Source organism: Palaemon carinicauda, chromosome 2 (genome assembly GCF_036898095.1).
Source record: "Palaemon carinicauda isolate YSFRI2023 chromosome 2, ASM3689809v2, whole genome shotgun sequence".
Taxonomy (NCBI): domain Eukaryota; kingdom Metazoa; phylum Arthropoda; class Malacostraca; order Decapoda; family Palaemonidae; genus Palaemon; species Palaemon carinicauda.
Window position 1 is genome coordinate 45307703 of NC_090726.1, and position 144179 is coordinate 45451881.

Sequence of the window (144179 nt, forward strand, 5' to 3'; positions counted from 1 at the left end):
GAGACCACTTCTAGCGTCTTGTCCTTTTTCCAGTGAAAAGCTAGATGGTATTGAAGAGGACGGAGGTGTAGTCTTCCTAATGACACAAAAAGTTCCAGGGATGATAGCGTCCCTACCAGACTCATCCACTGCCTGACTGAGCAGTGTTCCTTCTTCAGCATGTTCTGGATGCATAACTGGGCTTGGCTTATTCTGGGGGCCGACGGAAAAGCCCGAAAAGCTAGACTGTGAATCTCCATCCCTAAATACACAATAGTTTGGGATGGGACCAGTTGCGACTTTTCCATATTGACAAGGAGACCCAATTCCTTGGTCAGATCTAGAGTCCACTTTAGATCCTTCAGACAGCGACGACTGGAAGAGGCTCTGAGAAGCCAGTCGTCCAAATAGAGGGAGGCTCGGATGTCCGATAAATGAAGGAATTTGGCTACATTCCTCATCAGCCTCGTAAACACAAGAGGAGCTGTGCTTAGGCCAAAGCACAGGGCCTGAAACTGGTAGACCACCTTTTCGAAAACGAATCTCAGAAAAGGTTGGGAGTCCGGGTGGATGGGGACGTGGAAGTAGGCGTCCCTTAGGTCTAATGAGACCATCCAGTCTTCCCTTCTGACCGCTGCTAAGACTGACTTTGTGGTCTCCATGGAGAACGTCTGCTTTGTGTCAAAGACATTCAGAGCACTGACGTCTAGCACCGGCCTCCACCCTCCTGTCTTCTTTGAAACCAAGAAGAGGCGGTTGTAGAATCCCGGAGATTGAAGGTCCGAGACTTTGACCACCGCTCCCTTCTCTAGTAAAAGAGACACTTCCCGTTTCAAGGCTCGTCTCTTGTCTTCCTCTCTGTACCTGGGAGAGAGATCGATGGGAGACATTGCTAGAGGGGGTTTTCGTACAAAAGGGATCTTGTACCCCTCTCTGAGCAACTTCACAGATTGTGCATCTGCGCCTCTCTTCTCCCAGTTCAGCCAGAAGTTCTTGAGTCTGGCTCCTACTGCTGTCTGAAGATGATGGCAGTCAGACTCTGCCCTTATAGGACTTGGATCCTTTCTTCTTTCCTCGTTTCCCTTCGGCACGAGCACCTCCTCTGCTGGAGGCTCTGCCACGAAAGGGCGGAATAAAACGAGACGCTGGAGTGTCCATCCTTGGTCTAGCTGACAAGGTAGGCAAAGGGGGAGCTTTGCGAGCAGAGGACGCAACAAGATCGTGAGTGTCCTTCTGCACTAACGAAGCGGCTATTTCCTTAATCAGGACTTCTGGAAAAAGGCACTTGGAAAGAGGAGCAAAGAGAAGCTCAGATCTCTGGCACGGTGTAACTCCAGCAGAAAGGAATGAGCAGAGATTTTCTCGCTTTTTTAGGACTCCGGACACAAATGATGCAGCAAGCTCATTAGACCCATCACGTACGGCCTTGTCCATGCAGGACATAATGAGCAAGGAAGTCTCTTTATCTGTCGAAGAGATCTTCCTGCTTAGGGCTCCTAGACACCAGTCTAAGAAGTTAAAAACTTCGAAGGCCCTAAAGATACCTTTCAAAAGGTGGTCCAGGTCCGAAGATGACCAACATATCTTTGAGCGTCTCATGGCAAGGCGGCGGGGAGAGTCTACAAGACTTGAGAAGTCGCCCTGGGCAGAGGCAGGAACTCCCAAGCCGAGAACTTCTCCCGTGGCATACCAGACGCTCGATCTAGAAGAGAGTCTAGCAGGGGGAAAAGCAAAGGCTGTCTTCCCTAAACTCTTCTTGGACTGCAACCATTCTCCTATCACCCGCAAAGCTCTCTTGGACGAGCGTGCGAGGACGAGTCTAGTAAAGGCAGGAGTGGTAGACGGCATGCCTAAAACAAACTCTGAAGGCGGAGAACGAGGAGCCACAGAAACAAACTGGTCAGGAAACAGCTCTTTGAAAATGGCCAAAACTTTTCTAAAGTCCAAAGAGGGTTGAGTAGACTTAGGCTCGTCCAATTCTGATTGTGGTTCATCTATATGTGCAGCAACATCATCATCAGAAAGTTCCTCATCCGACAACTGATGAGGAAACGGCAACGGAGTGGGTAACGGCTGGTTCGCTGAGTCCGGTCGCACTGGTGCATGCGTGACTGAGCCGGAGCCGGACGCAACGTCATGGAACTGCTGCCCAGTCTGTGAGCTGGCAACAACCATGGTAGCGCGGGGACGCACAGCGTCTACTCCAGACTGTCTAGACTGATGTGGGTGCGCAGTGGAAACCACACTGGGTTGCGGAGGTTGACGCACCGCGTCAAAACAAAGCAACTCTGACGGTTGTGGAACATCCAGAACGTCAACGGCAACCTCTGTGCGTCGCTTAACGTCAACATGCGGCTGGCAGATCAAACTGGAACGCATGGGTGGAGGAACTCTCTCAACTGGTGTGCGTGAGAAGGTTACCTCAGCGTCCACCGGACGCACAACCGATCGCGTGGAGGGTTGTAGGCTAGGTACTGCACTAGCTGGTACGGCAGCAACCTTCTCCGCACGAAAGTTCTGCATCAGAGACGTAAGTTTAGACTGCATGTCTTGCAGTAGAGACCACTTAGGGTCTACGGGAGCAGGTGCGGCGACAGACGGTGTTACAGTCTGAAGCGGTACCGCTTTGCCTCTCTTAGGCGGTGAGCAGTCATCGGATGACGGCAACGAGTCCGAACTGACCCAGTGGCTACAACCGGGCCGTTGGACTTGTGCTGAAGGGACCGATTTACGTTTTAACGGTCGCGAGACCTTGGTCCAAAGTTTCTTGCGAGAAACACCTTCAGAAGACGAGGTATAAATGGGCTCTCTCGTCTTAGTTAGGTAGGAGCGATCTTGGGTAGATACGCCCGATACCACGGAGGGAACGTCTGTTCGCTGATTAAAGCCTCTCGAACCCATGCGTCGTACGACATTGCTTCTCCCCTGGACTTGGGAGCTTGCAAGAGGTCCCGGACTAGGAGGACGACAGGCACGAACAGACGAACCCTCAAGCGCAACACTGTCCACAACACTATCACTTGGCACTTTAGCACTTCCCACTGCACTTTGGCACTTAAGCTCCTTCACATCCGCCATGAGCTGATTACGGTCACTAGCAAGGGACTCAACTCTCTCACCCAGAGCCTGGATGGCACGCATCATATCAGCCATCGATGGTTCCTGAGTGCCAGGAGGGGGGTTAGGAGCAACCACTACAGGGGAAGGAATAGGTTGTGGGGCATGAGGAGAGGATACATCAATAGAACGAGAAGAACTTCTCCTAACTCTATCTCTCTCTAGCCTACGTGTGTACTTTTGAAATTCGATAAAATCGAATTCCGAAAGACCAACGCACTCCTCACACCGATCTTCCAATTGACAGGTTTTATCCCGACAATTGGAACAAACAGTGTGAGGGTCGATAGAGGCCTTCGGAAGACGCCTAGAACAGTCCCTAGCATTGCATTTCCTAAATTTGGGGACTTGTGAAGGGTCAGCCATTTTGAATTGGTCAAGGGAAATTCCAAAAAACGATCAAAAAGTCATCAACAAAGAATCCGTTATCAAAAAGAGTTCAAGGATTTGTGTGAAGAGAAACCCTGCACAGCGAAAGCTCAAAACTAGAATATTGTACTTCACCAATTAGATGTGAAAAACTCCAGTTTAGCAACAGCGAGTAAAGTACGTCTTGCCGACACGGCGACAGATAGAAAATTGAGTCTTTGTTTACATTGAGAACTGGGTATCTGGTCGACAGATGGCGCTGTTGGGCACACCCGCAACCTGTGTAGCGATCGCTGGCGAGTTTTTACCGTAGAGTTGTCTGTCGAGCAACAGAGTTGCAGCTATATAATCCCCGGCTAAGTTCAATATTGAAAATGATATTTTCATAATAAAATAAATTTTTTAACATATTTACCTGGTAGTTATATATATATAGCTTAGTCCCTGACGTCACGGCAGAATTTCAAACTCGCGGCAATCACCGATTGGGTAACCAGGTGTACCACCAGTGCACCTTCTACCCAAGTACCTGGAACCATTCCAACTATTTCTCAGATCTTCCATGCCCTTAGGTCTCTAGAGGGGAGGAGGGTGGGAATTAAATTATATATAACTACCAGGTAAGTATGTTCAAAAATTCATTTTATTATGAAAATATCATTTTAAAACATGTGACTTACCTAGTAGTTATATATATATATATATATATATATAGCTGATTGACATCTTTGGTGGAGGGTCAGAGACAGCCAACATTGTTGGAATTTACCTAAGAGTTGATAACCAAGCTTAAGGGTTCGTACCTGTTAAGGAAGCTGACTTCAATGAATTTCTGCCTCATTATGTCCGCTTTCCTTAAGAGATCCAGCGATCCACCCAGGGGGCTGAAGACCTCTAGGAGCTGTCAAACCAGTGTATAACCTCTATGTGACAGGACCTCCTCCAATACCCTTGTTCCGGGCACTCCCAAGGAACAAACTGACCACCTGACTAAAATCAATGATTGTGGAAGACTGCGTCCAATCTCCACAAACAACCATAAAAATACAACAGTTCCAAGGGAAGAAAAAGGGTATTAGGTTATGGGAAAGTAGTGGTAGATCCTTCCCCCACTACTGCACTCGCTGCTACGAATGGTCCCAGGGTGTAGCAGTCCTCATAAGGAGTCTGGAATTGTTTCAAATAGTGTGAGACAAACACAGATTTACTCCTCCAGAATGTCATGTCCATGATGCTCTGCAAAGACCTATTCTGTTTGAAGGCTACAGACGTTGCCACAGCTCTAACCTCATGTGCCTTGACCTTCAAAAACTTGAGGTCCGTCTCACTACAATGTGAATGAGCCTCCCTTATTAACAGCCTGATGAAGAAGGATAGCGCATTCTTAGACATCTGTAGCGAAGGTTTCTTGACTGAGCACCAAAGTGCTTCTGACTTACCCCGTAAATTCTTCGTTCTTTCCAGGTAGAACTTCAGGGCTCTTACTGGACACAGGACCTTCTCTAATTCCTCTCCAACTAAATCTGAAAGGTTCGGAATCTCAAAAGCCTTGGGCCAGGGTTGTGAAGGGCATTCGTTCTTGGCAAGAAAACCTAGCTGTAAGGAGCAGATAGCCTTGTTATCTTTATAGCCTACATTTTTGTTGAAGGCATGAATCTCCCTGACCCTTTTTGCTGTCGCCAAACTGACCAAAAAGAGAGTCTTCATGGTGAGGTCCTTAAACGAGGCTGAATGTAAAGGTTCAAATCTGCTACTCATTAGGAACTTCAGGACTATGTCTAGATTCCAAGCTGGCGATTCCTGATGTTGTTCCTTAGTCGTTTCAAAGGATTTGAGAAGGTCCTGGAGATCTTTATTATTGGACAGGTCTAAATTCCTATGCAAGAAGACGGCCGCTAACATGCTCCTGTATCCCTTGATGGTTGAGGTCGAAAACCTACGCTTCCTTCTAAGGTACAGAAGGAAGTCAGCAATCTGAGTCATAGAGGTACTGGAAGAGGAAACACAGTTGACTCTGCACCATTCTCTAAAAACCTCCCACTTGGATTGGTAAACCTTGATGGTGGAAGACCTCCTTGCTCTCGCAATCGCACTAGCTGCTTCCTTCGAAAAACCTCTAGATCTTGTGAGTTTTTCGATAGTCTGAAGGCAGTTAGATATAGAGCTTGGAGGTTTTGATGGTACCTTTCCAAGTAAGGTTGTTTGAGTAGATCTACTCTCAAAGGGAGGCTTCTCGGTGTGTCCACCATCCATTCCAGTACTTCTGTGAACCACTCTTGTGGGCCAAAAGGGGGCCACTAGAGTCATTCTGGTTTCCTCGTTCGACACAAATTTTTGCATCACTTTGTGCACAATCTTGAACGGTGGAAAAGCGTACACGTCCAGGTGGGACCAGTCCATGAGGAAAGCGTCGATGTGAACTGCTTCGGGATCTGGCACTGGGGAACAGTAAGTCTCCAGTCTCTTTATCTTCGTAGTTGCGAACAGGTCTATACAAGGACGACCCCAAGTCCGCCACAGGCTCTTGCAGACTTCCTGATGAAGCGTCCATTCTGTAGACAAGACTTAACCTCTTCTGCTGAGACTGTCTGCCATCACGTTTCTTTCCCCTTGAATAAATCTTGTTACTAGGGTTACATTCTTTTCTCTTGCCCAGTAAAGGAACTCTCTCGCAGTATCGTAAAGGGATCTCGAGTGGGTTCCACCTTGATTGGCTATGAAGGCCAATGCTGTAGTGTTGTCGGAGTTGACCTGTACCATTCTGTTCAGGACTGACTCTTCGAAGCCTTTGAGGGCTAACAGGACTGGTTTATGTGGAGGATCTCCTGATCTTTTGTCCAGGAACCCGAGATCTCCAACTTTCCCAGTGTTGCTCCCCATCCCGGGTCCGAGACGTCGGAACACAACACAAGGTCTGGGTTCCTCTGTTCCAGAGAAGGACCCTCTTGAAGTTTGACGGGGTCGTTCCACCACTGAAGGCATCACTTTGTGGATTCTGAAATGGGGATACATTTTGTCTCCAGCTCCTTTCCCCTGTCCCAATGTAGATTGAGGTGGAACTGAAGAGGGCGAAGATTCAGTCTTCCCAGGGAGACAAACTGCTCCAACGAGGAAAGGGTTCCCAGAAGACTCATCCAATCCCTCACAGAACACTTTCGCTTCTCTAAAAAGCATTGAAGCTTCACCAGGGCTTGTTCCATCCTTGAGGCAGACAGAAAAGCCCAAAAAACTCGACTACGAATCTCTATCCCCAATTACAGAATCTCTTGGGATGGTGTTAGTTGTGACTTGTCCCTTTTTAACAGAAGACCCAGTTCTTCGGATAACTTCAACGTCATCTGCAGATCCTCCAGGCAGCGATTGTAGGAATGAGCTCTGGGTAGCCAATCGTCCAGATACAGGGAGGCTCTGCTCTTGAATGCAGCATTCCCGCTACATTTGACATTAACTTCGTAAAGATTTGAGGCGTGGTGCTTAGTCCAAAACAAAGAGCCCGAAACTGGAAAACTTCCTCCTTGTACATGAACCTCAGGGATTTCTTGAAGTTCGGATGGATGGGGATGTGAAAATACGCATCCTGAAGGTCTAAAGAGACCATCCAGTCGTCCTTTCTGACTGCTGCTAGGACTGATTTCGTTGTCTCCATAGTGAACTTTGTCTTCTGTACGAAGAGGTTGGGTGCACTTACATCCAGGACTGGTCTCCATCCCCCCCGAGTTCTTGGGAACCAAGAACAAGCGGTTGTAAAATCCTGGTGACCGTAAATCTCGCACCCTCTCTATTGCCTCCTTCTCTAATAAGAGAGACATTTGCTGTTGCATCGCCTGTATCTTTGATTCCTCTCTGTATCTGGCCGAGAGATCTATCGGAGTTACTACTAAAGGAGGTTTTCCTAGGAAAGGGATTTTGTATCCCTCATTGAGTAACTGTACGGACCAAAGGTCTGCTCCTCTCCTCTCCCATACTTGCCAGAAGTTGGTTAGCCTGGATCCTACTGCTGTCTGAAGGCGAATGCAGTCAGACCCTGCTTCGCCCTGGTCTCGAGCCTCTCCTCTTCATTCTCTTTCCCTCGGGTCTGGTACTACCCCTGCTCAATGTTTTCCCTCGAAAGGGCTGAGAAAACTGATGGGATGGTGCTTCCTCCTTAGGCTTGCGACTTGAGAAGAATGTAGGCAGAACCTTCCTTGCTGTCTTAGACACCAAATCCTGTGTGGCCTTTTGGGCTAAAGCGGAAGAGACTTCTCTGACCAGCTCTTGAGGGAAAAGGGACGAAGAAAGAGGTGCATACAGTAACTCCGACTTCTATATGGGTGTACTGTAACCCCATTTGCCAGAAAAGCGCACATTTGGGCTCTTTTCTTAAGAACACCCGTCGAGAAAAGAGCCACTAACTCGTTGGACCCGTCTCTCAAGGCTTTGTCCATGCAAGATATAATGTGGACGAGGCCTTCTGTGTCCATATCCTTCAAAGCATACACCTTTTTCCCCAAGGCTCCCAGAGTTCAGTCGAGGAAATTAAACACCTCGAAAGCTCTGCAAATGCCTTTGAGAAGGTGATCCAACTCCGACGTTGACCAAAACACTTTGGTTCTCCTCATGGCTGTCCAACGAGGGGTGTCCACCAGACTCGAGAAGTCCCCTTGGGCAGAGGCAGGAACTCCCAAGCCGAGAGCTTCTCCAGTCTCGTACCAAACGCTCGATCTGGATGCTAATCTGGCCGGGGGAAAAGAAGACCCAGTTTTTCCCTGGTCCTTCTTAGATTGCATCCAGTCCCCCATCATCCTTAAGGCTCTCTTAGATGAGCGAGACAACACCATCTTCATAAAGTGATTCCTTCGAAGCCTTCCCTAGCGTAAACTCTGACGGCGGGGAACAAGGAGCAGCAGGAACAAAATTATCAGGAAACACTTCAGAAAAAACTCATGAGTTTCTTTAAATCCGCCGATGAATATTGGTTCTTCTGAAGGAGGAGGAGGAGCATGCCTGACATCTTCCGACTTCCTTCTATCTCCTACCGACGTAGAAGGGCGCTTGACAGGAGAACATTCCTCGGAGCAGGAAGGAAAACGCTCCGGACTGCTCCAATGGCTGCAACCTGGCGCCTGAGGCGTCATAACACGACGCTGCTCAACACAGCAATCTTCCTCTTCAGAGGTCTCGATGCAAGACGCCAGCCCCATCTGGACGCTGCGTCATCCGATGAAGACAAAAGCACTTTAACCTCGCCTTTCCCATGGCGAGGGCAAGCGTCCTGGGAAGCGTCAACAGGTACACTCGAGAGGACAACTGCTCGGGCGCTAATGCCTCTCGCCTCCTTTCGCCTGTCGACATTCCTTCTCCCAGGGGTTGGGAGCTTGGAAGAGGTCTATGGCTAGGAGACCGACAGGTCCAAGCAGACGCACCCTCCACTGCACTGATTAATTTCACTGAACCTTTAGCACTGACACTTGCACTCTTTAAATCCTTCACATTGGACCATAATTTAGTCCTGTCTGCTGCGAGCGACTCCACTCTCTCGCCCAAGGCTTGAATGGCCACCATCATGTCCTTTAGAGTTGGTTCATTAGGTTTAACAGTAGTGGGATCTGGAACTACCACTACAGGGGAAAGATCAATAGGCTCGTTGACACAGGGAGGGGAACAATCCCTAGAAGAATGAGATCAACTCTTACTTCTCCTGATCCTATCCCTTTCAAGCTTATGAGTGTAGCGGTCATAGTCCAACCACTCACTCTCAGACAAAATAACACATTCATCACAATGATCAACCAACTCACAAACTTTACCTCTAAATTTCACACAAATGGAGTGGGGATCAACAGAAGCTTTAACAAGCCGGGTCTTACAACCTCTCACACACCTTCTAATACTTGAAGAAGAGTCAGACACTATGAAAATTTGAAAGAGAGATCATAAACAAGCAAGGGTCAAAACAAGAAAATCTAATTGGGTCCAAGAAAATTCCAAAAACAAATCCAAAACGAGCGAAAGACAAAGCCAAATTGTACTTCACCAAAATAACTGCAATTAACACAGGCTACAGCGAGCGAAATTCCAACGATGTCACAGGTGAGGCGGCAGGGAACATCTGAAGAATAGTTGGAATGGTTCCAGGTACCTGGGTAGAAGGTGCACTGGTGGTACACCTGGCTACCCAATCGGCGATTGCCGCGAGTTTTGAAATTCTGCCGTGACGTCAGGGACTAAGCTATATATATAACTACCAGGTAAGTCAGATGTTTAAAACTATACTTTATTGCTGATTATCCAGTCCAGAGATAGCGGTGACTGTTTTACGGGCTCTATTATCGAACGTGAGGTCTAAGCCCCAGAGGAGTATAGATAACCCCTAATGATGGATCTGCAAAGTAAAACTTCTATAATCCTTCTCAAGCCCTCTGAGAAATTAGTCTTAACCTAAGTTAAACCAAGAAGTCTTACCCAAGACCACAGCTCTCCTTAGAATAAAGAAGCAGAGCTGGGATAATCCTTTGAGGAGCAAGCAAAGAATCTCAACCACGTAGTAAGATTTGGCTATTTTGAGTTGATAGCCGTTCTTAAAATGAAAGATGTACAGTACTAGAAATGGAAAATTCATGTTACCCCTTTGCTGCAGTCTTATTGAGCTTCTTTCTCATAAGACTTTACATGATCAGTCTTCATGGATGGTTTCTTCTCCTCTTAAAGAGTAGCTGGTGATACATCCGAAAGCTTGGCAACTCAGGCCAATACTTGTAGTTGGGGAAACACTGAAAAACATTGAAGGCAGAGAGTAAAAGTGTGGCATTGAGCAACGTGTATGCATACTGCATAAAGTCTTGCCAATGATAGTGTGTACTCAATGTTTCAATGGTTTTTAAGTGTTCAGATCAGTCCGAATCTTGTTTCCTCTTGTAAAGAATATCATCCAAGTGTGCTGATCTGGCAAGCATGTAGAATTCTTGAACTTAGAGGAACAGGTGCAAGGGGATCTAGTAGGTAGGGATCCAGCGCAAGGTATGTTCCCACAATGTATTTGTGAGGATTCAAGGAATGTATCTGTGGGGTCCTGCACAAGGTGATATAGTAAAGTATTCCAGTATGTCTAGGGTGGGCTGACTAATGTAGAACTCTCAAGTTTCTGGCCTTACTAGAAGACAAATGTGTGCTCTCAGAATAGGATGAGCATAGAGATGAGGGTGCACTGCTGTAGCAGGCATGCGCAAACAGGTGGGGCAGTATTCCTGTAGCAGCGCTCCGATGGGCTTGCATGATGAGAGCACAAACTGGTCTACATCGAGATAGGAAGACTTTCCTATAACAGTGTCACGTCCACACCTGGGTAAATAGATCTTTGTTTAGGTCATCCTCCGAGACTGCTCATGATCAAGCAATTATCCAGGTAATGCAAAAGACGAGTGCCACTGGTGTGCGTGCCCATGTTCGCCTGCCTGACTGTGCCTTGAGTCTCCATCCTGAACGAGGTTTGCAGAACATGCGTTCAGGGATGAGAGGTCTATGACCAGCCTTCAGCTTCAAGATGTTTTCTCTACAACCAAGAGTCGACTGAAGAAGTCTTTGAGATTGTCACTTTCCCTGCATTCCGCAATAGTCCTTGGACTGTGCAGAAGGCGGGCAGAAGGTGCACTTTCGCACTCTTCATTCTCTGCCCCATGTATATCTGGGAGCAAATGGGAGAGCATAACATGAGCCTAAGCTTGCAAGTTGACTAGTGAGGGACTGTACAGTAGATAAGAGAGCACCAGCATGTGACTGCTCTAAGTTAGATGTATGAATGCCAAAAATGATATTTTCATTATAAAATAAATTTTTGAATATACTTACCCGGTGAATATATAAATAGCTGACGTCTCCGACGGCCCGACAGATTCCAAAAACTCGCGAGCGATCGCCATGAAGGTTGTCGGGTGTGCCCACCAGCGCCGACTATCGGCCAGATACCGCATATACTTCTCAACCAAACCAGTTCTTCTCGGTCCGTAGGGTCTCTATCGGGGAGGAGGGGAGGGCCTTTAATATTATATATTCACCGGGTAAGTATATTAAAAAATTTATTTTATAATGAAAATATCATTTTTAAATATTAAACTTAGCCGGTGAATATATAAATAGCTGATTCACACCCATGGTGGTGGGTAGAGACCAGTATTAAAACAATAAAGGCGTATATGCTCAAGAGTTTTTGACAAATATTCAAAAAACAAACTTAAGTATAGGTACCTGGTAAGGAAGCTGACTCTGATGATTACTCTGCCTCATTAGTCCGCTATCCTCACGAAGCCCAGCGATCCTCTTAGGATGCTGCAAGACTCCCAGGAGCTGCTATATCCAGGGTGAACACCCCTATAACAGGACCTCGTCAATACCCTTAATCTGGGCGCTCTCAAGAAACAATATTTTGACCACCCGCCAAATCAAAAAGATTGCGAAAGACTTCTTAGTCTTCCGTACAACCCAAAACAAGATTAAAAATTTCAAGAGTAAATTAAAAGGATATTGGGATTAAGGGAATGTAGTGGTAGAACCCTCACCCACTACTGCACTCGCTGCTACGAATGGTCCCAGTGTGTAGCAGTCCTCATAAAGAGTCTGGACGTCTTTCAAGTAATATGAAGCGAACACCGACTTGCTTCTCCAAAAGGTCGCGTCCATAATACTTTTAAGGGACCTATTTTGCTTAAATGCCACCGAAGTTGCTATCGCTCTAACTTCGTGAGCCTTGACCTTAAGCAAATTACGATCCTTCTCACTTAAATGAGAATGTGCCTCCCGAATTAAAAGTCTAATAAAGTTAGATAACGCATTCTTAGACATGGGCAAAGAGGGCTTTTTAATGGAGCACCATAAAGCCTCTGAACAACCTCGTAGCGGTTTAGTTCTAGATAAATGTTATTTTTATAATAAAATAAATTTTTGAATATACTTACCCGGTGATTATAATAGCTGCAACTCTGTTGCTCGACAGAAAACTCTACGGAAGAAATTCGCCAGCGATCGCTATACAGGTTGCGGGTGTGCCCAACAGCGCCATCTGTCGTCCAAGTACCCAGTACTCAATGTACACAAAGAACTCAATTTTCTCCTCGGTCCACTGCGTCTCTATTGGGGAGGAAGGGAGGGTCCTTTAATTTATAATCACCGGGTAAGTATATTCAAAAATTTATTTTATTATAAAAATAACATTTTTCAATATTTAACTTAGCCGGTGATTATAATAGCTGATTCACACCCAGGGGGGTGGGTAGAGACCAGCATTATATGTTTACATTATTATGAGCTAAGAATTTTTATTTCATTTTAGAAGTTATCAAAATAACAAAAACAAAATAAATAGGTACCTGGTAAGGAAGTCGACTTGAACAATTACTCTGCCTTTTTAAGTACGTCTTCCTTACGGAGCCTCGCGATCCTCTCAGGATGCTGAGCGACCCCTAGGATCTGAAGTATCAAGGGTTGCAACCCATACAACAGGACCTCATCAAAACCCCTAATCTAGGCGCTTCTCAAGAAATGACTTTGACCAGCCGCCAAATCAACCAGGATGCGAAAGGCTTCTTAGCCTTCCGGACAACCCAAAAAAACAACAATAAAAACATTTCAAGAGAAAGATTAAAAAGGTTATGGAATTAGGGAATTGTAGTGGTTGAGCCCTCACCCATTACTGCACTCGCTGCTACGAATGGTCCCAGAGTGTAGCAGTCCTCGTAAAGAGACTGGACATCCTTAAGATAAAAAGACGCGAACACTGACTTGCTTCTCCAATAGGTTGCGTCCATTATACTTCGCAGAGATCTATTTTGTTTAAAGGCCACGGAAGTTGCGACAGCTCTAACTTCATGTGTCCTTACCCTCAGCAAAGCTTGGTCTTCCTCATTCAGATGGGAATGAGCTTCTCGTATTAACAGTCTGATAAAATAGGATAAAGCATTCTTTGACATAGGCAAAGATGGTTTCTTAACTGAACACCATAAAGCTTCAGACGGGCCTCTTAAAGGTTTAGTTCGTTTTAAATAGAACTTAAGAGCTCTGACAGGGCATAAGACTCTTTCTAGTTCATTTCCAACCATATTCGATAAGCTTGGAATATCGAACGATTTTGGCCAAGGTCGAGAAGGTAGCTCGTTTTTGGCTAGAAAACCAAGTTGTAAAGAACATGTAGCCGTTTCAGATGAGAAACCGATGTTCTTGCTGAAGGCATGAATCTCACTGACTCTTTTAGCTGTAGCTAGACAAACCAGGAAAGGAGTCTTTAAGGTGAGATCTTTCAGGGAGGCTGATTGTAGCGGCTCAAACCTGTCTGACATGAGGAATCTTAGTACCACGTCTAAATTCCAACCAGGTGTAACCAAACGACGCTCCTTCGTGGTCTCAAAAGACTTAAGGAGGTCCTGTAGATCTTTATTGTTGGAAAGATCTAAGCCTCTGTGACGGAAGACTGATGCCAACATGCTTCTGTAACCCTTGATAGTGGGAGCTGAAAGAGATCGTTCTTTCCTCAGATATAAGAGGAAGTCAGCTATTTGAGTTACAGAGGTACTGGTCGAGGATACTGATACTGACTTGCACCAGTTGCGGAAGACTTCCCACTTCGATTGGTAGACTCTAAGGGTGGATGTTCTCCTTGCTCTAGCAATCGCTCTGGCTGCCTCCTTCGAAAAGCCTCTAGCTCTCAAGAGTCTTTCGATAGTCTGAAGGCAGTCAGACGAAGAGCGTGGAGGCCTTGGTGTACCTTCTTTACGTGTGGCTGACGTAGAAGGTCCACCCTTAGGGGAAGTGTTCTGGGAACGTCTACTAGCCATCGAAGTACCTCGGTGAACCATTCTCTCGCGGGCCAGAGGGGAGCAACTAGCGTCAACCTTGTCCCTTCGTGAGAGGCGAACTTCTGCAGTACCTTGTTGACAATCTTGAACGGAGGGAATGCATATAGATCTAGATGAGACCAATCTAGGAGAAAGGCATCTATATGAACTGCTGCTGGGTCCGGGATTGGTGAGCAATAAATTGGGAGCCTCTTGGTCATCGAGGTTGCGAAGAGATCTATGGTCGGCTGGCCCCAGGTGGCCCAAAGACTCTTGCATACATCCTTGTGGAGGGTCCATTCTGTTGGAATTACTTGCCCTTTCCGACTGAGACAATCTGCCATGACATTCAAGTTGCCTTGGATGAACCTCGTAAGTAGCGATATGTTTAGATCTTTTGACCAGGTGAGGAGGTCCCTTGCGATCTCGTACAGCGTCAGTGAGTGGGTCCCTCCTTGCTTGGAGATGTACGCCAAAGCCGTGGTGTTGTCCGAGTTCACCTCCACCACTTTGCCTTGAAGGAGAGACCTGAAGCTTTTCAAGGCCAGATGTACTGCCAGTAGCTCCTTGCAGTTGATATGCATTGTCCTTTGACTCGAGTTCCATATTCCCGAGCATTCCCGACCGTCTAATGTCGCGCCCCAGCCTACGTCTGATGCATCCGAGAAGAGAACGTGGTTGGGAGTCTGAACAGCCAGGGGCAGACCCTCTCTGAGGTTGATACTGTCCTTCCACCATGTCAGGCAAGACTTCATCTTCTCGGAAATGGGAATCGAGACCGCTTCTAGCATCTTGTCCTTTTTCCAGTGAAATGCTAGGTGATATTGAAGAGGACGGAGGTGTAGTCTTCCTAATGCTACGAACTGTTCCAGGGATGATAGCGTCCCTATCAGGCTCATCCACTTCCTGACTGAACATCGTTCCTTCTTTAGCATGTTCTGGATGCATAACAGGGCTTGGCTTGTTCTGGGGGCCGACGGAAAAGCCCGAAAAGCTAGACTGTGAATCTCCATCCCTAAATACACAATAGTTTGGGATGGGACCAGTTGCGACTTTTCCATATTGACAAGGAGACCCAATTCCTTGGTCAGATCTAGAGTCCACTTTAGATCCTTCAGACAGCGACGACTGGAAGAGGCTCTTAGAAGCCAGTCGTCCAAATAGAGGGAGGCTCGGATGTCCGCTAAATGAAGGAATTTGGCTACATTCCTCATCAGCCTCGTAAACACAAGAGGAGCTGTGCTTAGGCCAAAGCACAGGGCTTGAAACTGGTAGACAACCTTTTCGTAAACAAATCTCAGAAAAGGTTGGGAGTCTGGGTGGATGGGGACGTGGAAGTAGGCGTCCCTTAGGTCTAAAGAGACCATCCAGTCTTCCCTTCTGACCGCTGCTAAAACGGACTTTGTGGTCTCCATGGAGAACGTCTGCTTTGTGACAAAGACATTCAGCGCACTGACGTCTAGCACCGGCCTCCACCCTCCTGTCTTCTTTGCCACTAAGAAGAGACGGTTGTAGAAGCCCGGGGTTTGATGGTCCAGGACTTTGACTACCGCTCCCTTTTCTAGTAAGAGAGACACTTCCTGTTTCAATGCTCGTCTCTTGTCTTCCTCTCTGTACCTGGGAGAGAGATCGATGGGAGACGTTGCTAGAGGGGGTTTTCGTACAAACGGGATCTTGTACCCCTCTCTGAGCAACTTCACAGATTGTGCATCTGCGCCTCTCTTCTCCCAGGTCTGCCAGAAGTTCTTGAATCTGGCTCCCACTGCTGTCAGAAGAAGCTGGCAGTCAGACTCTGCCTTTAAAGGACTTGGTTCCTTTCTTCTTTCCACGTCTCCCTTCGGCACGAGCACCTCCTCTGCTGGAGGCTCTGCCACGAAAGGGCGGAATAAATCGGGACGCTGGAGTGTCCATCCTTGGTCTAGCTGACAAGGTAGGCAAAGGGGTGGCTTTGCAAGCAGAGGACGCAACCAGATCATGAGTATCCTTCTGTATCAAAGAAGCAGCAATCTCCTTAATCAGGTCCTCTGGAAAGAGGCACTTGGAAAGAGGAGCAAACAGAAGTTCGGATCTTTGGCAAGGTGTAACTCCAGCTGACAGGAAAGAGCAAAGGTTCTCACGCTTCTTGAGGACTCCGGACACGAAAGATGCAGCAAGCTCATTAGAACCGTCACGTACGGCCTTGTCCATGCAGGACATGATTAGCAATGAAGTCTCCTTCTCTGTCGGAGAGATCTTCCTGCTTAGAGCTCCCAGACACCAGTCTAAAAAGTTGAAGACCTCGAAGGCTCTAAATATCCCTTTCAAAAGGTGGTCCAGGTCCAAAGATGACCAACATATCTTTGAGCGTCTCATGGCTAGCCGGCGGGGAGAGTCTACAAGACTTGAGAAGTCGCCCTGGGCAGAGGCAGGAACTCCCAAGCCGAGAACTTCTCCCGTGGCATACCAGACGCTCGATCTAGAAGAGAGTCTAGCAGGGGGAAACGTAAAGGCTGTCTTCCCTAGACTCTTTTTGGACTGCATCCATTCTCCTATCACTCGTAAAGCTCTCTTGGACGAGCGTGCGAGGACGAGTCTAGTAAAGGCAGGCGAGGATGACGGCATACCTAAAACAAACTCTGACGGAGGAGAGCGCGGAGCCACAGACACAAACTGGTCCGGAAACATCTCTTTGAACAGTGCTAAAACCTTCCTAAAGTCCAAAGAGGGTTGCGTAGACTTAGGCTCGTCAAGATCCGAATGTGGTTCATCTACGTGTGCAGCACCATCATCATCAGAAAGACCATCATCCGAGTATTGAGGAGGAAGCGGCAATGGAGTAGGTAACGGCTGGTTAGCTGAGTCCGGTCGCACGGGTGCACGCGTGACTGAACCGGACGCAACGTCATGGAACTGTTGCCCAGTCTGTGAGATGGCAACAACCATAGCAGCGCGGGGACGCACAGCGTCTACTCCAGACTGTCTAGCCTGATGTGGGTGAGCAGTGGCAACCACACTGGGTTGCGGAGGTTGACGCACCGCGTCAAAACAAAACAACTCTGACGGTTGTTGTACCTCACGAACGTCAACGGAAGGCTCCGTGCGTCGCTGAACGTCAACATGCGGCTGGCAGGGCACACTGGAACGCATGGGTGGCGGAACTCTCTCAACTGGAGTGCGCAAGAAGGTCGCCTCAGCGTCCACAGGACGCACAACCGAGTGTGTGGTTGGTTGTAGGCAAGAGGCTGTACTAGCTGGTGCAGCAGCAACCTTCTCCGCACGCAAGTCCTGCATCAGAGACGTTAATTGGGACTGCATGCTCTGCAGCAAAGACCACTTAGGGTCTGCAGGTGCAGGTGCGGCGCCAGACGGTGTAACTGTCTGAGGCGGTACCGCTTTGCCTCTCTTAGGAGGTGAGCAGTCATAGGATGACTGCAGCGAGTCCGAACTGACCCAGTGGCTACAACTGGGCCGTTGGACTTGCGCGGAAGGGACCGACTTGCGCTTCAACGGTCGTGAGACCTTGGTCCATGGTTTCTTGCGAGAAACCTCTTCCGCAGACGAGGTATAAATGGGCTCTCTCGTCTTTGTGTGGTGGGGGCGATCTTGGGTAGATACGCCCGAAACCACAGAGGGAACGTCTGTTCGCTGATTAAAGCCTCTCGAACCCATGCGTCGTACGACATTGCTTCTCCCCTGGACTTGGGAGCTTGCAAGAGGTCCCGGACTAGGAGGACGACAGGCACGAACAGACGAACCCTCAAGCGCAACACTATCCACAACACTATCACTCACTTTGTCACTTCCCACTGCACTTTTACACTTCAGCTCCTTGACATCTGCCATGAGCTGATTACGGTCACTAGCCAGTGACTCAACTCTCTCACCCAGAGCTTGGATGGCACGCATCATATCAGCCATCGAAGGTTCCTGAGTGCCAGAAGGGGGGTTAGGAGCAACCACTACAGGGGAAGGAATAGGTTGTGGGGCATGAGGAGAGGAAATGTCAATAGATCGAGAGGAACTTCTCCTAACTCTATCTCTCTCTAGCCTACGTGTATATTTTTGGAATTCGATAAAATCGAATTCCGAAAGAATTCCGAAAGCCCAACGCACTCCTCACATCGATCTTCCAATTGACAGGTTTTATCCTGACAATTGGAACAAACAGTGTGAGGGTCGATAGAGGCCTTCGGAAGACGCCTTGAACAGTCCCTGGCATTACACTTCCTAAATTTTGGGACTTGAGAAGGGTCAGCCATTTTGAATTGGTCAAAGGGGAAATCAAAAACTATCCAAAGTCATCAACAAATAATCCGTAATCAACAAAAGAATGCAAGGATTTTTGAAGAGAAAGCCTGCACAGCAAAAGCTCAAAACTAGAATAGTGTACTTCACCAAATAGTTGTGAAAACAAATCCAGTTAGCAACAGCGAATTAGTAGGTCTTGCCGGTAGCACGACAGAGAGAAAATTGAGTTCTTTGTTTACATTGAGTACTGGGTACTTGGACGACAGATGGCGCTGTTGGGCACACCCGCAACCTGTATAGCGATCGCTGGCGAATTTCTTCCGTAGAGTTTTCTGTCGAGCAACAGAGTTGCAGCTATTATAATCACCGGCTAAGTTAAATATTGAAAAATAAAATTTAAGAGCTCTAACGGGGCACAGTACTCTTTCAACTTCATTACCTACAATCTCAGAAAGACTAGGGATTTCAAAAGATTTAGGCCAAGGACGAGACGGAAGTTCATTCTTGGCCAAAAAACCAAGTTGAAGAGAACATACTGCTTTATTAGCTGAGAAGCCGATGTTCTTGCTAAAAGCATGGATCTCACTGACCCTTTTAGCCGAAGCCAAGCTCACCAAAAAAAGTGTCTTGAGGGTAAGATCCTTCAGGGAGGCTGAATTTAACGGTTCAAACCTGTCTGACATAAGGAACTGTAGGACCACGTCTAAGTTCCAAGCAGGAGTTGAAATATGACGCTCCTTAGAAGTCTCGAAAGACTTAAGGAGGTCTTGGAGATCTTTGTTATTTGAAAGATCCAAACCTCTATGCCTGAAAACAGAAGCTAACATGCTTCTGTAGCCTTTAATGGTGGATGCAGAAAGGGAGCGACCGTATCTCAGATAAAGCAGAAAATCCGCAATCTGCGCTACAGAGGCACTGGAAGAGGAAATAGAGGAGGACTTGCACCAGTCTCTAAATACCTCCCACTTCGACTGGTAGATCTTGATGGTAGAGGATCTTCTAGCCCTCGCGATCGCTCTAGCTGCCTCCTTCGAAAATCCTCGAGCTCTAGAGAGTCTTTCGATAGTCTGAAGGCAGTTAGACGAAGCGCGGGGAGGCTTTGATGAAGTCTCTTTACGTGAGGCTGTCGTAAGAGATCCATCCGCAAAGGCAGACTCCTTGGAAAGTCTACCAGCCATAGAAGTACCTCTGTGAACCACTCTCTCGCGGGCCAGAGGGGAGAAACCAACGTCAACCTGGTCCCTTCGTGAGAGGCTAACTTCTGCAGCACCTTGTTTAGGATCTTGAAAGGTGGAAAGGCATAAACGTCCAGGTGAGACCAGTCCAGAAGAAAGGCATCTATGTGGGCCGCCTCTGGATCTGGGACCGGAGAGCAATAATTCGGGAGCCTTTTTGTCAATGAGGTCGCTAAGAGATCGATGGTGGGTTGACCCCAAGTCATCCAAAGTCTCTCGCACACATCCTTGTGGAGCGTCCACTCCGTAGGAATCACCTGACCCCTTCGACTGAGACAGTCCGCCAAGACATTCAACTTCCCTTGGACGAACCTCGTCAAAAGCGAGATGTTTCAATCTTTTGACCAAATGAGAAGGTCCCTTGCGATGACAAAAAGAGCGTGGGAGTGAGTGCCTCCTTGCTTCGAGATGTAAGCCAAGGCCGTGGTATTGTCTGCATTCACCTCCACCACCTTGTTTCGAAGCAGACCCTCGAAACTCCTTAGTGCTAGATGGACTGCTAACAGCTCCTTGCAGTTTATGTGAAGGCTCCTCTGGTCTGCGGACCAAAGACCCGAGCATTCCAGATTGTCCAGAGTCGCCCCCCAACCCAAATCCAATGCGTCTGGAAAACAACACATGGTTTGGGTTCTTGACTGCCAGAGAAAGACCTTCCCGAAGTCTTATATTGCTGTCCCACCAAGCTAGGCAAGTCTTGACTGGATCGGAGATTGGAATCGAGACCGTCTCTAAAGTCTTCTCCTTGTTCCAATGGGAGTCTAGGTGGAACTGGAGAGGGCGCAGGTTGAGTCTCCCTAGAGATAAACTGTTCCAGAGACGAAAGCGTCCCCAGGAGGCTCATCCAGTTTCTCACAGAGCAACGGTTTTTCTCTTGCACGAGACGAACTTTGAGCAAAGCCTGCTCGATCCTGTTGGCAGACGGAAAAGCCCGAAAAACTCGACTCTGTATCTCCATCCCCAAATAGAGAATCGTCTGGGAGGGAGTCAGCTGTGACTTCTCCATGTTCACCAAGAGGCCCAACTCTTTCGCAAGATCCAAAGTCCACTGTAGGTCCTGCAGACAGCGATGACGGGACGACGCTCTGAGTAACCAGTCGTCCAGGTACAGGGAGGCTCTGATCCCCGATAAATGTAGGAACTTCGCTACATTTCGCATGAGCCTCGTAAAAACAAGAGGAGCAGGGCTGAGGCCGAAGCACAGTGCTCGGAATTGATACACCACATTCCTGTACACAAACCTCAGATAATGTTGAGAGTCTGGATGTATCGGAATGTGGAAGTACGCATCCTGCAAGTCGAGAGAGACCATCCAGTCGCCCTCTCTGACTGCTGCCAAAACGGATTTGGTGGTCTCCCTCGTGAACTTTGTTTTTACAACAAACACGTTGAGAGCACTGACATCCAGCACTGGCCTCCAACCTCCTGTGTTCTTCGGAACCAGGAAGAGACGGTTGTAAAAACCTGGGGATTGAAGGTCCGAGACTTTCACCACCGCCTCCTTTTCTGACAACAGAGACACCTGAAGATGTAACGCCTGTCTCTTTGTCTCCTCTCGATACCTGGGAGAGAGGTCTATCGGATCTTTTACTAGAGGAGGTCTCCGTACAAAAGGAATTTTGTAACCCTCCTTCAGCAATAAAACAGACTCCCGGTCTGCACCCCTCTTCTCCCAGGCCTGCCAGAAGTTGGTTAATCTGGCACCTACTGCTGTCTGAGGACGTGGGCAGTCAGACTCTGCCACGGGAGGATTTAGATCCTCTCTTCTTGCCTCGCTTGCTATCGGCACGAGAGCCTCCCCTACTAGGAGCTCTGCCACAAAAAGGCGGGATAAACCTTGTCGCTGGCGTGTCAAATTTAGGTCTGCTGACATGAGAAGACGAAGGTACAGCCTTACGAGCAGACATGGCCATTAAATCATGAGTGTCCTTCTGTACAAGAGACGCCGCAATATCTCTAATAAGCTGTTGCGGGAACAAGGCAGAAGACAATGGCGCAAAGAGAAGTTCTGACCTCTGACAAGGAGTGACACCTGCAGACAGAAAAGAACACAGAGTCTCTCTTCTTAAGAACCCCTGCTGTGAATGTAGCAGCAAGTTCATTAGAGCCATCCCTTATTGCCTTGTCCATGCACGACATAATCTGAATAGAGACATCTCGGTCCGCTGACAAGACCTTCCTACTCAAGGCTCCCAGGGACCAATCCAAAAAATTGAAAACCTCAAAGGCACGGAAAAATTCTTTGAGGAGATGATCCAGATCTGTAGAGGACCAGCAAACTTTCGAGCGTCTCATGGCCAGACGACGAGGAGAGTCTACAAGGCTTGAGAAGTCTCCCTGGGCAGAGGCAGGCACCCCCAAGCCGAGAACTTCTCCCGTGTCATACCAGACGCTCGCACGAGAAGCCAATTTAAAAGGGGGAAAAGCAAAAGCGGACTTTCCCAAATTCCTCCTGGACATTAACCAGTCTCCCAACAAACGTAAAGCTCTCTTAGAAGAGCGAGAGAGCACTAACTTTGTGAACGACGGAGTCGAAGAAGTCAGGCCCAGCGTGAACTCAGATGGAGGTGAACGAGGAGCAGCAGAAACAAAATGATCGGGAAACAGATCCTTAAAGATAAGCATTATCTTCTTAAAGTCAAGGGAGGGCTGTGCAACCCTAGGCTCCTCTCCATCCGAAAGAGTCCCCAAAGGAACATCAGCAGGAAGGGGATCAACAACTTCCTCATCCGAAGGAACATCATCCGACAACGGCAAAGTCTCGCGACACGGAGAAGCATGCCGAGGAGGCAACGATTGACAGGCTATATCAATATGCGACGGGGTCGCAGCAAAAGCTGAGGTAACGACGTCACGTCGAGACTGCAAAGACTGAGTCTTGAGGCTGACAAACAACAACAGACTGTGTCGACTGACGTTCGACATCACGTCGGGACTGCACAGACTGCAGGACTTGAGGTTGAAAAACAACACCCGACCGTGGCGACTGACGTTCGACGTCACGTCGGGACAACGGAGTCGGCCGACGAACGTCACGTCAAGACTGCGGTGATTGTTGCTGAACGTCACCTTGAGTCTGAGGAAAATGACGTTCCACATCACTTAACTGACGTGACTGACGAGGAACACGATCAGAGTCATGTTTAACAGCACTGATAACATTAGCGCTAACGTCAAAATGACGAGACAAATCTCGCTTAGGCGGTTGAAGACCAGAGTCACGCTTGTCGGACTGGCGAACCGCAAGCAAAGGATCTTTACGAACCTGGTCATGCTCATAAACCTCCATTAAAGATGAAAGTTTCAACTGCATGTCTTGTAAGACACTCCACTTCGGGTCAACGGGAGTCGAAACGGGCCGTGACGTCGGCAACGTCTGTGCATACAAATCATCGCACCGAACGAGACCCTCGGACTCAGCGTCACGTTTGCGCTTAACAGGCGAACAACCATCCGATGACTGAATACGGTCAGAGCTGTCCCAATGGCTACAGCCAGGACGCTGGACCTGTCCTGAAGGGACAGACTTGCGCTTTAAGGGTCTAGAAACCTTACGCCAAGGTTTCTTATGCGGCAAATCATCGGAAGACGAGGAGAACTTAGTTTTTCCCGTCTTATGGTAAGGACGTGCTTGATGAGCAACGTCTGATACCTTTGAGGGAACGTCTGTACGTTGGTTTACATCTCTCACTCCCTTAAGTCCTACGACATTCCTTCTCCCTGGTGCAGGGGAGCCTGAAAGGGGTCTCGGACTAGGTAAGCGACAAGCACGAACAGACGAACCCTCGGTCGCAACACTAAACACATTAGGCGCACTTTCCACTTTACCACTTTGACTTTCCACTTTACCACTTTGACTCTTTAAAAGCTTAACGTCGGACATAAGCTGGTTCCTGTACGATGCCAAGGTTTCGACCTTCTCACCCAACGCTTGAATAGCCAAAAACATATCACGCATTGAAGGTTCATGAGTGCCAATAGGGGGTTCAAAAACTACCACTACAGGGGAAGGATTAGGTTCAGGGGCATGGGAAGAGGAAAAATCTAAAGATCTAGAAGAGCTTCTCCTCACCCTATCTCTTTCGAGTTTCCGAGTATATTTCTCATACTCCAACCACTCGAATTCCGATAAAACCACACACCCCTCACACCGATATCCTAATTGACAGGATTTACCCCGGCAATTAGCACAAACAGTATGAGGGTCGATAGAAGCTTTCGGAAGACGTTTGTTACAGTCTTTCGCACATTTGCGATAGACAGGAGAAGGGTCAGCCATTATGAAAATCCAAAGAAAATCCAAAGGGAAGCCAAGTTCATCAACAAAAATCAAAAAAGGGTCTCAAGAGTTTTATTGAAGCAAAAAACCAACACAGCGAAAGCAATAAAACCAAAACCAAGTACTTCACCAATTCGGTAGAAAACTTGAGGTCTAGCGCGAGCGGAACCAATGTTGTCGGTGACACCGACAGAGAAGAACTGGTTTGGTTGAGAAGTATATGCGGTATCTGGCCGATAGTCGGCGCTGGTGGGCACACCCGACAACCTTGATGGCGATCGCTCGCGAGTTTTTGGAATCTTTATATATTCACCGGCTAAGTTTAATATTTAAAAAGATAGGACAGTACCAGCAGATGAATTCTTTAGATAGGCACACTACCTGTAAAGACTAAAATATCTAAAATCGAAAGTGCAAGTGGAGATACTCCTGTAAGAGAGCATTCTAGCTGGCAGGTGAGAGGGTGCGCGATTGATCACGAGCAGGCATTGCGCATTTGTGTAAATGGTGCTACCTTAAGAGCACGCTAACACTTGATAGCATGTCTAGTATCGCTCTAATGAGAGCACAAAATGGTGAGATGCAATTACCCTGTATTATAAAAGCATGTGATTGCCAACCGATCTCCGATCATGAGCAAAAGTGATAACATTTCATAGGTGCTGTCATTCCAAATGATGATCGCAATTGCGAATAACTGAGGAAAAAGGAAAATACTGTATCATGAAATCTCACTGTCTGTTTCTTCATCTTCGGTGAAGGAATGGATACCACTGTCTCTTCCACTGGGAGAGAAACGGTAGGAGTGACTTACAGTATATGAAACTCCAATTGATTGGTCTTCCATGACTAATCGTTCAATAGGGGATAAAAAAGGGCAGCGGCCCTTTTCTCTTCTGACCGACAGTGTGTACAAAGTCAGCTAACTGACTACAGTACATGTCTGAGATGGAGTGAAATTTAGGTACGAATTATCGTACGTACATAAGTTCCAAAGACGTCAAATAATAAAGGATAATGCAGTAAAGTTACGCCCTGCCCACTTTATCATCACTTTCTGCTGCCCATCTGGGAGGGCAAGTGCCTCAAATGAGCACACCTGATATCACTGCTAATTTGCGATAATCAAACATGTCCATGTAATCTCGCACACACGTTCAGGAAGTAATACTGTACTGTACAGTGAACCCTCGCTACTTCGCGGTTCGACCATCGCGGATTCACCACTTCGCGGATTTTTTTCATAACCCATGTCTATACATATATTGCGGATTTTCCGGAAATATCGAAAATACCGCGATGTGACCGATGGTGCGAGATTGGAGAAAGTAAGGAAAATTGAATCATGATTGATTTTCAATATAAATGAAACTTTGAGGAGCAACAAAGATATCATTTGTTAGAGAGATAGAGAGAGGTAAGGAATGGGAGGTAGTGAAAAGTAGCCCACAGAGAGAGAGAGAGAGAGAGAGAGAGAGAGAGAGAGAGAGAGAGAGAGAGAGAGAGAGAGAGAGAGAGAGAGAGAGAGGGGGGGGTTTAAATGTAATAAACAAAAAAATTTGATAGGTTATAACACATTGGTGCTTATGTAATATCAACTGTATACTGTAGACGGTTTGAATAAGTTAAGAAATGGTATAAATGATACTTTGTTAGTGTACTCGTACACACTCAAGAGAGGCAGCTTAGATGACAGCTGATCTAATCACAGCCAAAAGTAAAAAAAAAAAAAAGTCAACAATACTCGATTTTTAAAACACACCCGAAATTTAAAAACAAAAGTACACGCTTTCTTAATGTGCAATTAACTATTTAGCAATTTTCTAGAATAAAATGATATTTCCCAAAAAATAGTGGTTTGCTGATGAAATCGGATGCCCTATTTTTGGCTATGATTGAAATGGATGTAGACTCGGCCTAATTATTTCATTTCGTATTTAATTGACACTAAGAAAACTAATTTTAGTTTCTTCATCTAAATGTAAGTATTGTATAACACGAAGAGAGAGAGAGAGAGAGAGAGAGAGAGAGAGAGAGAGAGAGAGAGAGAGAGAGAGAGAGAGAGAGAGAGAGAGAGAGAATGAATCAGCTGTTGTAATCAAATGGCGTGTTTTTGTTTCGTGAGAATTTCATCGCCACGACTTTAACAACAACATACTGTACTGAACTTTACAGTATTATACAGACTACTGTAATATGATAAAGTAAAATATTTGTAATCTATTTTATATGAAATGGGGCTATTTTTGTTTTGTTTAAAATTTACATTTACGTATGTAAAACAACTCTCTCTCTCTCTCTCTCTCTCTCTCTCTCTCTCGTAGATTGTTTTCCTGCTTTGCTACGTATGTATGATTTTATATAGATACGGTAAATAATATTTGTAATAACATATTTTATAAAAGCTTTTACTGTAATATCATTATTTATCACTTTCATCATGCGGGTTAAATTCCTTAGTTTGTTTACTGAGCGTACTTTATGACGCCGTCGTTTCAGGCGGCGTCATAAAGAAAAAAATTTCATTTGGAAGTCCTAAGAAAAATTAAGTAAAACATTAGTAATAACCAAATCAACATACTGTACTGAATAATCAATATAATTGATGCAAAAACTAACCTATAAACAGATGTGTAAATGCGTTTGTTTCTTCATTAGGATCAGAGATAAACGTAAACAAAACATTGGTTGCCATTTTTTATCGTGCTTTTTGGCGTGTTTAGGAAACGCATGATATAAAGTCGCCTTTAATATTTGTGCCTGTTTTAGTTTAGGGTACTGTATTACATGCATTAAGTGTTCTGTACATTAAAGGGTAGTTTGTTAACAGTACTACGTACAAGGGAAGGTTTTAAAAGTCTGAATATACATGTTAAATAAATAGGTAAATATGGTGTTACTACTTCGCGGATTTTCACCTATCGCGGCCGCGTCTGGAACCTATCTACCGCGATAAACGAGGGTTCACTGTACTGTATATCACTTCCATTGGGGAGACCGACATGACCAGTGCAAGATGGGGTAGACACAAATACATCTTGCGCTCTTCTCCTCTTGATGATCGAGAACGAGAGGGGGAGAGGGGCTGTTCCCAGTACCCCTTCTAAAATTAAGTGTGGATCTCGAGTCATGATATCCCAGGGAAGCTCAAGAATCCCTTTTGGTCTGAGGGAGGATCTGTTCTTTAATAGTGACCAAAGAGCCTTACTTTCTCTGAGGCGTGAGCCCTCTGAGAAAAAGGAAAGGGCTTTAGATAAAATCCTTCTATCCTCAATAGGCATCAAGGGATCCAAACAGAATCTATTCTGTTCATAAGATTTTTCATAACTCTGACCATCCTTTACATTCAGATCTCCCTGGACAATTCTATCCTGTTCGTAATACTAGGCAGGCAGTTAATTCTAATAGCCAGGCCTTCTCCATCACGAGGCTCAATACTACGCAGTACTCTAGAAGTTTTATTCCAGCTGTTACCAAGTTGTGGAATGATCTTCCTAATCGGGTGGTTGAATCAGTAGAACTTCAAAAGTTCAAAGTTGGAGCAAATGATTTTTTGCTGACCAGGCGGACATGAGTCTTTTTATAGTTTATTTATGACATATTTGTTTTTGATGTTGTTAATAGTTTATATATGATATGTCTGTTTTGACGTTGTTACTTATTTTAGAATGATTTATTGTTAATTTGTTCTCTTCATTTATTTATTTCCTTATTTCCTTTCCTCACTGGGCTATTTTTCCTTGTTGGAGCCCCTGGGCTTATAGCATCTTGCTTTTCCAACTAGGGTTGTAGCTTGGATAGTAATAATAATAATAATAATAATAAAGGAGATTGAAGATGTTCCCTAATTTGAAATTGTGAAAATCTCCTATCCTCCAAGGAGTCAGGGAACTCTTCAATTCCGAGGGGGAAGAGGGATGAGGTCTACATAAATTCAATCAGGGACAATCGATAGTTGTCGCCGGAAGAAATTATTCTGAGTAACCTTGAACTCCAATGGGTTCAAGGACAAGGGTCACCCAGAGGTGTAACTGGGCGCCAAAGGCCATGTTTCCAATAGTCAGGAAGGTCTACCGGATACACCTGCAAGTCATGAGTGCAGGCTGGAGAGTCTGCCATGATCAGCCAGTCTTCTAGATAATGGAGGAGACGAATGTCGTTAGCATGGGCAAAGGCTGCGACTAAAGTGAACACTCTTGTGAACACTTGAGGGGATGTTCCCTTCAGCGCCGCAAGCCTAGGGTCAGAGGAAGCCTTAGAAACTTGGAGGGACACAGGTACCTCCACAGGACCTGAAAGTCTTAAACACTTAGGTAAACATTGCAGGAATTCTTAGAGCTGGCATAGTAGCAGAGGCTATTTTGAAGATCTGCAACGAAGACCAACTCCTTGGAGACCACTATAGGCATGCGAGTGGGCTGTGAAGCCTGAACAGAAGTGCACAACTGGATGGCGTATGCTATCCTCTTTAGCAAGACCAACTCATCCAATAGCAGACAAAGCAAAATCCAACTGGGGAAGTGGGTGTACAGTAGTAGTTGCGCGAGCTCACAGCTGTTTTGTGCGCTCTACCTGAACAGGTAAGGTCTGCTTAAGGGGTTGAGAGTGCGAGCAAGGCACAGGTGGGCGATCCTGGAGAACGAGCAATGACGAGTTGCGCATTGAACCCAACCCTTTGAGAGCAATGGTGATCGCACCTGGCAAGTGTACACAGTCCCCTGTATACACGTTGGAGACTTGGCAAATGTCACAAGACAGCAGTGGAGAGCATGGCTTGCCTGAGTGCTACCCCGCAGGTCCTCCAATGGGAGAGGATCTACTGTGGAGGACAAACACGCAAAGCCGGTGAGGATCCGTTTCCATCACCGGCATAAATGTACAGTAAGAGTGGCCTGCTATGCCAAGGCAAACTCACATGTCAGCAAACTCAAAGGTTCACACCTGCGAAAAGAAAATGGCAAATTCATAGGTAATTTGTATTTTTCCTAACTATACAAACCTTAGCTATTTAATATGGGTAATTACTTTCGTCGTAGCTGAAATGACGAGCACTTAGAATTTTAACGAGGGTTTACTACCCCACCGCTAGTTAGCAGGGGGTAGGGAGGGGTAGCTTGCTACCCCGCCCCTCACACACACCTGTGCTTTGTTCACTTTGCTTAGAGGTAGGACTTCACAGGGGACAGGGCTGGCAGGCAAGTTTGATTAAATAGCTAAGGTTTGTATAGTTGGGAAAAATACAAATTACCTACGAATTTGTCATTTGTTCCGTAACTGAAATACAAACCACGCTATTTAATATGGGTGACTCAACCCTTAGGTAGGGTGCTAAGTCCCAGCCATTACTGGCTTTTGGCTTTTTGCCCAGAGATTCACTATCTGAGTGTGTCGGCACTCAACGATAAGGAGTCCCTGACCTCGATAGCACCTTGATCTGCAAGGGCTGCGGCCTACATAAGCTGTGTGTGAAGGATTGAAGTATGACTCGTCCTAGGAGGTTGACCTGAAGTCCTTTAGATGGAAACTTAAGGCTAGGACTCTCCCAATACCACCTCGTCAGGGTATGGGGACGTGACAGTATTAGCTTAATACTAGGAACACAAGGGAACATGGTTTACCTGCAGTGGTTTGAGATCAGCTGTGCAGAGAACCCAGGATGCTACTTTCCCCAAGAGAGGGGAGGATGAAGAAAAGAATAAGGGCCAGACATACCTTTTCATTCATGCAGACTAAAAACCGGTAACAATACCCTCAACCTTCTGCTACTTGTCCATTAAGGAGCCTGAGGTTTAAACCAGCTGTTGTGCAGCCACCACAGGGCCGATAGAGAATGTATAGAGCCTCCTGTGGGTCACGCCTTGCAGGTAGTGGGCTGTGAAGGTCGTCTGATGCTTCCACACCACTGCTTGTAGAACCTGCGTCACTGAGTAGTTCTTTTTGAAGGGCAGGGACGTAGCTATGCCCCTGACATCATGTGCTCTAGGGCGACGTGACGGAGGAGGGTCGGGATTCAGGGACAGATGGATTACCCTACGAATCCAAGCTGAGATAGTATTCTTGGTAACCCTCCTCTTTGTCCTCCCAGTGCTTACAAACAATGCTTGCACGTGAGGGCGAACTGCAGCTGTTCTCTTAAGATAGAGCCTTGGACTCCTTACTGGGCACAGTAGGAGATGGTCTGGGTCATCTGTTACAGAACGAAGACTCGAAATCCGGAAAGAGTCAAACCAAGGGTCCGGCACTCCCGGATTCTGAGTCTTAGCAACAAACTCAGGGACGAATCTAAACGTTACCTCCCCCCATCCCCTTGAATGGGTGATGTCATACGAGAGACCATGAAGTTCACCAACTCGTTTGGCCGAAGCCAAAGCAAGTAGGAACACCCTCTTCCAAGTCAGGTGGCAATCTGAAGCCTGGCGTAATGGTTCGAAGGGAGGTCTCTTAAGAGACCTGAGGACTCAAACCACGTTCCATGGAGGAGGTCTCACTTCCGACTGAGGGCAGGTAAGTTCATAACTTTGTATGAGTAGAGAAAGTTCCAGCAAAGAAGAAATGTCCACTCCTTTGAGCCTGAAGGCAAGACTTAAGGCTGAGCAACAGCCTTTCACTGCAGAGACTGAAAGGCGCATTTCTTCTTGCAAATACACAAAGAACTCCGCTATAGCTGGAAAAGTGGCATCGAGTGGAGAGATACCCCTTCCACGACACCAACCACAGAAAACTCTCCACTTTGCCTGGTAGACCCCTGTGGATGACTTTCGCAGATGTCCAGACATCCTTTTCGCAACTTGCTGCGAAAATCCTCTCTCTGCGATGAGATGCTGGATAGTCTCCGGGCGTGAAGCCGAAGCGAAGCTACGGCCTTGTGAAAGATGTTGCCGTGTGGTTGTTTGAGTAGCTCGTGTCGTGGAGGAAGTTCTCTCGCGAGTTCCGTTAGGAGTTGCAGAAGGTCTGGAAACCATTCCGCGTGATGCCATAGCAGAGCCATAAGGGTTATCGAGAGATTGACCGATATTCTGGTCTTGTTGAGTACCCTCCTCATCAGACATCACAGGGGAAAGGCGTAAACGTCGATGTTGTCCCACCGTTGTTGGAAGGCATCTTGCCAGAATGCCTTGGGGTCCAGGACTGGGGAGCAGTACAGCAGGAGCTTGAAGTTCAACGCTGTAGCGGAAAAATCCACAGTCACGGAAACCCCACAAAGTCAGGACTTTGTTGGCTACTATACGATCCAAAGACCACTCGGTACTCACTATCTGAGATGCCCTGCTCAGACTGTCGGCGAGCACATTCCTCTTGCCTGGAATGAAGCGAGCCGATAGTGGAATCGAGTGGACTTCGGTCCATCTCAGCATCTCTACAGAAAGATGGGATAGCTGCTCCGAAAAGGTGCCTCCCTGCTTGTTGATGTAAGCCACTACTGTGGTGTTGTCGCTCATCACCACCACAGTGACCCGCCAGGTATTGTTGGAACTGTTGAAGGGCCAGGAATACGGCCTTCATTTCTAGCAAAATTATATGGAGGCACTTTTCTGATTCTGACCACAGGCCTGAGGTCCTGTGGTTCAGAGCTTGGGCCCCCCAACCTTTCTTTGAGGCGTCCGAGAACAGCATCAAATCCGGGGGGAGGACGAGAAGATCCACTCCCTTTCGTAGGTTCTCGTCTGTCACCCACCACTGAGGGTCCGTACATTCCGCAGGACCCATAGGATCCAGAATGTCCGGGGAATCATGTCCTTGATTCCACCGAGACTTGAGTCGCCACTGCAGAGATCTCATTCTGATGCGACCATTGGGAACTAGACGGGCCAAGGATGAGAGGTGACCGAGGAGACGTAACCACGATTGGGCTGGGAGTTCGTCTCATCTCAGGAAAGGATTCGCGACCCTCCTCAGCCTTGCTATCCTGTCGTCTGATGGGAAGGCTTTGTGGAGATTGGTGTCCAATATCATGCCTAGATATACCAGTCTTTGAGTAGGAAGCAGAGAAGACTTCTCGAGATTTACCATGATCACCAGATCTGGGCAAAGTCCCAGAAGTTTGTCTCGGTGTCGAAGAAGGGTCGACTCCGAGTCTCCTAGGATCAGCCAGTCATCCAGATAAAGGAGGAGATGGATGCCGGTCCTGTGTGCCCACGAAGATATCAGGGTGAACACTCTTTTGAAAACCTGAGGTGCTGTGGAGAGATCGAAACACAGCACCGTAAACTGGTAGACCTTGTTGTCTAGGCTGAATCTCAAGTACTTCCTTGAAGACGGATGGACTGGGATCTGGAAGTACGTGTCCTTCAGGTCCAGTGTACATATGAAGTCTTGAGGTCTCACTGCAAGTCTGACCGTGTCTGCCATCTCCATGCTGAACTGGGTCTGCTTAACAAACCTGTTCAGAGCTGAGAGGTCGATGACTGGTCTCCAGCCTCCAGACGCCTTCCTTACAAGAAAGAGTCAACTGAAGAAGCCTGGGGACCCGTCGACGACCTCTTGGAGAGCGACCTTCTTCAACATGGTCTCAACTTCTGCCCGAAGGGCTTGCCCCTTGCTGATCCCATGGCAAGGGAGCTCAACGACACTGGATTCGCTGTCATGGGAGGTAGAGATGTTATGAACGGGACGCGATATCCCTGACTGATTACGGAAATCGTCCAGGAATCGGCCCAGAGTTGCTGCCACCTGATCGCACAACTTTGTAGGCATCCCCCCACTGGTGGACATGCAAGGGGACTGCCAATCCTAGCGTTTGAGGCCTCGGCCACTCCCTCTAGGATTTTTCCCTCCCCAGGAGGACTTTTTGCCTTTCCTGTCTTTGACAGGAAAGGGCTTCGACACCGTTGTCTTTGCTGCCACTGCCGGTTTCGTTGTCTTTGACGGGCGAGGTTGTTGAGGTGCTGGAGGTTTATAGGGCTTCGATGTAAGAGCCCTATGTAGGAGAGTCCTGGTTGGACTTCCTCCATCTCTCAGCCGCCTGTTCCACGTATTTAGGCTCAAACACATTCCTCCCCAAGATGGAAGAATGTCTGGGCCTGCTGACCTCGGTGCTGGGGACCTTCGTGTGAAATCTCTCAGACATCGCATATTGACGCTTCAAGATGGAATTAGCCCACAAGTTCGAGACTTGGTGGGCTAGAAACTCGATGGTACGAGTGCCTGAAAGAAGGAAGGTCTCCAAGGCCTTCCTTGGACAGGTCCTCGGATCGTAACAGGATGCCGAGAGACCCTGGCCAGATGTCCAGCCACAAAGTTGCCTGCATGGCACACTTCGCCACCTTCTCCTGACTGAGGATCTCCAAGGCCAAGAAAGACACTTGCCGGTTGGAGTCTCTCTCTAGAGGGACTCCCCTGGTAAGCTCTTCCACAGAATGGTGTAAGGGAAGAGCTAAACAAGACTCCTCCTTGATCTCAAAGTACCTCCTCTGATGGACACGAGGAGGCGGGAGGAGTTTGTTGCCGGCGCTGGAACGGCTGGAGGAGGCAAGCTCGGAGAGCTGGCCCTCGACCTTATCTCTGGCACTCTTAACCCCTTGGGACCAAGGCAAAGCCAAGCTGGCCTTAGGGAGTTTTTGAGTGCCGAAGACTCGGTCCAGGACCGTGTCCTTGCCCTCTCGAGGGGGAATCTCAGGATCCACGAACCCGTTGAGATTCCTCATCAGGGTCAGAACCTGCCAGAATGCATGCTGACTCCTGTAGCTCTCCTCATGTAGGGCTGGCAGCAAAGTCTCCTGTCCCCAAAGGCTCTTCTTGGGGGGACTCGTAGACGTTCTCCGCGGGTTTGTCTGGCTCTGGTCTCATCCTCGAGGACAACTTTGGGACAGTCTTAGAGTCCTTTGACTCCCTCCTGGGAGGAGGGGTTTCTCCCATTAGTGCGATGGGAGACCGCCTCACCACACGTGAATCCCCTGAGGACGGGAAATCCTCGTTCGAAGGGGAAGGAGAGAAAGTCTGGGGGGGGAGGGAGCCTTCCTCAAAGACTTCTGAGGAGCCAGCTTAGCCCTTGGAGAAGTCACCACGTCATCTACTCCTCTCTTCCTCTTCAGGGGGGTCGAAACTGCCGCTGATTTGAGGCCCAACTCAGAGAAAGCAGGCTTAAAGGCCTGTATGACAGCTCTGACAAGGGATCCAAACCAGAGCTGCTTACTGACAGCAGTGCTCTCAGAGACTCCCTCTGGAGGGAAGAGGATCGTTCGATCCCTAGGAGTAGAAACCACAACAGGGTCTTCCTGAAAAGAAGAGGAAGAAGGAAAGTTCCTGGACCTATCCGGCGTTCTCCCGCCCTCCGGCGAGCGCGCGGTCCTGCAGCCACGCTCGTGGGATCGCGCTGGGAATCCCGGTGAGAATCCCGCTGGTGCTCGCGCGATGGGCTTTTGCCTGGTTCGCGCACGGGCAATCGTTCGCGCGCGGGGGCGATGGAGAAGGTGCGCAGGCGAGCGATGACGCGTGGGCGAGCGATGGCGCGCGGGCGAGCGATGGCGCGCGTGGGCGAGCGATGGCGCGCGTGGGCGAGCGATGGAGCGCGTGGGCGAGCGATGGAGCGCGTGGGCGAGCGATGGAGCGCGTGGGCGAGCGATGGAGCGCGTGGGCGAGCGATGGAGCGCGTGGGCGAGCGATGGAGCGCGTGGGCGAGCGATGGAGCGCGTGGGCGAGCGATGGAGCGCGTGGGCGAGCGATGGAGCGCGTGGGCGAGCGATGGAGCGCGTGGGCGAGCGATGGAGCGCGTGGGCGAGCGATGGAGCGCGTGGGCGAGCGATGGAGCGCGTGGGCGAGCGATGGAGCGCGTGGGCGAGCGATGGAGCGCGTGGGCGAGCGATGGAGCGCGTGGGCGAGCGATGGAGCGCGTGGGCGAGCGATGGAGCGCGTGGGCGAGCGATGGAGCGCGTGGGCGAGCGATGGAGCGCGTGGGCGCGCAGGTGATCGATGGGGAGCAGGGGCGCGTTCTGGAGAATGCCGAGGGAGCGCAGTAGGTTGGACAAGCGTTCGCGCGCGCGGAGGCGATTGTTCGCGCGCGCGTGGACGCACAGGATCCCGATGAGACCGTGAAGGTGATAACGTTGGGCGCGCGCGTGCGCAAGGGATATATCCCTTGCACGCGGGCGCGCAAGAGGGCAAACATCTGCAACTGGAGAACGCGCAAGGCGCGCGTTGGTGATTGCGCGCGATGGGGCGTAGGTGAAGGCTGGCGAGCAGGAGGGGTCTGATGGTGCGTCTTTGTTTGCTGCGGCGAAGACGAACCGAAGAGGCGCCACCTAACACCCTTGTGAGGTGAAGGAAGGCCTCTACGGAGGAGGGGAAGGCGAGCCTTACGCCTTATACGCCCTCTGGGGGCAGCAGGTTGACCGTCGGCAGTCCTCCGAAGAGGAGTCTCTGTCAGTGAACTCCCCCGAGGGGGAGAATCACCTGCAGGAGAGACCGTTGGACTAAGTTCCTCCCTCGAAGGATGTTCGGAGGGGGAAACTAAGCCTTCAGCTACATCAGCAACTACAGGAGCAGAAGTTTGAAATAACTCATCAGAAGCCTCTGCCACAACAACATCGACGATAGACAGAGGACCGACCTCTGCTAAAGTCGGCGACTGTTTGACAGCTGCCCCTAACCTGATTATGTCAAACAGGGCTTCCTTGGAGGGCGAGCCCTGAAGCCCCAGGGGAAGCCCAAAGCTTTAACAGATCATTATTAGAAACATGACAAATGCGGAGATAATTTGTATTTTTCCTAACCATACAAACCTTCCCTATTTACATTGGGTATTACTTTCGGCGTAGCTGAAATGGCGAGCCATTAGATTTTAACGAGGGTTAACTACAACCTCGCTAGTTAGTGAGGGGGTAGGGGAGGGGTAGCTAGCTACCCCTCCCCCCTCACACACCGTTGAACTAGTTCACTTCGCTTAGAGGTAGGACTTCACGGGGGACAGGGCTGGCGGGCAAGTATGTGTAAATAGCTAAGGTTTGTATGGTTAGGAAAAATACAAATTATCTCCGAATTTGTCATTTGTTCCGTAACCGAAATACAAACCACACTATCTACATTGGGTGACTTAACCCTTAGGTAGGGTGGTAAGTACCAGCCTTACTGGCTTTGGCTATGCCCGGGGACTCAAAATCCGAGTGTGTAGCACTCGAGATAAGGAGTCCCTGCACCTTGCAAGTTCCTTGCTCCGCAAGGAACGTTCGGCCTACATAAGCTTGTGTGTGAAGGAATGAAGTGTGACCCGTCCTAGGAAGTCGACCTGAAGTCCTTAAATGGAGCTCTAGGCTAGGACGTTCCCTATACCACCTCGTCAGGGTATGGGGGACGCGACAGTATTATCTAATACTAGGAACACAAGGAAGCATGGTTTACCTGCAGTGGTTTGAGATCAGCTATGCAGAGAACCCAGGATGCTGCTTTCCTCAAGAGAGTGGAGGATGAAGAAAAGAGTAAGGGCCAGGCATACTTTTTCATTCATGCAGACTAAAACCAGGTAACAATGCCCTCAACCTTCTGCTACTTGTCCATTAAGGAGCCTGAGGTTAGACCAGCTGTTGTGTAGCCACCACAGGGCCGATAGAGAATGAGCCTCCTGTGGGTCACGTCCTGCAGGTAGCGGGCTGTGAAGGTCGTTTGACGCTTCCACACCCCAACCTGCGTCACTGAGAAATTTCTCTCGAATGTCAGGGACGTAGCGATGCCTCTAACATCGTGTGCTCTAGGGCGACGTGACGGAGGAGGGTCTGGATTCAGGGGGAGGTGAATGACCCTGCGAATCCAAGCTGAGATGGTGTACTTCGTGACCCTCCTCTTCGTCCTTCGTGTGCTCACAAACAGGGCTTGCACTCGAGGACGAACTGCAGCTGTTCTGTTAAGATAGAGCCTCAGATTCCGTACTGGGCACAGTAGGGGATGGTCTGGGTCATCTGTTACAGAACGGAGACTCGAAATCCTGAAGGAGTCGAACCGTTGGTCCGGAACTCCAGGATTTTGAGTCTTAGCAACAAACTCAGGATCGAATCTGAACGTTACCTTCCCCCATCCCCTAGAATGGGCGACGTCGTGCGAGAGACCATGAAGTTCACTGATTCGCTTGGCTGAGGCCAGCGCGAGCAGGAACATCGTCTTCCAAGTCAGGTGACGATCAGAAGACCTGGCGTAATGGTTCGAACGGAGGTCTCTTAAGAGACCTGAGGACACGAACCACGTTCCATGGAGGAGGTCTCACTTCCGACTGAGGGCAGGTGAGCTCGTAGCTTCGTATGAGTAGTGAAAGTTCCAGCGAGGAAGAAATGTCCATTCCCTTCAGCCTGAAGGCCAGGCTTAAGGCTGAGCGTTAGCCTTTCACCGCCGAGACCGAAAGGCGCATTTCTTCCTGCAACTACACAAGAAACTCCGCTATTGCTGGAATAGTGGCATCGAGGAGAGATGCCCCTTCCACGACACCAACCACAGAAGACTCTCCACTTCGCCAGGTAGACCGCTGCAGATGACTCGCAGGTGTCGAGACATCCTTTCCGCAACTTGTTGCGAAAAGCCTCTCTCTGTGAGGAGATGCTGGATAGTCTCCAGGCATGAAGCTGATGCGAAGCTACGGTTTGTGGAAGATGTTGCAGTGTGGTTGTTTGAGTAGCTCGTGTCGTGGAGGAAGTTCTCTCAGGAATTCCATCAGGAGCTGCAGAAGGCCCGGGAACCACTCTGCATGATGCCATAGCGGAGCTATTAAGGTCATTGCCAGGTTGACCGATAGTCTGGTCTTGTTGAGCACCCTTCTCATCAGACCGAACGGTGGGAAGACGTAAACGTCGATGTTGACCCACCGTTCTTGGAAGGCATCTTACCAGAGTGCCTTGGGAACCAGGACTGGGGAACAGTACAGCGGAACCTTGAAGTTCAAGTCTGTCGTGAACAGGTCCACCGTCGGGGAACCCCACAAAGTCAAGACTTTGTTGGATACTAGCGGATCCAAAGACCACTCGGTACTCACTATCTGCAAAGCTCTGCTCAGACTGCCGGCGAGCACATTCCTCTTGCCCGGAATGAAGCAAGCCGATAGTGGAATCGAGTGGGCTTCGGTCCATCTCAGTATCTCTACTGCAAGATGGGATAGCTGTTGCGAAAAGGTACCTCCCTGCTTATAGATATAAGCCACTACCGTGGAGTTGTCACTCATGACCACCACGGAGTGGGCCGCCAGGATCTTCTGGAATTGTTGAAGTGCCAGTTATACGGCCTTCATTCTAGCAGATTATGTGGAGTCACTTTTCTGATTCTAACCAGAGGCCTGAGATCCTGTGGTTCAGAACGTGGGCCCCCCACCCTTCTTTTTGAAGCGTCCAAAAACAGCATCAAATCCGGGAGGAGGAAGAGAAGATCCACTCCCATTCGAAGCTTTCCCTCCGTCCCCCACCACTGAAAGTCCGTCCGTTCCGCAGGACCCATAGGAACCAGAATGTCCGGGGAATCGAGGCCTTGATTCCACCGGGACTTGAGCCGCCACTGCAGGGATCTCATCCTGAGGCAGCCGTTTGGAACCAGACGGGCCAAGGAGGAAAGGTGTCCTAGGAGACGTAACCACGATTGGGCTGGAACCTCTTCTCGTCTGAGGCACGGATCTGTGACCCTCCTCAGCCTTGCTATCCTGTCGTCTGACGGAAAGGCTTTGTGGAGATTGGTGTCCAATATCATGCCTAGATATACCAGTCGTTGAGATAGAGGCAGAGAAGACTTCTCGAGATTTACCATGATCCCTAGATCTTGGCAAAGTCCCAGAAGCTTGTCTCAGTGTCGAAGAAAGGTCGACTCCGAGTCTGCCAGGATCAGCCAGTCGTCCAGATAGTGGAGGAGACAGATGCCGATCCTGTGTGCCCACGAAGATATCAGGGTGAACACTCTGGTGAATACCTGGGGTGCTGTGGAGAGACCGAAACACAGCACCTTGAACTGGTAGATCTTGTTGTCTAGGCTGAACCTTAAGTACTTCCTGGAAGACGGATGGATTGGGATCTGGAAGTACGTGTCCTTCAGATCCAGTGTACACATGAAGTCTGCGGTCTCACTGCAAGTCTGACCGTGTCTGCTGTCTCCATGCTGAACGGAGTTTGTTTGACAAACTTGTTCAGAGATGAGAGGTCGATGACCGGTCTCCAGCCTCCAGACGCCTTCTTTATGAGAAAGGATCGACTGAAGGAGCCTGGGGAGCCGTCGACGACCTCCTGGAGAGCCTCCTTCTTGAGCATGGTCTCGAATTCTGCCCGCAGGGCTAGCCCCTTTAGCGATCCATGGCAAAGGCGATCAACGCCACTGGATTCGCTGTCAGGGGAGGAAGAGACGTAAAGAACGGGACGCGATATTCCCGACTGATCACGGAGATCGTCCAGGAATCGGACTCGAGTTGCTGCCACCTGAATGCGCAACTTGCCGGCATCCCCCCACTGGTGGACATGCAGGGGGATTGCCAATCCTAGTGCTTGCGGCCTTGGCCGCTCCCTCTAGGATTCAGCCCTTCTTGTCTTTGACAGGAAAGGGCTACTACGTGGACACGTTCGTCTTTTCTGCCGCTGCCGGTTTCGTCGTCTTGGATTGGCGAGGTTGTTGAGGTGCTGGAGGTTTGTAGGGCTTATATGTAAGAGCCCTTTGGAGAAGAGAATCGTGGTTTGATTTCCTCCACCTCTCAGCTGCCTGTTCTGCATCCTTGGGCTCAAACGAACTCTTTCCCAAGATGGAAGTGTGTCTGAGCTTGCAGGTATCCACGGCTGGGACCCTCGAGGGGAACCTCTCGGCCACCGCATCACGTCATTTCAAGATCGAGTTTGCCCACAAGTTCGAAACTATGTGGGCCAGAAAGTCTCTCAAGAGAGACTCCCCTGGTAAGCTCTTCCACGGAGTGGTGCTCTGAATCATGCTGCTCTCCTCCTGGTGAACTGGCAGCAAAGTCTCCTGTCCCCAAAAAGCTCTACTTGGGGGAACTCTTAGAGTCCTTCAATTCCCTCCTACGAGGAAAACGTAACTCCAACAAAGAAGTCTGAGGTCTCTTCTCTCCCTAACACGGGACGAATCTCCTGTTCGAGGTGGGGTTTCTCCCATTGGTGCGGTGGGAGAAGGTCTCACCTTGGTAGAGGGAGCGCGATGGGAAAACCCCAGGGGTTGCGCGTAAGAGACACTGGCGCTCGCGCGATTGGAAAAAAACCCAGGGGTCGCGCGCGAGAGACCGTTAAAAACACTCTCGTGCGGGCGGACGAGAGACATGATAGAGTGAGCAGGAATCAGATTGAAAAGCCCGTGAAAAATGTCGGCGCGTGCGCGCGGCTGTCAGCGTGCACGCGTAAGAGGTTGTTGGAGCTTGAAGATCGTCGGCGCTTGTGCGCGAAAGATCGACAGTGCTAAAGATCAATGGCCCTTAAAGATCGTCGGCGCTTGTGCGCGCAAGAAGATCGTCGGCACTTGAAGATCGCCAGCGTTTGCGCGCGAAAGAAGATCGTCGGTGCTTGCGCGCGCAAGAGGATCGTCGGCGCTTGCACGCTTAAGAAGATCGTTGGAGCGGAAACCATCAGAGCCTGTATGCGGACGATTGTCGGAGATTACGTGCGTAGGGAGATTGTCAGCGCTAGCGCGTCAAAGAAAATCGTTCGCCAAGAAGATCGTCGGCGCTTGGAGATCATCAGCGCTTGCGCACGTAAGAAGATCGACGGCACTCGAAGATCGTTGGCGCTTGCGCGCGTGAGAAGATCATCAGCGCTCGAAGATCGTTGGCGCTTGCGCGCGTAAGAAGATCGTCAGCGCTCGAAGATCGTCGGCACCTGCGCGCGTAAGAAGATCGTCAGCGCTAGCACGCAAAAGAAGATCATCGGCGCTAGAGCGTGTACGAAGATCGTCGGCGCTTGCGCGCGTAAGAAGATCGTCAGCGCAAGCTCGCGAAAGAAGATCGTCAGCCAAAATGATCGTCGGCGCTTGCTTGCGTAAGAAGATCGTCGGCGCTTGTGCGCAAAGAAGATCGTCAGCGCTAGCGCGCAAAAGAAGATCGTCGGCGCTAGCGCGCAAAAGAAGATCGTCGGCGCTAGCGCGCAAAAGAAGATCGTCGGCGCTAGCGCGCAAAAGAAGATCGTCGGCGCTAGCGCGCATACGAAGATCGTTGGCGTAGGAAGATCATTGGCGAGCACGAGCGCGCTCTAAGATGAAGGGACAGCTGACAGGACGATCCGGAACTGGGACAATCAGGACTGGAACAGGATTCCTCTGGATGGAATTCTCAGGACCAGCAGGAACAGTAGGCAAGCGCTAGCACGCAGGAAAACGTTGGCGCGCAGGGGATACCTGGCGCTTAGGGGACTTACTCACAGTGTGAGAAAGCTCCTTTGCCTCGAAGGGACCGGTGCCCGTTGGATAACGGGGAGCGTAGGCGCCCAAAGCGTCAGCAGCCAGGAACGGAGACGGCAGGTCAGCAGGTCTAGGAGATGGCGAACTGCAGAGAGGTCCCGAACAGCCGGCTGGTCTGAACAGGAACAGTGGCCTCCCTCGCGAACGAGAGGGGTCACAAGATGATCCTGCAGCTGCTCAGCCCCTTGAGCATAGCTGCAGGTGCGACCACTCAGCCCCAAGAGCATAGTCGCACGAAATTCCATGGTCCGGCCTTGCAACTGCTCAGCTCCTTGAGCATGGTTACAAGAGTGGTCGCTCAGCACCAAGAGCATAACCGCTCGAGGACCAGGAAAATCCATCCAGGAATTATTAAGGTAAGAGAAATTCCCCCCTGCAGGGGAAAAAACTCATACCTGGGAAGGGAACCTCCTTTGGAAGGGAAGTTACCTACCCTTGGAGGCGAACCTCCTGAGCGTTCTAAGATAAACTAAAGAGCTGACAATTGTCACGGGAGAACTTCTAAGAGAAGGGAACACGTCCATGACGATGTCCTAGAGAGGCGGCAGCAACAGCAGACTCCCAAGGCACAAACAGGGCAGCTCTGCTTTGTTGGCACATTTAGGCAAACGAAGAAACCAGAACATAACTGGGAAAATAAAATAAATAATTAGTTAACCAAAATTCCCTCGGGAGGAACTCCAAAGAGAAACCCCGATGGAATAGGAACATAAGAATTACAAACCAAAGATGCGCCCTCCTCCCCCACTGACATTCACGGGAGAAGGGGGAGGGCGGAGAACTGTAAAAAAAAAAAAAAAAAAAAAAAAAAAAAACAATTATAATTATGTAATTCATTATGAATGTTCACAAATAGTAAGAATGACTGAACCCCGAAGGGAAGTGTTCTCCACAGAAGCTGAAAAGTTAACAAATACAATTAGATTCATTGAAAATAATTGAGACAAATAAACGGAATAGCCACTCAACCCGCAACAGGAAAGAGGCTACCGTAGTAGTACGTAGTAGAAGTAAAATGATGAACGACCTCGAGTAGAGAGAGAGACCGTAGTCAAACTAAACTCCCACGTTCCCTTCGCTGAGAGACCACGTTCTCCGCAGGGAAAACAGATGAAAAAAGAAAGTCCAACGATGACGATTCCCCACGGCAGCCGAAAATCGGAAGCAGAAGGAACAACCGAAGCACCAAGAGATCGTGCCCCATGACGTGCAACCGCGGTGGCCTGGAACTACGCGGTGACGTTGTCGTACACTACAAACACACAGCACAAACACTGAAAAGGAAACTTACTCTACTGTATTTCTATACCCAAATATATATACAGTACAGTAAACATAAAGAATGTCTATATATATATATATATATATATATATATATATATATATATATATATATATATATATATATATATATATATATATATATATATATATATATATATATATATATATACAGTGAACCCTCGTTTATCGCGGTAGATAGGTTCCAGACGCGGCCGCGATAGGTGAAAATCCGCGAAGTAGTGACACCATATTTACCTATTTATTCAACATGTATATTCAGACTTTTAAAACCTTCCCTTGTACGTAGTACTGTTAACAAACTACCCTTTAATGTACAGAACACTTAATGCATGTACTACAGTACCCTAAACTAAAACAGGCACAAATATTAAAGGTGATTTTATATCATGCGTTTCCTAAACACGATAAAAAATGGCAACCAATGTTTTGTTTACATTTATCTCTGATCATAATGAAGAAACAAACTGGAGGTAGAGCTTTGCTTATTACCCAGACATATTTCCCATACTTTTCCCTTAGAACTACATCACATCTTCCTACTTTAGATATATATATATATATATATATATATATATATATATATATATGTGTGTGTGTGTGTGTATATATATATATATATATATATATATATATATATATATATATATATATATATATATATATATATATATATATATATATATATATATATATATATGTGTTTGTGTGTATATATATATATATATATATATATATATATATATATATATATATATATATATATATATATATATATATATATATATATATATATATATATATATATATATATATATATATATATATATATATATATATATATATATATATATATATATATATATATATATATATATATATATATTTATATGTATACACATATACATACCTACATATATACATACATACATATATACATAAATACATGCATACATATATATATATATATATATATATATATATATATATATATATATATATATATATATATATATATATATATTACTGTATATATATATGGGTTATGGAAAAAATCCGCGAAGTGGTGAATCCGCGATGGTCGAACCGCGAAGTAGCGAGGGTTCACTGTATATATATATATATATATATATATATATATATATATATATATATATATATATATATATATATATATATATATATATATATATATATATATATATATATATATATATATATATATATATATTAACTATAAGAAAAAGTAAGTAATTAAGTAAAGACAAAACATTAAGGGCTGCCAGGCGAGGGTGAGAGCAGACACATCTGCCCACCACCCGAGCCAAAAGCGAAGTGGACCAGTTCACCGGTGTGTGAGGGGGAGGGGTAGCTAGCTACCCCTCCCCTACCCCCTCACTAACTAGCGAGGGGGTAGTTAACCCTCGTTAAAATCTGATGGCTCGCCATTTCAGCTACGCCGAAAGTAATACCCAATGTAAATAGCGTGGTTTGTATTTCGGTTACGGAACAAATTTACATTAGAAGATACATTTAAATCCTCCCCGGGGGAGGAGGAGAAGCTGCCTCGCTATGGGAGGCAACTCCCTCTCCCAAACCCCAAGATCGGTCAACAGAAATGCGGCCTAGCTACCACTCGACGGCCTCTCGGAAGAAACCGATTGAGTGGGAGCTTTGGAGGAGGTTTGGGCTACCGAGGAAGAGTCCTTGGGATTTTCTCTCTTCAAGGAAACCCTTGAAGGAGAAATATCTCGCCTGGACTTCTTCCGGCGCCGGGAAAACCTCTCCCACTAGGAGGTAGACCACTCCCTGCACTCACCACATACATTATCTCTATCACACCGTTGGCCCCTACAGAAAGAACATAAGGTGTGTGGATCCGTGTCGAGCGCCGACATATAAGTTCTACAAGGGCGGTCAGGTAAGCCGGGACACTTCCGCATCGCAGAGGCCAACTTCCAAACACTCTGTCAAAAAGAAAAAGCAAACAAAGATTAATGGCTGTCAGTGTAGGCAAGGGTGACAGCGGACACGTCCATCTAGCACCCGAGCCGAGAGCAAAGTGAACTCAGCACAGGTGTGTGTGAGGGGGGGGAGGGTAGCAAGCTACCCCTCCCTACCCCCCGCTAACTAGCGCTGGGGTAGTAAACCCTCGTTAAAATTCTAATGGCTCGTCATTTCAGCTACGCCGAAAGTAATTACCCATATTAAATAGCGTGGTTTGTATTTCAGTTATGGAACAAAAGTGAATTAAAGTTTCCAAACAAAACCAGTTCCAGGAGCATACAGATTGACTGCTCTCAGCCACGGCTGATATCAAAGTGGGGTTCGTGTGAGTGAGCGGGAGGGGGGAGTGTTTCCCCGCTACCCACGGGTTATTGACACCTTGTTAAGAGTTTCTTAAGAGTTTCTACAGCTGTGTTCCAGCTTGCGCTGTTATCTTCTTTGTACAACGAGAGTTTGTATTCGTGTCAGAACAAATTGATTTTCACTCTATGTAAGAAATTTTATCAAACTGATGAATTTCCTCAAAATACTGTACTGTACACACAAACAATGTCATAACCCATCATAATGTTCAAGGCACTACTTAAAATCTGTTCTGATATTAAATTCACCCACATTTGCATCCATCTTTCAATACATAGCTGTAGCACAAAGCAGAATTACTGCACACTACTGTACAACACTTCTAAATGGATACAGAGTAGTTTGAAGTTTTGATTTCCTATATATAATCCTTAAAATAGTCATAATCCCCATAAGCACTTCTTATAATAAGCAAGGTAATCATTGCTAAAATAAACATAACTCAAGGTCAAAAATTGAAGTAAAAAAAACATTTAGGTATTCAATGTTAAAAATTTATAGTTTTACTAGATTGCAGAAAAACCGATTAGCCTCGCAACCGCTCCAGAATACAGAAGCGTATGGGCTATGCAATAAAAGACCATAGCCTCTTTAACATTCAACTCACAATACAACAGCAATCTACAGTTTCACTGGTTAATTATTAAGTTTTTATTCACATGCCCCACATATTCCCTATAGAAAACACACATTGAGTCCCAGCACCTAAATATTTTATACCAAATTTGGTATTATTACAGTTTCAGCCAAATTTGGATATCTAATATTTTCTTTACTTATCACATAGGCCTACCTGTATATTTGCAATGATTCCAACAAAAAAAAGTAACTCAAATCTTCTGCAAAGTAAGGGTTACGGAAAGATTTTACGATGAAGTTTGTATAATTGATAATTAATGGCGAAATACTACCACGCGGGGCTAATGCGCATAGCGAAACATAGTCCGCTTTCCAGAACATAGGAGCAGGGAGTTAATGTTTAATCGCGAGCAAAGCAAGCATACGGCAGAGCAAAAACCAATAATTAATTAGCTCAACTAAACGACGAGGTATTTGTATTATGATGAAGACTGCTATGAACGACTCGACTCCATCGAAAATGGGATGGAAAATAACATTTACTATGCGTTCGAAAGTCTGACAAACAATACTTATTGTGTTTTGACTGTGTTTCATTACTATTATTCTATTTTGATTACGGTAATTTTTTTCATTAAGATGATTCGTGAGTTTAAGTTAGACAGTTTCTCTCATTTTACCCGTTTTCTGTATTCTCCCACACAAAAACCCCGATTCCCCTCTGTGGAATACCATTATTGAAATTATTAAAGGGGGGCCTGTGGCTCTAAATATGATTACTTGCGGCTGCTATAATGGTCAAATTCATTGAAAAAACACTATTTGGGCTAGAAACACTATATTTTAACATCGAATATTCAAGTTTGGTTGAAACTGTAATTTTACCGCAAATTCCACACAGGAGAGAATCTAGTGTCATAGTAGGCCTACCTGTGTTTTTTTTTAAAGAAACAAAATCACAATATAGGCCTATTCAACTTCTGATTATATTCCTGGTATTATCAGTAAAACATTACCAGTATCAGTAAAACTTTACCATATTCGTAAGCAAAAATTTGGTATTATTGTACTGTAAGTTCTAAGGAAGCTTCGGTTCATGTACAATACATTCATTTTTGGCGAAACATAAAATTGCTTCAAGAAATGGAAGAGTGCTGGATAGTTTGGCATTTTTCTCTGTAGGCCTATGACTAATGGGGCCTGTGACATAACACGAATTGGTGAGTAGGAAAATCATATGGTTCATAAATTTGGCTAGAAATTAAAGCGTCATACATTTACCGAAGCTTCAAACAGCCAATGTACGGTCAGGCCTACATTAAGTTAGTTAAGGTAGTCTAATGGAAACCGAAACGAGCAATCTGTGGGTTCAGAGTTCAATCTATGCTCAAGACTAAATACATTTCATAAAAAATCACCAACATACACTCCTTAGGAGCTACACACGGGAGTTTGAGAGACCTAAAGGATCTCTAGGCCTACCTACAGCATTGCATGAGCTACCAATATCTGGCCTTCCTAAAGGATCTCTAGGCCTACCTACTGCACAACAAGAGCTACCAATATCTGGTCTTCCTAAAGGATCTCTAGGCCTAGCTACAGCACAAGGGCTACCAATATCTGGTCTTCCTAAAGGACCTCTAGGCCTACCTACATCGCAACAAGGGCTACCATTGCCTGGTCTTCCTAAAGGATCTCTAGGCCTACCTACTGCACAACAAGAGCTTCCAATATCTGGTCTTTCTAAAGGATCTCTAGGCCTATCTAATGCACAACAAGAGAGTTACCAATATCTGGTCTTCCTAAAGGATCTCTAGGCCTACCTACAGCTTTACATGAGCTAGAGCTACCAATATCTGGTCTTCCTAAAGGATCTCTAGGCCTACCTACTGTACAATAAGAGCTACCAATATCTGGTCTTCCTAAAGGATCTCTAGGCCTACCTACTGCACAACAAGAGCTTCCAATATCTGGTCTTCCTAAAGGATCTCTAGGCCTACCTACAGCATTACATGAGCTTCCAATAACTGGTCTTCCTAAAGGATCTCTAAGCCTACAGCACAACAAGGGCTACCATAACCTGGTCTTCCTAAAGGATCTCTAGGCCTACCTACAGCACAACAAGGGCTACCATTACCTGGTCTTCCGAAATGATGTCTAGGCCTACCTACCATACAACAAGAGCTACCAATATCTGGTCTTCCTAAAGGATCTCTAGGCCTAGCTACAGCACAACAAGGACTACCATTACCTGGTCTTACCTGGTCTTAAATTGTGTGGCTCTACTGCAATTTAAACCCATATTTCTCACAGTAGATCAACAAAAAATACTATTGCTCCATTTACCTTAGCTGGACAGAAGTCCTCTGTAACGTCCAAGAGGCTTTTCTGAGGAGACTCTCCATCTTGATCAACCATAAGCCTAGATTATCCCACAGTAGGCATATGTCAGGTCAAAATTCAATCACCACGATAGAAAAAATCTTTACAAGTTATGAAGTGGCACAATTTATGCTTAGAATTTACACTAAGACTTAATTAAACACGGCACAAACACGGACACACGAAAGGTCGGCCACCATACATCACTGAACTCTAGCAAAGAAACTATAGTTGTTTACATGAACATAGAAGTATTGCCATATACTGGTTCCCATTTTAATATATTTATTTATTTAAAATCACAAAAACTGTTTAAAGCAATGGGATGGTAAGAATTATGATAAGAATAATTTACACAAATAAAACGTAAAGCCAGAAAAAATAAATCTTTAAAGCTAAAATAACAAAGAAACTACTGTATAGTTGTTTACATAAAGAGAAGTATTGCCATATACTGGTTCCCATTTTAATATATTTATTTATTTAAAATCACAAAAATTGTTTAAAGCAATGGGATGGTAAGAATTATGATAAGAATAATTTACACAAATAAAACGTAAAGCCAGAAAAAATAAATCTTTAAGGCTAAAATAACATGAAGATAGATTCACCATATTACATGAACATAGACGTATTGCCATATACTGGTTCCCATTTTAATATATTTATTTATTTATTTAAAATCACAAAAACTGTTTAAAGCAATGGGATGGTAAGAATTATGATAAGAATAATTTACGCAAATAAAACGTAAAGTTAGAAAAAATAAATCTTTAAAGCTAAAATAATGTGAAGATAGATTCACCATAATGTTTACAATTAAAGACAATAAATGGTATAAAGTCACGTGATTTATAGATATGCAATAATTGCTAAATTTACTGGAATTATTATCTTTCCTTTAATGGGAAATATGTTAACCCAAAGTACTAAATTAAAACGATTTGTAAAAGTATATAATTCCCGCCAAAATCATGAAGTGTAAAATACTTTGGTCACAGGAGTTTTGTTAATTATCAATATCATACAAAGAATTCTCCCTTGTAATTACATGTAAATGTAAATAAAGAAATTTGAAAAAGTCATATTACCTTTTTTTCTGTTATATTCAGGTGGCCTTATGCCACCACGGATAAATAGATGCTCGTTAGAGCAGTTTATCTGAGTATTTTATGCTTAAGCCTTAAGGTAGGCCTATAATCAACATAATATAAATGTTCACAAAAAAATGGTTGAATATTTCATGTTGAACAGGTTGATATAAATTTTTTTTATTTTTTTTTATATATATGACACGTCTATTTTAACGTTACTGATCTTAAGAAATTCGATATCAATCAATCATCACTCGTTACTTCTCATAGAATTCATTTCCTTTTCCTTTCCTTACTGGACTGTTTTTCCCCGTCGGGGCCTTTGGGCTAATAGGATCCTGTCGCTACCTAGCTTAGATAATAATAATAATAATAATAATAATAATAATAATAATAATAATAATAATAATAATAATAATAATAATAATAATAATAATAATAATAGTAAAGTTATCTAATCAATAAATTAATCAAGTAATTAAACCCAGCTTAGGCCTACACCTACCTAGCAGGCCAAGAAACGAGAACTTTAGGCCTATTGGCATTATGATTGATTGACTTATTTATGAAGAAACACATTCACAAACACAACTGAGAGAGAGAGAGAGAGAGAGAGAGAGAGAGAGAGAGAGAGAGAGAGAGAGAGAGAGAGAGAGAGAGAGAGAGAGAGTATCTTTTAATTCAGCCATATTATTTACCTTAAATCTAGATTTCAGTGCTTAGATATTGTAATTTTCTTTCAATAATCTTCCTACTTTTGATTCCCAAGCCTTAGGCCTACCAAATAAGCTTTTGTATTCCATGAAAATCTTTATTTTTTATTCATTTAGGAGCATAAGAAGTACATTTGTTCAATTTGTCATATGTTTTACAGTTGATAAGAATAAAAAATTCAAGGTTATTTATTGGTAATGTAAATTATTATAGTGATCCGGACTGGCCTATGTTTATATAGGTACTCTAGGCTATACTAGCCACGCTACTAGTCCTAGCTAGGCCTAATCGTAATGGGCTACGACTTATGCCATCTACCGTACATTCCTCCCTTGAACATTCCCCGCCTCTCTAAGAGATATCCATCCCAATTATTCATTTTTCACTCGTGAAAAACAAACTTTGATAAGTATAAAGAGAAAAAAATATATTCTCCATTCATACAAGAATACATCAATGAAGATCTTTCGTAATGAACAACTACGCTTAGCAAACCATGGCTGCTGACGACATCTGATAAGGCTCTTTACCCTACTTAGATAAAAACTTTTGATAACCAGGGAATAATTACTCTTGTCAGGAAGTTATATTTATTACGATTAGATTGTGAGTTTTTGTTATGGAAAGCAACAGAGTATTACAAGAATTTGTCATCAAATGCTGAATTATTAAGCGATAAAAAACACAGAATTAAAGTTTTCATAGTTTATATAGAAGATATTTATCTTAATGTTGTTACTCTTCTTAAAATATGTTTTATTTTTCCTTGTTTCCTTTCCTCACTGGGCTATTTTCCCTGTTGGAGCCCCTGTGGTTGTAACTTAGCAAGAAATAGTAATAGGGTTCACCAAACAATTCTTCTTCGCTCAAGGAGTTAACTACTGCAATGTAATTGTTCAATGGCTACTTTCCTATTGGTAAGGCTAGAAGATACTCTTTAGCTAAGGAAAGCAGCTTTTGTAGGAGGACATTCCAAAATCAAACCATTGTTCTCTATTCTTGGATAGTGCCATAGCCTCTGTACATTGGCCTTCCACTATCTTGGGGTAGAGTTCTCTTGCTTGAGGGTACACTCGGGCATGCTATTCTATCTCGTTCTCTTCCTCTTGTTTTTAATTTCTATTTCTTATAGTTTACGTGACAAATTCAATTTAATGTTGTTGCTGTTCTTAAAATATTTCATTTTGATTGTTCATTACTTCTCTTGTAGTTTATTTATTTCCTTGTTTCCCTTCCTCACTGAGTTATTTTGTCCTCTTGGAGCCTTTGGGCTTATAGCATCTTGCTTTTCCAACTAGGGTTGTAGCTAAGCTTGTGAATAATAATAATAATAATAATAATAATAATAATAATAATAATAATAATAATAATAATAATAATATTATTATTATTATTATTATTATTATTATTACTATTATTATTATTATATTATTATTATTATTACTAGCCAAGCTACAACCCTAGTTGGAAAAGCAAGATACTATAAGCCCAAGGGCTTCAACAGGGAAAAATAGCCCAGTGAGGAAAGGAAATAGGGAAATAAATAAATGATGAGAATAAATTAACAATATATCATTCTAAAAACAGTAACAGCGTCAAAACAGATATGTCCTATATAAAATATAAACAACGTCAAAAACAGATATGTCATATATAAACTATAAAAAGACTCATGTCAGCCTGGTCAACATAAAAAACATTTGCTCCTACTTTGAACTTTTGAATAATAATAATAATAAACCGTTAGCATCTCGGGGGACTTGAACGGAGAGCTTAACCGGTTTAATATAGTAATGAAAGGATTTTCGAGTTATCTACCTCACCGTTGTTAACGGATATCCGAGTCTATGGACAGACTAACATTTTGCAATCGGTACAAAATACCTGAGATAGATTATTATTATTATTATTATTATTATTATTATTATTATTATTATTATTATTATTATGCTACAAGCCTAATTGAAAAAGCAGGATACTATAAGCCCAGGGACTCTACCAGAAAAATAGCTCAGTGAGGAAAGGAAACAAAGAAAAATAAAATATTTTAAGAAGTGCAACGAGATTAAAATCGATATCCCCTAAATAAACTATTCAAACTTTAACAAAATAAGAGGGGGAGAAATAAGATAGAATAGTGTGCCCGAGTGTACCCTCAAGCAAGAGAACTCTAACCCAAGACAGTGGAAGACCATGATACAGAGGCTATGGCACTACCCAAGATTAGAGAACAATGGCTTGGTTTTGGAGTGTCCTTCTCCTGGAGGAGCTGCTTACCATAGCTAAAGAGTCTCTTCTACCCTTACAAAGAGGAAAGTAGCCACTGAACAATTACAGTGCAGTAAGAATTGTTTGGTAATCTGTGTTGTCAGGTGTATGAGGACAGAAGAGGATGTATAAGGAATAGGCCAGACTATTAGGTGTATGTGTTAGGCAAAGGGAAAATGAACCGTAACCAGAGAGATGGGTATTAAAAAAGCCGTAAGGAAAATATGACTTGCAACTTGTCAAAAACAATTATTAGATCAAAATAAAGGTTCATTGTGCCAGCGTGAATAAGTGAAAGTGTCTGACATGTGATACGTTGGTAATATTAAGATAAAACAAGAGCTAAAGATGAATAAACGATGAATGTGAGACATGAATCACGAAAGCAGTTTTTGGTCTGAATATAGAGCAATTGACCATTGCATGTTGAATACTGTACATGATATGAACGTTTGAAGATTTTATATTGAACATAGAACATTGATATTTCATTGAATTAGTGTTGAATGTAACAAATGTGTATAAATGTTTCCTACCTAACATATTTCAGTTACATTTAAATATAGGCCTATTGGTTTCATTGAATAACGAAAATTTCCTACCTAATATAGCTCAGTTAAGTTCAAATAAAGGCCTATTGATTTCATGAAATGATAAAAAATTTCCTACCTAATATAGCTCAGCGAAGTTCAAATATAGGCCTATTGATTTCATGAAATAGTAAAAATTCCCTACATAATATAGCTAAGCTAAGTTTAAATATAGGCCTATTGATTTTATTAGATAATAAAAAATAAATCCCTATCTAATATAGCGCAGTAAGTTCAAATACAAGCCTATTGATTTCATCAAATATTACTAATTTTGAACATCTAATTCTATAAGGCATGCATGACTAACATTTTGTTGCAGAATATAAAAAATAAATTATTAATGAGTTAGAGATGAACACTGACATATAGATTAATCTTTTGACGTCAAAGAGTGGTTGTAAATAGTAAATAAGTCACAACTTTCTAGTTAGAAGAACCAATAACCCAGTACTGAAAGTGCGGTCTGAATAATTATGAATCTGGTGCTGATCATAAGACACGGAGCCCAGAGATATGATACTTAATATATAGGACATATTTGATTAGATTTGGTTATGTATGCGGGTCGTGATGGTTAGGTTTAAAATGTGGTATACACACACACACACACACACACACACACACACACACACACACACACACAGTTTTCAGGATAACAAGAGAAATACATTTACTTTTCTTCATTTAGTGTTTGGTGTCGACACGTGTTTCAGATCACTTCGATTTTCAGAGACAGCTGAGTCTTTGACTATTCATTATATACATACATACATACATACATATATAAATACACACACACGCGCACACACAGACACACACACACATATATACACACACACACACACACACACACACACACACACATATATATATATATATATATATATATATATATATATATATATATATATATATATATATATATATATAATGAAAATTACAGATAATTGAAGGACATTAAGAATAACAGAATGGGTCACTTGAAATTGCAAAAGAAGCAGGGGAAGGAAGAGAACACGATGGATTGACGAGCTAGGAAAATTGCTGGAATAAACTTACGTAGAAAAACCATGAATAGACGTGCGTGGCAGGACATGTCTGAGGCCTTTGTCATGCAGTGGACTAGCTAAGGCTGATGATGATAACTACGAGTTTTGGTGGTGACTTTATACATAAATAACAATGAAAAAAAACAGAATTATAGATTTGCTGATGGATCTAAAGTATTAAATGAAGAATATAAGGATTCATTTGATCATATATATATATATATATATATATATATATATATATATATATATATATATATATATATATATATATATATATATATATATATATATATATATATATATATATATATATCTACTAGGATCAATGCCTTCTATGAACATAATTCATTTCAGTAATCACCACAAATGTTAAGAATCATTACTGATATATAGATAACTGAGTCCAGTATCTCTAATCTCGTCGAGTTTAAATGAGAAATAGAATAGATAACACTTTTAAGTTCCTTAAAATTCCATTTTCATGATGCATTTAATGGGACATCGTATTCATCTAGATAATACTCTTATACTGCTGTTTTTATTATCTTGTTTATCTTCATAATTGTGAATGAATGAAAATAAACAAATGGATAAAGAGTATGAATAAATAGATGAGTAGATAAAATAGATTTCTAATAATGCTCGTTGTAGAATTATTATAGAGATAACGCAAAATGATTTCGGCTCATTTTTTTCATTTTGAATTTCTTGCTTAGAATTGTTTGGTCTCATGACAACAGTACCATGGAATTCATTTGATCTATTGATCATCATTATAATTTCTTATTTGATTAATCACTTCGCGTTAAGTGGGTCTATTTCTTTATTTCCTTTCCTCACTGGGTTGTTTTTCACGGTAGGGGCTCTTGGCTTTATAGCATCCTGCGTTTCCAACTATGGTTGTAGCTTGGTTTAATGTTATATATATATATATATATATATATATATATATATATATATATATATATATATATATATATATATATATATATATATATATAATGTGTGTAATTTTACGTGTGTAGCAGAAGTAGGCCTAGGTTAAACGTTTTAGGCCTAAGAAGAATTATACATTTATAACACATATATGATTTGTTGTTATAATCTAAGCATACACTGATAATCATATATACATGTATGCACTTTCATGCATATAACAGGTTAATGAGAAAAGTATTAAATGAGAGCTATGTACGTCATCTAATCACTAGCAAAAACTGATGTTGATTGTAGGTAAATCGTGTTGCAGCATTTAGTAATCTATTTATTACCCTCCTTACGTTAAATATATTAATGCTACATTCATGTCATGCTTATCTTATCAAGAAATTTATTATGGTCATTACAGAAAACAGTAAAGTAATCTTGCGATCAATTGAAAACTACGGATCTCCGCCGTCTACTGTTTCATACGCATGATGCAGTTGCCACGCAATGAAAAACCCGCAGTTTCCTTGATTTAACAAAATTTTACTTGATAAGGATATAAGATAACTTGGTAATTAATGTTATATTAAAGGTAAAAATATAAGATTTGTTCTATTTTAGTTATTAAACGCCTAAATACAGTGATAAATATGATTTATAATTGAACAATAGGTCACGCAGCTTCGGCAGGCCCTACGCTGAGGTGGACCAATGATATTGCATCGTCTGTTTCATTTTAGTTGTTTCTTGTCATCAATTCTATAAAGTGCTAGAAACCAGTTTCTTTTTAGTATTCAAACTGAAAAAAAACCATATATAGCCGCGCATGGTCGCCCTTTTTAAGCCGTAAGAAAAAATAACTATGCTAAGAGTGTGCATAGCTTGCTTTCCGGTACAAGAACCGGCGTTTATATAAAGTGTAATATCTAATGAGGCATTTAATTATATATCATAAGATTTTTAAAATGTTTATTATGATATAATAGGGATATAAATTTTAGTTATTTTATAAGCAAAGAACCACTAATTGTTCGCCCTTATAAGGGGGAACCAACCTAAAACGATAAAATGTATTTATTGACTACCATTGCATCATATCTGAATCACATATATAATGGCCAATACCGGTCTTTGATGGTCGACTCTTATTACAGTGGCCCTTTAAATTCATCGTATGTCCTATGAGCTCGACAGATGCGCGTGATCGACCGTTTCGCGATTTCGTAATAACGCTTCGTGGCGTTCGAGACCTTTCGATGGCCCAGGGTTGCCAGATATGGGGATTTATACCCTAGATTTGGAGACTTATCCCTACATTTGGGAATTTATCCTTAGGTTTGGGGATTTTGGATGACTGGTGACGATATTCTGTACATGTATCTATGAACAAGAAACAGATGAGTAAGCCTTTATATTGTTGCAATTAGTTTATTTACAATTTCATCAAGTATAACGAGTCATTTCTGTATTAAAAGAAAATATATTTCTGGAAATGGGGATTTTTTATCAAGAGTTTTAGGGAATTTTACACTAACCCACCTGGCAACACTGACTTGTCCCCCCGGAGGATGTTACACGTTAGCTTTGGAATATGCGCTCTGACGAATCGAAAAAGCCGATTGAACAGAAAAAATAATGTAATTTAGTTATCAATTTATGGCCGGAATTTTAGTAATATTGATATTATCCCGAAATTTAGCGATATTAAAAGGAAAAAATTTCCCCTAAGTGGAAAAAACGGTTGAATCTACGCTTTGCCGAATTGATTAAAACCGATTTAACCGAAAAAAAGTATTTTGGTCTGTAATTTATGCGCGGAATTTTAATATATTGATATATTTAAAAAAATGAGAAATATTTAAAGGAAATATATTCCCCTAAAATGAAAAAAAGCTATCGAATTTGCGCTTTACCGAATTAAATAAAAGCGGATTGAACCCGAAGCTTTTGAACCTGGAATTGTAATATAGTAATATTTTATTGAACATTAGAAATATAGTAAGGGAATAAATAATCCCAAATTAAAAAAAAAAGCTTTTGAATCTGCGCTGTGCCGAATCTAAAAACCGATCGAACCCGAAGCTTCAGAAGGTTCGGAGTCGGGTCGAGTGCAGGGTTGCCAGATATGGGGATTTATACCCTAGATGTGGAGACTTATCCCTACATTTGGGGAGTTTATCCTTAGGTTTGGGGAATTTTGGATGACTTGTGACGATATTATGTACATGTATCTATGAAGAAGAAACAGATGAGTCAACCTTTATATTGTTGCAATTAGTTTATTTACAATTACATGAAGTATAGCGAGTCATTTCTGTATTAGAAGAAAATATATTTCCGGAAATGGGGATTTTTGTACATGTATCTATGAAGAAGAAACAGATGAGTAAACCTTTATATTGTTGCAATTAGTTTATTTACAATTACATGAAGTATAGCGAGTAATTTCTGTATTAGAAGAAAATATATTTCCGGAAATGGGGATTTTTTTATCAAGAGTTTTAGGGAATTTTACACTAACCCACCTGGCAACACTGGTCGAGTGCAGGGGTGCCATTTGTACGATAATTATCGTATATGTACGATTATTTTAGGTCCGGTACGATGTACGATACATACCTTAGGTATATACATAAGTGTTTAATTAAACAATTATACTAAAATATTTTGAAATAAGTCAATCATGTAACTCCTTAATTATTATTTTGAAACTGTGTACGATAATTTTGGTTGAAAAAACGACAATTTTAAGGCTCATGTACGATAATCCAGTCAAAATAATCTGGCAACCCTGGTCGAGTGAAGCACTGTCTCGGTACCCATGCCGTGGTTCACTTGTTGTTTCTGTGATAAGTGTATGTGCCAGAGAATAACTGATGGAAAAGTGACCTCCATTTAGCCTTTTTGTAAGTGGGATGGCGTTGGTATTGCATGCGATGGTACAGTATTGATCGGCGGTTTGATTGAACTCCATATTTGTTGAATAGGGATTTTATAATTAACAATAGGAAGGTTTGATTGTGCTAACGGGATGACTCTGGTCATGACAGGAGCATCAGCCAGATGGGTGTGGAATCAGGTAAATTAAGCGATGTGGCGTTCTAATTTTCGCTTTGCTGGCCGATTAGGTTTTCGCTTTGCCGAGCCATTACGTTTTTGCATTATTTGGAAAGTTATTTTAGCTCAATGTTTGAATTGGAACGGTTTTTTGGGGGGTAATTTTCTCTATGCAATCCTGTGCGCAGTAGGGTCCGACAAGTCCCGTTAGTATGGTACCCCGGCAGTACCTCGGTAGCTTTATGTGTACCCTACTCGTACCTTAGTTTTTTAATGTAACTTAAATGATTTTTACCGGTTCCTTATTATAATGAAGTTATCTGCAGTAGTTTATTAAGGAAATAACTGACCTATCCCCGACAAGTTCCGTTAGTATGGTACCCCGGCAGTACCTCGGTATCTTTACCCTACTCGTACCATAATGGTTTTAATGTAACTTAAATGATTTTTAACGGTTCCCTATTATAATGAAGTTATCTGCTGTAGTTTATTAAGAAAAGATTAACTTGCCTCCGACAAGTCCGTTAGTATGGTACCCCGGCAGGACCTCGGTAGGTTTGTGTGTACCCTACTTGTACCTTAGTTTTTTTTTAATGTAACTTGAATGTTTTTTACCGGTTCCCTGTGATAATGAAGTTATATGCTACCTAAATACCATAGTTTATTAAGAAAAAATAACTTACCGGAGGGAGCTAAGCGTAGGCAGTGCTATCCTGCTTGACCTTAGAAGGCATAGAAGGGCTTAAGCAATTCGGTTTCCTTATAGAACAGTGTACTTTTAGTTAGGACATTGCAACTCGTAATTGAGTAGATCGTTGCAAATCACTGTTTTGAATTTCATGTACTGCTGTACAGAATTTGAAAATATAACCGTTTTGATCCTTTTGTGATATTAGTACATACAATTTTACCATGGGAGCCTCACTCTAGATGTATTCCTAGTTCAGTAAAAAAAAAAAAAGAATAAATAAAAAAAAAAATCATAAGTTGCTTTTGTAGTTATTCATTTGGGTTTTGTTGAAGTTTCGGACGGAAAAAGATTTTCTACTAAAAGTTTATTCCTATAGAAAAACTTCCGTTTTCCCCGTAAACGACACCTATTTTCACTGCGATAAAGATTTTATTATCTAAAAAATAATCAATGGAGTTATCTTGCACAGCAATTGAATTTATGAAGAAACTAAAGACATTACTTTTCACAAGATCATATGATTTGGAAGATGCTACAATCAAAGAATTGTATGTTATAATGAAAATGTTTTGTTATATGATTGATATGGACCCGCCCGAGAAGTAGTTCACTCGACTTCAGTGGAGGGTTGGATTTAAACCAAAAACAAGTAAGCTCAACATGTACCGCTTGCCTGTAAATAGGAGCTTGATATTTTTTATTTTGCGCAAGCGAAGCGAGAGCATGTCGGAGCGAAGCCTTTAGGTTTCTAAAACATATCCCCATTCATAGATGGTCTAACATGTTTTGTATTTATTTGCTGGGAGCTTTTGTATATCAACGGTCAGTTCCTCTCGCGCTGATTAAAAATGGATATCAACTAACCTAAACTTTCCCCCCTAACCTAACCTACAATCCATATCCTTACCTACTTGCCTAATGGGGGTCGTTACCCCTTACACTGCCGTATTCTAAGTTAGCCATAATAATACGTGTAAGTGGCCGTTGTCATACATACACCTCATTTGCTGTTAAAATGAAGGTCAAATCCAATGAAAGCCCTCAATTACTTTAGGAAAAACAATTTTTTTTTAAAAAATGTTGTTCCGTTCATAACTATAATTTTATCTTTGTTTTCAATATTGGAATATAGAATGTAATTACAGCTCTTGTTTCATTTATCAAGTTAATTATGGAAGGTTAGTATTAATTTGTGTTTGATATATTTTGTCTCATAATGGGGAAAAGGAAATCAAGTCCATGTTCGAACATATGTTGGACCACAAAGCTACAACTCGCCCCTTTGTTAAGTTTGTATAATAGAGCTGAGGGATGAATTAGATAAATAATATGCCAAAATATTAGCGCACGGGGCTATCGCGTAGCGAAACGTGAGCAGCATAGGGGCAATAAGATAATGTTAAGTCACAAGCGAAGCGAGCTACAGCTAAGCAAAAACCAATTGAAGTAAGTGGTAAATTAGATAAATAAAATGATGCCAAAATATTAGCCCATGGTACACGTTTAGTGAAATACGTTCAGCTTGCCCTTACATAACAATGGGATAATGTTTATCTGCGAGCTAGAGCCGAACTAAAACCAATAAATGGTGCTGATTTGGTGTCCCAACGTATAGATAAATACCATGGTCTTGGGTTAGAGTGCTCGGTTAATGTATGATACTTTTAATTACAGTATTAGCGAAACTGAAATTCGCTGTAAGAAATGGTCGAGTGGTGGCTAGTTTGGTATTTTTCTCTATGTTTAATAGGGGCTCGGTCATGATAACTTATGTATCAGTCTACTTCTCACTCCATTGTTTACATTTGGGAGACTGATGGCGAGTTGTTGCGCATGCGTTGCTTACACTCACTTTTGCGAGCTCTTCCTTTTTTTGTATGACATAGTCATTACCTGTCATTTTCAGCCAAGTACGAGCTTCCAAATATTTATGCGCAAGTTCCCCGGTGTTCTACAACAGCCATTTCTTTTTCACTCCCCTTCAGTTTAAGTTCCACCACCATCACATATAAACGTCTCCAAGAGCGAACATAAGGAAAGTACATAATATTTTGAAATTTACTGTCAATGAAAACGCTCTCCGTCAAGTGTATAGCTATTGTTGCTCATGTGAATGTAAAAAAATAACCCCAAAATAATGGCCCACAGGGCTTGCTAGCGCAGCTCAACATGTACCGCTTGCCAGAATATAGGAGGAGTGCTGTAAGGTTTAATTGCGAGTGAAGCGAGCCACAGCGTAGCAAAAACCATTAGAAGGACGTGAAGTGAATCGTAGATAATTATGATACTGTACTTTAATTTTCAGCCGCTTACATGAACCATATATTTTTCCAACTGATTATCTTGTGATTATTTTGCATTTCTGACCATTATTATTGTTACAAATCACTTGGTTCGGCCATTTCCCCACTCCAAAAAAATCCTGGTTGCCCTCTGGTGTCGCCTATAATTGTCTTTATCTAAAGGGGTCCAAAAACTCATAAACGGGTGGTTTGTCCCATATTTGTGACATAAATGCATAAAACACAAGATAGCAAGTAGGATAAATATATGGTTCATGTATTTGGTTAGAAATTAAAGGATCATATATTTACCGAGTTCTCACATTGTTTCCATATTTCCTTTCATTATTGGGCTATTTTTCCTGTTGGAGCCCTTGGGCTTATAGCATCCTGCTTTTCTAACTAGGGTTATAGCAAGTAATAATAATAATAATGAAGTAAGGAGTTATTTCTAGTATGATGAACACGGTGACGAATGACTCCATAAAGAATTATTATTATACCTGTTGTAAGGAAATAAGACTATTGTGTGTTTTCATATGGAGTTGTCGAAATTGGGATAACACTGAAAACTAATGGGTACTTCTGTTTTAAGCTTCAATCAGCTAAAATTTTTTAGATTTAGCATATTACAGAAAATGGCTACAGTTGATGGCAAATTCTGTACATGTTTAATGTGGACATTCAATTTGTGCTGTCGACCGTTCTCTTTTCACTAAATATTATGCTAAATTTAATAAATTGGAGCCATGGGTTGTTAGTTTGTTTATTGCTGTCCAATTTAATTATTTTCATTTCTGAAGTATGTACAATATCAGTTCATTTTATATTATGGCGTGAATATATTGTGACTTCTAATTCAGGTGACTAGTACACATCACATGAAAGTGAATCATCATCCTGTTCAAACTATGGTACTGAAGATGCAAAAATTGAGAAATTTGGAATGCTTTCTGCCCTAGGGTGGCTGAATTCATAACCTGCCAACTCGTTGCCCATTGTCTTTGCTCGGTCAACTAACACACTGGGTAACTCACTGTACTGCACTATATTGCTTTTATGTGGTTTCTATCACAGTATATGTACTTCATTGTATTTACTGTACGCTATGAACACACTTCAGTAACTACACACGTGTACTGTATGTACAGTACACGGTAAGACTGCGCCTAACATGAGTCATTGCCACACTTGTACATAACTCGCTTTTACTGTAGTTTATATTATTGTAATATATGTACAGTACTGTTACTATAGTACAGCTCCATTAGTCAATGAAACGCTCATGAGTGATTGCTGTTTTCGACAGGTTGACACGCATCGTTTCAACTCGTACACATAGCCTATATCTATAGTACATTACCACTATAAAGTACAGTACAGTATAGGTATTTTGTGTATAGTAGTTATAACAATGATACTAATACACAATGAAAAATTAAAAGAAAAAGTATCTGCACAACACTACTAACTGATTATATACGAAGTTCTTCGCAGTGAATCTGAAGCATGATGCAACTCTTGAGCCGTGGACTGCTTGGCGCATGGGTTAGCGTAATGTACGTATCATGCTTTATACTAAAATTACAATAAACTCACTAGATTTGTACAGATTTTTAACGTAACTTTACATCACAACGTGATTCGGCACAAAGAGGACTGAAGCGGGAGATGTACACGTGAGGAGATATGATGCGACTAGAGATTGGGTATTGTGCTGTGTGGAGAAAGAAAAGCACGAAGCAGGCTTAGTTTAAAGGAGCGGGGTCGGTTTTAAATTGTCAAATTGTCGCGCCGCGAAAGTATGTATCGCGAAACCGCAAATTGATGAATTTTTATATAATACGTTATATGAATCTCAGTATCCTGAAAGACCGAACCAGTGAATATCAAGGTCTGACTATAATTTGTAATTGTTCTGTTCTAAAATATAATTCATATATATAGCTGCTGATGTTTTAACTACAGCTTACTTACTTTGTTTAATTTTTATTTCAAGTCCCTTTCCCCATCATTAGCTAGTTTTAGTGTACCTACTCGTGTATCTATTGTTAATCTTTTAATGCACTTCCTGTCAAGCTGCTTATATGTCATTTCTGTCATAGAAAGCATTTCATGAAAGAAAGTTTGGGATTTCTTACGAGTTTACTCATGTTCATACAGTATAAAGAGTAAAATCTTAACCCTTTTACCCCCAAAGGACGTACTGGTACGTTTCACAAAACCCATCCCTTTACCCCCATGGATGTACTGGTACGTCCTTGCAAAAAAATGCTATAAAATTTTTTTTTCATATTTTTTATATTTATTTGAAAAAATTCAGGCATTTTCCAAGAGAATGAGACCAACCTGGCCTCTCTATGACAAAAATTAAGGCTGTTAGAGCAATTTAAAAAAAATATACTGCAAAATGTGCTGGGGAAAAAATAACCCCTTGGGGATTAAGGGTTGGAAATTTCCCAAGAGCCTGGGGGTAAAAGGGTTAAGTTGTTCAAACATATAATACAGACCTTTGACAATTATGAGGAGTATGGCTTCAGCGGTGAAGTTGGAAACGGCCATTATACTTTTCAATGAGGTAAACATAGTTGTCTGCTTGGTGGTGGGTAGAGCTACCTTCCCTTTGTCTTTGGTCACTGTAGAATACAGACATACTTCTCAACGTCGTCATCTGGCTGTTTTATTCGTTTCTCTCAGATTGAGTAAAACAAGCAGTTGTGTTTATGGGATGTCAATGGACAAAGCCAAGGAGATGCAGTTTTCCAATAACTATAATAGTTTAGGCCTAATAGCTCTCTGCACTTCCTGCCAAGTAGTATGACTGTTGCTGCTCTATCCCTCGTATTTGTGGCCATAAAGTGACGATGTAAGGAAGTTGTTTTTCCTTAGACATCACTGGTGCGTTGACTTAGAGTTCCTCCGCCACTGAGTTTGTAAGAGAGAGTCGCTGCACTTCTTTCCCTGTGTCTGCCAATCCTGAAAGGTGAAAGATGTCTCACCTGGTTGTGTTGTGGTCTCTTTCTCACTGAGAGGTGTCATTGACCTGTACGAGTCAGGAGAAGACGTAGTAGTTACCAATTCAAATACAAGGTACTACGTATACAGCTTTACGTACGCTATTTTACGCTTGTTTTGTTGTAGGATATGTACGCTTATTTGAGATATGATTTTTGCAACAAAGAATATTATTGGATGCAGTACTACGTACGTATACATACAAAAGATTCATGGAAAAGATGCACATCCATTACATTTGTAGTAGTAGCCATCAGCAGCCTTACACCATTCAGCTTCTGAAAGTTTTAGTAGAAGACGTCATCAAGGGAGTCTGATTGGTAGGTGTTACCTACATGTACCTCTTACAGTTTCTCCGAGGGAGAGGCAGTGTGGTACCAGGACCCTTTCATCTTTAGTGAATGTTGTGAATTGTCCCAAAGCAGACAGAAACATTGGCACGCGTGAATTGTCCCAAAGCAGGCAGAAACATTGGCACGCATTATTGTAGGTAGGTATCTGGATACTCGGTATCGGTGGTTGCGCACCTGTTGCCTGTGCTCGGTCCTGTTAAAACTGATAATTGTCCCACAGCAGGAAGAAACAATGATTCTATCTCTGTGGCTTCTGTTAACAGTGCCAAGTCTCGTAAGATACAAGCTACATTCCCTGGATGCTTCGTTGACTCCTTCATGGGCACAACCTTCCACTTGCACAAGTTTCACAAACACGATCTTCTACTTGTATCATAGTCTACGAACACGAGCAGCCATGAACAAGGTCTTACCCTTTTAAGCTACCACACGCACAATCATCCACATGTACAAGGTTCCAGTTGCTACGTTGCAGATCTGCCGGTGTCTGAACGTTCCATCACTGCTTGAGCGTTCTCGGTGTGACCAGTTGCTACGTGAACGGTTTTCTCTTGATCAGCCAAGCAAACTAGAACACTCCTGACTGAAATCTGCCCCCGGTGTGTAGGGGGGATGGTAAGTAACGTACGTACTCTGGAGGACGATCCTAATACGTTCTTGCCCTGTATGTGAAGTGGAGGATACGTATTGGGAACTCTTTCATCCCCTAGAATACGTTTCCTTACACTGTTTAGGTGTTCACTGTGCATTTTCCCGACTAACTTTTGCTATTGGACACCACGTCTTTTCTTCAATGACTTTTAGGTCACAGAACTCATGTTATCTTCTGAGTTCCAGCTCTTGCTTTACTGTACTGTACAATACTGATACTGGGGAAAGAGAAACATGATAAGTCTTGCTTGTATGGGCTACGGGATCTTTCTTTACAAGTGCCGAGATTTCCTTGTACCTTTTCCCATTGTGTTTCATCTGTATTGGAACGTTCTGGTTGTGTTCAGTCTCTGCATATTGGGTCGCTTTGCTCTTTTGCTCTTGTTCTTCAAGGGATTGGGAACCCAGCGATTGGAACCGACGCTCGTTCTTCTGGTCATTGTTGCTTTCGAGTCACCAGGTAACTAGTTCTTCTGTTCATGTTACTTGTTTCTTCCCAGTGCTCATACCACTCCAAAGAGGAGGAGCAAGAGGTCACTGAAGCGCAGGTTGACTGATCTGTCAGTCATACGAGACCTGAGTCAATTTCTTCGCATGGTTTTGTGAGAGGAGCAATGCTGTACGAAAACCGATCCCCCCAGTGAGTGACTCGGGTATGAGGTACTTTACAAGAGCTCACTCTTCTGCTACCAGTGATCGGTTGCATGCCGCATTAAGGCCGATTTACACGAGCCGTTTTCTTTCCGATAGGCTGGCCAGTGGCTAACCGCCGTCAAAGTGCTGTACGTTCACACGAGGCGTTTCCTTTCTGTTTACCAGCACGCCGTTTTCATTGTTTACTTAGACTCTGTCACTTGAGGACCGAGTAAACTACGATCATTTTGACACATAAGATGTTGGTTGATAACTATGTTGATAAAATAAGTTATGCAATTTCATTATACTTTATGCACAATGCCAAGAATATTAAGATTTTGATAAATTCACCTGTTTAATTTAATGCCTCTCCAGTCATTTTCCATATCTTTTATTTATGTAAATTATTTCTATACATCTCGTTTGCCATGTCAAACATCTCCTCATACCCTTGAACAAGTTCAATTAAACTCTCATACATGGTGTTAATAATAAAGTAACTCTAATTTTTGTGACTACTGTATACTATGAGGAAAAGTCGAGGTTGTAGGCCACGAAACAAACGTGTACGATACAGGTCCTCGTTTACTTGAAACATCATCAATCCGTTGGTTGGGATGGATGGCTAACGTCCGTCAAACTGGCCGAGCTTTCTTGGAAAGGAAGCCGAGCCGAGTCGGACGGCTGACGACCAAGGGCCGCCGTCAGCATGACGGGTCGTGTGAGCAGTTGCATTTGAATACACGTAAGAAAGCTAGAGGCCGTTTAACCGACGGCCAGCCTGTCGGAATGAAAACGGGTCGTGTGAATCGGCCTTTATGCTTGTGTTGTGGTCAGCAGGGATCCTCCATTTTCTGTTCGTAGACCCTCTGGTGAGTGTCATATTGGATATATTAATAAAGAATTCTATGAAGACTGATTGATAAGAGTCACATACACGTGACTTTACTGTTTCTCTCCCCGAGGGAGAGACATTGGGGTACTGAAAACGTTCCTCTCAAGGAAGGGATACAGTACTAATATGCTGTTGACTCAGTTGCTAGGTAAGAGGCCACGTGCTAGGAGCGTACCTGTTCCCCGAGTAGGTGGATCGGCACACGGTACAGGTCGTGCATCTGCTACCTCCTCTTTGTTAGTATGAGAATAAACACACACTACTGGTAGGAATGAAGAGTGTCATTCTACTTTCCCCTTCCTAGATGTTCGACTTTTCTCTCAATTTTGGAGTAAGAAGCAGTGTGTGTTAAACTATTGCACACTTTTGGAGTAAGTAGCAATGTTTGGCGATACTTTTCCACACTTTTGGAGTAAGAAGCAATGTTTGGCGATACTTTTCCACACTTTTGGAGTAGGAAGCTGTGTCTTGATACTTTTCCACACTTTTGGAGTAAGAAGCAGTGTCTTGATACTTTTCCATACTTGGAGTAAGCAGTATGTCGATACTTTTATACACTTTTGTAGTAAGAAGCAGTTTTAGATACTTTTATACACTTTTGTAGTAAAAAGCAGTTTTAGATACTTTTATACACTTTTGGAGTAAGAAGCATTGTGTTGATACTTTTCCACACTTTTGGAGTAAGAAGCAGTTTGTCTCAATACTTTTCCACTCTTTTTGAGTAAGCAGCATTGTGTCGATACTTTTCCACTCTTTTTGAGTAAGCAGCCTTGTGTTGATACTTTTCCACTCTTGGAGTAAGAAGCAGTGTGTCGATATTTTTCCACACTTGGAGTGCGATGCAATGTGTGTCAATACTTTTCCAATAAGGGAAAGCCCTACCCAAACGGAAAGAAGAAACTCCTGAAGCACAAGAAAACTGATTGGACCAAGTCTCACTAGATATTGACCGATTCCTCTGCATAGTTTCGTGGGAGGAATAGTACTCTGCCAAAATTCAGCTTCCTGGAAAGGTTTTGGTGCTTTGTACAAGAGCTCTAGCTACCAGCTTTAGCTATTTTATGAGAACAAGCACAAGCATTAGAGGTCAGGATGTTGGTAGCCACCATCGTCGCTCTCTAGCCTTGGGTCATTCTCGAGACGCTTTGGCAACGCCATCACCACTGTCCCTAGATTCAGCGATGGCAGCCCTGACAACAGGTAGCTGATGTACGACTCAGGCACAAGGCACTTTTTTCTCGGGCCCAGTGTCTATTGCCATGGAAGTCACTACCAAGATCAGCCAAGCAACTTATTATTCAACCTTTGATTGGGTGCAATCATATATTGTACTTTGCCTTAAACCAGAGCCTGACATTTCTAAATTGGTAGAAGACAAGGACCTTTCTATCAGTGAAGCCATGTTACTAAAGGCCTTTGGATCCCGTAGCAACCTGAGAAGGAGGAATACTGTATACACAAAGCCTTTCAGACTGTTCGTGAGGTCTTTACATTCATCTGGATTTGTTGATGCTCCGTCTCTAATTACCGATAGAGATATTCTTCTTTTGCTAGTGACATTGTAGAAGGGATGCTTGGCTGGGCAGAGCCTCTTTGCAATGAAATGCAGTTCTCCTTATCTTCCTTTGCCGTGGAAGTTCCATCCATTCTCTACAGTAAAAGGTTAGCACTCGGCCTTTAGCAAGATCTTGAGACTAAAGATCTCAGACCTTTTCCCCTTCGGAGAATCAGCGTTGTCTCAGGAGTAGCTTTGAAGCTTCTTCCTTCTCACGAACCCAGCCCCTTGGTTATGCCGCTCCCAGGTCTCTCAGGCAGGTCTTCGTGTACCCTTGATGGGGCATCAAGTAGGATTTAATCCCTAGAATGCTCAAAGGCCTCAGACTTTGCATTTTGTAGGGCGTATCACATGTCATTTTGTACTGCATACAGTCTTGTGTCATCCGTAATGGTAGAAGGCTTTCTCCCTTGTTACTATTATTATTATTATTACTAGCCAAGCTACAACCCTAGTTGGAAAAGCAAGATGCTATAAGCCCAAGGGCTCCAACAGGGAAAATAGCCCAGTGAGGAAAGGAAATAAGGAAATAAATAAATGACGAGAAAATATCAACAATATATCATTCTAAAAACAGTAACAGCGTCAAAACAGATATGTCCTATATAAACTATTAACAACGTCAAAAACAGATATGTCATATATAAACAATAAAAAGACTCATGTCAGCCTGGTCAACATATAAACATTTGCTCCAACTTTGAACTTTTGTTTCGGAGTTTGTGTCGAATATGTAGCTTAAAGCCAGGCACATATCTAATCTCATGTCCTCTCACTCTTCCTTTCAAGGAGGGAGCAGGAGGACTATATATACTGTATATTCGTAGCCATATGGATATAGGTTCTTCCACGACCGGCTATCAGTCTCCTGGTTTTGACCTAGCCTAACACCTGTGACGTCTTTAGCTTAGGTAGATAGGAAGTAGTTAGTAGTCATGACTTTTGTTCCCATGCAGGATCAAAGTGCATGAACATTTCCTGGATCAGTTAGCAGGCAGTCGGGTTGAAGGGACCTCCGCTGTTTTAGGACGAGTTTCCTATTCAAGGTTGAAGGTTTGTAGTATGTGTTGGAGGAAATCACAAGTGATTATATGATTTGTAATATTCATAATTATACAAACCAAAAACCTTTAAAGTTACACTGCCCAACTAAACCACCGTGCGAATCCTAGGTCAAAAGTCAGGTGAAGCTAGTTCTACTTGTCAGATGAGTGGGGCTCTACCTGCCACATGGCAGACAACTATGTTTACCTCATTGAAAAGCTTAACAGGTGTGCTGTATCATATTCTTATTAAAGTTCTATGCATTGTATAGTTAGGAAAATATAGAAATTGATAAAAACATTTTTAATTTTTAAATATTTAACTTAGCCGGTGAATATATAATAGCTGCAACTCTGTTGCTCGACAGACAAAAAACAGTAAAAACTCGCCAGCGATCGCTATACAGGTTGCGGGTGTGCCCACCAGCGCCAACTGTCGGCCAGATACCACTCACGATGTAAACAAAGACTCAATTTCTTCTCTGTCGACGTGTCGACAAGACGTACTTTACTCGCTGTTGAAACCTGGAGTTTTTCCCATCATATTTGGTGAAGTACTTTAATTTGGTTTGAGCTTTCGCAGTACAGGTGTTTTTCTTCAAATAAATCCTTGAACTCTTTTTTGGATCGGATTAATTGTTGATGACTTAGATCGTTTTTTGGAATTTTCCCTTGACCAATTCAAAATGGCTGACCTTTCACAAGTTCCCAAGTTCAGAAAATGTAATGCTAGGGACTGTCATAGGCGTCTTCCAAAGGCTTCTCTCGACCCTCACACTGTTTGTTCCAATTGTCGGGGTAAAACCTGTCAATTGGAAGATCGGTGTGAGGAATGCGTGGGCCTTTCGGAATTCGATTTTATCGAATTTGAGAAGTATACACGCAGACTAGAGAGAGATAGGGTAAGGAGAAGTTCTTCTAGGTCGGTAGATTTTTCCTCTCCACATGCCCCTGAACCTAATCCTTCCCCTGTAGTGGTTGTTCCTAACCCCCCTCCTAGCACTCAGGAACCATCGATGGCAGACATGATGCGTGCTATCCATGCCTTGGGGGAGAGAGTTGAGGCCCTTGCAAGTGACCGCAATCAACTCATGGCGGACGTAAAGGAACTAACGTGCCAAAGTGCCACGGCGGAAAGTGTTAAAGTGCCTAGTGTTTCTCAAAGTGTTGTGAACAGTGTTGCGCTTGAGGGTTCGTCTGTTCGTGCCTGTCGTCCTCCTAGTCCGGGACCTCTTGCAAGCTCCCAAGCCCAGGGGAGAAGCAATGTCGTACGACTCATGGGTTCGAGAGGCCTTGATCAGCGAACAGACGTTCCCTCTATGGTATCAGGCGTATCTCCCCAAGATCGCCCCTACCAACGTAAGACGAGAGAGCCCATTTTTACCTCGTCGTCCGAAGGTGTTTCTCGTAAGAAACCTTGGACCAAGGTCTCCCGACCTTTGAAGCGTAAGTCGGTCCCTTCAGGACAAGTCCAACGTCCCGGTTGTAGCCACTGGGTCAGTTCGGACTCGTTGCCGTCATCTGATGACTGCTCGCCGCCTAAGAGAGGCAAAGCTGTGCCGCCTCAGTCGCTCACCCCGTCTGTTGCCGCACCTGCTGCCGTAGACCCTAAATGGGTGTTGCTGCAGGACATGCAGTCCAAGCTTGCGTCCTTGATGGAGGACTTCAATGCGGAGAAGGTTGCTGCTGAACCTTCTGGCCAACAACCATCCAAGCGGTCTGTTGTGCGTCCTGTTGACGCTGAGGTAGCTTTCTCGCGTCTACCAGTTGGGGTTGTACCTCCACCGATGCGACCCAGTGTGGGTTGCCAGCCGCACGTTGACGTTAGGCGACGCACGGAGGTGGTTGTTGACGTTCAGGACGTTCATCAACCATCAGAGGTGACTTGTTTTGACGCGGTGCGTCAACCTCCGCAACCCGGTATGGTGTTGACTGCACAACCCAGATGGTCTAAACAGTCTCGGGTGGACGCTGTGCGTCCTCGCGTACCCATGGTCGTTGACAGTTCCCAGACTGTGCAGCAGTTCCATGACGCTGCGTCCGGCTCCGTCACGCATGCACCAGTGCGACCGGACTCGGCGAGTCAAACGTTACCCACTCCTTTGCCGTTTCCTCATCAGTTATCGGATGAGGAACTATCAGATGAGGACGTTGCTGAACCACAAGAGGATCAACCTTCAGAACTTGATGAGCCTAAGGCAACTCAACCATCCTTGGACTTTAGAAAAGTCATGGCTGTATTTAAGGAGTTGTTCCCTGACCACTTTGTTTCTGTGGCTCCTCGTTCGCCGCCGTCAGAGTTTGTATTAGGCGTGCCTGCTACCGTACCTGCCTTTACTAAACTCGTTCTCTCTCGCTCATCCAAGAGAGCTTTGCGGCTGTTGGGAGATTGGTTAGAGACCAAGAAGAGTTTAGGAAAGACAGCATTTGCCTTTCCCCCTTCTAAACTCTCGTCTAGATCGAGCGTCTGGTATGCCACGGGAGAAGTTCTCGGCTTGGGAGTTCCTGCCTCTGCCCAGGGCGACTTCTCAAGTCTTGTAGACTCTCCCCGCCGCCTTGCCATGAGACGCTCGAAGATTTGTTGGTCACCATCGGACCTGGACCACCTTTTTAAAGGTATATTTAGGGCTTTCGAAGTCTTTAACTTCCTAGACTGGTGCTTAGGAGCCCTGAGCAGGAAAATCTCTTCTGCAGATAAGGATGTTTCCTTGCTCATTATGTCCTGCATGGACAAGGCCGTCCGTGATGGGTCCAACGAGCTTGCCGCCTCATTCACGTCCGGAGTCCTGAAGAAGCGAGAGTCTCTGTTCTTTCCTGTCTGCTGGAGTGACGCCATGCCAAAGATCTGAGCTACTCTTTGCTCCCCTTTCCAAGTGCCTGTTTCCTGAAGTCTTGGTTAAGGAAATTGCCTTGTCTCTAGTTCAGAAGGACACCCACGATCTAGTTGCGTCCTCGGCTCGCAAAGCTCCCCCTTTGCCTACATTGTCTGCTAGACCGAGGATAGACACTCCAGCGTCTCGCTTTATTCCGCCCTTTCGTGGCAGAGCCTCCAGCAGGGGAGGTGCTCGTGCCGAAGGGAAGCGAGGGAAGAGGAAAGGATCCAAGTCCTCTAAGGGCAGAGTCTGACTGCCCGCAACTTCAGACAGCAGTACGAGCCAGACTCAAGAACTTCTGGCAAGCCTGGGAGAAGAGAGGCGCAGATCAACAATCTGTGAGGTTACTCAGAGAGGGGTACAAAATCCCTTTTGTACGCAAACCCCCTCTAGCGACGTCCCCCATCGATCTCTCTCCCAGGTACAGAGAGGAAGAAAAGAGACAAGCCCTGAAACTGGAAGTGTCTCTTTTGCTAGAGAAGGGAGCGGTGGTCAAAGTCTCGGACCTTCAATCACTGGGGTTTTACAACCGTCTCTTCCTAGTATCAAAGAAGACAGGAGGTTGGAGACCGGTGCTAGACGTCAGTGCTCTGAATGTCTTTGTCACAAAGACGAAGTTTTCCATGGAGACCACAAAGTCAGTCTTAGCAGCGGTCAGAAAGGAAGACTGGATGGTCTCGCTAGACCTAAGGGACGCCTACTTCCACATCCCCATTCACTCAGATTCCCAACCTTTTCTGAGATTCGTCTTCGAAGATGTGGTTTACCAGTTTCGGGCCCTGTGCTTTGGCCTAAGCACAGCGCCTCTCGTATTTACGAGGCTGATGAGGAATGTGGCCAAATTCCTCCACTTATCGGACATCCGAGCCTCCCTTTATTTGGACTGGCTTCTCAGAGCCTCTTCCAGTCGTCGCTGTCTGAAGGATCTCAAGTGGACTCTAGATCTGACCAAGGAATTGGGACTCCTAGTCAATTTGGAAAAGTCGCAGCTGGTCCCATCCCAAACTATTCTGTATTTAGGGATGGAGATTCACAGTCAAGCTTTTCGGGCTTTTCCGTCGGCCCCCAGAATAGATCAAGCCCTGCTCTCCATCCAGAAGATGCTGAAGAAAGAACGCTGCTCAGTCAGGCTGTGGATGAGTCTGGTAGGGACGCTGTCATCCCTGGAGCAATTTGTATCACTAGGAAGACTACACCTCCGTCCTCTTCAATTCCATCTGGCTTTTCACTGGAAAAAGGACAAGACGCTAGAGGCGGTCTCGATCCCGATTTCCGGAAAGATAGTCTTGCCTGACTTGGTGTAAGGACAATATCAACCTAAGAGAGGGTCTTCCCCTGGCTGTTCAGATACCCAACCACGTTCTCTTCTCGGACGCATCGGACTTGGGCTGGGGCGCGACGCTGGACGGTCGGGAATGCTCAGGTCTGTGGAACTCGAGTCAGAGGAGCATGCATATCAACTGCAAGGAGCTGTTGGCAGTTCATCTGGCCTTGAAAAGCTTCGAGTATCTCCTTCGAGGCAAAGTGGTGGAAGTAAACTCGGACAACACCACGGCTTTGGCGTACATCTCCAAACAAGGAGGTACCCACTCACTGACGTTGTACGAGATCGCAAGGGACCTGCTCATCTGGTCAAAAGGTCAAGGCATCTCCCTAGTAACGAGGTTCATCCAGGGCGACTTGAACGTCCTAGCAGATTGTCTCAGTCGGAAAGGGCAAGTAATTCCAACCGAATGGACCCTCCACAAGGATGTGTGCAAGAGACTTTGGGCCACTTGGGGTCAACCCACCATAGATCTCTTTGCAACCTCGCTGACCAAGAGGCTTCCAATCTATTGCTCTCCAGTCCCGGACCCAGCAGCAATACATATAGATGCCTTCCTCCTAGATTGGTCACATCTGGACCTCTACGCATTCCCACCATTCAAGATTGTCAACAAGGTACTGCAGAAGTTCGCCTCTCACGAAGGGACAAGGTTGACGTTAGTTGCTCCCCTCTGGCCCGCGAGAGAATGGTTCACCGAGGTACTTCGATGGTTAGTAGACGTTCCCAGAAGTCTTCCTCTAAGAGTAGACCTTCTACGTCAGCCACACGTAAAGAAGGTACACCAAAGCCTCCACGCTCTTCGTCTGACTGCCTTCAGACTATCGAAAGACTCTCGAGAGCTAGAGGCTTTTCGAAGGAGGCAGCCAGTGCGATTGCTAGAGCAAGGAGAGCGTCTACCATTAGAGTCTACCAATCGAAGTGGGAAGTCTTCCGAGACTGGTGCAAGTCAGTTTCTGTATCCTCGACCAGTACCTCTGTAGCCCAAATAGCTGATTTTATCTTATACCTGAGAAAAGGACGATCCCTTTCAGCTCCCACTATCAAGGGCTACAGAAGCATGTTGGGATCGGTCTTCCGGCATAGAGGCTTAGATCTTTCCAACAATAAAGATCTGCAAGACCTCCTTAAGTCTTTTGAGACCACTAAGGAGCGTCGTTTGGCTACTCCTGGGTGGAATTTAGACGTGGTACTAAGATTCCTCATGTCAGACAGGTTTGAGCCTTTACAGTCAGCCTCCCTGAAAGATCTCACTCTTAAGACACTTTTCCTGGTATGCTTAGCCTCAGCTAAAAGAGTCAGTGAGATTCATGCCTTCAGCAAGAACATCGGATTTTCGTCGGAAAAAGCTACTTGTTCGCTGCAACTTGGTTTTCTAGCCAAAAATGAGCTACCTTCTCGGCCTTGGCCTAAATCTTTCGATATTCCCACCTTATCGGAGATCGTAGGCAATGAACTAGAAAGAGTCTTATGCCCTGTTAGAGCTCTTAAGTTCTATTTAGATCGTACTAAACCTTTACGAGGCCAATCTGAAGCTTTATGGTGTTCAGTTAAGAAACCATCCTTGCCTATGTCAAAGAATGCTTTGTCATACTTTATCAGATTGTTAATACGAGAAGCTCATTCACATCTGAGTGAGGAAGACCGATCTTTGCTTAAGGTTAAGACGCACGAAGTTAGAGCTGTAGCAACTTCCGTGGCCTTTAAGCAAAATAGATCTCTGCAAAGTATAATGGACGCAACCTATTGGAGAAGCAAGTCAGTGTTCGCGTCATTTTACTTGAAAGATGTCCAGTCTCTTTACGAGAACTGCAACACACTGGGACCATTCGTAGCAGCGAGTGCAGTAGTGGGTGAGGGCTCAACCACTACAATTCCCTAATTCCATATCCTTTTAATCTGTCTCTTGAAATGTTTTTAATGTTGTTTTTATGGGTTGTCCGGAAGGCTAAGAAGCCTTTCGCATCCTGGTTGATTTGGCGGGTGGTCAAAGTCATTTCTTGAGAGCGCCCAGATTAGGGGTTTGATGAGGTCCTGTTGTATGGGTTGCAGCCCTTGATACTTCAGCTCCTAGGGGTCTGTCAGCATCCTAAGAGGATCGCGAGGCTCCGTAAGGAAGACGTACTTACAAGGCAGAGTAATCGTCTAAGTCGACTTCCTTACCAGGTACCTATTTATTTTGTTTTTGTTATATTGATAACTTCCAAAATGAAATAAAAACTCTTAGCTTGTACGATGTAAACATATTTAACTGGTCTCTACCCACCTCCTTGGGTGTGAATCAGCTATTATATATTCACCGGCTAAGTTAAATATTTAAAAATGATATTTTAATTATAAAATAAATTTTTGAATATACTTGCCCGGTGAATATATAAATTAAACGACCCTCCCTTCCTCCCCAATAGAGACGCAGTGGGATGAGAAGAAATTGAGTCTTTGTTTACATCGAGAGTGGTATCTGGCCGACAGTTGGCGCTGGTGGGCACACCCGCAACCTGTATAGCGATCGCTGGCGAGTTTTTACTGTTTTTTGTCTGTTGAGCAACAGAGTTGCAGCTATTATATATTCACCGGGCAAGTATATTCATAAATTTATTTTATAATTAAAATATAATTTTTGTTCGATTGATATATTAACCCTTTTACCCCAATGGACGTACAGTACTGATACGTTTCACAAAACTCATCCCTTTACCCCTATGGACGTACTGGTATGTACTGGCAAAAAACTGCTATTTACATTTTTTTTTTGCATATTCTTGATAACTTTATGAGAAACTTAGGCATTTTCCAAAAGAATGAGACCAACCTGACCTCTCTATGACTAAAATTAAGGCTGTTAGAGCAATTTAAAAAAAATATACTGCAAAGTGTGCTTGGGAAAAAAAAAATGCCTGGGGGTTAAGGGTTGGAAAGTTCCAAATAGCCTGGGGGTAAAAGGGTTAATATTAATACCAGTGTCATAGTATCAGATGGTCCTCAACTTAAACATTTGACTTACAAAATCAAATCCAGCTAAAATCGTCAATCTCAGATATTGTATCAAAAGTTCATAATGAAATAGTTAATAGTTTATATATGACATATCTGTTTCAACGCTGTTACTGATTTTAGAATGATATATTGTTAATTTATTCTCTTCATTATTTATTTCCTTATTTCCTTTACTCACTGGGCTATTTTTCCCTGTTGGAGCCCTTGGGCTTATAGCATCTTGCTTTTCCAACTAGGGTTGTAGCTTGGCTATTAATAATAAATTTGACATAAACAATTTTATTTACAAACAGTTTTTAAGTTTACGACTTTCTGTATTCTATTCAAGGGTAATTGAAGCATTTTTCTTAACCCTTTTACCCCCAATGGACGTACTGGTACATTTCACAAAACTCATCCCTTTACCCCCATGGACGTACTGGTACGTCCTTGAAAAAACTGCTATTTACATTTTTTTTTTCAATATTAATCTTACCCGATGATCATGTAGCTGTCAACTCTGTTGCCCGACAGAAATCTAAGGTCGGGATACGCCAGCGATCGCTATACAGGTGGGGGTGTACACAACAGCGCCATCTGTGAGCAGGTACTCAAGTACTTCTTGTCAACAAGAACTCAATTTTTCCTCTGTCGTACCACCGGCAAGACCTACTAATACGCCGTCCCTAACTGGATTTGTTTTCACAACTTTTTGGTGAAGTACACTATTCCAGTTTTGAGCTTTCGCTATGCAGGGGTTTTATCTTCATTTCAAAACTTGAACTCGTTTTGGATAGATTTATTTATGGTGACGAAGAGAGTATGGACTCTCTTTCACTTTTAATGGCCGACCCTTCCCTTAGACGGAAGTGTTGGTGACGAAGAGAGTATAGACTCTCTTTCACTTTTAATGACCGACCCTTCCCTTAGACGGAAGTGTGTTTAGGTTTTTGGTAATTTTGCTTAACAAAGTTATAGATTTATTTTATATCTCTCCGCCATTTATAGGCCTCTTCGATTAACTTTCCATTTATTATAAACTTATAAAAATTAATTTTTATGTTTGTTTATATGCGACCTTTCCTAATAGTAGGCGGTCCTTACTTGGAACCGAAGTTAATTAACATTGAGCCCGTCATATCGTATTTCCTTTTAAGAATTTATGCTATTTTGATTTTAATGTTTTTGAAAGAATTTCTTTGATAGTCTCGTACTGTTTTCAAAGATGAACTAACGTTTAGTTTAGTCTCCGCAGTTGTTGACGTTCAGAACGTTCAACATGCGCTCTATCGTTACGATAGAGAGAGAGTATTTCACGGTTTCACGTTGCAGTAAGAGTAAACCGATTCTAGCGTTTCGTTCATTCTTTCTTAGCTTAAATGGTTTTAATTCTAATAAAGGAACTTTTTATTTGGGAAACCTTTCAGTTTTTTTTCCTTTAACAAATAATATGTTTTAACGATATATAATTGGGCTCATCTCTCAGGTTATAAGTCAAGAGAGAGAGAGAGAGAGAGAGATAGAGACGGAGGGAGAGAGAGGAGAATAAACGTTTCGTTCAAGCGTGTAACGTTGTTCTCTTTTTTTTTTACTCTTCTCCCTAGTCGCTATAGGGGAAGAAGGTAAAACGTTTCTAGAGTTTTATTCTTGTTCCCAGGCTTTATGCGGTGAGAGATTTTAAACGTAGTTTATTTGATCTAGTGTTTAGTCTCTTTTCCAGCCACTGAATTCTTTATCTTTCATTATGTTTTTCTGTTACATTGTAAACTGTTTTCGCAATTACTACCTTTTAATGAAGGATAGGATTGCGTGTTTCAGGTAGAAATCAGTTAAAGTTTCGAGTTCAGTGAAATAAGTGCAAACAGAAAATCAAAAGTGATAAAGTGATATGCGCAAAGTGTTACAGTGTTGCGTTCAAGGGTTCGTCTGTTCGTGCCAGTTGTTCACCTAGTCCGATACCTCTTACAAGCTCCCAAGCCCAGGGGAGAAGTAATGTCGAAGGACTTATGGGTTCCACAGGTCTTGATCGACGAACAGACGTTTCCCTCCGTGGTTTCGGGTGTATCTACACACGTTGCCGACGTGATCACCCCACCCACACAAAGACGAGAGAGCCCATTTCTTCCTCGTCTGCGGAAGAGGTTTCTCGCAGAAATCATGGACCAAATCTTGCAGCTTTTAAGTGCAAGTCGGTCCCTTCCGCGCAAGTCCAACGGCCTAGGTGTAGCCACTGGGTCAGTTCGGACTCGCTCCAGTCATCCGACGACTGCACACCTCCCAAGAGAGGCAAGGTGGTACCGCAACAGGCAGTAACTCCGTCTGTTGCCGCACCAGCTGTTTTAGACCCTCAGTCACAACGGACAGTAGCTCCGTTTGTTGCCGTCTTTCATAGACCCTAGTGGTCCATGCTGCAGACTATACAGTCTCAGCTTGCTCCTTCATGCAGGAGTATCGTGCTGGAAGGTTGACAATGCACCTGTTAATCTTCAACCTGCCACGGTTGTGCGCTCAGCAGATACTGCGGCTGCCTGCTCCCACACTCCACCTGTGAGAGCTCCACCTCCGATGCGCAGTCGACCCTGCCAGACGCATGTTCATGCTGCACCCTCCATTGACATGCGTGAGCTACCGCATCAGCAGTGGGAAGGTGCTGTAGAGCTGCCGTGTTTTGACACAATGCGGCATGCTCCACAACCCATGCGGCATGCTCCGCAACCCACGGCAGTCCCTCCCACGCACCAACACTCCGCTTTTGTTGTTGCCAGCTCCCACACTCCGACTGCGGAGAAGGTTGACGATGCACCCGTGGGCCTACACCTACCACGGTTGTGCGCCCGGCATGGCTTCCTGCTCCCACACTCTTGTTGTGAGAGCTCCTCCACCCATGCACAGTCAACCCTGCCAGATGTATGACGACTCCCACAGACACACGGAGCACTCCGTTGCCGTGCGTGAGCTACCACAAGCTGCCGTGTTTTGACACGGTGTGTCAGCCTCCGCAACACACTGTGGTTACCGCCACTCGCCCGCAGCAAACTAGTCAGTCAGGAGTTGAGGCTTCCCCACACAACTTTGGTTGTTGCCAACTCACAGACTGTCAAACAGTTAAATGACGTTGCCTTCTGGTCTGCTACTAATACACCAGTGCTGTATGTCCTCACGCTCCTGTTGTGGTTGACAGTTCAGTTTTTGACAGTTCACAGACTGTCAAGCAGTTTCATAATGTTGCCTTCTGGTCTGCTGCTTTTGCACCAGTGAAACCCTCACTGAGATAACCTAGCTTTTCTCGGACATGGTTCCTCTAGATGAGAAAGTGCTGTTCTCCCTCCTTCTGATATTCCCTTGAGGACTCTGTCATTTGGAGAGGAGCCTTAAGCTGCTTAGCCTCCTATGGACTTTAATTAAAGCATAACATGCTTCCAGGGAGGGTAAATGGTTTCGCTTCAGTCGCTAACCCCGTCTGTTGCCACACCTGCTCCCATAGACCTTTGGCTTTGTTGCAAGACATGCAGTCCAAGTTTAGTCCTTGTTAGAGGATTTTTTACGGAGAAGAACCTTCTTGCCAACGACCTTCCTACCGGTTGGTTGTACGCCCTGTTGACGCTGAGGTATCCTACTCACGTCCGCCAGTTGAGATGGTTCCTCCACCGGTGCGACCCAGTGTGGGTTGCCAGTCGCACGTTGACGTTAAGCTACTCTCGGAGGTGGTTGTGGACGTTCAGTGTGTCACTGGGAAGACGTTCAACAACCAGCAGAGGTGACTTGTTGTGACGCAGTGCGGCAACCTCAGCAACCCGATAAGGGGTTGTCTGCTCTACCCAGACAGTCTAGACAGTTTCGGGTTGTCGCTGTACTTCCTCGCATCCCCATGGTTGACAGTTCACAGACTGTGCAGCAGTACCATGATCTTGTGTCCGGCTCCGTCACGCATCCACCAGTGCGACCGGATTCAGCAAGTCAAACGTTGCCCTCTCCGTTGCCGTTTCCTCATCAGTTTCGGATGAGGAACCCTCTGATGAGGACATGGCTGAACAAGACGATCAACCCCCAGCCCTGCTATCCATCCAGAAGATGCTGAAGAAGGAATACGGCCCTGTCAGGCTGTGGATGAGTCTGGTTAGGACACTGTCATCCGTGGTTCAATTGGTGTCACTTGGAAGACTACACCTCCGTCCTCTTCGGTTTCATCTAGCTCTTCACTGGAAAAGGACAAGACGCTAGAAGCGGTCTCGATCCCGGTTTCCGGAAGATAAGTCTGGTCTAACCTGATGAAAGGACTTTATCAACCTTTTATAGGGTCTTCCCCTGACTATTCAGACTCCCAACCACGTTCTCTTCTCAGACGCATCGGACGTAGGCTGGGGTGCGACCTTAGGCGGTAGGGAATGCTCGGGATTATGGAACTCGAGTCAAAGGACAATGCATTTTAACTGCAAGAAGCTTCTGGCAGTACGTCTGACCTGGAAAAGCTTCAGGTCTCTCCTTCAAGACAAAGTAGTGGAGGTCAACACGGACAACTCCCTGCTTTGATGTTCATCTTCTAGCAAGGAGGGACCTACTCTCTGACATGGTGCAAGTTCGCTAGTGACCTCCTCTCCTGTTCAACAGGTCTAGACTTTTCACTAGTAACAAGTTTCTTCCAAGGCAACTTGAATGTCTTAGCAGATTGTCTCAGTAGGAAGGGACAATAATTCCAACATATTGGACCCTCCACAGAGATGTATGCAAGAGACTTTGGGTCACCTGGGGCCAGCCAACCATAGATCTCTTCGCAACCTCGATGTCCAAGAGGCTCTCAATTCTTTGCTCACCTATCCCGGACCCAGCAGTGGTTCTTTTAGATGCCTTTCTACTAGATTAGTCTCATCTAGATCTATATGCATTCCCTCCGTTCTAGATTGTCAACAAGGTACTGCAGAAGTTCGCCTCTCACGATGGGACAAAGTTGACACTAGTTGCTTCCCTCTGGCCCGCGAGAGAATAACTTACCGAGGTACTTCGATGGCTAGTAGACGTTCCCAGAACTCTTCCCCTAAGGGTGGACCTGCTACGTCTGCCACGCGTAAGAAGGTACTCCAAGGCCTCCACGCTCTTCGTCTCACTGCCTTCAGAGTATCGAAAGACTCTCGAGAACTAGAGGTTTTTCGAAGGAGGCAACCAGAGCGATTGTTAGAGCAAGGAGAACATCCACCCTTAGAGTCTACCAATCGAAGTGGGAAATCTTCCTAAACTGGTGCAAGTCAGTATCCGTATCCTCGACCAGTACCTCTGTAACTCAAATAGCTGACTTCCTCTTATATCTGAGGAAAGAGCGATCTCTTTCAGCTCCCACTTTCAAGGGTTACAGAAGCATGTTGGCATCAGTCTTCCGTCACAAAGGCTTAGATCTTTCCAACAATAAAGATCTACAGGACCTCCTTAAGTCTTTTGAGACCACGAAGGAGCGTCGTTTGGTTACACCTGGTTGGAACTTAGACGTGGTTCTAAGATTCCTTATGTTAGACAGGTTCGAACCACTTCAATCAGCCTCCCTGAAAGATCTCACCTTTAAGACTCTTTTCCTGATATGCTTAACCACAGCTAAAAGAGTCAGTGAGATTCATGCCTTCAGCAAGAACATCGGATTTTCATCCGAAACGGCTACATGTTCTACATCTTGGTTTTCTAGCCAAACACGAGCTGCCTTCTCGGCCTTGACCAATATCGTTCGTTATTCCAAACTTATCGTATGGTTGGAAATGAACTAGAAAGAGTATTATGTCCTGTAAGAGCTCTTAAGTTCTATTTTAAAAACCTTTACGAGGCCCGTCTGAAGCTTTATGGTGTTCAGTTAAGAATTCATCTTTGCCTATGTCAGAGAATTCTTTATCCTATTATTTTCAGACTGTTAATACGAGAAGCTCATTCCCTTCTGAATGAGGAAGACCAAGCTTGGCTGAAGGTAAGGACACACGAAGTTAGAGCTGTCACGACTTCCGTGACCTTTAAACAAAATAGATCTCTGCAAAATATATTCGACGCAACCTTTTGGAAAAGCTAATCAGTGTTCGCGTCTTTTATCTTAAGAATGTCCAGTCTCTTTACGAGAACTGCTACACTCTGGGACCATTCGTAGCAACGAGTGCAGTAGTGGTGGGGGCTCCACCACTACAATTCCCTAATTCCAGAACCTTTTCAATCTTTCTCTTGAAATATTTCTGGGTTGTCCGGAAGGCTAAGAAGCCTTCCGCATCCTGGTTGATTTGGCGGGTGGTCAAATTCTTTCTTGAGAAGCGCCTAGATTAGAGGTTGTGATGAGGTCCTTTAGTATGGGTTGCAGCCCTTCATACTTCAGCACCTAGGAGTCGCTCAGCATCCTAAGAGGATCGCTAGGCTCAGTAAGGAAGACGTACTTAAAAAGGCAGAGTAAGGGTTCAAGTCGACTTCCTTACCAGGTACTTATTTATTTTATGTTTGTTATTTTGAATAACTGCTAAAATAAGATACGGGATACTTAGCTTCTAATGTTAACATGTATGCTGGTCTCCACCCACCACCCTGGGTGTGAATCAGCTACATGATCATCGGGTAAGATTAATATTGAAAAATGTTATTTTCCTTAGTAAAATAAATTTTTGAATATACTTACCCGATGATCATGAATTTAAGGACCCTCCCTTCCTCCCCATAGAGAACCAGTGGACCGAGGAGAAAATTGAGTTCTTGTTGACAAGAAGTACTTGAGTACCTGCTCACAGATGGCGCTGTTGTGTACACCCCCACCTGTATAGCGATCGCTGGCGTATCCCGACCTTAGATTTCTGTCGGGCAACAGAGTTGACAGCTACATGATCATCGGGTAAGTATATTCAAAAATTTATTTTACTAAGGAAAATAACATTTTTTGCATGGTTTTGACAACTTTATGAGAAACTAAAGGCATTTTCTTAAAGAATGAGACCAACCTGACCTCTCTATGACGAAAATTAAGGCTGTTAGAGCAATTTAAAAAAAATATATATTGCAAAATGTGCTTGAAAAAAAAGAAAACCCCTAGGAGTTAAGGGTTGGAAAGTTCCAAATAGCCTGGGGGTAAAAGGGTTAAAGGAAAGACATTTATGAGCTTAGAATTTATTATAATTTATGGGGACATACGAGATGTGTAAGGTGGAAATACTTCTTTCTGTTTGAAAGGTATGAGTCATCATAACCCGTTATAATTTGTTTTATTATATTTTCAGATTGTAATTTAGTGAGAGGGTTGGTTTAGAAAAAGAATCAATCAAGATGGAAGATGCACATACATATTCCTGCGAGGATGTCCTCTCGCAGTTTGCCGTAGATATGAGTAAAGGCCTAACGGAGGCCCAAGTTAAAAACAGTCAAGAAAAATATGGACCAAATGGTAAGTGTCATGTTTCTTGAAGTATAAGATTAAATATATTTAACATTTATTAATGTACTGGTAATTTTTTTTTGTCTGTTGTACAACCTTTTACAGTAGTACAATTTAAGGAAAAGTAATCCCTTTCTTTACTTCGTTGCACTGTTTATGGCATGACCAAGATATACCCTATTAATTATTTAACCTTTGCAAATGTACCATACGTTAATAACACTGTTCCATGCAGTGAAGCCAGTCCTATGTAGAATTTTCATACTGATATAGTACAATCAAATATAACCTCCCCCCTTTTTTTTAACACAACATGATATTATGTTCAGATGCTGTCTCAGTAACCTCTCTAAGATAAGTAATTAATAAATACAGTAAATGAAAATGTGTCCCTTATTAATCACTTGAAATATGTCTTGAAGTTTTCAAGGTCCAGAGTTTGACTTATTGAAACACCTGTCATGAATAAAATTCCTCCTCGATGGTATAATGTTCATAAAGGTAGATAGAAGTCATACTTAGTCATAATAACACTTGATTTTCCAAAAAGAGCTGAGATATTGTAGATGGTGGAGTGAGTCGCATAGGAATAAAGGAATCCAGGAAGGGTTTGGTGTTCTTCGAAATTTTTAAACTCTCTGCGCAAGAACCTTTACAAACATGGCTATATTTGTAAAGAATTTATGCTAGTGATTGATACACATGTAGAAGCATCATTTTTTCCTGCTTTATTTCAGTACGTGTACTACTGTATATCAGTTTTATTTATTTAGATTTCATTTGCTGTTCTCTGCTACTCCTCTTCTTCTTTGTCTGCATCTTTTCCCACTTCTATGTGGGGTCGATGTTTCTGGTCAGCTTTCTCCTTCTACCTCAGTCCCATACCTCATCACCGGTTAATCCCTTAGATCAGAGGTCATCCTTGATACTGTCCACCCACCTTCGCTTTGGTCTCCCTCTCCTTCTCGTTCCCTGTACCTCCATTTCCATCACTCTCCTCCCAATATACTGTTCATCTCTACTCATGACATGACCATACCACCTCAGTTTACTTTGTTGGATTTTATCTGATAGTTTTCTAACTCCTGTGGTACCCCTAATTACCTCATTCCGTATCTTATCTCTTTTTGTCACCCCACACATCCATTTCAACATTCTCATCTCTGCCACATCCATCTTCTTCTCTTCTGTCTTCTTTATTGCCCACGTCTCCGCTCCCAATATACTGTTCTCTGCTATTATATGCTGTATTTCTGATGAAAAACCTTGTTGTCTCTAATAGAAACGATATAAATTTCATTCTTAATGATAATTTATAAAATTAACATAATAGGGTATGTGACATTTGCCTTATAAAATATAACAGATTGTTAAGTTAATTATAAATGTTGATGATTAAAGTTGCACATATTTTTTATCTTGCTCAAAACCTTCCCCCATTAAAGGGGAAGATTTATTAGGCTTTTGAGAAATTATACAGCACCAAAATGTGATCAGTTACAGTGGAGATATGATATATTTGTGTTTGAAATACCAGAGGTTGAAGAACCTGGGCGTTTTCAACATAAAAGGTGCATCAAATAGATCGTTTGTAAAATCATTGGTGGGGTTGGCATTTAAAAGGGTTTCAGTCCTGCTGGGGTTATTTGTTAAAGAGAAAGAATCCTTTCTCTGATGTTAGATCCAAGGTAGATATTCACGTGTTTGTTGCGTATATCGTACAAGTATGTTATTTGGAAAGGGTTTTGTTCTAATTTCTTACTTTCTCTTCACAGAGTTACCAGCTGAGGAGGGCAAATCTCTTTTCCAGTTAGTTCTAGAACAGTTTGATGATCTTCTTGTAAAAATTCTACTTATGGCTGCTATTATATCATTTGTAAGTAATTCGTATAATATATTGAATTCTGTATGATATTTTATTAATTTTGGCTGTTTCAAGTGTAATATTAAGAATTTCTTTTAAATAATGCATTTTGTAATATCAAATTTAATTGTTTTCACTTTGTATTATATTTTCAATTTTTATTCACTTTGATATACAGTAAATACAGAATAAAGGAGACTAGTTTTCCTTTGAATATGTTTTTTTTTTTTATAAAAAAAAGTTCTGCATATATATAGTAATATTTTTGCTTTACATCTGTTTGTCATTATTTGTATGTTAAGTGTTTTCAGTAGGGGAAGGTAATTTCAGCTTTTTGTATACAGTATATATTTTTGAGGGGTGTCTTTTGATTGTGCACTATTAATTTTATAGCGATGTCTGTGCTGCAGTCGTGGATTGTGTCATATCAGGTGTCACGTTTGATTATCATTTGATTTGGAGATCAATAAAAGAGTATTTTCCAATCCAGGGTTTTATCATAACATTTACATAATGGCTTTTGGTTGGTTTCCTTTGGCTATGCATTCAAACTTCCAGTGATACAAAAACTATACATGCATATGAGAGATGAAATTACCTAATTTTAACCTTTATGTTCTCTTATAATGAATTTATACCTCTAAGTGCAACCCTATTAACCCTTTTACCCCCAAAGGACGTACTGGTACGTTTCACAAAACTCATCCCTTTGCCCCCATGGACGTACCGGTACGTCCTTGCTAAAAACTGCTATTTACATTTTTTTGGGGCATATTTTTGATAATTTTTTGAGAAACTTCAGGCATTTTCCAAGAGAATGAGACCAACCTGACACCTCTATGATAAAAATTAAGGCTGTTAGAGCAATTTAAAAAAAATATACTGCAAAATGTGCTTGAAAAAAATAACCCCTGGGGGTTAAGGGATGGAAAGTTCCAAATAGCCCGGGGGTAAAAGGGTTAAATAATGTTAATAGCATACAATAGAAGTTCTGAACACAAATCACCCTGCAGTACCAGTACTTTGAAAAATTAGAATTAATAAAGGTACTGTACAGTACAGTACTGTAAAGTATATATTTTTTTTCACTGAATGAACATTTACTCCTAATCTTCATGTTGAGGTCAATTAGGGTATGTGTGCGATGGTTAAAATCCCTAGTAATTGAGGTTTTTCTTTCAGGTATTGGCGTGGTTTGAAGAGGGTGAAAAAACAGTCACTGCCTTTGTAGAACCATTGGTTATTCTACTTATTCTTATTGCTAATGCAATAGTTGGTGTCTGGCAAGTAAGTATCTTTAATGTCTTATGAAAGTAATGATTAATACTTTTTTGTTATTTGTTCCTACAAGTATACAAATCATTGTCCTTTGAATATGAGTATTTCTTCCAAGCGTGAATGACTATTGAATCTTTAGCAAGTATGAACAGTAGTTAGCATGAGGTGAGGTGGTGGCCACCTGCCAACTGTAATAACATCCCTTTTTGCTCTGACTGCAAAGAGTATGGATGTACTCATTGCTGCTCTTTCCAATTGGTCGCTCTTTTCTTACTTGCTTGTGATAGGAGGTTGGTTTAGTTTGTTTGTAAACGCTTCTCTTATCAGTAGAAATGAATAGAACGCAAGCATATGGTGAAGTGAATTAAATGGATCTTTTTATGAATAGTACTTATCTGGCAGTTATATACTGTATATATAGCTGAGTCTCCGACTCCGGCAGAATTTAATCGAAAATCGCGGCAACCGCCTTGTGGTGGTTGTGTGGTTAGATGGTTAACAAACCTTACAGGGTAGTACCTGGAATCATTCCCGTTTTCTGTTCCTCAGATTATCTCTGCCGGCCGGATCGACAACATCGTTGGTCCGCCATTTAGAGTTTTTCGGATCGCTTTCCCTTCATCGCTTTTTTGGACTTCGGTTTTGGTGAAGTACACTGTGTTGGGATTTGGCAATCGTTTTTGTTGTTTGTCTTTTTTCCTTTCTTATCATGAGTGAAAAAATTCATTTTCGTATATGTGCGAATGATATTTGCAAGGTGAGGTAACCGAAAGTGTCGGTTGACCCTCACACTATCTGTATGGGTTGCAGGGGATTTGAATGTGCTCTAGATGATAGGTGCAAGGAATGCGAGGTTTTAAATGATGATAATTGGTTAGCTATGAAGCGCTATGTGCGCAAACTTGAGGTTGATAGAGTTAGGAGAGCTAAATCAAAGTCAAAGTCTGCTAGTGAGCCTGGCTTAGATTTATCTATTGACCCTTTAATTGTAACCTCTTTGGAAGTTATTCCTTCCCCGAATGAAGTAACTCCTGCCCCTTCTACAGGATCTGTGCCTACGGATGACCCTGGGTATGCTGAATTAGCTGCTGAATTAGAGGCCATTAAAGCACAATTGGAGGCCTTTAAAGGTGAGGGTGTAAGTGAAATTAGTGCTTGTGAAAGTGCAGTGGAGGTGGCAGCTGATCGAATCTGTCATACCCCTAGGTCTAGACCTCTACCAAGCTCCCAGGACCAAGGGAGAAGGTACGTCGAAAGCCGAAAGGGGGTGAGAGGTGCATATCCTCGGTCAGTCGTCGCCTCAGACAGTCCTGTTGCGACCTCCCAGGCTGCTATTGACCGCCGTAGAAAAGGCGTGTCGGATACGTTTGTGTCTTCGCCTGATCCTTCTCCCTGACGTAATTGGCGTTACGAATCAAGACCAATGAAGAGAGGGTGGAACCGGGATGTGCAGTCTCGCTCTCCCTCTCCCTGTTCGAGTAGCCGAGATCCTGATCCTTCGGAAGACGATTTCGATGTTGTTCCTGTTAAGAGGGCGAAACAGAGAGTCCTTAGCCCAGTTAATCCTGCTAAACTCCCTGCTTCTTCTGCCAGCGATCCCAGTCAAGCCGTACGACAACTGCCTCCTTCGGAACCGCGAGAGCCAGCGGGGGTTGCTAAAGCTTTCATGGTTGTTATGCTGGAACAACTTTCATCGTTAGTTCAAGCTTTCAGCTACCCTTCTTCACAGTCCGTCAGACGTAAGGACGTCTCTTTACCTGTTAAGAGATCTTCTAAGAGAGAACTTAGTATCTCTCCCAAGAAACCTCTGCACACTTCGTCGGCCGTACGACAACGCACACCCTCTTCATCGGCACGCTGCCAGGAATTTACTTCCCCCCGCTCTCGGCGCCAGGACGATACTGCCTCTCGTTCTTGGCGCCAGGACGATTCCGTTTCTCATTCGAAACGCCAGGACGTTACCGCCTCGTTTCTTAGGAAACAGGACGAATGCAGTCTGCATTTTCAAGGCGAAGGCAGCCTGCATCTTCAGGACAATTCCGTTTCTCGTCATCGTGACGATACTGCTTCTCGTCATCGTGACGATACCCCTTCTCGTCATCGTGATGATATCGCTTCTCGCCGACAGGATGTTAGTGGCGCTCGGCGCCAGGATTCAAACAGCTCTCGGTGCCAGACTGCTTGCAGCCCAACTCTTCAAGATGTTATCCTCGAGCAGGACCTCGAAGATATTTCGGAAGAGGAAGAAAAACCTGCCGACTCTTCTAGGGATTACAAGGTTCTTTCTCGCTCTCTTTTGGAACTTTATGGGGAGGAATTTCAACCTTTGGCCCCTCGTTCTCCTCAGTCTCAATTTACCAGGAAGAAAGCTACAAAGTCTTCGGCCTTCATCAAAATGAAACTTTCAATTTCGGCCAGGAAAGCTCTCGCTAAAGTGGATGATTGGATGAAGGAACGGAGACAAGCTGTCAAGACCACCTTTTCTTTTCCACCTACTCGGCTCGCTTCCAAGGCCGGTATGTGGTATGAGACAGGGGAACCTTTGGGGTTAGGAGTGCCTGCCTCCTCCCAAGGTGACTTCTCTGCTCTTGTGGACTCGGCAAGAAGGCATGTTTTAAACTCTGCCAAGGTGATGTGGTCCATGTCGAAGCTTGATCACCTCGTCAAGGGAATTTTCAGGGTTTTCGAGGTTTTCAGCTTCCTGGTCTGGTCTATCGGGACTCTGGCCAGGAAGTCTGAACTCATGGAGGACAAGAAGGACCTGACGAGTATCATGTCCTGCATGGACAAAGCTCTAAGGGATGGAGCGAATGAATTGGCTTCCCTTTTCTCAGCATTGGTCTTAAAGAAGAGGGCCCTTTTGTGCTCCTTCACCTCTAGATCTGTGACTGTTGCCCAGAAGTCGGAGCTGCTTTACGCCCCTTTTTCACGTCATCTCTTTCCTGAAGCTCTGGTCAGAGATATCTCCCTTTCTCTGGCACAGAAGGCTACTCAGGACCTTTTGTCTCGGTCTGCTAGGAAAACCTTACCTGTTGCTCCTGCTCCTCTGAAGAAGGAAGAGAAGAAGTATCAACAGCCCTTTCGGGGCAGGACCTCCTCGAGAGCGGATTTTAGGGGGAGAAGACAAGAGTCAGGGCCAAGGACCAGCAGAGGTGCGTTTAGGCCCCGGTCCAAAAAATGAGATGGAAGTCCTCCAGACACCAGTAGGGGCAAGACAGTCTCGTTTTTGGCAGTCTTGGAAAAGTAGAGCGGCGGACACCTGGTCCCTCTCGGTTGTCAAGGAAGGTTACAAGATCCCCTTTTTAAAGGAAACCACCTCTCTCAGACACTCCCCTGGCCTTAGTGGCTCTGTACACCGATGCGGGGAAACGAGAGGCTCTTCTGGAGCTAGTCAACCAGATGTTGGTCAAGGGAGCAATAGAGCCGGTTCAAGACCTCGTCGCCCCAGGCTTTTACAATCGCCTGTTTCTGGTTCCCAAGAACTGGGGTGGATGGAGACTAGTCCTAAATGTCAGCTCTCTGAACGCCTTCGTGGAGAAAACAAAGTTCTCCATGGAGACGACTCAGTCAGTTCTGGCTGCAGTTCGTCCAGGCGACTGGATGGTATCTCTCGACCTGCAGGACGCTTATTTTCACATCCCCATTCATCCGTTTTCAAGGAGATATCTGAGATTTGTGTACCAGGGCAAGTGCTTCCAATTCAGGGCACTTTGCTTCGGTCTCAGCACAGCTCCCCAAGTTTTCACCAGACTAATGGCGAATGTGGAAGGCTGGTTACACCAGGAGGGGATAAGGGTATCCTTCTATCTAGACGACTGGCTGATCCGATCACAGTCGAAAGAAAAATGTCTGGAGGACCTAATGAAGATGTATACGATGACTCAGGACCTGGGACTCATCGTCAACTGGGGGAAGTCTCAGACCGAGCCGAATCAGACTATTCTCTATTTGGGGATAGTTCTGAATTCAGTTCTTTTTTGGGCTTCTCCCTCCTAGGAGAGGCAGACCAGGTGCCTGGACAAAGTCAAAGACTTTTTAAGGAAGCAGGAATGCTCAGCGAAGGAGTGGATGAGTCTGCTGGGAACTCTATCCTCCCTGGAGCAATTTGTCCCGTTGGGGAGACTGCACCTAAGGCCTCTGCAACACTTCCTCGCAAAGGTTTGGAACAGAAAGATCCAGGAGGACTATTTTTCTTTTTCCATACCGAAAAAGATCAAGGATCTTTTGATGTGGTGGCTGGACCCAGCTATGTTGGAAAAAGGGATCTCCTTGTTCAAGAAGAACCCTGACCTAGTGTTATTCTCAGACGCGTCCGAGTCAGGCTGGGGAGCAACACTAGGGAGTAAAGAGGTCTCGGGTATTTGGGAAGGGAGTCAGATCAGTTGGCATATCAACAGGAAGGAATTGATGGCCATTTTGTTAGGGCTAAAGGCCTTCAAAACCTCGGTGTCTGGAAAGACTGTGGAGATCAATTCAGACAACACCACAGCTCTCGCGTACATAAGGAAGCAAGGGGGAACTCACTCCCTCTCTCTGTTCACAACTGTGAGAGAGCTTCTCCTTTGGGCGAACGAGAACGAGACTCAGCTGTTAACATGGTTTGTTCAAGGGCAGACATGCTCAGCAGGAGGGGACAAGTCCTTCCCACAGAGTGGACTCTCAACCCGCATGTCTGTCGGAGCCTCTGGAAGTTGTGGGGCAGACCTGTAATAGACCTTTTCGCCTCCAGTCTAAACAAGAGGATCCCCAACTACTGCTCCCTAGTCCCGGACGAGGAAGCTGTTGCAGTGGACGCCTTCTTGATGGCTTGGACGGGGCTGGACATGTATGCCTTTCCCCCGTTCAAGATCATCAATCGGGTTGTCAGAAAATTCGCTCTCCTCGATTCGTGACGAATGATCCTTGTGGCTCCATTCTGGCCTGCGAGGGAATGGTTGACCGAAGTGGTAAGCTTGCTGATGGACGTTCCAAGAAGACTCCCGGCAAGTCCAGATCTTCTCAGACAACCCCACTTCGAGAGATTTCATCAAAACCCCCTCGCTCTCAATCTGACTGCCTTCAGACTGTCGAGAAGCTCGTTAGATCTCGAGGCTTTTCGGCACAAGCGGCGAAAGCTATTGCCAGAGCAAGGAGGATCTCTTCACAAAGAGTCTACCAGTCAAAGTGGGAGACCTTAGAGCTTGGTTCAAGAGGCACAAGGTTTCCTCATCCTCTACCTCTCTAAGCCAGATTGCAGACTTTCTTTTGTACCACAGGCAGGATGCTAAGCTGGCTGTATCTACCATTAAGGGATACAGAAGCATGCTATCAACCATCTTTAGGCATAGAGGCTTAGAGTTGTCTCAGAATAAGGACTTACAGGACCTCATTAGGTCTTTTGAGACGACGAAGCAGGTACAGTTAAGACCCCCTTCTTGGAACCTGGATGTGGTGTTTAAGTTTTTGTGCTCCAAGAAGTTTGAGCCTATCTCGCAAGCCTCTCTTCGAGATGTGACTAAGAAAACCCTCTTCCTTTTGACTCTAGCGACTGCCAGGAGGATCAGCGAGGTCCAGGCAATCGAGAAGCGTGTAGGCTTCACCCAAAATGGAGCGGTTTGTGCCTTAGGGTTCAACTTTCTTGCCAAGAATGAGAACCCTTCGAAACCCTGGCCCAGGACTTTTGAAGTCCCTAACCTCACGAATCTAGTGGGTCAGGAACAGGAGAGCCTCCTCTGCCCGGTTAGAGCTCTCAAGGCTTATTTGGCCCACACTAAGAACGTGAGGGGTGCTTCCAACTCCTTATGGTGTTCGGTGAAGGATCCTCAAAAACCCCTGTCAAAGAACGCTTTGTCCTTTTTCCTGAGGGAAACTATTTGGGAAGCCCACCTCTTTTGTGAGGAAGAAAACTTCGCCCTGTTGAAAGTACGGGCTCACGAAGTAAGAGCCATTGCTACCTCACTGGCATACCGGAAAAATATGTCAGTTAGGCAGATCATGGACGCAACGTTCTGGAGGAGCAACTCTGTCTTCGCTTCTCATTACCTCAGAGAGGTAAGAGTGGACTATGACAAGTGTTATACCTTGGGCCCATACGTAGCTGCGGCTTCTGTATTAGGCAAAGGAGTTAATACCCCCACTCAACCTTAGTTTGTGTACTTGTATATAGGTTTGTGTTTTTTATGGTTGTCTGAGGTCCGCGTCTTGTGGTACGGTTCCCTCAGTCCAGATAGATAGCTTATATCTATTTCTGCAAGATTAGATGGTTAGTTTTAGTAAAGTTGCAATTCTTTTTTATTATATGGGGCGAAGGTAGTTTCTGAAGTCTAGTCAAGTTGTTGGTCCTACCCCTTTGACAGACTCGATTGAGTTGTTTGCAGCGTAGCAGGTCTACTCCTGGCTGAACACTCCTAAGGGAAAGCGACTCTAGAGGCAGTTATCTTTGAAGTCAGCTACCTTAGCAGGTAAGGAATCAAGGTGTTTTTTCTCCTACAACTCTCTTTTTGTTTCCCCAACTATGTTTTTCTGTCTGTTTCCCTCTTCCAAATGTGTGAATCAAATATATATATATAACTGCCAGGTAAGTACTATTCATAAAAATGGAGTTTTTATGATAAAACAAAGTTTTATGAATACTTACCTGGCAGTTATATATATATTTTAAAGCCCACCCACCTCCCCTCAGGAGACAGGTCGGGCAAAGATAATCTGAGGAACAGAAAACGGGAATGATTCCAGGTACCACCCTGTAAGGGTTGTTAACCATCTAACCACACAACCACCACAAGGCGGTTGCCGCGATTTTCGATTAAATTCTGCCGGAGTCGGAGACTCAGCTATATATATATAACTGCCAGGTAAGTATTCATAAAACTTAGTTTTATCATAAAAACTCCATTTTGAGAACACACCTTCTGTCCCACGTTTTGTTTACCTTGTGAAGGGTAGATCTATATGCATATCCCCTACGAAGTGTGGGATGGTCGGGAGTTCACTTCTTGTAGGGCTTGACCATATGCAGTTCTACTGAAGGGTGTAACTTTAAACGGTTCCCCTACTGAAGATATCATGCTGCCTATCAGGGAGATGATGAACTTCTCTTGGAGTGTTTCTTGTCTAGCATGGAAATCCCCATTGTGGGCCGAGTATTCGCTCTTTCCTTCATGCCTGAAAGCGATTTTTGTCGGCTGGTGCCTCCTCCACCTACTTCTTGCTAACTATTGCACATACCTTGTTAAAGAGCCAGTGGCTGTTTCAACTTTAACTCCGGATATACTTCTACAGGAATCTGTAGATAGAGAAATAAAAATTACTTTGAAAATTTGTGATAACAATGTTAGAGGTTGGTGCATATTTATTTTTGTCATTAAAAAAATGTTGCTCATATTTCATCATTTCATTTATTAGGAGAGAAATGCAGAATCTGCTATAGAAGCCCTAAAAGAGTATGAACCAGAAATGGGGAAGGTAATCCGAGCCAGTAAAACTGGAGTGCAAAATATTAGAGCTCGTGAGATTGTACCCGGAGACATCATTGAAGTATCAGGTAACTTTGAAGTTTTCTGTTGTGAATGCTAATACTGTTGCATAAACTATTTGTCTATTGTAGCTGTTATTACATTTATTTTTATTTTCTTATTTGATTAACTTGCTAATGATAATAATTTTATTTTCAAGTTGGTGACAAGATTCCCGCTGACATGAGACTCTTAAAGATTTACTCAACAACTCTACGAATTGATCAGTCCATCTTGACTGGGGAGAGTGTGTCTGTTATTAAACATACCGACATCATTCCAGATCTTCAAGCTGTGAATCAGGTAAGCAATTTTTCATCAATCTTTGCCTTGGGGGTTCAGTTCTCCCATCTTGAAGTTTGCTGAAAAAACATTCTTATGACCAACTTTATTTTATGGTTAATGATGTATTTCACTTCATTGATTCATATATTCATACTGAAAAGAAGATAATGTTTTCCCCTGTCTGCCCAAACTTGGTGGGAAGATGCTTCACAAGGCACTGTCACCAACTGCCATAAAATTGATTTATGTGAAATATAAGTATATTCCGTGACAGGAAGTCCCTTTATAGAAATAGGGAAGTACAGTACAATGCTGGGAATATTTTGCATATAATTTGTTTGCATTTTCAGAAAATAGTTGATCACCCCGGGTACTGTAACGTATTGTGGTGTATCAGGTTTGACAACAGTTTGGTTGGTTTGTTATGAAAGGCGTGTTCTATTTGTGAAAGAATCTGAATCGTGGTTTATTTACTGCATGTAATTATAAGCTGATTGAATTTATAGAATATTGTCTTTATAATTTTAAACTATCGAACCAGTATTCAGATTCCGTCATGGCAGTGAATTTAGTGTGACAAGTAGAACAAGCCTCCAACATATACCATTGATTGGAGGGAAATCCTTTCATTATCTTGTGTTTTCCTTGTGTGGTATATTATTAACAAACATAGCCTAACTGCTTGTTTACCTGCATGTAGTAAAATATATTCACTTTACAAGCAAACATTGAAGGAAGGGGGCAATGTATCTCAGGCTACTATCCAGGTAAAGACTAATTACAATATTGTACTTGATCCTTTTTTATTGATTCCCTCATTTTGGTCAATTTTCTTATGGTAGTACAGTATACCTTTTGTTGAACCCAGTATCACTTACTTACTTTCTACTTTATAAGTATTTTGAGAGTATTCACCAGAACCAGGTTTTCCTTTGAGAGTTGATAATACCGCATACAGTATTGGCTCTTACAAAATGTACAGTATGTAGATAAGACAGTATACACCTTTGGGCCTACATTTGGTCCACAGTTCTGACCTGGTACTTCCTGCACACACACTTAACTGTTTTTGGTCTATTTGAACAATTTATAGACATGATTGATCACTCTTTAACTAAGGATATAACCAAGCAGGTAGAATTGTTAGCAGCAGTTTAGAATTTGAGAATTGAACTTGCTTTGTCAGAGAAAAGTAGGTTTTTACCTCGCTTGTGTTCCATATCGTTAGTACTGGAGTGACATCAGTGTTAGATGTGCGTATTTTTGTTGCCTATTAATTGTCTTGTTGAACAAAACTATTCAAGCTCCTCTTGTCACTGATCTGTTTATAGTTTTTTAAAATCTTAGTACATGTCCTTGAACTTTAGGATTTGCAGCAGCTTTTTCTCCTAATCTTCAGGATATTATTGTTCATGTGTGCAATACTTGGTAGCCTTGGAGGTTGCTTAGTCAATTCTTCAGGATTTCTAATCTCTCGGTACTTGAAGTGTTTCATTGTAAAGTGTTGCCAATGTAATTGTGTAAGACGAGGCAAGTTCTGTTGATTGCGAATCCAGTTTTGTAGTAAGATCCCAGGAATGGGAAGAAGATAAGATGGGTTATATGTAAACATTAAATGTTTTAGTTATTTGCAAGTGCATGTTTCCAATGCTCATGAAACTAATTTCACTGTACAGTACTAATTATTGTGTGCTTGGTCTTTAAAATTTTTTAATATTTGATAGGATGTATAAATGTTATCTTATGAATCATTTAGTGTATGATTATGCCAGATATATTTATATGTTCTCTTGTAATCTTTTTTGGTCTCCATATACTGGCGGGTATGTCGTATCCAGAACCCAAATTTTATGTTGCCATAGGTATTTATTGTATCAATTGTAGTTCTGTAATTTTAAGATTTATGAAGATATGGTTTTTTTTTTTTTTAAATATTTTCTATAACTAGGTATTGGTTAACCAGGTTTTATATTCCAATAGAAATGTTCCAATAATGATTTTTTAAAAATATTTGAATACGGAAGCATAATCATATTGTTTAACTAAAATTATTGGATTTTAGATATTGTAAATAGGTTGGTTTTCCAAAAATAGTTCCAATATTTTGTGTAGAAATTCTAATCTAAATAGTTTAGTGTATGATAATCAGTTGGTACTCCCTTGATTTATAAAAAATATAGGACTTGAGATCTTCCCAATTATTAGGGTTCTTCAAATTTCTTATACATATTAAACAAGATGGTATGGCAGGTGTATCTCGAGTAGATAGGTTTAGGAACGAAGTGGTGAGAGTGAGAACGGGTGTAAGAAATGAGTTAGCAGCTAGAGTGGATATGAATGTGTTGAGGTGGTTTGGCCATGTTGAGAGAATGGAAAATGGCTGTCTGCCAAAGAAGGTGATGAATGCAAGAGTTGATGGGAGAAGCACAAGAGGAAGGCCAAGGTTTGGTTGGATGGATGGAGTGAAGAAAGCTCTGGGTGATCGGAGGATAGATGTGAGAGAGGCAAGAGAGCGTGCTAGAAATAGGAATGAATGGCAAGCGATTGTGACGCAGTTCCGGTAGGCCCTGCTGCTTCCTCCGGTGCCTTAGATGACCGCCAAGGTAGCAGCAGTAGGGGATTCAGCATTATGAAGCTCCATCTGTGGTGGATAACGGGGGAGGGTGGGGTGTGGCACCCTAGCAGCACCAGCTGAACTTGGTTGAGTCCCTTGTCAGGCTGGGAGGAACGTTGAGAGTAGAGGTCCACTTTTTTTGTTTCATTTGTTGATGTCGGCTACCCCCCAAAATTGGGGAAGTGCCTTGGTATATGTATGTATGTCCTATGCACTCAGATCATCCCAGACTGTACCATCCTGTACGTAATACTATGGATGCAGTTATTTTTAAAGTCTTGCCTTCTCCATCGTAAGTCTCAATACTACACAGTATTCTAGAAGTTTTATTCCAGCTGAGACCAAGTTGTGGAATGCTCTTTCTAACCAGGTAGTTGAATTGGTGGAATTTCAAAAGTTCAAACTTGCACTGAGTTTTTTTAATGTTGAACAGGTTGACATTAGTCGATAATTTTGTTAGTAGGTCAAACTCATTTTTTATGAATAGCGCACAACACGATCCTTGAATGTTGTTGATGCAGAGCAAATACTTCGGTTAAATGTCATTACTTTGGTTGTTCACTTTTCAATTAATGTATGTGAAAGTGGAAAAAAATATTCAATTTTAAGCAATTGTGTCAAATTTGGGGAAAAATTCAGAAAAAAATTCTTGTAAGATTTAATTTTCAGTTATTTAATTCGTAGGCATTTGTGATTATTAAGAGGTCCAATATATTTAGTATGCATAAAATCTTCAGACAACTATATGATTAGGAATTTAATTTTGGACACATTTGATTCTCTCTAATGTAATTAAAAAATAAGTCAGAATTGATCCAAAAGGGTTAACAGCTGGTGTGTACCAAGAGAAATATAATTTGAAGAGATTACTACTTCAGTTTGCTTATATAAACAAACTTTACCCGTCTCTTATTTTGGTCCTGCTACTAACTGTTGAGTGTTTATTGTTACATTTCAAGTTCTATCCAGCAATAAGTGAAAAATAATATTTGGGAAAGTTAGTTTTAGCTATGTCAAATTAGTGCTATAGTAAAAAAAAAATGGTGGTCATACAGAAAAAATAATAGTTTTAGCTATGTCAAATTAGTGCTATAGTAAAAAAAAAAATGGGGGTCATACAGAAAAAATAACAGCTGGTATGTGATGTGCGTCATATGAGAGATACTTATGAATGTTTGTTTTATTGTATGTGACGATCGGAATATGAACAGAACTATACGTTGCCTTGTCGAGATATTATGAAGGTTGACTGTTTATAGCAATCAAATTAAATTGTATAAGTTTTGTTTGAAATGGGGAATGATACTGTACACTTGAATGAAATTGGAATATGGACATGGGTGATACCTTGATTATCATAAAATATTTATAATTTTGATGCAATATATACATATGGATATTTTATCATAATAACCTATATATGAACCAAACAAAAGTTACACAATGCAAGCCATGTAAAAGGGAATGTCTAATATCCATGAAAGCTAGTGAATTTGTATTAGGGCAAAAATATATTTCTCTGTGTTTCACATTTTTATTGTTTTGCTCGAAAATCACTTCACTTTTGTCACTGCACATAGAACTTGTACCTGTTTAATTTTCGTCATTGTTAATGTAGTATGTATAGCACCTGGTTTACAGTAATACTCCACCCTACGTCCTTAACCCTTTTACCCCCAGGCTCTTTGGAAATTTCCAACCCTTATCCCCCAAGGGGTTATTTTTTTCCCAGCACATTTTGCAGCATATTTTTTTTAAATTGCTCTAACAGCCTTAATTTTTGTCATAGAGAGGTCAGGTTGGTCTCATTCTCTTGGAAAATGCCTGAATTTTCTCAAAATTATCAAAAATATGGAAAAAAAATTTTTATAGCATTTTTTTGCAAGGACGTACCGGTACGTCCATAGGGGTAAAGGGATGGGTTTTGTGAAACGTACCAGTACGTCCTTTGGGGGTAAAAGGGTTAATTATTCCAAGAGACCTTTTGTTTTTAAAGTTCGGATTTTTGCCTTATAAAGCTACTTTTATATACAGTACTTTGTAAATGTACTGAATGTGAAAAAGTATGTACAAACCAGATAACAACATTAAAAAGCTTCCATGTGAAGAACTGTAAAATACAGTACAGCACTTCATAATTTTATGATTTAAAAACCAAAGTAAAATCAGATCAAAAGGTGTATAGTTGATTTTATTTTTGTATTGATACAAAAGCGACGTAAATTTGGAAATGACACAGGTTGAACGGACGTAAAGAGGGTATTACTGTACTGTGATGGAAGTATTTAGAAGCCGATTTCTTGTGTAGTTTGTTCATAGAATGCCTGCTATGAAATACGTGATTTAAATTTATGATATGAAAGTGTGTGTATTTTATATTAGTCCTAAAGACAGTTTTTCATGTTTTGGTAAACTACAATGTACATTTGAGATGATGGAATGCCTGAAGATTAAGGTTTTTTCTTTTTTAAACTTTTAAACGTTCGTAATTGAATTATGGTGCTTAAGCCATTAGATTGTGTTTGCAAGATAAGATTTTACTCTTCATTGTTATCTTAAGTGTTTTTTAATAACCATTTAAAGGTGTGCAATTCAAGTAGAATCCATGTACTTCCAATTATGTTGGCATTTTTATCTGAGTATACAGAGCTGTTCTTTAGTTTCCTTTTAAATGAGGAAGATTTGAAGATAAACATCAGAATGTTTAGATTTTGTTTCTGAAGTTCCATGTTCTGGATTAGATGTGAATCAAGTTGATTTTCATTTGTCCTGTACCTTATGCTTTTCAATCTTTGAGATCTGTATCTACTTATTTATGTAAATATCTCTTTGTGATATAATCCTCCAATCAATTTTCTTTTATTTCACATTACTCATTTTCTTACTATCTTATTATTGCCTGCTTCACAACTCGGTACATCTCCTAAGTAAGAAAAATGCTCAACCTCTTTAGATCTGTACTACTGGAGTACTCGTCCATTTTCTCTTTGCTATGCTGAACATAACATGTACCACCATGTGACATATAAAACTCCTCATACAGTACTGTTGATATTAAGTACTGTACAGTGCATTACCAAGAGATAAGGTGTTTTGCAGATATATTTACCATACTATCTTTAACTGATTGCCGTTATTAAGTTAACCTGTTCTATGTATCTTAGTTCTTATATGATGTATTTATAGCTTTTCTATTGCCTTTTTTTTTGCTTAATGTATATTACAGCCTTTTATAAGTGTAATTCAGTGATTCTTTTTCACTACATTACTTATTCATGAATCGATAATTTTTTAGAATTTTTATGCAGACTTCTTGCTTTTTTGTTGCATCATAACTCACGAGTCATGTGGGCCCACGGTCTTGGTCTACAGATGCCAGAGCACTCGACAGTCCTAAGTCTTTCCAGCCAGAAGTACTACTATCTCTGGTTCTCCATTGGTCACATTCTTAAATGTTATTGTTGGTTTGCTCTGAAATAGCTCCGTCCAGAATTCCACATCTCGGTTTCTCTGTAGGATTACTAATTTCAGTGTTCATTTCCTATTTTTGTCGTCCCCCAACCTTATCACTTCTTCCCAAGTAGGTTATCTTCATATTCATTGATTTCCAAATGAGTGATAAACGTATTTCTGCACCTTAACAGTATCCTCTGTTGCCATTGTTTTCCTCTGGTTTGTTGACTTTGTTATGATGGCTATATCAAGTGGAAATTATTCATTTATCTTGAGAATTACACTGTTTTTGCAGTCTCTTGAAATACTCTATTGTTTTTATTTTATGGACATACATATTCAAACCTCTATATTGTATTTATAGAGAATTATCTCTAGAAACTAGTTTGTGTTGTTGTAGCTTGTAATAAGTTAGGTAAAGTGGGTGTGTATATAATTTCAATAAGAGAAACCATACCCATTCACCTGACATTTTTTTTTCTCTGATCATTTCTCAGGAAAATGCCTTTTTTTGATCGGTCAAGAAACTGGTTATGAAGCTTTATTGTATATTTTTTTTCTCTTGTGCTGTTCTTTATGGCAAGGTACAAGAAAGAGATTCAGTCAATTATGTTTTCTCTCTTTTAGCTCTTATAATGATTGTTAGTACATAGTTAACAAACTATAATTTAGTCATTAAAACTTTATTTTCTGTGTACACAAGTTTTCTTGTGTATTGTTGGGAATGTTCAAAGAATGTCTCTCAGTAGGAACAGGTGATTGTCTATCAGGATTGTCACCTGGGATTATTTCTACAATATTGTTGGAGTGAATTCTGTTTTTTCCAAAGGATTGTTCTGTTTCTACCATTAGTACTTTTATGGAGTGTGGAAGTTTGAAGAGTAACAAGTGCTGCAACCTTCCCGTATGTATTTAGAGCACTTGTGCATATCGTGCTGTGCACTGTATTCGTTACTTGAGGGTCTTTGCAGTGTACTTTTGCCCCTTAGCCGCACCCATATCATACCCTTTTATGTTACGATATCCCCTTGAGAGGTTATCTAGCAGGTTCTTAGAAGTTGGTGTTTTAACCTTTTTACCCCCAGGCTATTTGGAAATTTCCAACCCTTAACCCCCAGGGGGTTATTTTTTTCCCAGTACATTTTGCAGTATATTTTTTTTAAATTGCTCTAACAACCTTAATTTTTGTCATAGAGAGGTCAGGTTGGTCTCATTCTCTTGGAAAATGCCTGAATTTTCTCAAAAAATATAAAAAATTTTTTTTATAGCATTTTTTTTGCAAGGACGTACCGGTACGTCCATGGGGGTAAAGGGATGGCTTTTGTGAAACGTACCAGTACGTCCTTTGGGGGTAAAAGGGTTAAAGTGGAGGTACCTAAGCTATTGTAGGAATCCTGCAGTGCTTCAACTCGAACCTTCACTGTACCAGTAAAAAAGATTCAGTTGACCTCGATCTGTAATGGGTACAGTAGAAAGGATGTTTATCCAGTTGACCCGATGTTCTTGGGATTCCTGACTAATTTATTTTTTTCCATCAGTGATAGGGGAAGTTACCTGTCTCTGCCATGAGGGGTTATAGATCTACCTTGTTGCAGATATGTGACCTCAGTAGACTAGAAGAGGAATTGAAGTTTAGTGTAGTGGGTGGAGGTTCCTAGAGAGTTGCTAGATCCTAACGTATTTAGGTGCTCAGGATTTCTTTCCAAGCTTCTTACAAACCCCCTCAAATAGTAGCTTTGTTGGATCTTACACCAAATGAAGTGTTTCTGCTGAAATTAGCATCATTAAGGCTGGACATTGTGATTAACTTACATTGTGGAAAAGTTGTGCGTTGTGTAGTTTAAAAATTTGTGAGACTTGTTTTGCTCTGAATTGAGGTGAAATCCCAAATGACACACATTGAGGACTGCACCACATGACCTTTTCCATGCCCTTCTGCCTTCCATCACAAAAGTACCTTTTGCTTTGGTGTAATGAGTGCTATTCAGCAATATCTGCAGAATCCGATTCCAGACATAACAACTCCAATGTCACTCACAAATGTTTAGATTTGTATTCTTTGAGGCTGGCACTGTTGGCAAAACAAGCTCTCCTTGAAATAAGATTGGGGTTATTCATCGTTCTCTTCAACTACATTTTCATTCAAGTTGAACCCAGTAATATTTATCTCTACTCATTTTAGCTTCTGTGTCTTTTGAATGCTGTGTTTCAATGCTCGATGAAATTTGATATATTTAAAGTGTGCCTAATTGTCACTGAACTTATCCTCGGTTGTCGAGGCTTTGGTAAACTAACAGTCGCCCCGTATCCTCTTAGATTCGACAGACATGCAAAAACTCGGGCATCAAGTACCTAGCCACCTATCTGAATTCCAATTTGATCCCTAACTTAATTGATGGTTTGTATTGAAACTTATTTTTTTTACAAAAAGTGTCACAGCCTCCTTTTCAGACTTCAGCACTTGAAAAGTAAGGTAGGTGATCAATGGGTAACTGTCGTTGGTCGCATCATTATACGGTAGCCTACTACTGTGCTTTCTCTCTTTCATGTTGTACCTTATGAATTCTACCTAAATTTCTAACCCAAACTCAGAATATAGAGGTGAGGTCAGCACTGTATAGCACTACATAATAAAATAGGTCCAGTAAATACATATTTTACTTTTAATACAGTCACATTTAACTTAATCTAGTTTTTTTTTCTTAGAAATCTCCAAGATACTAATGGATATTTTGCATATGTAAAACACTTAAAATATGAAATTGTAGATAATAACACATTATTTTCATCTTGAAAGTGTACTATGGTCGTTTCAGGTGTACTGCTTTTTCGCTGAAGCGCATGGTAAAAAAAAAAAGTAAATTTATTTACTACTAGGGTTTGACATATTTTGTATAGTTTTCAAAGTTAATTCTAAGCTTTTAATTGCTGTCTTTAAAAGATAGGTGCTATTTGTAAATACTTTAAAGTAGGAAATTGCAAAATACAGTATGGTTATCACTCGTAAAGACTTGTAAAAATTGCCATTTGTTCCGTAACCGAAATACAAACCACGCTATTTACAAAGGGTTTACTTTTAGCGCAGCTGAAATGACGAGCCAATAGTTTTTAACGAGGGTTAATTACCCCCGCGCTAGTTAGCGGGGGGTGGGGAAGGGTAGCTTGCTACCCCTCCCCCCTCCACACACCGGTGACTTGCTTCACTTCACTTTTGGCTCGGCGGTGATCAGACGTGTCTGTTCATCGCCTTCGTGACAGCCTTTAATTTTCTTCTTTTTCTTTACAGCTTGTGTGATTGGTTGGAAGTTGACCTTCAGTTATTTTCTGTTATTTAATATGCGGACATGCCCTGGAGTTGCCGGCCGTCCTTGTGGGACTTTCATGTCGGACGTGATTACGGATCCTCACACCCTCTGCCCTCAATGTCGGGGCCGACGGTGCGACCAGGATAACATGTGCCGTGAGTGCAGGGAGTGGTCTGCCTCCCAGTGGGAGAGGTTTGGCCGTCGGCGTAAGAAGAAGTCCAAGAGAGACCGTTCTCCTCCGGGGTTAGCCTTGAAGGAGGAAGGTTCTCGGGACTCTTCTTCCGCCGCCCAAACCTCCTCCGAAGCTCCCCCTCGTCCGCCTCCTAAGGAGAGTCGTCCGAGTGGGAGCGCAGGCCCTTGTTCTGTTTCCCTACCTTCGGTGGGGGGAGAGGGCGTCGCCTCCCATAGCGAGGCGGTTCCCCCTCCTCCTCCGGGGGAGGTTATTGATAATAATACTTTATCCAGTGATGATCTGTTGCAGATTTGGTCGTCCCTGGGGCTTAAGGGCTTGCCCTCCAGGGTCGCTCTTATTGACCTTGTCTCGTTGGGGGCCGCTGTTAAACAGTCGCCGGTGGTAGCGGAGGTAGACCCTCTGTCTATTGTCGACGTCGTGGTGACAGAGGCCTCCGACGTGGCTGGGCCTTCCGACGCAGGTGCTGTTGCTGGTGATGGTGCTCTAGGCTCTCCTCCTCCTTCCGTGCATCCTTCGAAGGGGGAAGTGAGTCCTTCGGTCTCGACTGCTGCCCAGCTTCCTTCTGAGGGAAGTGTTTTGAAGGAGACTCCCCTTCGGAGGACCGATGGTCCCGACGATCTCCCCCGAGGCCGCCTCCGCCGTAAGGCTCACCGCCCTCTACGCCACAAGGGCCTCCCTTCCCCTTACAGGGGGACTAAGAGGCGCCTTTTTGGGTCTTCGTCCTCCGGGGGGGACTCTCCTCGTCAGCCTCAACCGACTACTCCGCCCTCCTTGAACCTCTCTGCGGACCGCTCTCCATCTCCTGCCGGATCTTCGCCTTCTGGAGAACTCGTCACCCGACGGGCAACGGTCCCTTCGGGGCTAAGGGATTCTTCCCTTACGTGAGCAGGGCCAGCGCACAAGCGCTCTCCTGCTCGCCAGCGATCTCCTGCTCGCCAAGACTCTCCTGCTCGCCGACGCTCACCTGCTCGTCGGCTCTCTCCTGAGGTTCGCCCCCCTCGCCAGCGCTCACCTGCTCGTCAGCTCTCTTCCGAGCGTCAGCGCTCATTTGAGGACCATCGCCCTGCGGTCTCTGACCACCCTTTAGTTCCTGCTGAACTCCCTGCTCACCATCGTGTGTCAGAAACACATGTTCGCCAACGCGCCAGCGATCTTCCCGTTCCTGCTCGTGAACCTATCCTCTCACAGGACACGCGTCGACCTTCTGCTCGCCAGCGATCACCAGCTCGCCAGCGATCACCAGCTCGCCAGCGATCACCAGTTCGCCAGCGATCACCTTCACATGCTGCCCGCCATCGCACGAACCTGCATGATCGCCCGCTTACGCATGCTGCTCCTCATCGCAATACCCTGAACGATCGCCCTCCTGCGGATGCTGATCACCATCGCACAACCCTGCACGATCGCCCGCTTACGCATGCTGCTCGCCATCGCACAACCCTGCACGATCGCCCGCTTTCGCATGCTGCTCCTCATCGCAATACCCTGAACGATCGCCCTCCTGCGGATGCTGATCACCATCGCACCCTTTCACGCGATCATTCACCTGCGCATGCTGCTCGCCATCGCACAACCCTGCACGATCGCCCGCTTACGCATGCTGCTCCTCATCGCACAACCCTGAACGATCGCCTTCCTGCGGATGCTGATCACCATCGCACCCTTTCACGCGATCATTCACCGGCGCATGCTGCTCGCCATCGCACAACCCTGAACGATCGCCCGCTTACGCATGCTGCTCCTCATCGCGCAACCCTGAACGACCGCCCTCTTGCGCGCAATCATTCACCTTCACATGCTGCTCGCCATCGCTTACCATCACGTGATCATTATCGCCAGCGATCTTCTTCACCTACGCGGCAGCACGATCCCTCGCCGTCGCGCCATCGCTTGCGTTCGTCGCCTCGGACACGTGTTCATTTACCTGCCCACCCTCACGCCCACTCGCCCGCGCGATCGCTCGCCTGCGCGCCCGCGCGACCGCTCGCCTGCGCGACCGCTCGCCTGTGCGCCCGCGCGACCGCTCGCCTGTGCGCCCGCGCGATCACTCGCGCAACCATTCGCCTTTGCGCGACCGTTCACCCTCGCGCGACCATAGTTCGCGGCGAATTCCACAGCCGGTGGTAGCAGCAGGGACGCGTGCTCCTAGACGGCACTCGGGATCACCTCCATCCAAGCACAGGTTGGTATTGCAGGACGAGGACAGGTCATTACAGCATTCTTCCCCACCTTCTTTTCAGGCAGGTACCGTCGTGTCCACTCCAAAGGATCGCCCGATCCCTTTCACCTTAGCGAGGATTTCGGACTCTGTGTCCTTTGAGCAGCAGACTTGGTTTGGTCCGCTGGCACGGGCGTTAGTGAGGGTTATGAAACCAGCACTCGCCGGCCAGGGTACCAAACCAGCGGCTGTCTCTCCTACGCTGAAGAGAAAGAGAGGAGTGGACTTCGTGGTGACTTCCCCCAGGGCGAAGTTGGTTCCCAAGAGGTCGGTCTCGAGGGTCCCCTCTCCTGCACGAGTACTCTCTCCTTCTCCCGTGGACGAGGCCTTTCCGTCCTCAGGTGAGTCCAGTGGACCGGTAGTCTTCCCCCCGGCACCAGGGGGGGAGACTTCGCTTCAGGCAGGAGAATTGTCTCGTGAGGAAGGGGCCCCTCGAACCTCGTTGTTGGGATCCTGTATCCCTCCTAGGAGGGAGTCCAAGGATTCCAAGACCATCCCTAAATCCTCTGCAAGGATTCGACAGGAACCCATGACTACCCAGGGGAATGTCCACGTATCACCCCAGGAAGAGATTCCTGGGGCAGGAGACTTAGCTGCCAGCCCGCAGGGAGGAGAACAGCAAGAGTCCGAACATGCCTTCTGGCAGGTCCTAAGCCTGATAAGGCAACTTAACAGTCTTACGGATCCAGTCATCCCCCCCCGTGAAGGCAAAGACACAATTCTGGATGAAGTGTTCGACGTTCGGAAGGCCCCTAAGACCAGTGCAGCTCTGCCCTGGTCTCGGGGGCTGAAGAGTGCCAGAGCTAGGGCCAATGCTCAGCTCGCACTTCTTGCCTCCTCCAGTCGTTCCACTGCCGGGAACAAACTCATCCCTCCTCCTCGCCTTCAGCAGAGGAGGTATTTCGAGATCCTGGGTGAGCACAACCTCGCTCTTCCGCTCCATCACTCTGTGGAGGAGCTGGCGAAGGGAGTTCCCTTGGAGAAACTCTCTGCCCGGCAGGTGTCGTTCTCGGCGGCAGAGATCCTTAACCACGAGAAGGTCGCTAAGTGTGCCATGCAGGCCACTTCGTGGCTGGACTTCTGGTTAGGATCTCTGGGCATCCTATTGCGATCTGAGGACTTGTCCAAGGAGACCAATAGGAAGGCCCTAGAGACCTTCTTGCTCTCGAGCACCCGCTCCATCGAGTTCTTGGCGCACCAGGTTACCACCCTGTGGGCCAACTCGGTGTTGAAGCGTCGCGATGCTGTGTCCGAGAGATTCCATCCGAAGGTCCCCGCCGTAGATGTGTGTAGGCTCCGACATGCCTCCCTCCTGGGGGAGAGCCTGTTTGAGCCTCAAGACTTGGAGCGAACAGCTGAGAGGTGGAGGAAATCCAGCACGGACTCCCTCCTCCACAGGGCCCTTACAACTCGGCCCTATAAGCCTCCAGCCCCGCCACAACAGCAGCAACAGCCTCGTAAGGCTCCAAAACAGGCACCGGCAGCTAAGAAAGTGGTGTCTAAGCCCCAGCCCTTTCCAGCCAAGGTCAAGAGGGGTGGTAAGTCCTCCAGGGGAGGCAAGACTTCTAGGGGTGGCGGCCGCGGCCGCAAGCCCTAGGGGTGGCAGTCCCCCTGCGTGTCCACCTGTGGGGGGATGCCTTCAGCGTTGCGTCCGCAGGTGGCAACATCTCGGGGCCGATGCTTGGACGATCTCGGTGATCGGCCAAGGTTATCGCGTCCCGTTCACGTCATCTCAACCTCCCCTGACAGCGAATCCAGTGTCGTTGAGCTCCTATGCCATGGGATCGGCAAAGGGGCTGGCCCTTCAGGCCGAAGTCAAGACCATGTTCGAGAAGGGTGCTCTCCAGGAGGTCGTGGACGGCTCTCCAGGCTTCTTCAGTCGACTCTTTCTTGTAAAGAAGGCTACTGGAGACTGGAGACCCGTCATCGATCTCTCGGCTCTGAACAGGTTTGTCAAACAAACCCGGTTCAGCATGGAGACAGCAGACACAGTCAGACTTGCGGTGAGACCACAAGACTTCATGTGTACACTGGATCTAAAGGATGCGTACTTCCAGATCCCAATCCATCCGTCTTCCAGGAAGTACCTGAGATTCTGCCTAGACAACAAGATCTACCAGTTCAAGGTGCTGTGTTTCGGTCTCTCCACAGCTCCTCAGGTGTTCACCAGAGTGTTCACCCTGATTTCGACTTGGGCGCACAGGAACGGCATTCGTCTCCTTCGTTACCTAGACGATTGGCTGATCCTAGCAGACTTGGAGTCGACCCTTCTTCGACACCGAGACAGGCTTCTAGATCTTTGCCAGGATCTGGGGATCGTGGTAAACCTCGAGAAGTCCTCTCTGCAGCCGTCCCAGCGACTGGTTTATCTAGGCATGCTAATAGACACCAATCTCCACAAAGCCTTTCCATCAGACGACCGGATAGCAAGGCTGAGGAGGGTGGCGGAACCTTTCCTCAGGCGAAAAGAACTCCCCGCCCAATCGTGGTTGCGTCTCTTGGGCCACCTATCCTCCCTGGCCCGTCTGGTTCCAAACAGCCGCCTCAGGATGAGATCCCTTCAATGGCGGCTCAAGTCCCGGTGGAATCAAGGATCCGATTCCCCGGACACTCTGATCCCAATGGGGTCTCTGGAACAGACGGACTTGCGGTGGTGGCTGGCCGACGAGAACCTGCGAAAGGGAGTGAGTCTTCTTGTCCTTCCCCCGGAATTGACTCTGTTTTCGGACGCGTCAAAAGAAGGGTGGGGGGCGCACGTTCTGAACCAGAGGGCCTCAGGCCTTTGGTCAGAATCAGAAAAGTGCCTACACATCAACCTGCTAGAATTGAAGGCCGTCTTTCTGGCCCTTCAACAGTTCCAACGGTTCCTGGCGGGTCACTCCGTGGTGGTGATGAGCGACAACACCACGGTAGTGGCTTATATCAACAAGCAGGGAGGCACTTTTTCGCAACAGCTATCCCATCTTGCAGTAGAGACTCTGAGGTGGACCGAGACCCACTCGATAACACTATCAGCTCGCTTCATTCCTGGCAAGAGGAATGTGCTCGCCGACAGTCTGAGCAGGGCTTCGCAGATAGTGAGTACCGAGTGGTCTTTGGATCCTCAGATAGCCAACAAAGTCCTGACTTTGTGGGGTTCCCCGACGGTGGACTTGTTCGCGACAGCCTTGAACTTCAAGCTGCCCCTGTACTGCTCACCAGTCCCGGACCCCAAGGCACTCTGGCAAGATGCTTTCCAGCAACGGTGGGACAACATCGACGTGTACGCCTTCCCACCATTCTGTCTGATGAGAAGGGTGCTCAACAGGACCAGACTATCGGTCAACTGTTCCATGACTCTAGTAGCTCCGCTATGGCATCACGCGGAATGGTTTCCGGACCTTCTGCAACTCCTGACGGAACTCCCAAGGGAGCTTCCTCCACGACACGAGCTTCTCAGACAACCCCACTCCGGTGTCCCTCACAGGGCCGTAGCCTCGCTTCGGCTTCACGCCTGGAGACTATCCAGCGTCTCCTCGCGGAGAGAGGCTTTTCGCAACAGGTTGCGGAGAGAATGTCTCGGCACCTGCGAAGGTCCTCTGAGGGAGTCTACCAAGCGAAGTGGAGAGTCTTTTGTGGTTGGTGTCGTGGAAGGGGTATCTCTCCACTCGATGCCACTATTCCAGCAATAGCGGACTTCCTTGTGTATCTGCGAGAAGAAATGCGCCTTTCTGTCTCGGCAGTGAAAGGCTATCGCTCAGCCTTAAGCTTGGCCTTCAGATTGAAGGGCGTGGATATTTCTTCATCGCTAGAACTCTCTTTACTCATACGTAGCTATGAGCTTACCTGCCCCCAGTCGGAAGTGAGACCCCCTCCTTGGAACGTGGTTCGAGTTCTCAGGTCTCTCAAGAGACCTCCCTTCGAGCCATTACGCCAGGCCTCCGATCGCCACCTGTCTTGGAAGACGGCTTTCCTACTCGCCTTGGCCTCGGCCAAGCGAGTTAGTGAACTTCATGGTCTCTCGTACGACATCGCCCATTCAAGGGGATGGGGGGAGGTAACGTTCAGGTTCGTCCCTGAGTTTGTGGCCAAGACTCAGAATCCTGGAGTGCCGGATCCTCGGTTCGACTCTTTCAGGATCGCGAGTCTCCGTTCTGTAACAAACGACCCAGACCAGCTGCTACTATGCCCAGTGAGGTGTCTGAGGTACTACTTGAAGAGAACGGCTGCAGTCCGTCCTCATGTGCGAGCTTTGTTTGTGAGCACAGGCAGGACAAAGAGGAGGGTCACAAGGAACACCATCTCTGCTTGGATTCGAAGGGTTATCCACCATGCCCTGAATCCTGACCCTCCTCCGTCACGTCGCCCTCGGGCCCACGATGTCAGGGGTATTGCTACATCCCTGGCCTTCAAGAGAAACTTCTCTGTGACGCAGGTACTTCAAGCGGGGGTCTGGAAGCGTCAAACGACCTTCACAGCCCACTACCTGCAAGACGTGACCCACAGGAGCCTCGATACGTTCTCTATCGGCCCTGTGGTGGCTGCACAACAGCTGGTCTAACCTCAGGCTCCTTTTTGGACAAGTAGCAGTAGGTTGAGGGCGTTGTTACCCGGTCTTAGTCTGTGTGAATGAAAGAGTATGTCTGACCCTTACTTCTTTCTTCATTCTCCCCTCTCTTGGGGAAGCAGCATCCTGGTCCTCGCATAGCTGACCTCGACCTCTGCAGGTAACCCATGCTTCTTTGTGCTCCTAGTATTAAGCTTAATACTGTTGCGTCTCCCATACCCTGACGAGGTGGTATGGGGAACGTCCTATCCTAGAATTCCTATCTGAAGGTCTCAAGGTCAACTTCATAGGACGAGTCACACTCTCCTCCTCACACTACTTATGTAGGCCACTCGTTCCTAGCGATGCTAGGAACCTGTGAGGTACAGGGGCTCCCTCTCTCTAGTGCTGCTCACTAAGGGATCGAGCCCCCGGGCAAGCCGAAGTCAGTAAGGCTGGGGACTTTCCACCCTTCCTAAGGGGTAAGTCACCCTTTGTAAATAGCGTGGTTTGTATTTCGGTTACGGAACAAATGACAAATTCGAAGATAATTTGTATTTTTCCTAACCATACAAACCTTAGCTATTTACACATATGTGCCCGCCATCCCTGACCCCCAAGTCAAGTCCTACCTCTAAGTGAAGTGAAGCAAGTCACCGGTGTGTGGAGGGGGGAGGGGTAGCAAGCTACCCTTCCCCACCCCCCGCTAACTAGCGCGGGGGTAATTAACCCTCGTTAAAAACTATTGGCTCGTCATTTCAGCTGCGCTAAAAGTAAACCCTTTGTAAATAGCTAAGGTTTGTATGGTTAGGAAAAATACAAATTATCTTCGAATTTGTCATTTTTTCAAACTGATTTATCTTTAGCTATATGATAAAGAACATGAATTTTCTCTTCTGAAGTTCCTTTTTATAATCTAATACAAAATAAATCAGGAATGCCTTTTATACTTATCCTTCACAAGTCAACTGTCAAGAACTTATTGATGGCCACAAGCATATTTTTGTTTTTTATTTTCTCTTTTTTATGTAGTTTCTTTTTCCTGTATGATGGAGTTTTCATGTCTTTATTTTAATTACTGTATGTATAGATGTGATCTTTCCAGTCCTGTTAAGAATTCATTCTTTGAAGATATTTAGTTGACACAAAGTTGAGGGATTTGGACACACGAGATGGATATGATAAAAATGTATGAATAGCTGTAGTATGTAATTTAGACAAAGTTGGTTGTTGTAATATTACTGTGACCATGTATTCTTGTTTTAAAATACTAGGGGATAAAATTGTAAAAATTATAAGTAGATTATAAAAGCCTGATTTCATAAATTTTTGTGGTTTCCTGTTATATTTAAATGTTATATATTTCTAGTATACAGTATTAATTTCTTAATCCTTTTACCCCCAGGCTATTTGGAACTTTCCAACCCTTAACCCCCAGGCATTTTTTTTTTAAAGCACATTTTGCAATATATATATTTTAAATTGCTCTAACAGCCTTAATTTTCATCATAGAGAGGTCAGGTTGGTCTCATTCTTTTGGAAAATTCCTGAAGTTTCTCATAAGTTATCAAAAATATGAAAAAAAAATGTAAATAGCAGTTTTTTGCAAGGACGTATCAGTACGTCCATGGGGGTAAAGGGATGAGTTTTGTGAAACGTACCAGTACGTCCATTGGGGGTAAAAGGGTTAACATTGTGCTAGTTGTTTTTGGGGTATGGATATGTTTTACAAATTTAACAATGGTAGACTGTTTATGCTACCAAATTTTCCTGTAGTTCTCTGGCAGTTTGCAGCGTTCATAGAATGATTGAAGCTTGAATGAAAAAAAATACTTTAAAGGTCAATTTACACCGGGTAGGTTAAAGTGTGAGCTTTTGTATAGCAACCCATGGGAAGGGCACCACTTTAGTTGTATGTATTATGATGTTCTAATGCTATTTCTTTTGAAATATGTTGTTTATACATAGATAACATTTGTTGAACCATTCATATACCTGTCCTTGTTGAAGAAAAAAGTTTGACTGATAACTAACTAAAATTAACCAAACAAATGTACTTAACATAGATCTAACGTCAAGACATAACAAGACAAGCTACTAAAGTTGAGTTTTCTACTTTTAAAGTCACTATAACTATGCTTTATTACAAATAGTGTTTTGCTTGCCTTTGATGGTTCTGTCATCTTTGTGTTCTCCCTTAGGGACACATCACTCAACTTGTATTTATTGTGTTTGCTTAGTATTATATTTTGACTCGTTAACAATTTTCATCCTTGAGCTTCATCTCCCATGAACTTTGCTTGTCCCCACATTTACTTATCTCTTTTGCTTCGCTGGTAAACTTCAATAGGCTAGGGATATAATCTATTATCGTATTCATTTAGAGGTTTTCTCTTCCAGTGATTAAGCTAAAATTAACTTTAGTATAGGTGTCAGTTTAGTGGATTCTTAAATGAAATTCATGTGCATTGGATATTATGGTGAAATTTGCGACTATTTTAGCCCAATTTTATGAATTGCATGTTTCAGAATTTATAGCATATGCACATTATTTAAAGAATTTCTCTTCTCCATAGGACAAGAAAAACATTCTCTTCTCTGGCACCAATGTGTCTTCAGGAAAAGCTTTGGGTATTGTCATTGGAACTGGACTAGGAACTGCTATTGGTGAGTAACCCTCTCTAAAAACTTAGCTTTGTCTAGGAATTATCCTTGTGTTCCAGGTTTTAAAAACCCTCATTTACATTCCGTGTTTATAACCTCTATAGTTTTTAATAAGTACAGGTGAATACTGTTGTTGTTTATAATAGTCTTCTTGCTAGTTTTATATTTTGTTTTTTCACTTTTTACTGTAACATTAGTTGAAGTGTATATGATATTGTATGACAAAACAATGAATTGTTTATATAAAGTAAAGTAAAAGGAGTCTTTGTATGAAGTTTTTCATATGCTTTATTGAATTTTGATATTTATTGATGTTCTGTAATTTAGTTGCTGTTACTTTAATTGTTAAGATATTCATCTTTGTATTAACAGGTAAGATTCGCACTCAGATGGCTGAGACCGAAGAGATGAAGACTCCTCTTCAACAGAAATTGGACGAGTTTGGAGAACAGTTATCAAAGGTCATCTCCGTTATATGCGTTGCTGTTTGGGCAATCAACATTGGTCACTTCAATGACCCTGTCCATGGTGGCTCATGGCTCAAGGGTGCCATATATTACTTTAAAATAGCTGTTGCTCTGGCTGTTGCTGCCATTCCAGAAGGTTTACCAGCTGTTATCACGACCTGCTTGGCCCTGGGGACTCGCCGAATGGCCAAGAAGAACGCCATTGTCAGATCCTTGCCTTCAGTGGAAACCTTAGGTTGTACATCTGTTATCTGCTCAGACAAGACTGGAACACTCACCACTAACCAGATGTCTGTCTCTCGCATGTTTATCATGGATAAGGTTGATGGGAACAATTGTTCTCTCATGGAATTTGAAATTTCAGGTTCGACTTACGAACCAATTGGCGACGTTTATCTAAATGGTGCTAAAGTTAATGGTGCTGATTTTCAAGGATTGCAAGAATTGGCTACGATCTCTGTCTTGTGTAATGACTCCACTATAGACTTTAACGAGTTCAAAAACATGTTTGAGAAAGTTGGTGAAGCTACTGAGACAGCACTCATAGTTTTGGCTGAAAAAATAAATCCATATTCACAGAATAAGTATGGTATGCCTCGTCAGAAAGCTGCTACTGTGACCAAGCAGGATATGGAAAGGAGATGGAATAAGGAGTTTACTTTGGAATTTTCACGCGACAGGAAATCAATGTCGTGCTATTGTGTGCCATTGCAGTCTGCTCACTTAGGAACAGGACCTAAAATGTTTGTGAAAGGAGCCCCAGAAAGCATACTAGATCGTTGTTCTCAGGTTCGAGTTGGCTCCCAGACAGTTCCTCTAACTCCGGCTGTGAGAGAGCAGATTATGAATGTAACACGTGCTTATGGTTGTGGTCGTGACACCCTGCGATGTTTAGGACTTGCTACTGTGGATTCACCAGTGAATCCTCAGAATATGGACTTTACTGATTCAAACAAATTCCACTTGTATGAAACAAATATGACTTTTGTTGGTGTAGTTGGCATGTTAGATCCTCCTCGTAAAGAAGTCCGAGAGTCGATTAAAAGGTGCCGAGCTGCTGGCATTCGTGTCATTGTTATTACTGGAGATAACAAAGCTACTGCTGAAGCCATATGCCGTCGTATTGGGGTATTTGAAGATCACGAGGATTTGACTGGTCTGTCGTACTCTGGTCGTGAATTTGACGAGCTGAGCGTTGCAGAGCAAAGAGCCGCATGCATGCGAGCACGACTGTTTTCTCGCGTAGAGCCTTTCCACAAGTCGAAAATTGTAGAGTACCTTCAGGGGGAGAATGAGATTTCAGCAATGACAGGTGACGGTGTGAATGATGCCCCTGCTTTGAAAAAGGCCGAGATTGGCATTGCTATGGGCTCTGGTACAGCTGTAGCAAAATCTGCTTCAGAAATGGTTCTTGCTGATGATAACTTCTCATCAATTGTGGCTGCTGTGGAGGAAGGTCGTGCCATCTACAACAACATGAAACAGTTTATTAGGTACCTTATATCTTCTAACATTGGCGAAGTTGTGTCTATATTTTTGACTGCTGCTTTGGGATTACCAGAGGCTCTCATTCCAGTCCAACTCTTGTGGGTTAATCTCGTCACTGATGGTCCCCCTGCAACAGCTCTTGGTTTCAACCCCCCTGACCTTGATATTATGAGCAGACCTCCTCGCAGAGGTGACGAATCGCTAATCTCTGGCTGGCTGTTTTTCCGATACATGGCCATAGGATGTTATGTGGGTGTTGCTACTGTGTTTGCTGCTTCATGGTGGTTTATGTATGACCCAACTGGACCTCAGGTTAATTATTATCAACTTTCTCACCATCTCTCCTGTTCAACTGATCCAGAAAATTTCAAGGGCCTCGATTGTGCTATATTTAGTCACCCAGCTCCCATGACCATGGCACTGTCTGTACTAGTCACCATTGAGATGCTCAATGCTTTAAATAGGTAAGTTCATCATGATTAGTTTGCAATCTATTGAGTCAAATTTATTGCTGTTAAAGATCATACTTTTTTTTGAGGCAAAATAGAGTATGAGTATATTGCTTTTTAAAAAATCATGTTGTAAGGTAATCCTTTAAATATGACAAATTTTAAAATCGAAGAGTGAATGGGTATATAAACTTGGTTTATGCAATTCTGAAATGAATTTGGTACTTTTCAGCTTATCAGAAAATCAGTCGCTTGTGATTATGCCACCGTGGGTTAACATGTGGCTGCTGGCAGCCATGGCCCTGTCTATGATTCTTCACTTCATCATCTTGTACTTTGACTTCTTTGCTGTAAGTATTTTTATTTATACAGTATATTTCATGCAGCCAGTGTGATTACTTAATGTTTTAATTTTAATTGGTTTAATATAAAATTGTTCCTTTCCTACGTGAATGCAAACCATTGTTAAAATTCAACTAGATTGTTATAACTACTGGCCGGTGGCGAGAAAGCCCCGCCCACCTGTCTGTTATATAGCAGTATAGAACTTTAGATTTAGGCAACAAGAAGTACACATGTACTCTGGCTGCCTCTCAAATTTGCCCACCCTTAATATTGCTCACTCTTTCTAGAATAAATGGATACCAGCAAACATGCTGTTGTGTTATAGTACACTTGGATAAAGTAAATTAAAAGTGCAAGTATGTACTGGTGTTAAAAGCTGCAAATTTGTTGTAGATTTATTTGCCAACCTGCCATTAATCTATTGTCCCTGTGCCCTTGTGGGGGGGTGCACGAACTTTGTCATCATCCTTCTTTTTGGCTATATAAAGACAACCTAGTTAGTCTTCCATGGGCATCACTTACTCCGTTGGCAGAAAGTATTGCTGTCACCAAGATTTATGACAGCCCCTATGGTATCTTCCTGGTTTTCTGCTTACTGTGGAAACATTGAAGAGTGTGGCATCTGCTATTGTTGTAGCTGCTGGCCACAAATGCCAAGAGCAATTCTGTACTCAGAAGGGAAGTAGAGGCAGTGGTAGAGAGGAGGAAGGGTAGCCAAGAATCTCTCAACCATTGTGCTTCAATGGTCAATCACAATGTTTCAGACTCTTCGAAGGTGGCAAAGACCTCAGTGTCTCCAAATACCAGGGCCTTCCTCCTGCTGTCATGAGGTGTGGATGTCTATCATACCATGGGCAGTGATGATTGCAGCAAGAAGGGAGTTGTTAAAGTCCTTTGGAATGGATACCGCTTACCCTTCATAGATTCGCAAACCAAGTCTCCTCGATGGTATCCCTGAGTTAACCTCTGAAAATTGTTGACCTTGGTGGTTGGAGTTGGTCGAACTATTGTGAGCCTGATTTAAGTTTTCTCCTTGGAATTCAGGTAAAAGATCCCTAGCTAGGACGCATATATATCCCATGAGCTAAGTGATGGCAAAATTTTTTTGCATATCTGTTCCTGCCATACATGGGAGTAGAGTCCTTTTCCTTAGAAAGCTACTCTACTCCGTCAAGAGTAAGATGTCTTGCCTGCCAAATAATTTGTTTGGGTCCCCATCAAGCACAGCGTGAGCATGAGCTTGGTGTGTCAATGGTTGCTCTTGTGCTGTTGCCTAATGAGCCTTCAGGACCAATTTAGGTCGGAAAATGGTGCTCTTATAGCTTTGAAAGAGGGAGTGACATAGCTCACCTGGTGACTGTATCGTCTAAAACTCTTGTCAGAACATTGTCAGATATCGCTGATGTTTGGATGCTCATATGGTATTTGCAACATGGAGGAATAGCCATCCCCTTCAGTGATATCTAGGTCTTTCATCATTTTCAAATGTGGCTAGTAGCTCATGTCTAGTTGAAGGGGTGTACTGCTTTTGGCTTTTTCTAGTTTTATTTATTAAAAATTCAACTTTAATTTGCATATCTGTAAGATCTATGTTCCATTTTTTGTTGACTTTGGTATTTCAATAAGCCAATTGGGATACTGGCATACAAATTTTAGTTTGGCTTTGCACGGCCAATTTTTAAGGAGACTACTATATGCAGTAAACGGTCATAGTTACGGTAATTTAGATAGGGTTCTTGCGGTGAAGGTTATGGCCTACCAAAAATATGTCGCAGTCAGTCAAGGCAGACTCTTAATTTACTTGCCGTTTGTACTTTCTCAAGTGATTGGCTTCAGCTATAAAAAGAAAAAAAAATTTGGGATTAAATTAAAGCTAGATAAGTGATTAAAAAATCACATTACATTGCTAATTGTGGAAAAAAAATAAATTTTTTTAATTAGCCTTTATCCTTTATTATCAGTTGAACATGGAGTCTTAACAAACGGCATAACGTATCCTCAGCAGAATTGCAGTTCGTGTCTCTGAAAAGTTAAGAAAAATAAATTAAATGAAGCAGTTTGAAAAGTAATAAGTATTACAAGCTTTAATGATACTGTATTATGTCCTGTAATGAGTTCCTTTGTGGTTAGTTATCCCATTTGTTTCTATAACCTAATTACCATTTTTAAAATTTTCTTCTTCTCTCAAAGGGTTAACTATTGCACTCTTAATTGTTCAGTTACTACTTTCCTCTTAGTGAGGTTAGAAGGTACTCTTTAACTAAGGTGAGCAGCTCTTCTAGGAGAAGGACACTCCAAAATCCAACCATTATTCTCTAGTCTAGAGTGGTGTCATAGCCTCTGTACCATGATCTTCCACTGTCTTGTGTTAGAGTTCTCTTGCTCGGGGGTACACTCTGGCACACTGTTCCATCTAGTTTCTCTTCCTCTTCTTTTGTTTAAGATTTTATAGTTTATATAGGAAATATTTATTTGAATGTTACTATTCTTAAAATATTTAATTTTTCATCACTGGGCTATTTTCCATGTTAGGGCCCCTGGGCTTATAGCATCCTGCTTTCCCCAACTAAGGTTGTGTAGCTTAGCATTTAATAATAAGAATGATTAATAGTTTCCTGTTCATAACCTAACAAGAGTTCTTTATTTACAGGTGGTGTTCCAGGTGCAAACACTTTCTGTAGCGCAGTGGGTAGCTGTGTTAAAAATATCATTCCCAGTCATCATACTTGACGAGACCTTCAAGTTTGTGGCCCGTAAGTTTAGCGACGGAGAAAATCCTATCTTCTCTTGTCACTGGATTGTCTTGGCTTGGGGCCTCTACATTGCATATATTAAGGTTTATTTCGTTTAATACACATCATTATTAAGTGAATAAAAGACGGACGTTTTATTATGAATCTTGTAGAAATGAAATCATCTTTGTATTGTTTCTGAGTAGTAAGGATAGATTTTTTGTTATTAAATAAAATTGTTAAAGAAAGAAGTTTGTTTCCTTAAGCACCTAAAAGTTCAGTCTGCACACGATTCTCATAACTAAATGCAAAGGTGGGTGTAAATATCCTAACTGTTCAGGACCAATACTATTTATATGCAACTATTGTAACATTATTATAAAGTCATATACATTGTGTTGATGTTCAGGACCAATACTATTTATATGCAACTATTGTAACATTATTATAAAGTCATATACATTGTGTTGATGTGTATTGTTAAGAACTGAAAATTCAGTTCAAGATAATTCAATTTTTATAATTCATGAATTGGTTACAAAGAAATAAAATATGAAGTTGATGGGTATGGTTTTTGATCTAGTGAGTGTTGTTATAGTTGACCTAACTTTTTAAATGAATAAAAGTAAAAATGTAAATTAGTACTGTATTCTTAATGAACTAATTTTCTACATATAACCATATTTTTTCATAATTTTATATGTACTGTACATTCTGTTTCTGACGGACCCTAGAATGATTAATTTTCCTGTTCCCTTTCAATAGTAAGCCTCTAGAAATTCTAGTGGTTAATGGCAATGGCTTCAGCAAGCCGCCTTTGTCTTATGGCCTTAAGTTTACCTACTGTTCCTGTTGACACCACAAGTCAATGAGGAGGAAGGAGGGCCTGTGTGCGGACATCAATCAGGCAAATATAGAAATTACCGAAATAAATTTTTATTTCTAAGAACCTCACCTGATGCTCATATTGCAAACTCCCACACATGGAAATGGGTTGCGAGTGTGTGAAAGAGGTCTATTCTAGACCAATTGTAGTCGTGGGTTTTGGTAACAAAATTATTACCTTACCCCTACCGGCCACATTGCAATTAAAATAAGTTTGTTCCAACACAAGAACTTACCTCGAACTGCTTTCTTAGGAGTTACCTGGAACCTCCTCTCAACCGACCAGAGTTTTGTGTAGTTTACCCGACTTCCGTTTTCTGTAATGGTAGGCCTAGGCGGAAGGACGTGCCCTGAGGGCAGTCTCAAGGCAGGCCTCATGTTAGCTTGGGTCTTGACCTTCAGTAAGTTCTCTGGTCGCGTCGTGATATCATCTCGACGCTCTCCGTATCTCAGCGCGACCCTTTGTGTCCCCGACTCTTGTGTTCCACGTGTTTCCTCGTGGTCCGTTGTGCTTTCCCTCGTGCTTTCGCGCTTATAACTTAATTTTCTTGTGTTTTCCCTTGAGTTTATTAGTTTTCTCTTCATTTTCCGCTACGTTCCTGTGTCTGGCGGTACTGTGATAGTGTGTTATAGAGCATACCCGCCGTTGTCCTGGCCCTAAGGCTGGTTAGTCGTGTGGGGCGTTTTTGTCCAAGCCCGATGTGGACCCACACTCCCTTTGTTCCTCGTGTAGGGGTAAAGTGTGCTCTCCTTCAGACACTTGTCCGGAATGTGTTTCGTGTAGTGAAGTGCAGTGGGTGAAGTTTGGCATTAAGAAAAAGAAGTCGTCAAAACGTTCTCCCAGGAAGGCGAGTTTTTCTTCTCCCGCGACATCGGCTGGAGAGAAATCTGACGGGGTTCCTTCTGCTTCCCCTACCCAGAGTAGGGGACGAGGTAAGTCAGTTAAGGGGAAGAAACCGGTGGTTCTTCCCCAGGAGTGTCTTCTAGATTCTGGGGTGACTGTTTCTGCACAGGCAAGTGTGGGGCCTGAGAGTATGTTTTGTTAGGGTCCGCGGGACTTTGCCCTTGTGCAAGGGGGGCACGTCCCGTCTGGAGACCCTATGTGGAATAAAAATGTCCCTTTTTCTTCTCTAGATTCTTGGGTAGATGTTTCAGGCACCTCCACAGCAGAAGGCGCCTCAGAGAAGGAAGATTCACCGCTAGAGGATCCCTTCGGATGGAGCCTGCCGAGGACTCCATGTAGGTCCCTGTTGAGAGTGGAGAACGGTTTCCCGATCATAGAGCGCCCTACTACTCCTCCAGCGACTTCTTCGGCAGTCTCTGAAAGTTTTTATGCAACCATCGACGTCCGGGACCCAACAGGTGTTGAGCAAAGCTCCACCTTCCCCTCGGTCCCGTTATGAGGAGATGTCTGAATCTTCGGCAGCAGGCTCGTCGTTCTCATCAGAAGAGGAAGTTCGGAGGAGGCACCGGAGGAGAAGAGACCGATCTAGGAGAAGGCGGTCCTATTCAAGGTCTAGGTCACGGCATAGCAGGAAGAGATCTCGTTCCCCGAGGCGGAAGGTCAGGAGGAGCTGTTCGCCGAAAGAACAAAGGGTCCTCGTCCCCCGTAGTAAGCTTGCAGACTTTACCACTATCCCGAGCACTGCGGGTCGGCTTACCGGAGACAGTCCTCTTAGAAGGGCCTCCAACAGCCACGAGTCGGCTACAGCCATGGACCATAGGTCCTCGTCGGACAGGCGTAAGACCTCGACCAAGGAGACTCAATCCGCCCAGCGGAGGGAGTCACCTCTTCGGACGGGCAGCCGCGGCGAGTCAGCCCGTGGGAGTGATCGTCAAGCACGGCTACCTCCGTCGGACATCACCACAGAGGAACCCGTACCCTTGTTAAAGGAGCGAAGAAGGGCGGAGGCGCCCGTTCCTGCCGAAGGGCGCAACCTCGATCCTCAATATAGCGCAGTTGCACGCTTCAGCGGCACTTCCCGTCCCCGGCCGGAGGAAGCGGAGGATGATGCAGAAGACGTTCCGGGGGAGGACTCCACGTATAGGAGAGTCATTAACCTTATCAGGAAATATGATAGGATCGAGGAGCCCGTACCTTCGGAAGAAGACGTCTGGCGGTCAGGTCTTAATAGAATCATGGAGGAGCCAGTCCAGAGGAAGCCATCCTTAGCCCTGCCAGAGGCGAGAGATGTTAAACTAGGACGGGCCCACATAGACAATGTTGTGGAGCGGAACAGGGAGAACTCTAAAGGGCAGAGTGCGTCCAAACTCCTTCAAGGACTGAAATCCCAAAGCAAATATTCTTTGGAGGGACGTCCACATGGTGCCAGTAAACTGGAAGACTCCCTGGAAGTATTAGGCCAAGGCTCCCCAGAGGACAGAGCCTCTTCTCCACCGATCTACTTCTCTCAAGTGGAGGCGATCATGATGGAGATGTCAAAAGACCTCATCAACATCGCCTCCTGGTTGGACTGGTGGGCTTCTACGCTAGTGGGCACCCAGATTTCTCCCGAATCAGTAGACCCCTCCAAGCGGGATGCGCTCAGTTAGTTAGTCAGCTCAGGGGCCCGCGCTCTAAAGTTTTTGACCTTCCAGTCCTTAACCTTGTCTGCCAACTGGGTTTTAAGGGGACCGTCCGGGTTGGTATTTTGGCATACCAACTTGAAAAATTCAAAAATCGTTTTATTGTCTCTCTGTATAGAGAAACATATCGTACATGCTCTCCAGAAGTTTCAACCCATTATTTTTACAAATAACGAAGATATAGAGGTTTTTAAATGATGACGTCATCCCTACTGTGTCGTCTGCATAACTTAGTTTGACAAAATCGTCTTTGTGTGTAATTTTGCATATATATAGCGATTTTTCACTTATATTTCGTTCTATCGTACGTCTGGCAGAAATGGAAGGCATTTGTAGAGTGTAGATGAACGAAGTATACTACAATAACAGAAGCCAAAGTTGCCAAAGATGTATAGAAGTTATAATCTATGCCTATGTTTACTTGAAGTTCGTATGTACATTGTGTTTCCACAACGCCTTCGGGAACATTATAGCAAGGCCAATGTTACCTAAGGTTGTAGAAAGAACAAATAGTCAATAATTTTTCCAAACAATGAAAATAGCGGTCTTTAAATGATGACGTCACCTTATGGCGTCGTCTGCATGACTGAGTTAGACAGGTGCGCAGTTTCTCTCTCTCTCTCTCTCTCTCTCTCTCTCTCTCTCCCTCTCTCGAATTATTTACCACTGCCATTTATACAAATACTTTTATTCTCTCTCTCTCTCTCTCTCTCTCTCTCTCTCTCTCTCTCTCTCTCTCTCTCTCTCTCTCTCTCTCTCTCTCTCTCTCTCTCTCTCTCTCTCTCTCTCATGTTTCGAAATCTCGTACCTCTGGCAGAAATGAAAGACATTGGTAGAGGGTTAGGTGAATGAAAACTACCACCTACGAACACATCACAAAGTCTCCAAAGACATGTAGAAATTATAATGCATGTGTTTATTTACTTGAAGTTTGTATGTTGATTGTGCTTTCACAACGTCCTCTGGAATTTTATAGCAATGCCAATGTTACATAAGGTGATAGAAAGGACAAAAAGTAAGTGGAGAACAAGAAAACAGAAGCCAAAGATGTATAAAAGTTATAATGTATGCGTTTGTTTACTTGAAGTTCGTATGTACATTGTGTTTCCACAACGCCCTCGGGAACATTATAGCAAGGCCAATGTTACCTAAGGTTGTAGAAAGAACAAATAGTCAATAATTTTTACAAACAATGAAAATAGCGGTCTTTAAATGATGACGTCATCCTTGACAGATGCGTAGATCTCTCTCTCTCTCTCTCTCTCTCTCTCTCTCTCTCTCTCTCGAATTATATACCCCTGCTATTTATACAAATACTTGTATTCTCTCTCTCTCTCTCTCTCTCTCTCTCTCTCTCTCTCTCTCTCTCTCTCTCTGTACATCCTTTTATTAGATAATAGAATGAATCTCTTTTTTCATTTGTTCGTATATCCTTGCAAAAATTCTTATTCTCTCTCTCTCTCTCTCTCTCTCTCTCTCTCTCTCTCTCTCTCTCTATCATCTTATTTTATAATAGGATGAATCTCTTTTTCATTTGTACGTATACCCTTGTAAAAAGTACTTCTCTCTCTCTCTCTCTCTCTCTCTCTCTCTCTCTCTCTCTCTCTCTCTCTCTCTCTCTCTCTCTCTCTGTACATCCTTTTATTAGATAATAGAATGAATCTCTTTTTCATTTGTTCGTATACCCTTGTAAAATATACTTATTTCTCTCTCTCTCTCTCTCTCTCTCTCTCTCTCTCTCTCTCTCTCTCTCTCTCTCTCTCACGAATTATATACCCCTGCTATTTATACAAATACTTGTATTCTCTCTCTCTCTCTCTCTCTCTCTCTCTCTCTCTCTCTCTCTCTCTCTCTCTCTCTCTCTCTCTCTCTCTCTCTCTCTCTCTCTCTCCAATTGTTATAAACTCCCATTTATACAAATACTATAATAAACAATGTTCAACTCTCTCTCTCTCTCTCTCTCTCTCTCTCTCTCTCTCTCTCTCTCTCTCTCTCTCTCTCTCTCTCTCTCTCTCTCTCATGTTTCGAAATCTCGTACCTCTGGCAGAAATGAAAGGCATTGGTAGAGGGTAGGTGAATGAAAACTACCTGCTACGAAAAAATCACAAAGTTTCCAAAGACATAGAAATTATAATGCATGTGTTTATTTACTTGAAGTTCGTATGTTGATTGTGCTTTCACAACGTCCTCTGGAATTTTATAGCAATGCCAATGTTACATAAGGTGATAGAAAGAACAAAAAGTAAGTGGAGAACAAGAAAAAAGAACCAAGAAAGAGGGAAACATGGATAAGAGTACAATGCTGAAACCTGCTAACTAAAACACTGGCAACAATTAGAGATCGCTGGCAACTCATAACATAGGAATAGTAAACTGAGGGTTCAAATACCTCCTTTAGGGTGCATTTATGTAGGAATGAACAATAAAAGTTATCATAATAATATTATCTTGATTTCTTTTAGAAAAGAAGCGAAAGCTTGCTGCAAATCTTTGGGAGCTCATAACTCAAAAACATACTTATTCCCACTTAGGTACATTTTTCTCACTTATTTGTTGTTCGATATTAAAGAAAAAGATATCGTTGAAAAGAAGAATAAAAATTCCACAATTCTGTCAGACAAAATTTTGATTTTCGTTTTACATTTTTTTTCATGATTATTTTCCGTCTAGACGAGGAAAAAAAAATAAAAATTCATTAAAAAAAAACAGAAAGGAAAATCAAAATTCTGTCTGACAGAATTGTTCGGTTGTTAGAGTAGTTTTTGTGGTATAAGTTTCAATACAATTGGTATTATAGTAGTGGGGAAAAATGTACCTAAATATTTTTTTTAGATCATGATTTTTGCTCATAAATCCAAAAGTTTTTGATCAAATGACTTGAAATTTTTATATGATGAAGGTATTATATGTGTCTAAAACATATATAGAAATTGTGTAATTTGGATCATTAGGAAAAAAAATGGCGGACATGGCGGACGGTCCCCTTAAGGAGGAGGGACTCCGTGCTGAAGAATCTGTCTAGAAAGATTCCAAACAGGGAAGCGAAGACTACGGAATCTCTGTGTGGGATGAAGGGCTCTTTCCACTCAAGAAGACAGAGGAGGTCGTCGAGAAGCTTGTGGAGAGGAAGGAGGCCGAGTGGCCTAAATCTCAACCTATGAGAAGACCTGCTCCCGAGGCCCCTTCTACGTCTCGCGCATCTCCTACCCAGGTTAGGAGAGAGCCCTCTACGTCACTGTGGTCTCAACCTACGCAGCCCACCCGCAGAGGAACGAACTCGGCCCCAGCCTCATTTAGAACAGCCTATTCTTCATCCAGAAGGGGGACGTTCCTCCAGAAGAAGGTAAGGAGAGGGGGCCCCCTTCTCCTGCCCAAGCCTCAGGTAGGGGGATGCCTTAAACGATTTTGGCAAGCATGAAAGTTTCACAGAGCAGAACCGTGGACTGTGACAGTTCTGAAAGAGGGGTACAGACTTCCGTTCCTGGCAGACCAGCCCCCCCTTATCCCAGCAAGTCAGGCGGATTGGTTGGCCCCCAAGGACCCCTTGAAGAGAGCAGCCTTACAGGAGGAAGTCTCCACTATGTTGGAAAAAGGGGCAATGGAGACTGTTCTTCCGGGACCGGGTTTCTACAGTCGTCTTTTCCTGGTAGAAAAAGCAACGGGTGGTTGGAGACCAGTGATAGATCTGTCAGCCCTCAACAAGTTCGTATGCAAGACCGACTTCAAGATGGACACCCTGAAGTCGGTCCTGGAGTCCTTGAGAAAGGGGACTTCATGTTCATAGACCTCAAGGACGCCTATTTCCAGATTCCTATTCATCCCTCCAGCAGAAAGTACCTCCAGGGGAAATGGGGTACCCAGATCTTGCAATTCAGAGCCCTGTGCTTCAGACTTTCTACAGCCCCCCAGGTGTTTACAAGGATTTTCACAACAGTCTCTGTGTGGGCTCATGAACGGGGAATCCGTCTGATTCGATACCTGGACGACTGGTTGCTCCTTTCTTCCTCAGAGGAAGTTTTGAAGGAACAGGGCACGGAGCTACTTCAATTCTGCAAGGTTCTGGGTATCACCATCAACCTGGAAAAATCTCATCTGTCCCCCACCAACAGGATGACGTACTTGGGCATAGTCCTGGACTCGCAACTAGTCAGAGCCTTCCCATCAGTATACAGGTTGATCAATCTGGACCAGGTCCTCCGTCCTTTCCTAGCGGGGCAACCCAGGAGAGCAAAAGATTGGCAGAGGTTGATAGGCCATCTAGTGTCTTTGGAGAAACTGGTACCTCAGGGAAGACAGCTCAGGAGCATCCAGTGAAATCTGAAGGATCTCTGGGATCAGAGGGACTCCCCCTACAAGATCGTCCCGGTTCTTCCAGAGACCAGACAGTCCCTGGAGTGGTGGCAAGACCGGTCAAACACCCTCAAAGGGATGCCACTCTCTTCCGAGCCTCCGGAGTTGCTCCTCTTCACAGACGTGTCCAAGGAGGGGTGGGGAGCCCACCTCCTAGGAAAGGCAACAAGAAGCGTTTGGACAGAGATCGAGAGGACTCAACACATCAATGTCCTAGAGATGAGAGCTGTTCAAGAAGCATGTCTACATTTCGCATCCCTTCTAAAGGGGAACACAGTGGCGGTGATGTCAGACAACGCCACAGTAGTGGCTTATATAAAGAAGCAAGGAGGACTGAAGTCAAAGGAGTTGTGCGTTCTCGCGTTGGAGATCCTAAAATGGGCCGAAGAAGAGCAAATCAGGATGACAGCAAGGTTCATCCCGGGAAAGAAAAATGTCCTGGCCGACGGCCTCAGCAGAGTGGGTCAGGTGGTAGGAACCAAATGGTCCCTTCACCCGGAAGTAGCAAAGTTCATCATCCAAATGTGGGGCTCTCCGGTGATGGATCTCTTCGCAACAAGGCTGAACGCACAGCTCCCCGTATTATGTTCTCCTGTCCCAGACCCAAAGGCGGCATTGGAGGACGGCTTTCAACACAAGTGGGACAATCTCGACGTTTACGCCTTCCCTCCATTTGCACTGATCAGGCAAGTGCTCAACAGAGTAAGGATGGCTCACAACCTAAAGATGACTTTGGTAGTGCCCTGGTGGCCGGAGAGAGAGTGGTTCGCAGATCTAAAGGGACTGGCGTGTCTTCCTCCGTGGCCTCTTCCAGACAGGCCAGACCTCCTGAGACAACCACACTTTCTAAGGTTCCACGAGAATCCTCAGTCCCTTCGTCTTCACGCCTGGAGGTTATCCAGTGCCTTCTGAGGAGAGGGGGATATTCGGCAAAAACAGCAGACAGGATGTCTCGTTATCTTAGACAATCATCAACTGCAGTATACCAGGCAAAATGGGCAACATTTACAAGATGGTGTGCCTCAAGATAAATCAAGCCCTTAAGGAGCCTTGATCCCGGACATCGCATACTTTCTCGTCCACCTCGGGGATGAGGTGGGCATGTCAATTCCAGCGGTGAAAGGAGTGCGTGCAGCTCTAGGCCAAGTTTTCCTCTTGAAAGGAATTGATCTAGGTGCTTCTAGACATATTTCTATGCTCAAGAGCTTTGAACAATCCTGTCCTCCCTATGCCTCCAGGGTTCCTCAATGGGACGTAGCTAGAGTCCTGGATATGCTTAGTAAACCTCCTTTCGAACCGTTGAAAGATATAGTGGATAGGAATCTTACGCTTAAGACTGTCTTCTTGTTACCTTTGGCCTCAGTGAAGAGAGTGGGCAAGATCCATGGGTTATCCTATGAAGTAGAACATTCAAGAGGTTGGCGCGAGATCTCCTTCAAGTTCGTTCCTTCGTTTGTGGCTAAAACGCAGAACCCATCAGTGTGGGACCCTAAGTTTGAGGGTTTCTCGATTCCGGCGATTCCTAGATCAGGTAATCCGGAGGACATAAATTGTGCCCAGTCAGAACCATTAGAAAATATCTGAAGAGGACGGCCAGCCTCCGTCCAGGTATAAAGAACCTATTCGTTTCCACGGGTCCTATTAAGAAGAAAGTATCTAAGAATACCATTTCTCTTTGGCTCAGACAAGTGATCATCAAAGCATACAGTAGTGCTGGTTTGTCAGTACCAGGAAGACCCAGACCACATGACATTAGGAGTTTTAGTACCTCTCTGGCTTTTGAGAAGAACATGGCAGTAGCACAGATCCTCGGAGCAGGCACCTGGTCAAACCAATCTATGTTCACGTCTCACTACCTCAAGGAGTGTATGAGGAAGTCTCTAGATGGTTTTTCTATTGGAACAATCATCTCCGCGCTCCAACCGATTTAACGGCCCAAAACCAACAGACACAGGTTCGATTTTTCTCCCTTCCCCTTGTCCTCTTTTTACTCTTTATTTCCCTTGGAGCTCGTGACCAGTAGGACTGCACAAGCCATGAATATACAGCGTCTTCATCAAGCACACCAACAGGGAATTCTGAAGGGTGAGTACTTAAAACATTAACATGAGCTCTTTGTGTAGTTTGACCTACTATCCAGTTTCCTTATCCTTCTGTACCTAGTCTCCTATCTAGGTCCATGTCAAGCCTGTCAGTTGGGTCTAAGTCAAGTAGGCACTCCCGCCTCCTAAAGTGTAAGTCTCCTAAGAAAGTAGTTCGAGGTAAGTTCCTGTGTTGGAACAAATCACAAATTTTTAGTAATTTGTATTTTTTCCTAACATACTTACCGAGAACTACTTTCGGATTATGGCCCTCCCTTCCTTCCCCGAGTGCCTCACTGATCTTTAGTATTTATTGTTTTCAAGAACTTACTGAAGGACAAGACCCAAGCTAACATGAGGCCTGCTTCGAGACTGCCCTCAGGGCAAGTATCCTTCCGCCTAGGCCTACCATTACACAAAACGGAAGTAGGGTAAACTACACAAAACTCTGGTCGGTTGAGAGGAGTTTCCAGGTAACTCCTAAGAAAGTAGTTCTCAGTAAGTATGTTATGAAAAATACAAATTATTTAGAATTTGTGATTTTTAAAACTCTAGTAAATTAACTGCCAGCAGCCCAGTAATCTTGAGTTAGGATTCCTAAAGAAAGCTTTCTGAAGAAATACTGTATAGTTACATTTATGATATAAACCCTTGCCTTAAAATTTTTCATTAGGTTTGGATTTAACTGTAACTGTGTACCTCTGACCAAACTTAACAAGAAAAGAGGTTGTATTTTTGGACAGTGAATGATTTGTTAGTCTACTCCGACAAAAATTGGGAGAAGCCCCTTCAATGCCGTAGTCTTGTCCAAATGATACAGAACAGTTCTTACTGGACAAAATCTTATCTTCTGATGTAAAGCTCAAATTTTCTGAGGAAATTTGAAAGAATTGTGATAAACTAGGTCTCGCACGTGATCTAGCACTGGTTGCATGTATCACATGCTGAAACACTCCTGGGAGGGTCGTGTTTTGTGTTATGCTCCACAAAAATATGTAGAAGGATTGGTTGATGTTTTATGATTCTACTCAATCAATCATCCCTTGCTTCAGGAACAAAGTTTCTTCTCCAGAGCAGCAGGCATCGTACCCAAAGGCTCGGTGATAGATGAAGGCAAGAGCATATTCCTAAATTCCCTCTGCCAATCATCCACTAGTGGAAGGGGCAGTGCCCTTTGTCCCCTCCACCCATGAGAGTGCTCTGTACCAGAAGGAGCATTTAGTGCCACATTTTAGTCCCGCAGGGAATGATAACATGGTATGTTACATCTATGATAGTAAGAGCATTCATGGTGGTCATGAGCCTTCAGTTCAGGGTGGTCAAGTGAAGTCTCTTGCTTTCACTGAAACATGAAGATGAGTAAGAAGCACGCACATTGTATGGTCTTGGAGCGAGGGAAGATTTAGACTGACTGGCCTTGGAGCATAGGAAGAACTCAATACGTCGCCATAGAACGATAAGAAAGAGAAGGCGACAAGTACTCTGCTATTTGAACATAACGATAACCGAAGAGTAAGCATGAGGAGTCTGAGTGCGTGGCCTTTACGTGTAGATTCCTAGCATGTAGGGGGTTGTTCACCAGGAGACTAAAAGTCTGCTCATGTTCATTGACTGTAGAGTCCAAGCCCATAAGTGTGGAGAGCTGTCAAGACTGTCTGCTCATGTACTCTTGCTGCTCGTATGAGGGAGGAGCACATTCACGACGATCCTTCTGCTGGGCTGCCATCTTTGATGGTGATCTTGTGTCTCAGGAGCTGTCAGAAGGACAGTGTCTTTTATCCCAGAAGAGGATAAGAGTGCTTGGTCTCTTTATAAGACCAAATGCTGGTATCAGGCACAAAAACACCAGTAAAAAATATTGTGCGTTCCTGGGTACAATCTTGGTACGTCCTGCTTCGAACCATTTGCTGTTTGGTACAATCTTAGTACATAACGTTCACAACTATGTGGGGCGATTGTTGGAGAGGCACTGCAACTTTGACTCCCAGAGAGAGGGAGAGAAACTGTAAAGTCACGTGTATGCAACCCGCATCGATCTTTTCCTAGACACCCTAGATGATATCTTCAACTTTTTCTATATATGTAGCAGCGAAGACTTTCTCACAAGGATGTGGCAGAGGAGAAGAAAAAACTAAGTTTTTCTTCTACAGGATCGTGAAGTCCAATGACAACGCTTGTGCAGGAAGAGACTAAAGTAACTGTGAAGAGAGCAGAAGTGAGTGAACAGGAATGCTGTCCAACAGCACTACAGTACTTTACTAACAATGGTAAATCTAAATCACAGTGCTGTCCACGACACGAGACAAAAAATAAGGATCATGATCGGTCAGAAATAATTCTCTTGAACAATCTATACAGTAATTACTAATAGATCCAGAAAATATCACTAAAAGCACTAACTCCAAATCGGAACAATCTGGCAAATAGAGACCATCGTTTTAAATGGAGCAACGCAGCCATTGGTTTATTATTGCACTATAACTGCCAGATATATTTTTTAGGCCTTAACCCTGGATAGGTACGGTCCTCGGACACCCCTTTAAGGGTATACTCGGACGCGAACGACCCCGACGCCAAAAAAAATTCTTGAAAAATCAGTTTTTGCAGTAACCTCCTTTTTTCTTTTGCCAAAAAAAACTTCAATGAATGCTTAAAACAACTGTAAAGATAAATACTACTCATCTGCAGAAAAACTATTTATTATAAATATTTTAAAAAATTAAGTAGAAAAAAAAAAGACCTGACATAAAAATTCATAAAAAAAAAAGTTTATACATATATACACAAATCCTTTTAGGAATTGATTCTTGAATGTTTAGGACACATCTTGATGTATTTTGGATGAAGTCAGACCCATGGAGGTGAAGATCTGAAATGAGAAAAAAAGGGTAACTTTTTTTGGCCAAAAAAAATTGTCCAAATTTCATGAATTTTTTTGGGTACCCTAATGAAATAGGAAGTGGCTAATTTTTTTAGGGAATAAACATATGTTATCCTAAAATAGAAATATGTAAAAAAATCTTCATTATTTTGTAAATTACATTTATATCAGGGGCCATATCTAAAGGTAATTTTTTGAGTACTTGGAAATTTCGTAAAAAAATACATATATTTAATATATAATATGATATTTATGCAGGTAAAAATATACCAAAATATCACAAATTCTATAGGGAACATGAATATATATAGATAGGGCAGCTTACGCTTCGGATATGTCCACAAAATGGCCGCCAACCACACTGACTCAGACTCCCTAATCTGCCACTTGAAATGTAGGAAGGGTATGTCAATTTCAAGGTGTTATTTACTAATCTAATTATTATTGGATATGCATAAAAATTGTATGGTGGGTTGCTGGATAATTGTCGATTATTTTACGACTATAAAATTAAAATTCTGACCCAAAAAATTTTTTTTGAAGGGAAATAAAATCGAAAAAAAAAATGTAAAACAATATTTTAGCTAAAAAAATTTGATGATATTCAATCAAAAAAAAAGTAAACAAAATTTTCCGACAAATAAACATCTAGAGGAATCATTACTCTGTGATAGTTCCTTAGTACGTAGTAATTTTGAAAGAATTGGGAAAAAACGAAAAAATGGCAATCACCGGAAAATCGAACACATACCTATATATACGCCATATCTGGCTAAAAAAAAGATAGGCATGGGTAGCCAGATCATCTAGAAACACTTTCCAACACTATAAAAATATAAGTTTTGCGACACTACTTGCCAATTCCTTACGGTAACATGACTAAGCAAAAAATGCAAAACAAATAAAAAGGGGCACTCGTGGAAAAATGGCCATTCTAATATACGGCATTTCAGAAAAAAAAAAATTCAGCCACGTGCTAGGCAAACCATCAAGGCATATTTTCCGACAAATAAACATATAAATGAAATATTACTCTGTGATAGTTCCTTAGTACGTAGTAATTTTGAAAGAAATGGGAAAAAACGAAAAAATGGCAATCACAGGAAAATCGAACACATACTTATATATACGCCATATCTGGCTAAAACAAAAATAGGCATGGGTAGCCAGATCATCTAGAAACACTTTCCAACACTATAAAAATATAAGTTTTGCGACACTACTTGCCAATTCCTTACGGTAACATGACTAAGCAAAAAAATGCAAAACAAATAAAAAGGGGCACTCGCGGAAAAATGCCCAACATTCTAATATACGGCATCTCAGATAAAAAAAAAAAAAGACATGCACGTGTTAGCCCAACCATCAAGGCACACTTTCTAACACATAAACATGAAAAAAAAATCAATAATATACGGCAATTCCTTACTACGTAGTAAATTTTTACAAATATTGAAAAAAAAACAGAAATTGGCAACCGCAGTTAAATACCCAATATACCAATAACTACGTCGTATCTGACAAAAACAAAATCACGCATGGGTAGCCAGATCATCTAGACACACTTTCCAACATTAAAAAAGCAAAAGTTTTACGACACTATTTCGCAATATCTTACGGAAAAATGACTTGGCAAAAAAATTAAAAAAAAATTAAAAAGGGACACTCGCGGTAAAATGCCCGACATTCTAATATACGACATCTCAGATAAAAAAAAAGACATGCACGTGTTAGCCCAACCATCAAGGCACACTTTCTAACACATAAACATGAAAAAAAAAATGAATAATATACGGCAATTCCTTACTACGTAGTAATTTTTACAAATATTGAAAAAAAAACAGAAATTGGTAACCGCAGTTAAATACCCAATATACCAATAACTACGTCGTATCTGACAAAAACAAAGTCATGCATGGGTAGCCAGATCATATAGACACACTTTCCAACACTAAACAAGCAAAAGTTTTACGACACTATTTGGCAATATCTTACGGAAAAATGACTTGGCAAAAAAATGAAAAAAAAATGAAAAAGGGGCACTCGCGGTAAAATGGTCCTCGTGGTGATGAACGACATTTTAACTAAAAAAAAAAACATGCACATGGTAGCCAAACAATCCACCAAGACTTTCCACAACTGATAACCTATACAAGTTGCACCATTCTACGACAATTTCATAATACGTAATAACTTTGATAATTATGCAAACTACCTCAGAAGGGTAAACTCGGACGCGAACGACCCCGACGCGTCTCAGAAATCGGGGAAGGAGTACAGCTACAGCAATGCACATCTGGACACTACTAGAGCGTGTAGGGGAGACACCTCCTGCAGGTCGATCACCCACAAATTCAGTCACAGGGGTGAGTCACGTGAGAAAAACCTGTTTTTTTTTGACGCTCGGGGTCGCAAACGACCCACCGTACCTATCCAGGGTTAAGTCTATTGGAAAAGGGGGAAAAAATTAAATTTTTTAGTTTAGGGGTAAACATGTTTTTAACGCAGTTGGAGATGCAACATGAACAGCAGGGAAGGTTCATAGAAATAAAAAGTTAATGATAAACCAAAAGCTTTAGTTACATAAATAAAATATTGCCTTCAATTACTTATAAACCAAAATTTTGTATTAAATTTCATTTTAATACTTTGACAAGCTGCAACTAAAATTAGTCAATTTTTTGCAAATATTTTGAAATACAGTAATTGAAAAAATTTCTACGTCTAAACAATACAGAATTATGGGAATATTTTCATACAAAAGGCAAATAATTATCTTTGCTTTGAGAAAGTACAAATATATAATACCTTATATAGGAAGTATACAAATTTTGATGTAATTTGTATTTTTCCTAACAATACAAACCTGAAGTTCTTCAATAAAAATAGATTCAGTGTGAGCTGGTGTTCACAGCCAACCAAAAAAAAAACTTGGGAGAGATGACAGCTAACATCGCGGGCAAACAGGGGTTGTAGCAGGAGACACCTTCAGCCCACATACTCACTTGCTCAACCACTTTTGATTGCATGCAGTACTTACTGGGGGAAGGTGATGGCATGATAAGTATGTGTAAAAGAACAGGTGTGTATAGTTAGGAAAAATACAAATTACTTCTAAATTCGTCATTCTTCCAACATAAGTACAAATCCACGTTCTTTTCAAGGAGACTCGCCAAAAGGTGGATGGAAGCGGGATTGATACACATCCAAGTAGAGAACGCATTGGATGTGAATTTTGACACCTTGTGAACCTGTTGGTTTGATAATACCAGAGGTCAACAGCCTGAGCAGTAATGGTCGGTGAGTGGGTAACTGCTCTATGATTAAAGGTTTGAGTATTATACAGTTCAACATATACACACTGAAACGCTTGAACCTATGCCCCTCACTAGGAGAATGGGGACGTGAAGAAGTTTATACATGGGAATAATACATATAATCCGGCAACTCAAAAACAGATGGATCTTGCAGTTGTTGAAAGCCATCAGGGTTCTTGGCTGCTGTGCCCTATGGGAGTGGAAGATGAAGAAAAGAAAAGAACAGCTGTTCTTTTACATTCGCTGCAAACCGAGACCATAACATTTGCCTTTGACCGACTAATGTAAGGGAGCTAGACCACTTGCTGAGCAGCCACCATAGGACCTATGGAAAACATGTTAAGGGACCCATGTGTCATGTCTTGCAGATACAATAATGGGTGAAGGTTGTCTGGCGCTTTCACACGGCCACTTGCAATACCTGCGACAAGTTTCTCTTTAACGTCAGGGACGTGTTAATGACATTGATCATCATGAGCTTTGGGTTGCCTTCTTTGGTGGCGAATGTATGAATCTAGAGCACAGTCGATGATCTGTCTGATCCAAGAGAAGATTGTGTTCTATGTTCCTTTTGACCCTGCCGGTACTGACAGGAAGTTGCTTAACATATGGGCAAGCTCTGTTCATACACTTGAGGTATTGTAGTAGCTTAGTGCCCTCACAAAAAGTAACAATTGATCTGTATCATTATTTACAGCCTGTAGACTCGCTAAGTAGATAGACCCAAACAGAGTAACTTTGCCACATCACCTTGTATGGATGATGTGGTAAGAAAGGCCATGAAGTTTGCTCTCTCTCTATGCAGAGGCGAGAGAAAGAGTATGAAATCCGACTGGAGGGTCAAGTCCCCTGAGGCTCAACTCGACGGTTCTTTTATCAGAGAACAAAGGTCTCAAACCTATGTTCTGAGACAGAGGTCTCACTTCCGGCTGAGTTGCCCATAACTCATTCCTTATGAGCATTAACAATTTGCCAAAGAGGAAATAGGAACTCCTTTCAGTCGAAAGATCTGAGATAGCCTTTCACCGCTGATATTAAGCATTAGTTTTCCTCGAAGTTACAATAAAAACTCTGCAATCAGTGGAATAGTGGCTCCGAGAAGAGTGAACCCCTTTCACGACACCAACCACAGAAGATGTCCCGCTTTGCCTGACTGACTGCGATAGAGGAATTTCCAGGGTAATTACAGTAAAAGTTTTGTTCGCAAAAAGCTTTGAGTGAACATGGCAAGTAGCTAGATGGAGAGTGGTGCACTGGTGACCGGTGTCTGGCAGGAGACTGTTTAGAGAGAAGAAGAGATGGCGATCAGCAACCTGGAGGGTTATGCACTGGCGAGAAGCACGCTTAAGAGCGCCGATCATGAGGTGACGAAAGATCACAAATTGGAGAGCAGTGAGCAGAGGTTGGGGGTCCAGCAGGTGAGTGACGATCATGAGCAGGCAAATGACTATCAGCAGAGTGACGATCACGAGATGTTGAATGACGATCACAAGCAGGAGAATGGCGAGAAGATCGTTGGTTTCTGGTACTGGTGCGCTGCCTCACGGAGGGCAGGGGAAAATGTCTGGGCCCCCAAAAAGGACAAAGCCCCCTGGAGGACGAAGAGATTCGAGGATGGCGTGGGTTTTCTTCGTCAGCAGAAGGTCGGCATTGGAGATGTGAGCAGGTGTGCTGGTCTCATCGGCGCAAAGGACTAACAGGAGCATTAGAAGACAAGAGGTGGGCCTTGTAGACAACAAGAGCGTCAATCACTGCACCAGCTAGAGAAAGGACTTCTACTCCGGAGGACACCGCAGAAGGAACCCTCTGGGCCCCGCGATGCAGAAGTTCTACCAAGATGTCCTTGGAAGGAGGCCCGGCAACACAGTGACGGCCAAACCTACAACATCAGAAGGTGAAGACTCATTCAGGGGCGGAGGCGAAGTTGCTTCTCTAGGGAAAGCAGCAACGTCCCTGGATCTCCGAGGTTGCCCTAGTGTTAGCTGGTCTACGTTCCCACTCGACCGCTCCTCAGAGCTTCGGGAAGAGACCAGGGAATTAAGGAAGAAGACCGACGTTTCTCAGCTCTTGAGGAAGACCCCGAAGGCAAAGAATCCCTCTTGGACTTTGCGCCAATGCCCAAATCTCTCCTTCTAGGAGGCAGACCACTCCCTACGCTCCTCACAGCGGCGTCCCCTGCAGGTCGGACACGAAGAATGGGGTCTGTCTCGACAGAGGACATGAAGTACTGCAGGAGCAGCCTTCATTATTATTATTATTATTATTATTTGCTAAGTTATAACCCTAGTTGGAAAAGCAGGATGCTATAAGCCCAGGGGCTCCAACAGGGAAAATAGCTCAGTGAGGAAAGGAAGCATGGAAAAATAGAATATTTTAAGAAGAGCAACAAGATTAAAATAAATATCACTGTATAAACTATAAAAACTTTAACAAAACAAGAGGAAGAGAAATAAGATATAAGTTAGAACAGTGTGCCCGAGTGTACCCTCAAGCAAGAGAACTCCAACCCAAGACAGTGGAAGACCATGGTACAGAGGCTATGGCACTACCCAAGATTAGAGAACAATGGTTTGATTCTGGAGTGTCCTTCTCCTAGAAGAACTGCTTACCATAGGTAAAGAGTCTCTTCTATATATATATATATATATATATATATATATATATATATATATTGTGCATTCTCATATATGCAGCTGTTTTTAGTCTATTGCAAGACAATGGCCTCACACATATCCTTAGTCACATCTGCGGTTTGGCTATTTTTATCAGCAGCTGCCAAATGTGCATTGGAGATTGTAGGAGACCTTATTCTGATCTCTCACAGCAAACCAACCTAGTAAGTGTGGCCATGATTGGTATATCATTGCTGATCACGACGGTACACAAACCCTTGCACTACGTTAAGGCATCCACACAGTACTGTATGTACTCACACACACAAACGCACACACACCTAATTTTTTCATCATTTATCAGAACGTTTTTTTGAAAAAAAAAGAAAAAAATCAGCCAGTTTGAAAAAAATCGATTAAATCAATACTTCAAAGACGTTATGAAAAATCTCCCCTCACTAGAAAACCGAGAAAAAAAACTTCCTCATAACTCTTTTTATCGTCTTTTGAGAAATGTCTTCAATTTACATATTTCCAAATGTTGGAATTTAAATGCAAAACAAGGTTTGGGTCTCGAGGCTTTTTGGTAATGGCGTAATATAAAGTAATTTCACTTTTTCTTTGTGCTATCAATCGATTTGGAATTGTTTGTTGGTGCTCCGAGTCTCTCTCTCTCTCTCTCTCTCTCTCGTCAAGAGGCTTACAGATGAGTTAGATCTTACCCCCCCCCTCTCTCTCTCTCTCTCTCTCTCTGTTCATTCTTTTCGCATGCTTTCTTGCTCTCCCTATTCTTTTTTCGCCTGCTTTCTCTCTCTCGTATTTTCTCTTCTTTTGTTTTCTTTCTCTTTTTTCTCTCTTTTCTCTCTCATTTCTCCCTCAATTCTTCATTTTTCGCCTGGTTTCTCTCTCTCTCTCTCTCTCTCTCTCTCTCTCTCTCTCTCTCTCTCTCTCTCTCTCTCTCTCTCTCTCTTTCAGGCCCTAGACAAGTCCGCACAATGACACAGAAGAAGGAACACACCAGAAAAGAAAAATAATCTGAAAAATCAAAGACCAAGGTCTTTTGAGGGACCAGAGAGCAAACAAGTCTGTTCTCCTCAAAGCCAAAAGAAAAAATTGGCTCGGATTCACTAGTGTACGAGTGAGAAGGGTAGCTCCCAACCCTAACTACCCCTCCATTAACTAGCGGGTTTGGTAGTTGCCACCTCGCTTAAAAGTCCTAATGGGTAATCTTCCAGCTTCGCAGAAAGATTATCCCTAATAAGTAGCGTAAGGTTTGTAATAGTGTCGGAACAAACTGACTTCCAACTGGGATCCCCCATAATTATTTTTATAAGGGGAAATTAGGAACTAATAAACAGGTGGTTTGCCCCAATATTCATGGTCAAAAACTGATAAAACACAAGATAGAGTGGGAGAAATATATGGTTCGTGTATTTGACTAAAAATTAAAGTATATAGTTACCACACGTAGCATACCTATCCAAACTTCGAAATCAACCACTGTGCAGTACTGTGCTACCCTATCTATTACTATAAACAAGCACAGACAACAGTATTGACTGTTTATTGTTGTTTAGGACAAAAAAAAAATAAAAGACTACTCAAAGTAACAGCCAAAGGGTTGACAGTACCTTTTTTACACTAAAAATTGCCTCACCTGATGTGCTATGGGATAGGTTGTAATTTTCTAGTGAAGTATATATTCTCCTTATACCATTCATTTTCAACTCATCAATGATCTTTATTACAGTTGCTTCTTAGATCACTATTTCGGTTCATCCGATACTCCAGTTCTTTCCTGGGGGATTGTATAAATCCAAGGCAGCTATGTGACAAGATAGAGTTCCACGACCAGTAGTTCTTGCAAATAGCACCATTCTGCGTTAAGAAAATAGTGCTTCTGTACCTTAGGTGGTTGTTACATTTAATGTCCTCGTACCTGGCGCTGAAATACGAGAATTATATAAGATTGATTATTGGGTAAACTTTCTTTTCAGAATTATAGTTTTACAAGACCATAAATAATTAACTACATGTTTTAACCCTCAAGAGCTCCCATAAATATGCATTGATAACACATTGAGCTTGAAACCCTGACAACTTTTTTAATGTATGTCGTTACGACATAAAAGGCAAGAACATACTTTACTTTCACTTTAGGGGCTGTTTCTTGGTCCTTAACACAGGGTAAACCCTATGCACTACCTGACCCACAAGATGTTTGCCATATACTGTAACTATACTGTACAATCATATGCAACAACTGGGCAGTGCTTAAACTGACTATTCCCCCCCAACAAAATTTTTTTGATGAAACACTCACTTCTACAGTAAACAGCTTTGTGTGTTTCTATACATGATAATTGTTGATCCGCAGAGAAGGATTGGTTGATGTTTTATGATTCTACTCAATCAATCATCCCTTGCTTCAGGAACAAAGTTTCTTCTCTTCAGAGCGGCAGGCATCGTACCCGAGGGCTCGGTGATAGATGAAGGCAAGAGCATATTCCTAAATTCCCTCTGCCAATCATCCACTAGTGGAAGGGGCAGTGCCCTTTGTCCCCTCCACCCATGAGAGTGCTCTGTACCAGAAGGAGCATTTAGTGCCACATTTTAGTCCCGCAGGGAATGATAACATGGTATGTTACATCTATGATAGTAAGAGCATTCATGGTGGTCATGAGCCTTCAGTTCAGGGTGGTCAAGTGAAGTCTCTTGCTTTCACTGAAACATGAAGATGAGTAAGAAGCACGCACATTGTATGGTCTTGGAGCGAGGGAAGATCTAGACTGACTGGCCTTGAAGCATAGGAAGAACTCAATACGTCGCTATAGAACGATGAGAAAGAGAAGGCGACAAGTACTCTGCTATTTGAACATAACGATAACCGAAGAGTAAGCATGAGGAGTCTGAGTGCGTGGCCTTTACGTGTAGATTCCTAGCATGTAAAGAGTTGTTCACCAGGAGACAAAAGGTCTACTCATGTTCATTGACTAAAGTCCAAGCCCATACATGTGGTGACTGTCGAGACTGTCTGCTCATGTACTCTTGTTACTCGTATGAGGGAGGAGCACATTCCCGACGATCCTTCTGCTAGGCTGCCATCTTCTTTGATGGTGATCTTGTGTCTCAGGAGCTGTCAGAAGGAGGACAGTGTATTTTATCCCAGAAGAGGATAAGAGTGCTTAGTCTCTTTATAAGACCAAATGCTGGTATCAGGCACAAAAACACCAGTAAAATATATTGTGCATTCCTGGGTACAATCTTGGTACGTCCTGCTTCGAACCATTCGCTGTTTGGTACAATCTTAGTACATAACGTTCTCAACTACGTGGGGTGATTGTGGGAGAGACACTGCAACTTTGACTCCCAGAGAGAGGGAGAGAAACTGTAAAGTCACGTGTATGCAACCCTCATCGGTCTTTTCCTAGACACCCTAGATGATGTCTTCAACTTTTTCTATAGATGTAGCAGCGAAGACTTTCTCACAAAGATGTGGCAGAGGAGAAGAAAAAACTAAGTTTGTTCCAACACAAAATACTTACCGAGAACTACTTTCTTTTGGAGTCACTTGTGATCTCGCTTTCTCGACCAAGGTTTTTCGCGCCGTTACCCTCCTACTCTGTTCTCTACATAGGCCTACCCCCGCCGTCAAGGAATGCGCCCCGAGGGCAGGATTAGGGCAGGTCACTGCTTCTCTGGGTCATTCTCCTCATTAAGTTCCTTGGTCGTGAGGTGTTCACACCTCACTCTCGTCTCTCTCGATCCTTTGTGCGCGTTTAGTGTTCCACGTGTTCCCAGCGTGGGGATTTGTGTTTTTTCGCAGTGTGCTTTCCCAAGTGTTCCTGTGCGTTCACTTTTCAACCGTGTGCTTACCCAGTGTTTAATTCATTTCCTTAAGTGCTTGTGTGCGTTATGGAACAGTATTCCTTGATTTCCTTCAAGGAATTAATAGCTGAAGGGAACAATTTTACAATAAATCATTCTTCCTCCCCTTATCCTTGGTGTTAGCCGTGTAGGGGCAGCTTATGTTCCCCTTCAACCACGTGTCAGGACTACTAGTCCTGGAACGTAGTGCAGTGAGTGCACTTCGGCACCAAGAGGATGAATACATCCAAGAGGCTCATAGGAAGACGAGCCTCTCCTCGCCACTTAATTCCCGATGCCTCGTCGAATAGAGATTCTTATACAGCCATCTTCCCCTACCCAGAGTAGGGGACGAGGTAAGTCAGTTGCGGGGAAGTACCCATTGCTCTTCCCCAGGAGTTTGAGTGGGTGCGGTATAGCACCAAGAAGAAGTAGGCGACGAAGGGTTCGCCTAAGAAGACTAGCGCCGGGCGTCTCGCCTGACAGAGCTTCCCTACCACCCTCTCCTACCCAGAGTAGGAGACGAGGTTGGTTTATTGTGGAGAAGATAACTCTTAAGAAATAGTTCGAGGTAAGTACTACTTTCGAGAGTGTGTGGGGAGACGGAGTCCTGGTGCAAGCAGGCCACCTCTCCTCTGATGACCCCATGTGGGGGAAAAATGTCCCTAATTCTTCTCCAGTCTCTTGGCGTATTTTTCAGTCTCTTCTGCAGCCGAGGGCCTCGCCGAGAAGGAGCCTTCCAGGTCTGTATTGCAGCGTTCCCCGGACCGGCAACCCAGGATTTTTTCTCACCACGAAGGCCATCCTCCAGACGCAGATATAACCCTCGCAGGTTGAAATGCGAGAAGGCCTCTTCAGGCAGGCGTAAGACCGCGAAGCTTCCGGTTCACCCTGCCAGCGGGTGTAACCGGGCTTCTTTACGGGCAGCCTGGCCGAATCAGCACAGCTGGTTCGGCCCTCGGACTTAAAAGGAACGGTTCCCTCCGTCGGGTCAGCCCACGGGGATCCGCGTCCGCGTCCCCCAGAGAGAATACACGAACAGTAGTCCTCGACGGTACGGCAATGCCGGTTCTGACCCCCGAACCTGGTGCGGAGCTCCCCGCCGGGGAAGACCGGTACCACCGCAAGGGAGTGCCTGGTATTCCAGAACCGAAGTGCCGGGGAGTGCCCGGTGACCCGGCTCCTCGAGATCAAGCCGTAGGAAGGACTCTACAGGTAAGCGTAAGTCCCCGAAGCCTCCGGTTAACCCCGCCCAGCGGGGGGAAACGCGCTTCTTGTCGGGCGGCCTGGCCGAACCAGCCCAGCTGGTGCGGCCTTCGGGTCAGAAGGAACGGTTCCCGCTGTCGGGTCAGCCCACGGGAACCGCATCCTCGGCACCCAGAGCCCTTGGGCGGACGAGAGTCCCCGCTGAACCAGCGTTGACTGCGTTAACCCAGGCCCCTGGTGCGGACGTCCCCGTAGATGAAATCCAGTACCTCGGCAGGACGGCGCCCCTGGCCCCAAAGAGCTAGACGTCCAGTCGGCGTGCCCGGTAACCCAGCTCCCCGGCCCCAAGCCGAGACCTCGGCTGACGGAGAGGAGGGCTCCCTGACGGAGGACTCCGTCTATAGGAGAGTGGTTAGCCTTTTCAGAAGGCACCACAAATACCGGAACCTGCGACTACGGATGAAGTTTCCTGGAAGTCAAGCCTTTTGAGGATCATGCAGACTCCCTCCCAACCTAAGACGTCCCTAGCACTTCCTCTAACCCGAGATCTAGTCCTAGAGCAGGAGTATGTCGGCAAGGTAGTGGCCAGCAATGCCGAGGCCCCCCAACCTTTAAGGTGGAGTCAGCAGTAGACATCCTTAGTCAAGGCGTTTCAGACGGTAGAGCCTCTTCGGCCCCAGTCTGGTTCTCGCCAGCAGAAGCCTCCATGATGGAGAAAAATGTCGAGGGACTTAGTAAACGTCTCCTCTTGGCTGGACTGGTGGGCTTCCACTTTGGAAGGTGTACAAGCCTCCTTTGACCCCAAGGGCCCTGTCCAGCAAGGCCTACGGAGGGACCTCATTACCTCCGGGGGTAAAACCCTTAGGTTATTGACATATCAGTCTCTCGCACTAACAGCTAACTGGGTGCTCTGGAAGCGAGACACTGTTCTGGCGAAGGTGTCTTGGAAGGTACCAGACAGGGAGACACGAGCCATTCGCAGCTTTCCCCTGTGGGGAGAGTCTCTGTTTCTTCTGAAGGAACTAGAAGCCATAATGGAGAAGGTCTTGAAAAAGAAGGAGGCTAACGTCCCAAGACCTACGACTCCTAGGAGACCACCCTATAAGAGGTCCGTCTCAGATAGTGCCGCGACACCCCAAGCCTCTACCAGCACTACGAGGAGAGAAGCCCCCCGCTTCCTCCTGGTCCGCAACGCCTCAGCCCCCCCGCAGGGGAGCTCCAGCGCCCTCAAGCTCCTTCAGGTCGGGTTACTCCGCCTCTAGGAGAGGCAGATCAGGCCGCCCCTCTAGAAGAAGATAAGAGTGGGAGGCCCCCTATCCCCGCCCAACCCTCGGGTTGGAGGATGCCTCAGACGTCATTGGCAAGCATGGAAGGCCCAAGGAGCAGAACCTTGGACAGTGTCCGTACTAAAGGAGGGCTACAGACTTCCGTTCCTAACGGAACCACCCCCGCTTTTTCCAGCCAACCGGATAGAATGGCTAGATCCCAAAAGACCCGTTAAAGAGGACCGCCCTTCAAGAGGAGGTGTCGTCCATGCTAGAGAAGGGGGCCATGGAAGAAGTTCTTCTCCCAGGGCCAGGTTTCTACAGTCGCCTGTTCCTGGTGGAGAAAGCGACAGGGGGTGGAGACCGGTTATAGATCTGTCAGTTCTCAACAGGTTCGTCAAGAAGACGGA

General features: G+C 43.8%; 1 protein-coding gene and 1 long non-coding RNA gene across 5 annotated transcripts in view; one reads left to right on the forward strand and one right to left on the reverse strand.

Moving 5' to 3' along the window:
• The first annotated feature begins 57395 nt into the window (after nt 1-57395).
• LOC137624525 (calcium-transporting ATPase sarcoplasmic/endoplasmic reticulum type-like) lies at nt 57396-118970 on the forward strand. 4 transcript variants are annotated; one of them, XM_068355396.1, is made up of 11 exons: nt 57396-57526; nt 83192-83355; nt 85122-85222; nt 86393-86497; nt 93872-94010; nt 94142-94284; nt 94989-95033; nt 113151-113241; nt 113611-115657; nt 115875-115992; nt 118638-118970. In XM_068355396.1, exons 2-11 carry the CDS (start codon nt 83238-83240, stop codon nt 118836-118838), a joined length of 3108 nt encoding a protein of 1035 aa, XP_068211497.1. In that variant the 5' UTR covers nt 57396-57526; nt 83192-83237; the 3' UTR covers nt 118839-118970. The 4 variants fall into 4 exon arrangements, with proteins under 4 accessions (XP_068211497.1, XP_068211524.1, XP_068211505.1 ...); XM_068355404.1 differs by lacking the exon at nt 57396-57526 and adding an exon at nt 57541-57559; XM_068355414.1 differs by lacking the exon at nt 57396-57526 and adding an exon at nt 57676-57699.
• A 20124-nt stretch (nt 118971-139094) lies between these two features.
• The window catches only part of LOC137617248 (uncharacterized), a 100107-nt gene continuing 95022 nt past the window's right edge, over nt 139095-144179 (reverse strand). Inside the window, exon 5 of the long non-coding RNA XR_011039594.1 lies at nt 139095-139376. This is a non-coding gene — a long non-coding RNA (uncharacterized lncRNA). The remainder of the gene's footprint in view (nt 139377-144179) is intronic.

What these genes read in the sequence shown, in the direction of transcription:
- LOC137624525 (XM_068355396.1), top strand. Translation starts at nt 83,238, where the DNA reads ATGGAAGATGCACATACATATTCCTGCGAGGATGTCCTCTCGCAGTTT. An exon ending in CAATAGTTGGTGTCTGGCAA is followed by an intron (nt 86,498 to 93,871) that starts GTAAGTATCTTT and finishes TTCATTTATTAG; the next exon opens with GAGAGAAATGCAGAATCTGC. An exon ending in AGACATCATTGAAGTATCAG is followed by an intron (nt 94,011 to 94,141) that starts GTAACTTTGAAG and finishes TTTATTTTCAAG; the next exon opens with TTGGTGACAAGATTCCCGCT.